General features: G+C 40.6%; 5 protein-coding genes across 9 annotated transcripts; 2 read left to right on the plus strand and 3 right to left on the minus strand.

The window, feature by feature from the left end:
• Positions 1 to 37,637: 37,637 nt before the first annotated feature.
• On the minus strand, positions 37,638 to 60,943 carry ecd (ecdysoneless cell cycle regulator). Of its 3 annotated transcripts, none has more exons than XM_002936853.5 (14): positions 60,805 to 60,943; positions 58,665 to 58,880; positions 57,416 to 57,533; positions 56,953 to 57,040; positions 55,450 to 55,625; positions 54,585 to 54,777; positions 48,023 to 48,151; positions 47,692 to 47,817; positions 45,996 to 46,081; positions 41,973 to 42,079; positions 40,381 to 40,564; positions 39,812 to 39,879; positions 39,234 to 39,439; positions 37,638 to 38,110 (listed from the first exon to the last, which is right to left on the minus strand). In XM_002936853.5, exons 1-14 carry the CDS (start codon positions 60,809 to 60,811, stop codon positions 37,868 to 37,870), a joined length of 1,947 nt encoding a protein of 648 aa, XP_002936899.2. In that variant the 5' UTR covers positions 60,812 to 60,943; the 3' UTR covers positions 37,638 to 37,867. The 3 variants fall into 3 exon arrangements, with proteins under 3 accessions (XP_002936899.2, XP_031762118.1, XP_031762119.1); XM_031906258.1 differs by lacking the exon at positions 60,805 to 60,943 and adding an exon at positions 60,233 to 60,370; XM_031906259.1 differs by lacking the exon at positions 60,805 to 60,943 and adding an exon at positions 60,022 to 60,112.
• fam149b1 (family with sequence similarity 149 member B1) lies at positions 60,431 to 77,288 on the plus strand. Of its 3 annotated transcripts, NM_001291709.1 has the most exon segments (16): positions 60,431 to 60,540; positions 60,938 to 61,093; positions 63,049 to 63,325; positions 63,934 to 64,044; positions 65,273 to 65,396; positions 65,852 to 65,994; positions 66,551 to 66,667; positions 68,521 to 68,685; positions 70,075 to 70,247; positions 71,023 to 71,156; positions 72,100 to 72,212; positions 73,666 to 73,884; positions 74,200 to 74,320; positions 74,825 to 74,906; positions 75,692 to 75,787; positions 75,949 to 77,288. In NM_001291709.1, coding segments are annotated over 14 exon segments (1,686 nt in total). In that variant the 5' UTR covers positions 60,431 to 60,540; positions 60,938 to 61,093; positions 63,049 to 63,278; the 3' UTR covers positions 75,990 to 77,288.
• A 2,427-nt stretch (positions 77,289 to 79,715) lies between these two features.
• cox5b.2 (cytochrome c oxidase subunit Vb, gene 2) lies at positions 79,716 to 90,797 on the plus strand. Its single transcript, NM_001044433.1, has 4 exons — positions 79,716 to 79,874; positions 83,309 to 83,379; positions 87,451 to 87,550; positions 90,475 to 90,797. Exons 1-4 carry the CDS (start codon positions 79,763 to 79,765, stop codon positions 90,585 to 90,587), a joined length of 396 nt encoding a protein of 131 aa, NP_001037898.1. The 5' UTR covers positions 79,716 to 79,762; the 3' UTR covers positions 90,588 to 90,797.
• Positions 90,798 to 95,156: 4,359 nt separating this feature from the next.
• LOC100494911 (olfactory receptor 5AR1-like) lies at positions 95,157 to 95,990 on the minus strand. Its single transcript, XM_031906493.1, has one exon. It carries the CDS (start codon positions 95,973 to 95,975, stop codon positions 95,157 to 95,159), a length of 819 nt encoding a protein of 272 aa, XP_031762353.1. The 5' UTR covers positions 95,976 to 95,990.
• A 12,529-nt stretch (positions 95,991 to 108,519) lies between these two features.
• pkd2l1 (polycystic kidney disease 2-like 1) lies at positions 108,520 to 136,439 on the minus strand. The gene is made up of 15 exons (XM_002936864.5): positions 136,088 to 136,439; positions 128,137 to 128,250; positions 123,938 to 124,065; positions 121,670 to 121,923; positions 120,570 to 120,794; positions 119,509 to 119,737; positions 117,674 to 117,844; positions 116,004 to 116,185; positions 114,621 to 114,741; positions 113,391 to 113,489; positions 111,709 to 111,830; positions 111,178 to 111,295; positions 110,339 to 110,475; positions 109,825 to 109,972; positions 108,520 to 109,293 (listed from the first exon to the last, which is right to left on the minus strand). The coding sequence occupies exons 1-15, from the start codon at positions 136,356 to 136,358 to the stop codon at positions 109,114 to 109,116; spliced, it is 2,499 nt and encodes an 832-aa protein (XP_002936910.2). The 5' UTR covers positions 136,359 to 136,439; the 3' UTR covers positions 108,520 to 109,113.
• Positions 136,440 to 144,179: the final 7,740 nt, after the last annotated feature.

The raw sequence follows: 144,179 nt of genomic DNA on the forward strand, positions 1-144,179 counted from the left end.
CCCTATCCCAGGACAGGAGCAATACCATCTAATGGCTTGCATGGTTATTTCTCTGTACTAGAGCACAATTCCTGCAGGAAACAGCCCCCAAACCAGTCCCGATCCAGGACAGAGCAATACCATCATAATGGCTGCATGGTTATTTCTTTGTACTAAGCACAATCCTGCAGAAACAACCCCCAACCATTCCCCAATCAAGGACAGAGCAATACCATGCATAATGCTGCATGGTTATTTCACTGTACTAAGCACAATCCTGCAGAAACAGCCCCCGAACCATTCCAATCCCAGGACGAGAGGCAATACCATCATAAATGGCTGCATGGTTATTTCTCTATACTAAGCACAATCCTGCAGAAACAGCCCCCAAACCATACCCAATCCTGCAGAAACAGCCCTCAATCACTACAGGAACAGCCTCCAAACCATACCCAATGCCTGCACAAAGTGATACCATCATAATGGCTGCATGATTATTTCTCTGTATTAAGCATAATGTTGCGGAAACAGCCCCCAAACCATCCCAATCCAGGACAGAGCTGTACCATCATAATGCTGCATGGTTATTTTCTCTGTACTAAGCACAATCCTGCAGAAACGGCCCCCAAGCCATTCCCAATCCCAGGACAGAGCAATACCATCATAATGGCTTGCATGGTTAGTTCTCTGTACTAAGCACAATCCTGCAGGAACAGCCCCCAAACCATACCCAATCCTTCAGAAAGAGCCCCCCAAACCCATCCCAATCCCAGGACAGAGGCAATACCATCATAATGGCTGCATGGTTATTTCTCTCTACTAAGCACAATCCTGCAGAAACAGCCCCCCAAACCATACCCAATCCTGCATAAAGAGCCCCCAAACCATTCCCCAATCCCAGGACAGAGCAATACCATCATAAATGGCTGCATGGTTATTTCTGTACTAAGCACAATCCTGCAGAAACAGCCCCCACACCATTCCCAATCCCAGGACAGAGCAATACCATCAAAATGGCTGCATGGTTATATCTCTGTACTAAACACAATCCTGCAGAAAACAGCCCCAAACCATTCCCAATCCCCGGAGACAGAGCAATACCATTATTCAATGGCTGCATGGTTATTTCTCTGTACTAAGTACAATCCTGCAGAAACAGCCCCAAAACCATACCCAATCCTGCAGAAACAGCCCCCAAACCATACCCAATCCTACAGGAACAGCCTCCAACCATAGTTACATAGTACATAGTTACATAGTTACATAGGGTTGAAAAAAGACCTGTGTCCATCAAGTTCAACCCATTCAAGTAAACCCCAGCACACCTAACCCACACCTTACCAATCTATACTCACATACATAAACTATAAATACAACCACTAGTACTAACTGTAGATATTAGTATCACAATAGCCTTGGATATTCTGATTGATCAAGAACTCATCCAGGCCCCTCTTAAAGCATTAACAGAATCTGCCATTACCACATCACTAGGAAGGGCATTCCATAACCTCACTGCCCTCACGTGAAAAACCACCTACGCTGCTTCAAATGGAAGCTCCGTTCCTCTAATCTAAAGGGTGACCTCTGGTGCGTTGATGTTTTATGGGAAAAAAGAACATCCCCCAACTGCCTATAATCCCCTCTAATGTACTTGTACAGAGTAATCATGTCCCCTCGCAAGCGCCTCTTTTCCAGAGAAAACAACCCCAACCTCGACAGTCTAACCTCATAGCTTAAATCTTCCATCCCCTTACCAGTTTTAGTTGCACGTACTCTGCACTCTCTCCAGGCTCATTAGTATCCTTCTTAAGGACTGGAGCCCAAAACTGCACTGCATACTCAAGGTGAGGCCTTACCAGGGACCTATAAAGGGGCAAAATTATGTTCTCATCCCTTGAGTCAATGCCCTTTTTTATACAAGACAGCACTAACCATACCCAATGCCTGCACAAAGCGATACCATCATAATGGCTGCATGGTTATTTCTCTTTACTAAGCACAATCCTGCAGAAACAGCCCCCAAACCATTCCCAATCCCAGGACAGAGCAATACCATCATAATGGCTGCATGGTTATTTCTCTGTACTAAGCACAATCCTGCAGAAACAGCCCCCACACCATTCCCAATCCCAGGACAGAGCAATACCATCATAATGGCTGCATGGTTATTTCTCTGCTACTAAGCACAATCCTGCAGAAACAGCCCCCAAACCATACCCAATCCTGCAAGAAACAGCCCCCAAACCATACCCAATCCTACAGCAACAGCGTCCAACCATACCTAATGCCTGCCACAAAGCGATACCATCATAATGGCTGCATGGTTATTTCTCTTTACTAAGCACAATCCTGCCAGAAACAGCCCCCAAACCATTCCTAATCCCAGGACAGAGCAATACCATCATAATGGCTGCATGGATATTTCTCTGTACTAAGCCCAATCCTGCCAGAAACAGCCCCAAACCATTCCCTATCCCAGGACAGGCAATACCATCATAATGGCTGCATGGTTATTTCTCTGTACTAAGCACAATCCTGCAGGAACAGCCCCCAAACCATTCCCAATCCTGCAGAAAAGCCCCCAAACCATTCCCAATCCCAGGACAGAGCAATACCATCATAATGGCTGCATGGTTATTTCTCTGTACTAAGCACAATCCTGCAGAAACAGCCCCCAAACCATACCCAATCCCAGGACAGAGCAATACCATCATAATGGCTGCCATGGTTATTTCTCTGTACTAAGCACAATCCTGCAGAAACAGCCCCCAAACCATTCCCTATTCCAGGACAGAGCAATACCATCATAATGGCTGCATGGTTATTTCTCTGTACTAAGCACAATCCTGCAGAAACAGCCCCCAAACCATACCCAATCCTACAGGAACAGCCTCCAAACCATACCCAATGCCTGCACAAAGCGATACCATCATAATTGCTGCATGGTTATTTCTCTTTACTAAGCACAATCCTGCAGAAACAGCCCCCAAACCATTCCCAATCCCAGGACAGAGCCAATACCATCATAATGGGTGCATGGTTATTTCTCTGTACTAAGCACAATCCTGCCAGAAACAGCCCCCACACCATTCCCAATCCCAGGACAGGAGCAATACCATCATAATGGCTGCATGGTTATTTCTCTGTACTAAGCAACAATCCTGCAGAAACAGCCCCCAAACCATACCCAATCCTACAGGAACAGCCTCCAAACCATACCCAATGCCTGCACAAAGTGATACCATCATAATGCTGCATGGTTATTTCTCTTTACTAAGCACAATCCTGCAAGAAACAGCCCCCAAACCATTCCCAATCCCAGGACAGAGCAATACCATCATAATGGGGTGCATGGTTATTTCTCTGTTACTAAGCACAATCCTGCAGAAACAGCCCCCACACCATTCCCAATCCCAGGACAGAGCAATACCATCATAATGGCTGCATGGTTATTCTCTGTACTAAGCACAATCCTGCCAGAAACTGCCCCCAACCATACCCAATCCTGCAGAAACAGCCCCCCAAACCATACCCAATCCTACAGCAACAGCCTCCAAACCATACCCAATGCCTGCACCAAAGCGATACCATCATAATGGCTGCCATGGTTATTTCTCTTTACTAAGCACAATCCTGCCAGAAACAGCCCCAAACCATTCCTAATCCCAGGACAGAGCAATACCATCATAATGGCTGCATGGGTTATTTCTCTGTTACTAAACCCAATACTGCAGAAAACAGCCCCAAACCATTCCCTATCCCAGGACAGAGCAATACCATCATAATAGCTGCATGGTTATTTCTCTGTACTAAGCACAATCCTGCAGGAACAGCCCCCAAACCATTCCCAATTCTGCAGAAAGAGCCCCAAACCATTCCCAATCCCAGGACCAGAGCAATACCATCATAATGGCCTGCATGGTTATTTCTCTGTACTAAGCACAATCCTGCAGAAACAGCCCCCAAACCATACCCAATCCGCAGAAACAGCCCCCAAACCATACCCAATCCTACAGGAACAGCCTCCAAACCATACCCAATGCCTGCACAAAGCGATACCATCATAATGGCTGCATGGTTTATTTCTGTTTACTAAGCACACATCCTGCAGCAACAGCCCCCAAACCATACCCAATCCCAGGACAGAGCAATACCATCATAATGGCTGCATGGTTTATTTCTCTCTACTAAGCACAATCCTGCAGAAAACAGCCCCCAAACCATTCCCTATTCCAGGACAGAGCAATACCATCATAATGGCTGCATAGTTATTTCTCTGTACTAAGCACAATCCTGCAGAAACAGCCCCCACACCATTCCCAATCCCAGGACAGAGCAATACCATCATAATGGCTGCATGGTTATTTCTCTGTATTAAACACAATCCTGCAGAAACAGTCCCAAACCATTCCCAATCCCGGGACAGAGCAATACCATCATAATGGCTGCATGGTTATTCTCTGTACTAAGCACAATCCTGCAGAAACAGCCCCCAAACCATACCCAATCCTGCAGAAACAGCCCCCAAACCATACCCAATCCTACAGGAACAGCCTCCAAACCATACCCAATGCCTGCACAAAGCGATACCATCATAATGGCTGCATGGTTATTTCTGTTTACTAAGCACAATCCTGCAGCAACAGCCCCCAAACCATTCCCAATCCCAGGACAGAGCAATACCATCATAATGGCTGCATGGTTATTTCTCTGTACTAAGCACAATCCTGCAGAAACAGCCCCCAAACCATTCCCAATCCTGCAGAAAGAGCCCCCAAACCATTCCCAATCCCAGGACAGAGCAATACCATCATAATGGCTGCATGGTTATTTCTCTATACTAAGCACAATCCTGCAGAAACAGCCCCCAAACCATTCCCAATCCCAGGACAGAGCAATACGATCATAATGGCTGCATGGTTATTTCTCTGTACTAAGCACAATCCTACAGGAACAGCCCCCAAACCATACCCAATCCTGCAGAAAGAACCCCCAAACCATTCCCAATCCCAGGACAGAGCAATACCATCATAATGGCTGCATGGTTATTTCTCTGTACTAAGCACAATCCTGCAGAAACAGCCCCCAAACCATTCCCAATCCTGCAGAAAGAGCCCCCAAACCATTCCCAATCCCAGGACAGAGCAATACCATCATAATGGCTGCATGGTTATTTCTCTATACTAAGCACAATCCTGCAAAAACAGCCCCCAAACCATTCCCAATCCCAGGACAGAGCAATACCATCATAATGGCTGCATGGTTATTTCTCTGTACTAAGCACAATCCTGCAGGAACAGCCCCCAAAACATACCCAATCCTGCAGAAAGAACCCCCAAACCATTCCCAATCCCAGGACAGAGCAATACCATCATAATGGCTGCATGGTTATTTCTCTGTACTAAGCACAATCCTGCAGAAACAGCCCCCACACCATTCCCAATCCCAGGACATAGCAATACCATCATAATGGCTGCATGGTTATATCTCTGTACTAAACACAATCCTGCAGAAACAGCCCCAAACCATTCCCAATCCCGGGACAGAGCAATACCATTATAATGGCTGCATGGTTATTTCTCTGTACTAAGCACAATCCTGCAGAAACAGCCCCCAAACCATACCCAATCCCAGGACAGAGCCATACCATCATAATGCCTGCATGGTTATTTCTCTGTACTAAGCACAATCCTACAGAAACAGCCCCCAAACCATTCCCTATCCCAGGACACAGCAATACCATCATAATGGCTGCATGGTTATTTCTCTGTACTAAGCACAATCCTGCAGGAACAGCCCCCAAATCTTTCCCAATCCCAGGACACAGCAATACCATCATAATGGCTGCATGGTTATTTCTCTGTACTAAGCACAATCCTGCAGAAACAGCCCCCACACCATTCCCAATCCCAGGACATAGCAATACCATCATAATGGCTGCATGGTTATATCTCTGTAATAAACACAATCCTGCAGAAACAGCCCCAAACCATTCCCAATCCCGGGACAGAGCAATACCATTAAAATGGCTGCAAGGTTATTTCTCTGTACTAAGCACAATCCTGCAGAAACAGCCCCCAAACCATACCCAATCCTACAGGAACAGCCTCCAAACCATACCCAATGCCTGCACAAAGCGATACCATCATAATGGCTGCATGGTTATTTCTCTTTACTAAGCACAATCCTGCAGAAACAGCCCCCAAATCATTCCCAATCCCAGGACAGAGCAATGCCATCATAATGGCTGCATGGTTATTTCTCTGTACTAAGCACAATCCTGCAGAAACAGCCCCCACACCATTCCCAATCCCAGGACAGAGCAATACCATCATAATGGCTGCATGGTAATTTCTCTGTACTAAGCACAATCCTGCAGAAACTGCCCCCAAACCATACCCAATCCTGCAGAAACAGCCCCCAAACCATACCCAATCCTACAGCAACAGCCTCCAAACCATACCCAATGCCTGCACAAAGCGATACCATCATAATGGCTGGATGGTTATTTCTCTTTACTAAGCACAATCCTGCAGAAACAGCCCCCAAACCATTCCTAATTCCAGGACAGAGCAATACCATCATAATGACTGCATTGTTATTTCTCTGTACTAAGCCCAATCCTGCAGAAACAGCCCCCAAACCATTCCCTATCCCAGGACAGAGCAATACCATCATAATGGCTGCATGGTTATTTCTCTGTACTAAGCACAATCCTGCAGGAACAGCCCCCAAACCATACCCAATCCTGCAGAAAGAGCCCCCAAACCATTCCCAATCCCAGGACAGAGCAATACCATCATAATGGCTGCATGGTTATTTCTCTGTACTAAGCACAATCCTGCAGAAACAGCCCCCAAACCATACCCAATCCCAGGACAGAGCAATACCATCATAATGGCTGCATGGTTATTTCTCTATACTAAGCACAATCCTGTAGAAACAGCCCCCAAACCATTCCCTATTCCAGGACAGAGCAATACCATCATAATGGCTGCATGATTATTTCTCTGTACTAAGCACAATCCTGCAGAAACAGCCCCCACACCATTCCCAATCCCAGGACAGAGCAATACCATCATAATGGCTGCATGGTTATTTCTCTGTATTAAACACAATCCTGCGGAAACAGCCCCAAACCATTCCCAATCCCGGGACAGAGCAATACCATCATAATGGCTGCATGGTTATTTCTCTGTACTAAGCACAATCCTGCAGAAACAGCCCCCAAACCATACCCAATCCTGCAGAAACAGCCCCCAAACCATACCCAATCCTACAGGAACAGCCTCCAAACCATACCCAATGCCTGCACAAAGTGATACCATCATAATGGCTGCATGGTTATTTCTATTTACTAAGCACAATCCTGCAGCAACAGCCCCCAAACCATTCCCAATCCCAGGACAGAGCAATACCATCATAATGGCTGCATGGTTATTTCTCTGTACTAAGCACAATCCTGCAGGAACAGCCCCCAAACCATACCCAATCCTGCAGAATAAGCCCCCAAACCATTCCCAATCCCAGGACAGAGCAATACCATCATAATGGCTGCATGGTTATTTATCTGTACTAAGCACAATCCTGCAGAAACAGCCCCCACACCATTCCCAATCCCAGGACAGAGCAATACCATCATAATGGCTGCATGGTTATATCTCTGTACTAAACACAATCCTGCAGAAACAGCCCCAAACCATTCCCAATCCCGGGACAGAGCAATACCATTATAATGGCTGCATGGTTATTTCTCTGTACTAAGTACAATCCTGCAGAAACAGCCCCCAAACCATACCCAATCCTGCAGAAACAGCCCCCAAACCATACCCAATCCTACAGGAACAGCCTCCAAACCATACCCAATGCCTGCACAAAGCGATACCATCATAATGGCTGCATGGTTATTTCTCTTTACTAAGCACAATTCTGCAAAAACAGCCCCCAAACCATTCCCAATCCCAGGACAGAGCAATACCATCATAATGGCTGCATGGTTATTTCTCTGTACTAAGCACAATCCTGCAGAAACAGCCCCCACACCATTCCCAATCCCAGGACAGAGCAATACCATCATAATGGCTGCATGGTTATTTCTCTGTACTAAGCACAATCCTGCAGAAACAGCCCCCACACCATTCCCAATCCCAGGACAGAGCAATACCATCATAATGGCTGCATGGTTATTTCTCTTTACTAAGCACAATCCTGCAGAAACAGCCCCCAAACCATTCCTAATCCCAGGACAGAGCAATACCATCATAATGGCTGCATGGTTATTTCTCTGTACTAAGCACAATCCTGCAGAAACAGCCCCCAAACCATTCCCTATCCCAGAACAGAGCAATACCATCATAATGGCTGCATGGTTATTTATCTGTACTAAGCACAATCCTGCAGGAACAGCCCCCAAACCATACCCAATCCTGCAGAAAGAGCCCCCAAACCATTCCCAATCCCAGGACAGAGCAATACCATCATAATGGCTGCATGGTTATTTCTCTGTACTAAGCACAATCCTGCAGAAACAGCCCCCAAACCATACCCAATCCCAGGACAGAGCAATACCATCATAATGGCTGCATGATTATTTCTCTGTACTAAGCACAATCCTGCAGAAACAGCCCCCAAACCATTCCCTATTCCAGGACAGAGCAATACCATCATAATGGCTGCATGATTATTTCTCTGTACTAAGCACAATCCTGCAGAAACAGCCCCCACACCATTCCCAATCCCAGGACAGAGCAATACCATCATAATAGCTGCATGGTTATTTCTCTGTATTAAACACAATCCTGCAGAAACAGCCCCAAACCATTCCCAATCCCGGGACAGAGCAATACCATCATAATGGCTGCATGGTTATTTCTCTGTACTAAGCACAATCCTGCAGAAACAGCCCCTAAACCATACCCAATCCTGCAGAAACAGCCCCCAAACCATACCCAATCCTACAGGAACAGCCTCCAAACCATACCCAATGCCTGCACAAAGCGATACCATCATAATGGCTGCATGGTTATTTCTATTTACTAAGCACAATCCTGCAGCAACAGCCCCCAAACCATTCCCAATCCCAGGACAGAGCAATACCATCATAATGGCTGCATGGTTATTTCTCTGTACTAAGCCCAATCCTGCAGAAACAGCCCCCAAACCATTCCCAATCCCAGGACAGAGCAATACCATCATAATGGCTGCATGGTTATTTCTCTGTACTAAGCACAATCCTGCAGGAACAGCCCCCAAACCATACCCAATCCTGCAGAAAGAGCCCCCAAACCATTCCCAATCCCAGGACAGAGCAATACCATCATAATGGCTGCATGGTTATTTCTCTGTACTAAGCACAATCCTGCAGAAACAGCCCCCAAACCATACCCAATCCCAGGACAGAGCAATACCATCATAATGGCTGCATGGTTATTTCTCTGTACTAAGCACAATCCTGTAGATATAGCCCCCAAACCATTCCCTATTCCAGGACAGAGCAATACCATCATAATGGCTGCATGATTATTTCTCTGTACTAAGCACAATCCTGCAGAAACAGCCCCCACACCATTCCCAATCCCAGGACAGAGCAATACCATCATAATGGCTGCATGGTTATTTCTCTGTATTAAACACAATCCTGCAGAAACAGGCCCAAACCATTCCCAATCCCGGGACAGAGCAATACCATCATAATGGCTGCATGGTTATTTCTCTGTACTAAGCACAATCCTGCAGAAACAGCCCCCAAACCATACCCAATCCTGCAGAAACAGCCCCCAAACCATACCAAATCCTACAGGAACAGCCTCCAAACCATACCCAATGCCTGCACAAAGCGATACCATAATAATGGCTGCATGGTTATTTCTATTTACTAAGCACAATCCTGCAGCAACAGCCCCCAAACCATTCCCAATCCCAGGACAGAGCAATGCCATCATAATGGCTGCATGGTTATTTCTCTGTACTAAGCACAATCCTGCAGGAACAGCCCCCAAACCATACCCAATCCTGCAGAAAAAGCCCCCAAACCATTCCTAATCCCAGGACAGAGCAATACCATCATAATGGCTGCATGGTTATTTCTCTGTACTAAGCACAATCCTGCAGAAACAGCCCCCACACCATTCCCAATCCCAGGACAGAGCAATACCATCATAATGGCTGCATGGTTATATCTCTGTACTAAACACAATCCTGCAGAAACAGCCCCAAACCATTCCCAATCCCGGGACAGAGCAATACCATTATAATCGCTGCATGGTTATTTCTCTGTACTAAGTACAATCCTGCAGAAACAGCCCCCAAACCATACCCAATCCAGCAGAAACAGTCCCCAAACCATACCCAATCCTACAGGAACAGCCTCCAAACCATACCCAATGCCTGCACAAAGCGATACCATCATAATGGCTGCATGGTTATTTCTCTTTACTAAGCACAATCCTGCATAAGCAGCCCCCAAACCATTCCCAATCCCAGGACAGAGCAATACCATCATAATGGCTGCATGGTTATTTCTCTGTACTAAGCACAATCCTACAGAAACAGCCCCCAAACCATTCCCTATTCCAGGACAGAGCAATACCATCATAATGGCTGCATGGTTATTTCTCTGTACTAAGCACAATCCTGCAGAAACAGCCCCCACACCATTCCCAATCCCAGGACAGAGCAATACCATCATAATGGCTGCATGGTTATTTCTCTGTACTAAGCACAATCCTGCAGAAACAGCCCCCAAACCATACCCAATCCTGCAGAAACAGCCCCCAAACCATACCCAATCCTACAGCAACAGCCTCCAAACCATACCCAATGCCTGCACAAAGCGATACCATCATAATGGCTGCATGGTTATTTCTCTTTACTAAGCACAATCCTGCAGAAACGGCCCCCAAACCATTCTCAATCCCAGGACAGAGCAATACCATCATAATGGCTGCATGGTTATTTCTCTGTACTAAGCACAATCCTGCAGAAACAGCCCCCAAACCATTCCCTATCCCAGGACAGAGCAATACCATCATAATGGCTGCATGGTTATTTCTCTGTACTAAGCACAATCCTGCAGGAACAGCCCCCAAACCATTCCCGATCCCAGGACAGAGCAATACCATCATAATGGCTGCATGGTTATTTCTCTATACTAAGCACAATCCTGCAGAAACAGCCCCCAAACCATACCCAATCCTGCAGAAACAGCCCTCAATCCTACAGGAACAGCCTCCAAACCATACCCAATGCCTGCACAAAGTGATACCATCATAATGGCTGCATGATTATTTCTCTGTATTAAGCATAATGTTGCAGAAACAGTCCCCACACCATTCCCAATCCCAGGACAGAGCTGTACCATCATAATGGCTGCATGGTTATTTCTCTGTACTAAGCACAATCCTGCAGAAACGGCCCCCAAACCATTCCCAATCCCAGGACAGAGCAATACCATCATAATGGCTGCATGGTTAGTTCTCTGTACTAAGCACAATCCTGCAGGAACAGCCCCCAAACCATACCCAATCCTTCAGAAAGAGCCCCCAAACCATTCCCAATCCCAGGACAGAGCAATACCATCATAATGGCTACATGGTTATTTCTCTCTACTAAGCACAATCCTGCAGAAACAGCCCCCAAACCATACCCAATCCCTGGACAGAGCAATACCATCATAATGGCTGCATGGTTATTTCTCTGTACTAAGCACAATCCTGCAAAAACAGCCCCCAAACCATTCCCTATTCCAGGACAGAGCAATACCATCATAATGGCTGCATGGTTATTTCTCTGTACTAAGCACAATCCTGCAGAAACAGCCCCCACACCATTCCCAATCCCAGGACAGAGCAATACCATCATAATGGCTGCATGGTTATTTCTCTGTATTAAACACAATCCTGCAGAAACAGTCCCCAAACCATACCCAATCCTACAGGAACAGCCTCCAAACCATACCCAATGCCTGCACAAAGCGATACCATCATAATGGCTGCATGGTTATTTCTCTTTACTAAGCACAATCCTGCAGAAACAGCCCCAAACCATTCCCAATCCCGGGACAGAGCAATACCATTATAATGGCTGCATGGTTATTTCTCTGTACTAAGTACAATCCTGCAGAAACAGCCCCAAAACCATACCCAATCCTGCAGAAACAGCCCCCAAACCATACCCAATCCTACAGGAACAGCCTCCAAACCATACCCAATGCCTGCACAAAGCGATACCATCATAATGGCTGCGTGGTTATTTCTCTTTACTAAGCACAATCCTGCAGAAACAGCCCCCAAACCATTCCCAATCCCAGGACAGAGCAATACCATCATAATGGCTGCATGGTTATTTCTCTGTACTAAGCACAATCCTGCAGAAACAGCCCCCACACCATTCCCAATCCCAGGACAGAGCAATACCATCATAATGGCTGCATGGTTATTTCTCTGTACTAAGCACAATCCTGCAGAAACAGCCCCCAAACCATACCCAATCCTGCAGAAACAGCCCCCAAACCATACCCAATCCTACAGCAACAGCGTCCAAACCATACCCAATGCCTGCACAAAGCGATACCATCATAATGGCTTCATGGTTATTTCTCTTTACTAAGCACAATCCTGCAGAAACAGCCCCCAAACCATTCCTAATCCCAGGACAGAGCAATACCATCATAATGGCTGCATGGTTATTTCTCTGTACTAAGCCCAATCCTGCAGAAACAGCCCCCAAACCATTCCCTATCCCAGGACAGAGCAATACCATCATAATGGCTGCATGGTTATTTCTCTGTACTAAGCACAATCCTGCAGGAACAGCCCCCAAACCATTCCCAATCCTGCAGAAAGAGCCCCCAAACCATTCCCAATCCCAGGACAGAGCAATACCATCATAATGGCTGCATGGTTATTTCTCTGTACTAAGAACAATCCTGCAGAAACAGCCCCCAAACCATTCCCTATTCCAGGACAGAGCAATACCATCATAATGGCTGCATGGTTATTTCTCTGTACTAAGCACAATCCTGCAGGAACAGCCCCCAAACCATTCCCAATCCTGCAGAAACAGCCCCCAAACCATACCCAATCCCAGGACAGAGCAATACCATCATAATGGCTGCATGGTTATTTCTCTGTACTAAGCACAATCCTGCAGAAACAGCCCCCAAACCATTCCCAATCCTGCAGAAACAGCCCCCAAACCATACCCAATCCCAGGACAGAGCAATACCATCATAATGGCTGCATGGTTATTTCTCTGTACTAAGCACAATCCTGCAGAAACAGCCCCCAAACCATTCCCTATTCAAGGACAGAGCAATACCATCATAATGGCTGCATGGTTATTTCTCTGTACTAAGCACAATCCTGCAGAAACAGCCCCCAAACCATACCCAATCCTACAGGAACAGCCTCCAAACCATACCCAATGCCTGCACAAAGCGATACCATCATAATTGCTGCATGGTTATTTCTCTTTACTAAGCACAATCCTGCAGAAACAGCCCCAAACCATTCCCAATCCTGCAGAAAGAGCCCCCAAACCATTCCCAATCCCTGGACAGAGCAATACCATCATAATGGCTGCATGGTTATTTCTCTGTACTAAGCACAATCCTGCAGAAACAGCCCCCAAACCATACCCAATCCCAGGACAGAGCAATACCATCATAATGGCTGCATGGTTATTTCTCTGTACTAAGCACAATCCTGCAGAAACAGCCCCCAAACCATTCCCTATTCCAGGACAGAGCAATACCATCATAATGGCTGCATAGTTATTTCTCTGTACTAAGCACAATCCTGCAGAAACAGCCCCCACACCATTCCCAATCCCAGGACAGAGCAATACCATCATAATGGCTGCATGGTTATTTCTCTGTATTAAACACAATCCTGCAGAAACAGTCCCAAACCATTCCCAATCCCGGGACAGAGCAATACCATCATAATGGCTGCATGGTTATTTCTCTGTACTAAGCACAATCCTGCAGAAACAGCCCCCAAACCATACCCAATCCTGCAGAAACAGCCCCCAAACCATACCCAATCCTACAGGAACAGCCTCCAAACCATACCCAATGCCTGCACAAAGCGATACCATCATAATGGCTGCATGGTTATTTCTATTTACTAAGCACAATCCTGCAGAAACAGCCCCCAAACCATTCCCAATCCCAGGACAGAGCAATACCATCATAATGGCTGCATGGTTATTTCTCTGTACTAAGCACAATCCTGCAGGAACAGCCCCCAAACCATACCCAATCCTGCAGAAAGAGCCCCCAAACCATTCCCAATCCCAGGACAGAGCAATACCATCATAATGGCTGCATGGTTATTTCTCTGTACTAAGCACAATCCTGCAGAAACAGCCCCCACATAATTCCCAATCCCAGGACAGAGCAATACCATCATAATGGCTGCATGGTTATATCTCTGTACTAAACACAATCCTGCAGAAACAGCCCCAAACCATTCCCAATCCCGGGACAGAGCAATACCATTATAATGGCTGCATGGTTATTTCTCTGTACTAAGCACAATCCTGCAGAAACAGCCCCCAAACCATTCCCAATCCCAGGACAGAGCCATACCATCATAATGCCTGCATGGTTATTTCTCTGTACTAAGCACAATCCTACAGAAACATCCCCCAAACCATTCCCTATCCCAGGACACAGCAATACCATCATAATGGCTGCATGGTTATTTCTCTGTACTAAGCACAATCCTGCAGGAACAGCCCCCAAATCTTTCCCAATCCCAGGACACAGCAATACCATCATAATGGCTGCATGGTTATTTCTCTGTACTAAGCACAATCCTGCAGAAACAGCCCCCACACCATTCCCAATCCCAGGACATAGCAATACCATCATAATGGCTGCATGGTTATATCTCTGTACTAAACACAATCCTGCAGAAACAGCCCCAAACCATTCCCAATCCCGGGACAGAGCAATACCATTATAATGGCTGCAAGGTTATTTCTCTGTACTAAGCACAATCCTGCAGAAACAGCCCCCAAACCATACCCAATCCTACAGGAACAGCCTCCAAACCATACCCAATGCCTGCACAAAGCGATACCATCATAATGGCTGCATGGTTATTTCTCTTTACTAAGCACAATCCTGCAGAAACAGCCCCCAAATCATTCCCAATCCCAGGACAGAGCAATACCATCATAATGGCTGCATGGTTATTTCTCTGTACTAAGCACAATCCTGCAGAAACAGCCCCCACACCATTCCCAATCCCAGGACAGAGCAATACCATCATAATGGCTGCATGGTAATTTCTCTGTACTAAGCACAATCCTGCAGAAACAGCCCCCGAACCATACCCAATCCTGCAGAAACAGCCCCCATACCATACCCAATCCTACAGCAACAGCCTCCAAACCATACCCAATGCCTGCACAAAGTGATACCATCATAATGGCTGGATGGTTATTTCTCTTTACTAAGCACAATCCTGCAGAAACAGCCCCCAAACCATACCCAATCCCAGGACAGAGCAATACCATCATAATGGCTGCATGGTTATTTCTCTATACTAAGCACAATCCTGCAGAAACAGCCCCCAAACCATACCCAATCCTGCAGAAACAGCCCTCAATCCTACAGGAACAGCCTCCAAACCATACCCAATGCCTGCACAAAGTGATACCATCATAATGGCTGCATGATTATTTCTCTGTATTAAGCATAATGTTGCAGAAACAGCCCCCAAACCATTCCCAATCCCAGGACAGAGCTGTACCATCATAATGGCTGCATGGTTATTTCTCTGTACTAAGCACAATCCTGCAGAAACGGCCCCCAAACCATTCCCAATCCCAGGACAGAGCAATACCATCATAATGGCTGCATGGTTAGTTCTCTGTACTAAGCACAATCCTGCAGGAACAGCCCCCAAACCATACCCAATCCTTCAGAAAGAGCCCCCAAACCATTCCCAATCCCAGGACAGAGCAATACCATCATAATGGCTGCATGGTTATTTCTCTCTACTAAGCACAATCCTGCAGAAACAGCCCCCAAACCATACCCAATCCCAGGACAGAGCAATACCATCATAATGGCTGCATGGTTATTTCTCTGTACTAAGCACAATCCTGCAAAAACAGCCCCCAAACCATTCCCTATTCCAGGACAGAGCAATACCATCATAATGGCTGCATGGTTATTTCTCTGTACTAAGCACAATCCTGCAGAAACAGCCCCCACACCATTCCCAATCCCAGGATAGAGCAATACCATCATAATGGCTGCATGGTTATTTCTCTGTATTAAACACAATCCTGCAGAAACAGTCCCCAAACCATACCCAATGCCTGCACAAAGCGATACCATCATAATGGCTGCATGGTTATTTCTATTTACTAAGCACAATCCTGCAGCAACAGCCCCCAAACCATTCCCAATCCCAGGACAGAGCAATACCATCATAATGGCTGCATGGTTATTTCTCTGTACTAAGCACAAACCTGCAGGAACAGCCCCCAAACCATACCCAATCCTGCAGAAAGAGCCCCCAAACCATTCCCAATCCCAGGACAGAGCAATACCATCATAATGGCTGCATGGTTATTTCTCTGTACTAAGCACAATCCTGCAGAAACAGCCCCCACACCATTCCCAATCCCAGGACAGAGCAATACCATCATAATGGCTGCATGGTTATATCTCTGTACTAAACACAATCCTGCAGAAACAGCCCCAAACCATTCCCAATCCCGGGACAGAGCAATACCATTATAATGGCTGCATGGTTATTTCTCTGTATTAAGTACAATCCTGCAGAAACAGCCCCAAAACCATACCCAATCCTGCAGAAACAGCCCCCAAACCATACCCAATCCTACAGGAACAGCCTCCAAACCATACCCAATGCCTGCACAAAGCGATACCATCATAATGGCTGCATGGTTATTTCTCTTTACTAAGCACAATCCTGCAGAAACAGCCCCCAAACCATTCCCAATCCCAGGACAGAGCAATACCATCATAATGGCTGCATGGTTATTTCTCTGTACTAAGCACAATCCTGCAGAAACAGCCCCCACACCATTCCCAATCCCAGGACAGAGCAATACCATCATAATGGCTGCATGGTTATTTCTCTGTACTAAGCACAATCCTGCAGAAACAGCCCCCAAACCATACCCAATCCTGCAGAAACAGCCCCCAAACCATACCCAATCCTACAGCAACAGCGTCCAAACCATACCCAATGCCTGCACAAAGCGATACCATCATAATGGCTGCATGGTTATTTCTCATTACTAAGCACAATCCTGCAGAAATAGCCCCCAAACCATTCCTAATCCCAGGACAGAGCAATACCATCATAATGGCTGCATGGTTATTTCTCTGTACTAAGCCCAATCCTACAGAAACAGCCCCCAAACCATTCCCTATCCCAGGACAGAGCAATACCATCATAATGGCTGCATGGTTATTTCTCTGTACTAAGCACAATCCTGCAGGAACAGCCCCCAAACCATTCCCAATCCTGCAGAAAGAGCCCCCAAACCATTCCCAATCCCAGGACAGAGCAATACCATCATAATGGCTGCATGGTTATTTCTCTGTACTAAGCACAATCCTGCAGAAACAGCCCCCAAACCATACCCAATCCCAGGACAGAGCAATACCATCATAATGGCTGCATGGTTATTTCTCTGTACTAAGCACAATCCTGCAGAAACAGCCCCCAAACCATTCCCTATTCCAGGACAGAGCAATACCATCATAATGGCTGCATGGTTATTTCTCTGTACTAAGCACAATCCTGCAGAAACAGCCCCCAAACCATACCCAATCCTACAGGAACAGCCTCCAAACCATACCCAATGCCTGCACAAAGCGATACCATCATAATTGCTGCATGGTTATTTCTCTTTACTAAGCACAATCCTGCAGAAACAGCCCCCAAACCATTCCCAATCCCAGGACAGAGCAATACCATCATAATGGCTGCATGGTTATTTCTCTGTACTAAGCACAATCCTGCAGAAACAGCCCCCACACCATTCCCAATCCCAGGACAGAGCAATACCATCATAATGGCTGCATGGTTATTTCTCTGTACTAAGCACAATCCTGCAGAAACAGCCCCCAAACCATACCCAATCCTGCAGAAACAGCCCCCAAACCATACCCAATCCTACAGCAACAGCCTCCAAACCATACCCAATGCCTGCACAAAGCGATACCATCATAATGGCTGCATGGTTATTTCTCTTTACTAAGCACAATCCTGCAGAAACAGCCCCCAAACCATTCCTAATCCCAGGACAGAGCAATACCATCATAATGGCTGCATGGTTATTTCTCTGTACTAAACCCAATCCTGCAGAAACAGCCCCCAAACCATTCCCTATCCCAGGACAGAGCAATACCATCATAATGGCTGCATGGTTATTTCTCTGTACTAAGCACAATCCTGCAGGAACAGCCCCCAAACCATTCCCAATCCTGCAGAAAGAGCCCCCAAACCATTCCCAATCCCAGGACAGAGCAATACCATCATAATGGTTGCATGGTTATTTCTCTGTACTAAGCACAATCCTGCAGAAACAGCCCCCAAACCATACCCAATCCCAGGACAGAGCAATACCATCATAATGGCTGCATGGTTATTTCTCTGTACTAAGCACAATCCTGCAGAAACAGCCCCCAAACCATTCCCTATTCCAGGACAGAGCAATACCATCATAATGGCTGCATAGTTATTTCTCTGTACTAAGCACAATCCTGCAGAAACAGCCCCCACACCATTCCCAATCCCAGGACAGAGCAATACCATCATAATGGCTGCATGGTTATTTCTCTGTATTAAACACAATCCTGCAGAAACAGTCCCAAACCATTCCCAATCCCGGGACAGAGCAATACCATCATAATGGCTGCATGGTTATTTCTCTGTACTAAGCACAATCCTGCAGAAACAGCCCCCAAACCATACCCAATCCTGCAGAAACAGCCCCCAAACCATACCCAATCCTACAGGAACAGCCTCCAAACCATACCCAATGCCTGTACAAAGCGATACCATCATAATGGCTGCATGGTTATTTCTATTTACTAAGCACAATCCTGCAGCAACAGCCCCCAAACCATTCCCAATCCCAGGACAGAGCAATACCATCATAATGGCTGCATGGTTATTTCTCTGTACTAAGCACAATCCTGCAGGAACAGCCCCCAAACCATACCCAATCCTGCAGAAAGAGCCCCCAAACCATTCCCAATCCCAGGACAGAGCAATACCATCATAATGGCTGCATGGTTATTTCTCTGTACTAAGCACAATCCTGCAGAAACAGCCCCCACATAATTCCCAATCCCAGGACAGAGCAATACCATCATAATGGCTGCATGGTTATATCTCTGTACTAAACACAATCCTGCAGAAACAGCCCCAAACCATTCCCAATCCCGGTACAGAGCAATACCATCATAATGGCTGCATGGTTATTTCTCTGTACTAAGCACAATCCTGCAGAAACAGCCCCCAAACCATACCCAATCCTGCAGAAACAGCCCCCAAACCATACCCAATCCTACAGGAACAGCCTCCAAACCATACCCAATGCCTGCACAAAGCGATACCATCATAATGGCTGCATGGTTATTTCTATTTAATAAGCACAATCCTGCAGCAACAGCCCCCAAACCATTCCCAATCCCAGGACAGAGCAATACCATCATAATGGCTGCATGGTTATTTCTCTTTACTAAGCACAATCCTGCAGGAACAGCCCCCAAACCATACCCAATCCTGCAGAAAGAGCCCCCAAACCATTCCCAATCCCAGGACAGAGCCATACCATCATAATGGCTGCATGGTTATTTCTCTGTACTAAGCACAATCCTGCAGAAACAGCCCCCACACCATTCCCAATCCCAGGACAGAGCAATACCATCATAATGGCTGCATGGTTATATCTCTGTACTAAACACAATCCTGCAGAAACAGCCCCAAACCATTCCCAATCCCGGGACAGAGCAATACCATTATAATGGCTGCATGGTTATTTCTCTGTACTAAGTACAATCCTGCAGAAACAGCCCCCAAACCATACCCAATCCAGCAGAAATAGTCCCCAAACCATACCCAATCCTACAGGAACAGCCTCCAAACCATACCCAATGCCTGCACAAAGCGATACCATCATAATGGCTGCATGGTTATTTCTCTTTACTAAGCACAATCCTGCATAAACAGCCCCCAAACCATTCCCAATCCCAGGACAGAGCAATACCATCATTATGGCTGCATGGTTATTTCTCTGTACTAAGCACAATCCTGCATAAACAGCCCCCAAACCATTCCCAATCCCAGGACAGAGCAATACCATCATTATGGCTGCATGGTTATTTCTCTGTACTAAGCACAATCCTGCAGAAACAGCCCCCAAACCATTCCCTATCCCAGGACAGAGCAATACCATCATAATGGCTGCATGGTTATTTCTTTGTACTAAGCACAATCCTGCAGAAACAACCCCCAAACCATTCCCAATCACAGGACAGAGCAATACCATCATAATGGCTGCATGGTTATTTCACTGTACTAAGCACAATCCTGCAGAAACAGCCCCCAAACCATACCCAATCCTGCAGAAACAGCCCCCAAACCATACCCAATCCTACAGCAACAGCCTCCAAACCATACCCAATGCCTGCACAAAGCGATACCATCATAATGGCTGCATGGTTATTTCTCTTTACTAAGCACAATCCTGCAGAAACGGCCCCCAAACCATTCCCAATCCCAGGACAGAGCAATACCATCATAATGGCTGCATGGTTATTTCTCTGTACTAAGCACAATCCTGCAGAAACAGCCCCCAAACCATTCCCTATCCCAGGACAGAGCAATACCATCATAATGGCTGCATGGTTATTTCTTTGTACTAAGCACAATCCTGCAGAAACAACCCCCAAACCATTCCCAATCAGAGGACAGAGCAATACCATCATAATGGCTGCATGGTTATTTCACTGTACTAAGCACAATCCTGCAGAAACAGCCCCCAAACCATACCCAATCCTGCAGAAACAGCCCCCAAACCATACCCAATGGCTGGACAGAGCAATACCATCATAATGGCTGCATGGTTATTTCTCTCTCCTTAGCACAATCCTACAGGAATAGCCCCCAAACCATACCCAATCCTGCAGGAATAGCCCCCAACCATACCCAATTCCTGGACAGAGAGATACCATCATAATGGCTGCATGGTTATTTCTCTTTACTTAATACAATCCTGCAGGAACAGCCCCCAAACCATACCCAATATCTGTACAGAGAGAAACCATCATAATGGCTGCATGGTTATTTCTCTGTACTAAGCACAATGCAGCAGGAACAGCCCCGCAACTACACCCATTACATGTATACAGAGATACTATAATACTAATATAGTTCTATGAGGATATTTTGAGTCAGTAGGTGGCGCCATTCAGCACTAGGGTGCAAGTTAACACACCCATCACACTTTAGGCTGTAGCTAATGGGGGGCTCCCGACAGGGGTTGATTGGTTGAAAATTTTAAACTACTGTCTGACACATCTGCTAAATTTTCCTGAAGTTTCCTGGCCCCACGGCATCCCAGTCCCACACTGCAGGGCACTTCTAATAAATAAATACAAAACAAATTCAGTAAAGGCCAGCACTCATGGGGATTTAACAGAAAAAATAAAAGTTTTACAAAGCGTATTATAGCATGGTTTTTTATTTAACCGACGTTTCAGTTCCAAACAGGAACTTTTTTCGGGGTAAACCATAAATAAATACATATACATCCATAATATCCTTATCAATACCAGTTGGGGAACATGTTCCTGTGTAACACAGTAATGTAGCGCAGTGACACATATAGGGGATATTCAGTTAAATCCATCTTACCTTTGTAGAACTGCTTCCCCCGGCTCTGTAGGGCAACTGGTACCTCTCTGCACTTTGTAGCAACGAAGGAGAGTCAGTCAGCAGCAAGTGGATCTGACAGGGAGCTGCTGTTTCCCTCTCTGTGTATGAAAGTTGAGCTGTGATTGGCTGCCCTCATCCTACTCTGTGTCTGGGAAATGTCCGTTAGGCTATGGCCAACTGTCATCTTAACAGGATCATGGGGAGCTCTAATAAAGGTGCAGTTGTTAATGGCAGATTCCATATATTATTCATCATTTCCTTCATTATGGGGGGTGGGTTTCCAAAATGCTACATGTCCCCTTTATCTATCAAAGCCACAGCTTTTTATACCTGCTCTGTTTTCCCTGTGATTTCCCTCCTATTCAGTATCATTTCCAATTCCACTCACCTCTGATCCCAGCAATGAAATGACTGTGCCCTGCAAGCTCTCTTACCAAATGTCTGTGATGCCACAGAGAGAGAGAAACTGGGAAACAAGTGCAGACCCCCCCACCTTGACACAGACAGCTGCCCATCAGGCTGCGTTTGAAATGTCAGTTGGGCACAGGGCTTCTCCCCCATATTGTCAGGGGCTGCTATTAAGTGGCACAAATGGCAGTTGGAGAACGGTGAATGATATGTAAAAGCACATACTCAAAATTCACTTGCAACATTCAAAGGGTAACTTACCCTCTGATCTTCAATAAGATGGCACAGGGCCTGGCACAGAAGTGGCACAATAATATGCCAAGGGGAACATTATAAGAAATGGCAAAGAAATAGCAGCTTGGCTGCGTTTGTAAACAGCGTGATCCCCCAGCAGCTACAGAAATACCAGGAAATGCATTCTGGGAAATAAAGGCTTTGGCCGCCCCTCTCTCATTGCTGACAGGGAATCATTATTGGGCTGGAATAGGCTAAACTCAAACTATACCTATTTTTCAGCCCCCTTTCATACTCCTTGGCTCACTGTCACCTCAAGGCCTGGCTCCTACTCTAACATCCCATGATCCTCTGTGCATTTATACCTTACAGGGAAAAGCCTTGATATAGTAAATAGTAAATCCTAGACAAAACGGATCTCACATTCTAGTCACTTTTTTAATGTAAACAGTAACTATTTCCAGCCCATATTAACTAGACTTATTTTTTTTATAAGAAATATAATACATTGTGGCAAACTCATGGAAACTCAAGGCCCCTGAGTGTATGTGGGTGGGGCAGCAGGGCAGACACTGAGTTGCTGTGTCCCCACAATCTCCTGCCTTCTGTTGGCCTCTCCCGGCTTCTCAATGGCACCTTCATGTGTTTGGGACTGTACCACCCACCTTATTTGGGGGAGCCTCTCCCTAGGTACCAGATTGGAACATAATAACAGAATTAAATATAATGGTGTAAAATGAAATACATATTGATAAATGACTATTTTGGCAAAGGTAGTTGTGGGAAAGATATTATCAAAAGGTGAACTTAATACAATTAAAAGGGATTATGACAGGTTATAAATGCACCAGAGGGATGTAGATAATGGGTAAACAATTAAATATGCAGCCAATCATGTATTGTGGTCAGTTTGCAAATGCTGAGTAAGAAACATTCCATATTCACTGACAAACACTGAAAGATAAAATATAAGAAAAGCCGATTATCAGCACAGACCCCTCCCCTCAGTTCCTCTCATTCCCACTCTCACTGCGCCTCAAGGGGGGAGCACCACTTTAACTTCCCACAGAAACTGTCAGCAAGATAAACCCAAATCCCCCTTTAATTGCACTGATCCAATAATAATAATTGTGCAATAAACAGTAGAAATGTGATGGTGATTAAAGAAATTTATTTGATCCCTCCCCTGGGCTGTACCAAGTGTTTATTAAATGGGTAAAGTCCTTGTGCTATAAATACATCATTCAGTAAAATTATCTGAATATATCTGTGAATTTCCTAAATTAAGTAGGGGAGATCCCTAATAACTTAAATTAGTGAATCCTCCAATCAGAAGAGGTCTTTCACTAGAACTGCACAATACACTTCAGCACAACAAGCCACTAACTCTATCCAATAGGGATTCAGGGAATTAATATCTCCCCCCCCCCCAAAATGCCAATAACTGTTTCCCCATCTCCTTCTATTGGGAATTTACTGTGCAGTTTCTACTTCCCCATATGTTTTATCCCTTAGGTGTTATGGTCGGTCATAACTGGGCATTGTCAGGGTGTAATTGGATGGGTGACATCCTGACATCCCTGCCAGCACACACGGGTTATTGCTCAATATTGCTGCCCCCCCCTCAGTAAGTAAGATATGAACATAATAAAAGGGAAAGCTAAATGAAATCCCAGCACTGGACGCCCAAACAGAAAGTGTTTGCTGCAAAATAACACTGTAACCCATTAACTGCTGGCAGCCAAGGCTGAAATCCCTCAGATCAAAATGGCATTTCTGTCACCTGTAGCAGGGAGAAGCAGCCTGGGGGCCCTCTAGTTGTTGCATATGAAGCAGCCTGTGAAGGAACCTGGGAGTTATAGTTCTGCAACGCCGGGGCTCTATAAGAATAGAAATATATAAGTATATAAGATTATATATTATTAGATATAATACAACATCACTAGAGGGCAGTACAGGGCACAGAATCCTTTTATAAAAAGTAATGCTGAAATGTAGGTATAGTTGCCCTTAGAAGTGTGTGAGGGGCACCAGTAGCTATTGGACAGTCTTCGAAACCCCAAGCCTCCTACAATAAAAACACACAGGGAGTTGTAGCTCAGCAACATCAGGAGGCTTCATATAAATCTGTTGGGGATGCTGGGGCCTGCATTATTCCCTGTGTGCCCCCTGTATCTGCCACAGGCAAATGCCTCTTCAGTGCCAAGTTCTGGCTATTTATATTAGAGAGTCTCAATAATTATAAATATCCAGAGTTTGAACAAAGCTACAGTATATACATGCAGTAAAGCAGAATGTAGTACAGTAAAGTGCCCTGTGAACTGAGCTACATACAAGGGACACAGTACGGAGGCACAGGGCATGCTTTGTATGTAGCTCTGTTCACAGGACCCTTTACTGTATCACAACTCCCAGCATGCCCTGTGCCTCCATACCATGCCCCTTGTATGTAGCTCAGTTAACAGGGCACTTTACTGTACTACAACTCCCAGCATGCCCTGTGCCTCCATGCCGTGCCCCTTGTATGTAGCTCAGCTCACAGGGTGCTTTACTGTACTGCAACTCCCAGCATGCCCTGTGCCTCCATACTGTGCCCCTTGTATGTAGCTCAGCTCACAGGGTGCTTTACTGTACTGCAACTCCCAGCATACCCTGTGCCTCCATACCATGACCCCTGTATGTAGCTCTGTTCACAGTGCACTTTACTGTACTGCAACTCCCAGAATGCCCTGTGCCTCCACACCGTGCCCCTTGTATGTAGCTCAGTTCACAGGGCGCTTTACTGTACTGCAGCTCCCAGCATGCCCTGTGCCTCCACACCGTACCCCTTATATGTAGCTCAGTTCACAGGGCACTTTACTGTTCTGCAACTCCCAGCATGCCCTGTGCCTCCACACCGTGCCCCTTGTATGTAGCTCAGCTCACAGGGCGCTTTACTGTTCTGCAACTCCCAGCATGCCCGGTGCTTCCATACCATGCACCCTGTATGTAGCTCAGCTTACAGGGCCCTTTACAGTTCTGCAACTCCCAGCATGCCTTGTGCGTCCATACCGTGCCCCTTGTATGTAGCTCAGTTCACAGGGCACTTTACTGTATTGCAACTCCCAGCATGCCCTGTGCCTCCACACCGTGCCCCTTGTATGTAGCTCAGTTCACAGGGCGCTTTACTGTACTACAACTCCCAGCATGCCCTGTGCCTCCACACCATGCCCCTTGTATGTAGCTCAGTTCACAGGGCGCTTTACTGTACTACAACTCCCAGCATGCCCTGTGCCTCTTGTATGTAGCTCTGTTAACAGGGTGCTTTACTGTACTACAACTCCCAGCATGCCCTGTGCCTCCATACTGTGCCCCTTATATGTAGCTCAGTTCACAGGGCGCTTTACTGTACTACAACTCCCAGCATGCCCTGTGCCTCCGTACTGTGTCCCTTGTATGTAGCTCAGTTCACAGGGCACTTTACTGTACTACATTCTGCTTTACTGCATGTATATACTGTAGCTTTGTTCAAACTCTGGATATTTATAATTATTGAGAACTTTTAGTGAATTAGTGAACTTAGCTATATACAAGGGGCACGGTATGGAGGCACAGGGCATGCTGGGAGTTGCAGTACAATAAAGCGCACTGTGAGCTGAGCTATATACAAAGGGCACAGTATGGAGGCACAAGGCATGCTGGGAGTTGTAGTACAGTAAAGCGCCCTGTTAACAGAGCTACATACAAGGGGCATGGTATTGAGGAACAGGGCATGCTGGGAGTTGCAGTACAATAAAGTGCCCTGTGATCTGAGCTACGTAGAAGGGGCACAGTATGGAGGCACAGGGCATGCTGGGAGTTGTAGTACAGTAGAGCACCCTGTGAGCTGAGCTACATACAAGGGGCACAGTATGGAGGCACTGGGCATGCTGGGAGTTGTAGTACAGTAAAGCGCCCCATGAGCTGTGCTACATAACAAGGGGTACGGTATGGAGGTACAGGGCATGCTGGGAGTTGTAGTAAAGGAAGGTGCCCTGTGAACATAGCTACATACAAGGGGCACAGTATGGAGGGACAGGGCATGCTGGGAGTTGTAGTACAGTAAACCGCCCTGTGAGCTGAGCTACATAACAAGGGGTACGGTATGGAGGCACAGGGCATGCTGGGAGTTGTAGTAAAGGAAAGCGCCCTGTGAACTTAGCTACATACAAGGGGCACAGTATGGAGGCACAGGGCATGCTGGGAGTTGCTGTACAATAAAGCGCCCTGTGAGCTGAGCTACATACAAGGGGCACAGTCTGGAGGCACAGGGCATGCTGGGAGTTGTAGTACAGTAAAGTGCACTGTGAACAGAGCTACATACAGGGGGCATGGTATGGAAGCACAGGGCATGCTGGGAGTTGCAGTACAGTAAAGCACCCTGTGAGCTGAGCTACATACAAGGGTACCACAGTATGGAGGCACAGGGCATGCTGGGAGTTGTAGTACAGTAAAGGGCCCTGTCAACAGAGCTACATACATAGGGTGAGGCACAGGGTATGCTGGGAGTTGTAGTACAGTAAAGCGCCCTGTGAACAGAGCTACATGAAAGGGGCACAGTATGGAGGCACAGGGCGTGCTGGGAGTTGTAGTACGGTTATAGATAGACTAAGGTAAACAATGTGGTACTAAAATGAACTACACGGACCATTTCTCATTTCGTCCTGTACTTTAACTGCAACAGCCAATCATTGCTCTCCAAAGAGGCGGGAAAACCATTTGCAGTCAATCGACAGCTGTACACTTAGACTGCTGAGGGCGGAGCTGGCGTCAATGTTTGTGGGTGGGGCTAATAGACGAGTGGGCAGGAAGATTGACAGATTAGGGAGCGGAGACGTGACAGGGGCGGGCCATGAAAGAGTTGCAATTTGAATAGGCGCAGACACAGAACAGCAAAGGCTCAGAGGGGCGGGCAGTTTGTGGGCGGAGCGGGGGAGAAGGATAAGCAGCTTCTGTCATTTTGTTGGATTGAAACTGCCCAGTCAGGTGGGGTTACATGGGGCTTGCGGGTCGGAGATACAGCTCCTCACCCAGCAGCTGGCACGGCACTTTATTTGGCAGAATGCTATGTGCGGCTGCTGGTGCTGGGGTTTAGTTTTTGTAATGCGAAAATGAGATAGTGCGCCGGGGGATTTTGTGGGACTTTGGTGACTACTTGGAAGTATGAGATTAGGAACAGGCGCCGAGGTGTTTCTATAGGGGCGAGTAGGTGCTTGTACGAAGGACTTTGTTGACTAATTTATAGTAAGATATCAGGGGCTGACACTGAGGTATTTCTATGGGTGCAGGTAGGTGCCTGTACAGGGAATAATATAAACTAATGTGTAGTGAGATATCAGGGGCAGACACTGAGGTATTTCTATGGGTGCAGGTAGGTGCCTGTACAGGGAATAATATAAACTAATGTGTAGTGAGATATCAGGGGCTGACACTGAGGTATTTCTATGGGTGCAGGTAGGTGCCTGTACAGAGAATGATATAGACCAGTGCTGTCCAACTGGCGGCCCGCGACCCCCCTCTGTGTGGCCCCCCACCTGTCTGGCTGCTTTGATGGCTTACCTTTGAGTAAGCATTAAATGGTATCAGTACTGAGATTAACTGGCCCCCTGCATGGTTCTCACCTCAGATTCAGGCTGTAATCCCTCTGTATTGTTTAAATATGTAATTCCCTGTGTTTTTCACACCTTTTAATCTCTGCATTGTTCACCCCCTGCAGTGTTCACACCTCAGTCTCAGGCTGTAATCATCCACATTGTTCCCTTGTTCAGACCTCAAACATTGTATGTAGTGCCTGGACTATGCTGCTTGTGTATATGTCGCACACAGGCAGCATAAGGGAGGCAGAGTGCTGCCTGTGTGTGCCATACTCTGCTTGCCCTATGCTGCCTGTGGGAGGTGAACCTGGCAGGGGTTTGTTCTGGGAGTTTGTTAGTAGTTGGAAACAGCCATTAAATGGTCCCTAAGGTGTGTAATTATATGCTAGGGGTTGCTCTGCTATCCACAGGGGAGGAGGAGGCATATGGATTTAAGGGTGTGTTTTAATATGACATAATATAATTATTTCATATATGAATAACTGTTGATATCCCCGCAGTAAGGACCAAGCATTTGGGTTTTTGCTGCACTACCACCATTGTGATAAAATAGGTGTGGTTTGAAGTGGGTGTGGTTCAAAAAGGGGAGTGTCCAAAACTGGATTCCATTAGCGGCCCTCCACCATGTATGCTAGAGAAATTCCGTCCCTCGGCACCGCAGAAGTTGGACAGCACTGATATAGACTAAAGTAAGAAATTAGGGGTAGATACTGAGGTATTTCTATGGGTGCAAGTAGGTGCCTGTACAGAGAATGATATAGACTAAAGTAAGAAATTAGGGGTAGATACTGAGGTATTTCTATGGGTGCAAGTAGGTGCCTGTACAAAGGACTTTATTGAATAATTTAAAGTAAGAAATTAGGGGCACACAGGTTTTTTTTTGTGGGTGCAAGTAGTTGTGCATATAAAGGATTTTATTAACTAAAGTAAATTAGGGACAGACACTGAGGCATTTCTATGGGTGCAAGTAGGCGTCTGTATAAAAGAGTTTATAGACTAACGTGAAGTAAGAAATTGACAGGTCTGGACTGAGATTCAAAATAGGCCCTGGCATTTCATTTACACAGAGGCCCACACAGCCCTACACCAGGTCACTAAATAGTGACTGTCTGGCATCTTACGTCAGCCCCTCTGGCATTGGCCATATCCTCACATTGCCAGTCCAGGCTTGGGTGCTGAGGTATTTGTATGGGTGCAAGTAGGTGCCTGCACAAAGAGCTCCATTAACCAATGGGTAGTAAGAAATTATGGGTAGGGGCTGAGTTGTTTGGGTACAAGTAGACACCAATCGATATTCTTAGTAGATACTTGGACTTTATACTTATTTTTAAGCCGATATATAAATGTAGGGGCAGGCGCTGAGGTATATCTTTGGGTGCAAGTAGGCGCCTGCGCAAAGGGCTAGTTTGATACACATGGGTTATGTACTGAGGTATTTGGGTAAAAATAGGCACCTGTACAATTGACTTTTTGTCATCTTATTTTAATTAATTAAACTCAGGCACTGATTATATATGTAGTACTGCATTTTGGATATTCAGTAATGAACCCACATGTACACAAAGGGTTAACAGATATCTTTCCGTTCCATCACATGACATCTGCTGAGGTGTAATTCTGGACAACAGAGATCCTGCCATAAAACTACACAACAACCCTTACAGCTATAGTACAGTTCATATCAAAGAGATGCAAATGACTGTACACACTGGTGTGGGTGCAGGGCCAGAGTTCCTAAGGAAAGGAGACCCCACTGAATCAACAGGAATGCCTGCAGCATTGGGCTCAATGGGATTTGATCTGCAGTGCAACCTATCTTGATCTACCTCTCTTAGCTGACTGAGATGAATCATCCTAAAAACAACTTGCATCAACCTGATTGGCTGGGACTGTCATTTGGGTGTGTCTTGGGAAAAGGGTAGTATGGGTTATGCTTGGTTGAATGGTCTTCCTCATGTATATAAACAGCATTTGTAAATACTTTGTTAGTTAGGCACTTTCCTCTCCCTTCTTCCTCCCTCCATTTTAGTTATTTCCCTCCTTATTTTATACCTTTTATCTCTTTTGTAAATAAATATATCACTTATTTACAAACCGGATTCCAAAAAAGTTGGGACACTAAACAAATTGTGAATAAAAACTGAATGCAATGATGTGGAGGTACCAACTTCTAATATTTTATTCAGAATAGAACATAAATCACGGAACAAAAGTTTAAACTGAGAAAATGTACCATTTTAAGGGAAAAATATGTTGATTCAGAATTTCATGGTGTCAACAAATCCCAAAAAAGTTGGGACAAGGCCATTTTCACCACTGTGTGGCATCTCCCCTTCTTCTTACAACACTCAACAGACGTCTGGGGACCGAGGAGACCAGTTTCTCAAGTTTAGGAATAGGAATGCTCTCCCATTCTTGTCTAATACAGGCCTCTAACTGTTCAATCGTCTTGGGCCTTCTTTGTCGCACCTTCCTCTTTATGATGCGCCAAATGTTCTCTATAGGTGAAAGATCTGGACTGCAGACTGGCCATTTCAGTACCCGGATCCTTCTCCTACGCAGCCATGATGTTGTGATTGATGCAGAATGTGGTCTGGCATTATCTTGTTAAAAAATGCAGGGTCTTCCATGAAAGAGATGACGTCTGGATGGGAGCATATGTAGTTCTAGAACCTGAATATATTTTTCTGCATTGATGCTGCCTTTCCAGACATGCAAGCTGCCCATGCCACACGCACTCATGCAACCCTGTACCATCAGAGATGCAGGCTTCTGAACTGAGCGTTGATAACAACTTGGGTTGTCCTTTTCCTCTTTGGTCCGGATGACATGGCGTCCCAGATTTCCAAAAAGAACTTCGAATCGTGACTCGTCTGACCACAAAACAATCTTCCATTTTGCCACACTCCATTTTAAATGATCCCTGGCCCAGTGAAAACGCCTGAGCTTGTGGATCTTGCTTAGAAATGGCTTCTTCTTTGCACTGTAGAGTTTCAGCTGGCAACGGCGGATGGCACAGTGGATTGTGTTCACTGACAATGGTTTCTGGAAGTATTCCTGAGCCCATTCTGTGATTTCCTTTACAGTAGCGTTCCTGTTTGTGGTGCAGTGTCGTTTAAGGGCCCGGAGATCACGGGCATCCAGTATGGTTTTACGGCCTTGACCCTTACGCACAGAGATTGTTCCAGATTCTCTGAATCTTCGGATGATGTTATGCACAGTTGATGATGATAGATGCAAAATCTTTGCAATTTTTCGCTGGGTAACACCTTTCTGATATTGCTCCACTATCTTTCTGCGCAACATTGTGGGAATTGGTGATCCTCTACCCATCTTGGCTTCTGAGAGACACTGCCACTCTGAGAAGCTCTTTTTATACCCAATCATGTTGCCAATTTACCTAATTAGTGTTATTTGGTCTTCCAGCTCTTCGTTATGCTCAAATTTACTTTTTCCAGCCAGTGTCGGACTGGGGCACCTGGGGCCCACCAGAGAACTTGATCTCAAGGGCCCGCATTTACTCGCGAAAAAAAAAAGGGAAAATAAAGGGAAAATCTAAAAATAGAATAGACACATTAAATTACTATTAAATGTTGCAACAACTGCTTTTATATGACCATAACTTGCACTCTGCTGCATACACCAACCTCTTTGCTGTGTATAAAACACTGCCCACTTTTTGAATTAAACTTTAAACTGACACACCATGCACAAAAAAAACCTTCTTTATTTAAAAATCATTTTTTCACCATCATCATCATCATGCTGCAGCATCATGCTTCAAAACATGCAAAAATAAAATGATTTTTAAAGAAAGAAGGAATCACACCATGCATTTTGCCTTGTAACTAGTGATGAGTAAATCTGTCCCGTTTCGCCGAAAAATTAGCGAATCTTTAAAAAGAAACGGTGAAAATATTGCGTGTCACCCGTGGCTATTCTTTCCGTGGCGAATTTTTTCATCCCTTTCGCGAAACAATCCGCCAATGGCGAAACGCGGAAATTCGGTGCGAATCCATGCCTGGGGAAACATTTTGCCCATCACTACTCGTAACAACAGATGACAAGCCATTGCTAATCTTTCACTCCCTGATAACTTCAGGGCATGATCTGCCTGCGTGTCATTGAATAACTTCCCCTACCCAACATCCCCCGGCAGGGCATTCCCCAACCTCACTGCCCTTACCGTGAGGAACCCCCTACCCAACATCCCCTGGCAGGGCATTCCCCAACCTCACTGCCCTCACCATAAGAAACCAATTGCATTGCAGGTGAAAATTCCCAAATCCACATAGCCACTGTTCTTTAATATTTAGTACAATGATGCATAATTCAGAAATGGTCATACTTCCATAAAAGTTGTAAAAAAAAAAAAAAATATATATATATATATATACATATATACACCAGTGCTCCATCAGCTTTATAAATTGTATTTCATTATTATTATTATTGACATTTATTTATAAAGTGCCAACATATTCCGCAGCGCTGTACAATAAGTGGGTTACATACATTGGACATACAGAGTAACATATAAAGCAATCAGTAACCAATACAAGAGGTGAAGAGGGCCCTGCCCAAAAGAGCTTACAATCTACAAGGAGAAAGGGTTGAGACACAAGGTGTGGGAATGGGCATGACAGAGTTGTGTTTAAAACTGCAATTCATTCCCTGACAAAAAATGTATTAAATTTGTTTTGTAAATCAAATAATAAAAATTAATTCAGTGAGCAATTAATTTATTTTTCATTCATTTGTCAACTTTTATTTTATTCATTGTAGGCAGGTTAGCAGCCCCACCCCAGTTAAATAATTCATAGCCCAGGGCTGGAGGGCATAAGCAGAATATAAAGTGCAATGTGTGGGTTAAAAAGTAAAATGAAATTAAAGAAGCTGTTATCAGGCAAAGAAGGTGGTCGTGGGCCATGGGCATATTGAACCCCCAACCCCAAAGTTTGCTGCAGCACGTTATTCTAACTTACCAATGCAGCAGCAGCAATCCACTTCTGGACTGGTGTAGAATATTCACCTGACCAGCAGACTTCAGATCAGAAGGCCCAGCCTGCCCTGCAGCAAGCACCAGCATAGAAGTAGTCCAACTCCGTCTGTGTAGTCCATAAGGAAGAAGCCACCCCCTCCCTTACGCGCCAGCACCTGCGTCCAGCGCGAAGGACGCATGTGAGTGACGTCATCGCGCATTGGGAGGCAGGCTGGCAGCAGACCCGGAAGACAGAGAAGTAATGCGAGCGACTGGGAGCGAGCGGCCGGGGCACTAAAGGGTTTGGTGATTGTGGGGGCCTTATTTGCGGTGGAACAGGGGCCAGGGGCCCACCAAGGCCGGGGCCCACCGGGATTTTTCCCGGTATCCCGGTGGGCCAGTCCGAGCCTGTTTCCAGCCTCTTATTGCTACTTGTCCCAACTTTTTTGGGATTTGTTGACACCATGAAATTCTGAATCACCATATTTTTCACTTAAAATGGTACATTTTCTCAGTTTAAACTTTTGTTCTGTGATTTATGTTCTATTCTGAATAAAATATTACAAGTTGGCACCTCCACATCATTGTGTTCAGTTTTTATTCACAATTTGTTTAGTGTCCCAACTTTTTTGGAATCCGGTTTGTAATAAACCAGGCTGTCTTATATATATATATATATATATATATATATATATATATATATATATATATATATATATATATATATATATATATATATATATATATATATATATATATATATATATATATATATATATATATATATATATATATATATATATATATATATATATATATATATATATATATATATATATATATATGGTACAAGTAGGTGCCTGTGCAAAGGACTTGTACTAAGCTTTTTAACATGATACAAGAATTTAGGGACAGGACCTGTTCTGTGGGGGCAGTTGGTTCTTGTGCAAAGGATTAAATGGTTTAAATTTATGAAAATATAATGTACTTTTGACCCATGCAGGTAAAAGTTGTGTGTTTGCTTCGGAAACACTACTATAGAGTTTCCATACTTTATACTAAGTTTTTGCCATCTAAATTGTTCTATTACAGGGGCAGACTACTTTTCAAGAGTCGCTCATGGAATATGTGGCCTGTCGGATAGAATAGATGACCCAACATTTTTTCAGTCCACCACTTAAAGGCTGTGGATTGCAAACCGGGAGTGAAAAGTGGGTGACCTTAAGCCAGTGATCCCCAACCAGTGGCTCAGGGGCAACATGTTGCTCCCCAACCCCTTGGATGTTGCTCTCAGTGCCCCCAAACCAGGTAGTTATTTTTGAATTCCTGACTTGGGGGCAAGTTTTGGTTGAATAAAAACAAGATTTACTGCCAAATAAAGCCCCCTGTAAGCTGATAGGGTGCATAGAGGCCCCTAATAGCCAATCTTAGCCCTTATTTGGCACCTCCACAAACTTTCACAGTGCTTGTGTTTTACATTTGACTGTGGCTCACGAGTCAAAAAGGTTGGGGATCCCTGCCTTAAGCCATACAGCAAACCAGGAGTGGGAAAAAAAAAAGCTTAGCCAAAATAGGATGACCTTAAGCCATACAGCTTTCTAACGGGGGCTGGATTGAAACAACCAGGCGCTTGGTCACCCTTGGCTTATAATCGAGTATGGATTTGAAGATGTAACATGCTGGCATTTGGTGCACACTTTAAAGGGACAGATTATAGTGATTTGTTTATTACAGGGACTCTAACAAATTGTAGTTCAGAAGCTGGAGTTCCCCTTTAATGAAAGGGGATTTATCGAGACAGTAAGTATAATAGCCCACTTATTGCACAGTGATGTCGAATACGTTGGCACTCAATTCTGAACTGAGTGGTGCCGAACTTACCATATACAGAAGAGCAAAGAGCGCATATTGACACATTACCTTTAAAAAACGTTGTTTAATGTGAAACTGACTGCAGGAAAATTAGAACCCTTTAGATCTATTTTTGTTAATTTCTCGATAATCAACCTGCGTATGGATGGGTTCAGTATGGTTACATTAAATCTTATTTTGGAAAATGTTATATAGGATTATGTTATTAATTTAGTTGCTAAATTGTTCCAGTGATGTAACCCAAAGCAACCACTCACCTCTTAACAGATGGCTGGAAGTTATACAATGGAAGGAAACATCTGACTGATAAATACAGTGGTGTGAAAAACTATTTGCCCCCTTCCTGATTTCTTATTCTTTTGCATGTTTGTCACACAAAATGTTTCTGATCATCAAACACATTTAACTATTAGTCAAAGATAACACAAGTAAACACAAAATGCAGTTTTTAAATGAGGGTTTTTATTATTTAGGGAGAAAAAAAATCCAAACCTACATGGCCCTGTGTGAAAAAGTAATTGCCCCCTGAACCTAATAACTGGTTGGGCCACCCTTAGCAGCAATAACTGCAATCAAGCGTTTGCGATAACTTGCAACAAGTCTTTTACAGCGCTCTGGAGGAATTTTGGCTCACTCATCTTTGCAGAATTGTTGTAATTCAGCTTTATTTGAGGGTTTTCTAGCATGAACCGCCTTTTTAAGGTCATGCCACAACATCTCAATAGGATTCAGGTCAGGACTTTGACTAGGCCACTCCAAAGTCTTCATTTTGTTTTTCTTCAGCCATTCAGAGGTGGATTTGCTGGTGTGTTTTGGGTCAATGTCCTGCTGCAGCACCCAAGATCGCTTCAGCTTGAGTTGACGAACAGATGGCCGGACATTCTCCTTCAGGATTTTTTGGTAGACAGTAGAATTGATGGTTCCATCTATCACAGCAAGCCTTCCAGGTCCTGAAGCAGCAAAACAACCCCAGACCATCACACTACCACCACCATATTTTACTGTTGGTATGATGTTCTTTTTCTGAAATGCTGTGTTACTTTTACGCCAGATGTAACGGGACACGCACCTTCCAAAAAGTTCAACTTTTGTCTCGTCGGTCCACAAGGTATTTTCCCAAAATTGAGACGAGCTTTAATGTTCTTTTTGCTTAAAAGTGGTTTGCGCCTTGGAAATTTGCCATGCAGGCCGTTTTTGCCCAGTCTCTTTCTTATGGTGGAGTCGTGAACACTGACCTTAATTGAGGCAAGTGAGGCCTGCAGTTCTTTAGATGTTGTCCTGGGGTCTTTTGTGGCCTCTCGGATGAGTTGTCTCTGCGCTCTTGGGGTAATTTTGGTCGGCCGGCCACTCCTGGGAAGGTTCACCACTGTTCCATGTTTTTGCCATTTGTGGATAATGGCTCTCACTGTGATTCGCTGGAGTCCCAAAGCTTTAGAAATGGCTTTATAACCTTTACCAGACTGATTGTTCTCATTTGTTCCTGAATTTCTTTGGATCTTGGCATGATGTCTAGCTTTTGAGGTGCTTTTGGTCTACTTCTCTGTCAGGTAGCTCCTATTTAAGTGATTTCTTGATTGAAACAGGTGTGGCAGTAATCAGGCCTGGGGGTGACTACAGAAATTGAACTCAGGGGTGATAAACCACAGTTAAGTTATTTTTTAACAAGGGGGGCAATCACTTTTTCACACAGGGCCATGTAGATTTGGAGTTTTTTTTCTCCCTTAATAACGTAAACCTTCATTTAAAAACTGCATTTTGTGTTCAATTATGTTATCTTTGACTAATAGTTAACGGTTTTTGATGAGCAGAAACATTTAAGTGTGACAAACATGCAAAAGAATAAGAAATCAGGAAGGGGGCAAATAGTTTTTCACACCACTGTACATGAGACATTTTGGGGCACATTTACTAATCCACGAACGTCCGAAAGCGTTTTTTTCGTAATGAAGGGTATTTTGCGATTTTTTCGTAAATTGTAGCAACTTTTTCGTAAATTGTCGTGACTTTTTATGACTTGCGCAAATTGTCACAACTTTTTCGTAGCTGCCGCCGAGTACGAAAGTTTCAGATTCATTCAAGCTTCAGTATCGTGACTTTCCTTGGGCCGGGTTGGAGCTGCAGAGTGCCATTGAGCCCTATGGGAGACTTTCCTTGGGCCGGGTTGGAGCTGCAGAGTGCCATTGAGCCCTATGGGAGACTTTCCTTGGGCCAGGTTGGAGCTGCAGAGTGCCATTGAGTCCTATGGGAGGCTTCCAAAATCAAGTCTGAAAGGTTTGCCTGCCGTTTACGAGCGCTCAATACGAAAAAGTCGTGACAATTTACGAAAAAAATCGCAAAAAAATACGAAAAAATCGCAAAATGTTCGTTTCCAATCCGAATTTTTCCTATTCTGATTCGGATTTGTGGATTAGTAAATGTGCCCCTATGTGCACTTTTCTTGAAATATTTGAGAAATATTGTCATGTAATAGGCCCTATTATAGTCAATGGGTAATGCAGTAACATAGTGCATAACCATACAGCAATTCCCACTGACTGTAATGGGAAGAAATGAAAATACTTTATTAATATTTATTTAAAGAAATAACACAAGGGCAGAATCAGAACACATGTTGCAAGTATTTTTATCTCTGAAAAAAATATCTCAATACAATACCATAAATAGCTTGGCTAAAAAAGAATTATGTACAGTAGGTGAAATGTTTTTTTTATACATAAACATGAAATCAGTGAGGGTTACACTAATGAAAATCCTTTCAGTAGCAATGGTAACATGGATGTTAGTAATGTGTTCACCACTGTGCCCCCCGACGTAGTTTTACTTAAATAAGTTCCTCATTAGTTTAAAGAATCCTCACTGGATGGATCATGGTCAGTGTTGTCAGGCAAGTGAATCCCCATACTCTGCAATATATTGGAGGCAGGGCCAGCCAGTCCAGCTTGGGAACTGTAAGACTGGAGGAGGTTGGTCACCAGGTTTAAATCCACATCCACTTGGCTCAGCCTAACATCATCTGCAGTATTATCATCTTCTGAGCTGCTGTCTTCTGCTTTCTGGGCCCCAGCGTGGGTAGTAGCACTCTACAGAGTAAAAAATGGAAATGACATTAAGGTCAATTCTTATGCCATCTGTGTGCATTTATGTATGGCAGGGTGTATTATTCGGATTTCCCTTGCTGAGTGCAACAAAGTAAATTCATATTTTGAAGATGTAATTAGCTGCTAAGTCAGGCATTAAGAGTCCTACATAATTCTTCCTGTCAACATCCATATCATAATACCTTCTTTATATAGGATGTTTCGATAAGAAGCCGGATTAAGTAATAGTGGATAAACACCGGTGGCTACTGATTAAGGTATATAGCACACATGGCATTTTAACACACTCAGACAATAAGAGCAGGAAGGCTGTGGGTCTAATATCTCATAACTATTGGCAGACCAAGTAGCACATGATCTAGGCACACAGCCACAGAGGGCATTTCTGTGCAAGGGGAAGATACAGGAATCCGTTTACACTGGCAGCACTTTCTAGAAGGTATATAATAATAATTGCCTATGTTCTTTACCCTACAATTCCACTTTTAACCCCAGCAGGACACAGCACTTCCTGTCATGTAGAAAAAAAATGCATGTAAGTACATGCGTGAAAAAAAATGCAAAAATCATAGGGAGCCCTGGGCAGTTTCACGAGTTTGTCAGCTGCACATCTAGCAAGTACCTGATTTACAGTCTGGAGACCAAAATGGGGCATTAGAAATGGAGTCGTATTGAACAATTCTTGTGGGTGGAAAAGCTCAATAATGTACTATAATTGTGCTTCTAGACAGTGCAGCAGCACCTGTAATGGCCTTGATGTTTCCTGTAATGCAGCACATGTATTAGCACTGTGTATATCAAAGATACTGCAACTGTGGGATTGCTGGTATCATAATGCAATAACAGTTTTGTTTTTTGTTTTTTTAGTGTTGCACAACTTGTGGCCTTTTAGTTATAATTAAAGTTCGGCTCCCAGCATTCACTGACATGCTTACTTCAGGGTAGGTGGCAGGTAAAAGTCCCTGAATAAACCATATACAAGGCTGAATAAACTCTGACCAACTGAATGTCTGCTTTAGTCACCTGGGCATGATAATGTTTATACAAAAAACCGACAGCAGCAATGTATGATTAATAACCTTAGCACATTTAATTTCAGTCTTACCATTTTTGTCTTAGTAGTGAAGCTTTTCCCAATGTTTGTTTGTGCCAACTCCCTGTCCATAATTTCCATGTACGAGTGCAGACTTCTTAATGGGTCATCTTTGCAAGGTCTGCCCTGTTCTTCAGCTGCGTCCTCATCACTGTCTAACAACTCAAATTCCTCCTCAGTTTCCAGATCATCTGAATCCAGTTCCTCCGGGCCTGGGCCTGTTAGGTATTCAACATGTTACAGGAAAAAAAAAAGCAGGCAAAAAAGATAAACATAAAATGTGCAGCTCATTTCTAACAGAGCAGTATCTTAAATACCGATGGAGAAGTCTTTATCTAGACAATTTGTCTCATATGGCTCACCATGTCACACCATTTGAAAAAAGTTAATTACTACACCCTTATATATTTAAAAGAATGCTGTGCTATAGTGTCATGCAAAAACAATGTTTGCTCCATCTATATATAGAATTTTTAATACCGTTCGTATTATTTTAGGACAGTACAATAAAATAGTCCACATTTATGCTTATGTTTTCTATTTTGCGCAAACAGAATTGCTATTTGCTAATTGCATTGGAGAAAACTCACCGAGTATTTTTTCTAAGGCACTGGTGAAAGATTCCACATCAAAAGAAATTGGAGCTTCACAAGGAACCCTTGATATATGAGAATATAAAAGATCATTATAGGACAGAGAGTGTGTGTGTATATATATATATATATATATTTATTTATTTTTTATTTTATTTTTTTTATATTAATCTCCTCCACCTTCTTTGTGGCAAGTTCTTCTTGCTTGTTCTCGCAAGTGGACCGGGATGGCCAAGAGCATATTCCAACACCCATTGGTTGCTTTGTTTGTATTTCTGTATGTTCAATGTATAAACCCATTTAATGTACAGCGCTGGGTAATATGTTGGTGCTTTATAAATACATGTTAATAGAAAATAATAATGCATCTCAAATCTGAGCATGACAAAAGCATCCATGCTGTATATGAAAATTGCCTTTCAGGTAAGTAACCCATTTCCCCAGACAATGTGTCTTTTCACTATTTTAGTTTCAGTTACATGCTCTGCCTGAACAAATGGATTCAAGATTGTCCATGAACACTATACAACCTATCTGAAGCATATGTACACTGTGGACAGACCTACCGGGGCACTTCAGCTCCCTCATGTGATGAGACCTTGGATATAAATGCCTTCATGCTCTCTGTCACTTCAGATAAATTATATTTCTGCTCATTTTCAGTGGCTGTTGGAACATATTCCTTGGGACTTGCTGCATCCTGTAATATTTGTTCCAGCCTTTCCGGGGACAGGTCTAGCCAGCTGTCATCTGAAAGGGCATCAATATGTCAGCTCACTGAGAACAATCATAAAAGGTGACAGGTTACCATGTCCAATTAATACTGTTGTTGTGTAAAGAGAGCTGTGTAACTGGATGCATGCCCTACAACCAAGCAGCAAGTGCAACATTTAGCCACAAAAAACTCTTCCCAACTAGTCGGTCATGTTTGTAGAATCTATAAATTCTATAGAACCTTTTATATGAAAGCTAAACATTTAGCACATTCTTATATATATACCGTATATACTCGAGTATAAGCTGATCCGAATATAAGCTGAGGTACCTAATTTTACCTAAGAAAACTGGAAAAACTTATTGACTTGAGTATAAGCCTAGGGTGGGAAATGTAGCCGCTACTGCTAAGTTTTAATAATCAAAATAAATACCAATAAAATTACATTAATTGAGGCATCAGTGGGGTATATGTTTTTCAATATTTATTTCACAAACAGTAAACTAGCTCTGTAAGCGGAGAAGAGGGTCAACAAAAACAATGTGAGTACTACCCCACGCTCATTGCACATTGGCAAACTGGCAGCAGACCCAGTCCCGGAGGGATGTAAGGGGAAATAAGTATTGCTAGTGGGAGCCTAGGCCAGGGCACTGGAGGGTCTGGTTGCAGGTGGCCTAATTTGCACACAAAGGAGAGAGGGTGCTAGTCTAGAGGGACCCATGGCACCCAACTCGAGTATAAGCCGAGGGTGATTTTTTTCAGCACATTTTGGGTGCTGAAAAACTAGGCTTATACTTGAGTATATACAGTAAGTCAGTCGACAGCAGTTCTACATCAACAACAAATGTTTTTGACGAGACCCAACTGAAAGAGAGGGTCTTCAGAAACAGGTATTGGATAACTACCTCATGTTGTGCTCAGAAAAACTAATTGTGACCATTTTCTATAGCCTATCTAAAAAGTAAATATAGCAGGCTGAGCAGACTGCAAGAGTTAATAAAATATATATATATATATATATATAAAATGTAAAACTAAGATTTCTTACAAGGCACTGCCAATTGTCAAATTAATGGGGTTATGCCATATCACCCCTTTAAAACTGGCCGAGTAGAAAATACACAAGCTATGGGGCTAAACAGCATTTAGGCATAATATGCAATGTTGCAGTCATCTGCTTTACTATATGAGGGCTGAGGCTTTGATAATGTTAACCCTCACCATCCTCATCTGTACATGTCCTGTAATGCACTTTATGCATATTCTACACAGCAAGCCAACTCTATTATATTCCAGCAATAAATCTAAATTATGCAAGATTAACAGTCACACTGACAAGCTTGCCTCCCCTGTTGCTTTGCATCTAGGTGACCGATGTTCAACCTGGAAACCCCAGCTGTTGTTAAGCTTTCCTAAAGCTGCTACAAAGACATTACCATTTACCTTCATCTGGGGGCAGGTTAGCCTCTTCATTATTCAAGGCCTCCATATCAACAGGCAGTGTGTTTAGCAAATGGATAACCTCTTCTCCAGGAGACAGTGCTTTGGAACTAACAAATTGCAGTTGAAATGTAAAGAATTAAAAATGAAATTCCAGTAGGAGACATATTATACTATAAATGTTTTTTCTGCAACATTTTAAGGCTAACATTTTTAACACTCTATAGCAGGGGTCAGGAACCTTTTTGGCTGAGAGAGCCATAAACACCACATATTTTAAAATTAATTCCGTGAGAGCCAAACAATATGTTTGGCCGCGGATGCTTCGGAGCAAGGTAGGGTGGGTCCCAAGGATGCCAGATGCGGATGCGATGCAGAGGAGGGCGTGGCCTGCGTTCGGCGGATAGAAGACGTGTTCTACGGCACCGAGCGCAGGGGCAAGGTAGGGTGGGTGCCAAGGATGCCGGATCTGCCGAGCGCAGGACACGCCCCCCGTTATTTTTTTTTTTATTAAAGATTTGGCAGCGAGCCAGATGCAGCCATCAAAAGAGCCACATTTGGCTCCCGAGCCATAGGTTCCCTACCCCTGATTTAACCATTAAATCAACCCAATAGGGCTGCTCTGCCCCCAATAAGGGGTAATTATATCTTAGTTGGGATCAAGTACAGGTATTGTTTTCTTATTACAAAGAAAAATTAAATCAACTTTAAAAATTCGGGATCCCATACCTGTACAATATATTCACTGAAAATGTTATTATTGCCTCATTCATTAAGATAAAACTGCAATAACAATGCAAATGTGAGGAAAAAACTGTGAGTAATAACTTTTTATATATAAGATATAAACTTTTTTTTAATCAGTGATTTATGTGTTTATAACATGTTAATGAGGCTTTTTGCCCTTATTGTTCTACGGTTAGACAGAGACTTGCCCCCTAACAATGAGGCTGCTAATCCCTGTTAATCTGTTAATAATCCCCCAATGGGCCCCCCCCCCAGAGGTGTTAGGTGGAGACTGGGTTAAACCAAGCAAAACAGCAGAGTTTACAATTGATCTGACAGTTACACTGAGCTTCACTCCATTTTAAAAATGGCGGGAAAATGCCCTTTAAAAGACAGTCTTTCTTTTCCCAAAAATGGGAAAGTGGCGGTTGAGTTGGAATTTAGGCAGATTTCTGTGAGAAAGTGTTTTCTCCCACTTTTCCCACCACTTTTACTGTAAAGAAGGCCTCTCTCCCCTCTGTGACTCCCCCCCCAGAGAATGTTGATAAATGGAGGATTCATTCCCCCTACTATAACAGCCCCCCCTTGTTATATAGGGCTTGGGGCAAGCAGCAGGCTGTAACCCTGAGTGTTTCAGTCAGTCGGTTAGGATACACCAACCGCCAATATGCAGCAGACAAGAGAACGAAAAAACATCCTACAAGTGGGAGGAGGAAGGATAGTCTAGCGGTAGGGTGGCTGCTTTACACCGATGGGCCCTGAATTCGATTCCCGCCTGGGAGGCCTGCAAATTAAGCAGGGCCCCTGGGACGGGGGAATCTGACTCATACCCCGCGATTGTATGGGCCTTGAGTTTGATTCCCGCCTGGGAGCCTTGCAAATTAAGCAGGGCCCCTGGGACGGGGAAATCTGACTCATACCCAGCAATTGTAAGGCACCACCGGCCCCACTGGGCCCCTTACCTTGTGACCCTGGACAGAGTCACTTAACCTCATAATGTCCCAGCAATGATGGTGTCTAGAAATGGCAAAACATTGCTGTCCTTTTAATTACTGGCTACATTTACATTTCCCCACAAATCCTCATTTTTTTTTTTTGCATTTTCAACGGCAGCTCATGATTTATGATGCCGCTATTAAATTGTCCCTGTCACAGTGTCTATGGCAGCTGGAAGCAACTGTCACAGGAAAAATCCCTTTCTTATCACTGGCAATAAGAAGCCAATTGATAGGTGAGCTGAGCTACAGCGCAGGGACAATGGCATTCCCAGTACCCAGAGGCACAAACAGCCCCCCAGCCCAATAAATCTGTGGCACCTTACAGCCCCCCCTATTCCCTGTTACTGGAAGTTGCCTGCCCAACACAGTGCCCGGACTTTGGCCATAAACTTCTTTAACCCCTTGGTGCCTGTACCCTGTACCCAGCTGCCCTGCCCCAGTCTGCTGTGCATGGGTGGAGGGTGAATTTTTTGTTTGGGGGCTAAAGTTGCCCATAGAGTGACTGAGATACAGGGGCTTCTGCCCAGCAACTAGGGGAATAGCACTTGTAGAGGATTCACATCCATAGAAACTGTTAACCCCCAGGTAGGGCCTTACTATATGTTTATGTTTTTCCCTATTAATAACATTGGCATCAAGCAACATGTTTTACTGTAAAATACCAGCCCTACCCGCGGGTCCCTTCACCCCCTGAGCCTCTCCATCCACTTTTGTCCCCCTTAATTCCCCTTGATATTTTATGGGGTGTCGAGTTTTACAAGGTGGGAGAGCTTGTTTGTTTACTGTTTGTGACTGGAAGCTGGTTGGTTTGTGTGGGAGCAAACTCTGCACTAATTACTGTATTTCCAATCCTGAGGGCTAAAATGATAAACTGAGGGAACATGAAGTCGAATCAGCTCTCAGTATTTAAGTCCCGGTACAGCTGAAAACTGATTGGATAGACTGGAAGCATTAACCCTGCAGCCCATCCAATCACTGCGCAGCTGTACCGGGACTTAATCTGAGGGGAAGAGGAACAGTGAGTGTGGGCCCCAGGCTGGGAATAAGGTACCGGTGCTTCATTCATTATCAGTCACGGCCCCTGATTTGAATTCCCAGTACCCCAATATACCAGTTTGGGTGCCAGTGTGTATGTGCTGCTTGCTGATCCCCAAGGAGCTGCTGGGAACAGAAGGGGCACAGCTAAAGTTAGGGGGGGGGCAATGCTGTCAGGCAGCTCTGTAGTTCTGGTATGGGGGGGGCACAGATAAGCTGGGGCGAGTGTCAGTGAAGGGATTAAAGAGGGGACACTGCTGCTAAAACGAAAAATGTAACGTTTAACAAAAATGTATAGAGGTATGGGACCCGTTATCCAGAATGCTCGGGACCAATGGTATTCTGGATAAGGGGTCTTTCTGTAATTTGGATCTTCATACCTTAAGTCTACTAAGAAATGAAAAAACATTAATTAAACCCAATAGGATTATTTTACATCCAGTAAGGATTAATTATATCTTAGTTGGGATCAAGTACAGGTACTGTTTTATTATTACAGAGAAAAGGGAATCATTTAACCATTAAATAAACCCAATAGGGCTGTTGTGCCCCCAATAAGGGGTAATTATATCTTAGTTGGGATCAAGTACAGGTACTGTTTTATTATTACACAGAAAAGGGAATCATTTAACCATTAAATAAACTCAATAGGGCTGTTGTGCCCCCAATAAGGGGTAATTATATCTTAGTTGGGATCAAGTACAGGTACTGTTTTATTATTACAGAGAAAAGGGAATCATCTACAGGATGTTTATGTAAGAAGGTTCAGGGTATAACAGTAACATTTAGTATACAAGTTTCTGTTAAAAACTTTATTAATGCAGCCTACACAGTGAGATTCTTTGTGTAATTGCCAGGGTTGCAGCAAAATAGGAGAGATAATGGAGTAAAGGAAAGGCTGGCATTACACCTGACAGATAGCTAGGCTTTAGCGGTTCTCTGTGTTATTTAATAACATATCTGCCTATAGAAGGTGATGCTTGTGACAAACAAATGAACAGCGCAAATGGGTGCTTTGCCTGTATGCTGAAAAATACATGTACACACATGCACAAATTAGCTTTCTTGGTTGGTTACCACCTACTTATGCAAAATCCCTCTTTACCATTAGTGTTGCCATAGCAAATGTCACCATTTTTTTTTTATTTGTGAATTTAAACAGAGCTAGAGTAGACACCCAGCTTACTCCTCTGCCCTTACCTTCTCCATACATTGCATTACGTTATATATGAAAGTCAAAGTTCTAATAGAAAGTTACTTTATGTACCTTTCAGGTCGGATTACTGATTGCATGAAGTAAATCTCAGCATGCTTTAGGAGTTCAGAATACTGTGCAGATCCCTCCATCTCCCCCTAAAATAAAGAAACACCTGTACCAATACCATCATACTAAAAGAGAGAATTTTATTTTTGATGTGGCATATAAAAAGGAAAAAAAAGGAAAGTTGTGCTTCACCACTAAATTTTAACCATTAGGCAAGGGCAAATTGAGGCTATGATCACAAAATTCATACAGACAAAGACGAGCTTCTCTGCAAATTTTTATGTACCAAAATCAAACATCTGAAAAATCAATGCAAGGAGTCTACTGAACAGTTTAAAGTCCATTGTGAATTGTTTACCTAAGTATGTGGCATGTAGGGATCCCAAAATGAAAATACATTAACACCATTCTCACCCCCTAAACCAGGGGTCCTCAACCCTTTTTACTTGTGAGCCACATTCAAATGTAAAAAGAGTTGGGGAGCAACACCAGCATGACAATAGTTCTTGGGGATGCCAAGTAAGGGCTGAGATTGGCTATTTGGTAGCCCCTGTGTGGACTGGCAGCCTACAGGAGGCTGTGTTTAGAAGTTCATCTGGATTTTATGCAACCAAATTTTGACTCCAGGCTAGGAATGAAAAAATAAGCACTTGTATTGAGGCCACTGGAAGCAACATCCAAGGTGAGGAACATGTTGCTAACGAACCACTGCCCTAAACACAGGACTCCCCTCAGATATGAATCAGATTTTTCTAAGCAGCTAGCACAAGACCTGACTCCATCTGCAGATGCCTAGCATGCACTTGCTTCCCACATCCCTGCCACCCGGCCAGGCCCAAATAAATACTCTAGCACTAGGGCAGGGTATTAGAAGGGCAATTCTGAGCACTTTGCTACCAGCCTGCTGAGCTGGAAATCACAAAGCAAAATGCTAGAAGTCACTTGTGTACCACTGAACCATTGTCATGAATCACTACTGTGTTCATGCATCTGTCTATTAAAATAATTCTAGTTTGGCCCATTAACGATAAGGTTAATCATTTACCAATAGGAGTAGAAGGCTCCGATAACATTATAACAAATGTAATACTGCCTTAGTGCCAGGAGAGGGTTAGTCAAGATGACTTTTGGATGTAAGCTGCATACAAATGCATCTTCTTGTGGTTATAAATATTTGTGGTCCTTGGGCACCTTACATCACATCTGTTTCTATACCAGACCAGGCTTTTTTTCAAGGGGCTCAATAGTCAAAAGACTTAATGGCGGCTCTTACTAACTAAACATTAGGAAAATGGCAGATGAAGCGTTTGCCCGCCTGTTATTTCTATCTCAAGGGCATCAAAATGCTTAACTATACCCCTGCACTAGGGCCAATTTAAGGAGCCAAAAGGCTCATGGCAAAGATCTAATTTATGGGCCCCCTGCCACTGCACAAAATATATATGTAATCAGACTAACCTCAAAAAAGATGAACATGAACTTTCTTTTTTTTATTTTTTTCTTTAAATATCTGTGTTGTAATGCTCACCAAGTAGATTAAACCGAGGGGTATATACACTGAACATACAGATTACATACAAAACACAGCCAATAACTTATACAAGAGGTACTGGTCCCTAAAAGAGTTATGGCTCAGCAACAGATAGGTCACAGTGGGCTTAGACTTACTAATAACAGAATTAGCTAACTCAGTCAGTACCTTAAAATAATCATTTTTCTTCAGGGCATTTAAAAACCCAGTCCAAAGTGGGGTCTGCAGTGGTGATCTGGTGGCATCAGATGAAGTTTGGGTGCATTTGGAACAAAGAATCTCAAAACCATGAGCCTAAAAGAGACCAAATCATGATAAAAATGCATCAACAAATATTTCATTGTAACAAATTTTAATACTGATTCTGAATTCCTAAACAGCCTGAAGCAACAGCTCTTTGTGCTGTGTGGGATTGGACTAAACACAAACATAAGCTATGTAAGCTGGGATATAGTAGACAACTAAAACACACAAGCAATATAAGGGGGAGGTCAGTTACCAACTTCATCCCAAGCTCATGGGCTTTGTATGTTGGGTCCGAGAGTGCAGGAAGTGCATAGCCGCTCCTCTTGTCAGGATGGAATTTCTGTTGGCTTAGCTGTGCATACAGACACTTTGTAAAGGTGACCTGAGTAAAATAAAAAATTAGGCTTTGAACTGCATTTTATAAAGAAAGGCATTGTCTTGAATGGATTCATGGCTTGTACCCTTCACCGTGCCACACAATTTTCATCAGTACTAATAGACATACCAGACCCACAGAGCAACATTAAGTGCTTTAAGCCTAGGTAGATCATACTGAAAGTTTGAAAAGGGTTTGGGAAAAAGTTGTAAAATATCACTAATTTTTTCAGTCAGTAATCTTCCTTTTCTTGAAAAAATCTGTCACTACTCTATTACTGCCAAATGCTGCCATAGCTTATTCAAGCCTACTCAAATATGATGATTCAAAGTTTGGGCTTTGAAGTTTGCAATACAGGACAAGGGTTTTTAATGTTCACCTTTTTCTAGAATACTCAGAAGTTTGAATTGCTCTCAGTTCAAGGACTCAGGACAAGAGCTGAAATTTAAATATCAGAATCAAACCAATCTACCTAGATGCAGTCCAGTCAACAGAAAAACTATACCAAACGGGGGTGGAGCTTACCCACGATCCAAGATGGATGCTTAAGAGCAGAGCTCCGTCAACCAGGGGCCCATAAACCTAAAATAACCCAGCAAAATCACACCTAAAACAAAGGCAAAAACAGAGGAATAGCCTGACTACATGAAGGGACCACGCAAAACCCAGCGGAAACCGCAGAAAGCAGTTACAGCTTTCTTTAACACAGTCGCAACTCAGTCAGACCACACTACCTCAGGCGCCATCTTTAGAACACCAGAAGCGGCCCAGACTGAAACGAGGGCTACGATGACCGACTCCTCTACAAACTCTCCACCGGCTACGGTGAACCAGATAAGAGACATGCTAAACGACATAAAACAAACAATCCAAGGGGACATAAAACAGCTCTTCTCTGACCTAAGTAAAGAAATCAGCGATCTCGGCGACCGAATGGCGCATCTAGAGGACAAAATGGGTGAGTTTGCTGAGGCACACAATGATCTTGCAGATTCACACAAAAAAACACAATCTGAAATTGATAACTTAAGGGAGAAAGTCACAGACCTAGAAGACAGGTCCCGCAGAAACAATCTGCGTTTCAGGGGAATACCTGAATCGGTCTCTCCTAAAGACCTAGAAAGCTACACTATTGAGCTTCTTAAAGCCACACTACCAGATCTCCACCAACTAGAACTCACAATAGACCGTATACATAGGGTCCCAAAGCCAAAGACAGCCCCAGATAACACACCACGAGATGTCTTAGCCAGATTTGTATTTTTCAAAACTAAAGAAAGACTGCTCTCTTCTGCAAGAAAGAAAGAGAACTGGATACTGAATACCAATACTGAAACTGAATACCAAACACTGGAACTATACACAGACCTCTCTCCTACCACATTGCTCAAACAGAAAGCGTTTGTAGAGATCACCAAAATACTCAGACACCATAACATCCCATACAGGTGGGGCTATCCAGTAAAGCTCATAGTGCAACGAAATGGGACACCAACTATCATATCCACAGTCCAAGAGGCCAAAAAACTACTGACAAGATGGGACATCCCTCCCACAAGGGAAGGAAATATACAACCAGAACGCGAAAAACCTGGGACTTCCCCAAGGAAACTGCAAAAGGAATGGCACAAAATATAAAATACTGCAAGAGATATATATTATATATATATATATATATATATATATATATATATATATATATATATATATATATATATATACATAAAATGCAGGATGAAGAGCACACCAAACTTAGAATGCGATACCTGGGTGCCAGAGCAGCAAGCATAAAATAGAGGTAAATAATGTCGGCACTCACAGGATTTCCACAATAATACTCACAGGCAATAAATCATGTTTGAAGATGCAATCAGGTGTGGTTTTATTAGTCCAACGTTTCAGTTCCCTTACTGGAACTTTCGTCAGGGAAAATCCTGTGAGTGCCGACATTATTTACCTCTATATATATACATACATATACACGAGGTCAAAAACCTTGTCATTGACAATAACAATAATATGCATAAAAGAGCAAAACCCTGGAGAAAATATCCTTACTACTCTCCTAAACCCCCCTGACTCCACAAAACCAACAAGGAGTCTCAAAGTGGTTTCCAGTTGATAACCACAATTAGTTACATTTGGTAACCGAAATTCTGGTTAAATGTATATAAGGTTATATTTCTATTTTAAGTTTTTGTTTAACAACAAGATGGTATATCCTCACAATATGATGATATGTCTATGGAAGGCGTATAGAACTAAATATTGCTGTGGCATAGATATTTGGTATGATATTTAAAATGTACAAATTTACTATGCATTAATGTCAGTAAAGCATGCATTTCTTGAACTAAAATGGTACGATTGTACTCATTAAACGCAAGGGAGCTGAATTCCCCAAACAAACGCAACCAAATCCTTAATGATTGCTATAAGGCAAAAATAGATATACTGTTCTGCCAAGAAACGCATTTTAACAATACAAAACCCCCAAAATTCTACAACAGACATTTTCCCCATAACTACCATGCAAACTCCAACAAAAAAACAAAAGGAGTCTCAATACTGATAAATTCTAAAGTACCATTCAGATTTAAAGAGATGCATGCAGATACTGCGGGCAGATACTTGATGGTAATAGGAGATATAGGTAACACAACATACTCCTTAATCAACATGTATGTTCCAAATGGAAACCAAAACAAATTTATCTCCACCACGCTCTCCAAATTACTTTACCACAAACAAGGGAAATGCATAGTGGCAGGAGACTTCAATATAGCTCCTAACCCACTATTAGATGTCACTAAAGGGTCGGGAACCCCCATACCTAAGGTACAACTTAAACAGTCACAAATATTTAGAAATCTACTACATACCCATGGCTTGATTGATGTTTGGAGAGCACAATACCCCAATGCTAGGGACTATACCTACTACTCCCCAAGATTTCATACCCACACTAGAATTGACCTTTTTTTGGTAGACCCCCAAACATCCCCACAAATCAAAAAAGCATGGATAGGATTAAGGACCTGGTCTGACCATGCCCCGATAGTATTAGAAATCCCCCCCAACAATAATACCAAACTCCCATGGAGATTAAACGAAAGTCTATTGCTCAAGGAAGAACATAAGCTCCAAATTGAACAGGCCATTCAACAATATTTTACACACAATATAACGGAAGATAGTAACCCCCAAACAGTCTGGTTAGCACATAAGGCAGTCCTTAGAGGTGAATTAATAACACTAGCTAAAACACTCAAAAAAACTAGGACAGAAACCCAAACACAATTAGAAACAAAACTAAAAACACTAGAACAACAACTGCAGCAGAAACATAACCAACAAACACTAAAGGAGATAACTGAAACGAGACTTAAACTAAATGAAAATATAGCCGCTAAGACAGCATACAGGCTCAAGATGCTTAAACACTTATTCTATAATAAGGGAAATAAAGCAGACAAACTCCTAGCCGCCCAACTTAAAGAAAAACAAGCACAAACAAGAGTACAATATATATCTACACCCCAAGGAAAAATAATAGACCCCAAACAAATAGCAAATGAATTTTCCAAATACTACACCACACTATACAATCTAGCCATAAACAACGAAACCTCTAAACCAACAGTTGACCATATTAAAGATTATCTAAAAAAAAATACAACTCCCTCATCCCTCTCAAACACAACTAGAATTACTACAGCAACCAATAACTGAGGAGGAAATAAAAATAGTTATCAAAAAATTAAAAAAGGGAAAAGCCCCAGGCGGCCCAGATGGATTCACCAACAATTACTATAAAATATTTGCAAAACAGTTATATCCACACTTGCTCACACTCTTTCAAAACATCATGGACACTGGGGTAGTCAACCCAGAATACCTCCAAGCACATATAGTTACCATCCCTAAACCCGGAAAATCAGGTGACAATTGCGCAAACTTTCGCCCAATAACACTCCTAAATACCGACCTCAAAATATACTCAAAATTACTAGCTGATAGACTAAACAAAGTACTACCATTTTTATTGAATACAGATCAGGTAGGCTTCGTACTACAAAGACAAGGGTCAGATAACACTCGCAAATTCCACAACCTACTCCACACCGTAAAACTAAAACTCCAACACTACTGTTATCACTAGATACAGAGAAGGCGTTCAATAGGGTAAACTGGACTTACATGCAAGAAACATTGAAACATTTCAAAGTAGGGGACTAATTCCTTAAAGCAATAACACCTCTATACTCTCAACCAACAGCTAGAGTGCAAACATCAGGGACCCTATCGGATGCCTTCTCACTCACTAACGGCACAAGGCAGGGATGCCCACTTTCACCCCTAATTTTTGCAATGATGGTAGAACCATTAGCCCAAATGATAAGGAACAACCCCAACATAACAGGCCTAAACACCTCTTCAGAACAACACAAGATAGGACTTTTTGCAGATGACATAATATTAACTCTCACCAACCCAACAATAACTCTTCTCAATCTTCTTAGTACGCTACGCGAATTCCAGAAAATCTCATGGTACAAAATCAACGATACTAGAACACAAGCACTCCCCATTAACATCCCAGGAAACACCCTACAGCAACTCAAAGAAAACTTTAAATTTGAGTGGAAAGAATCATATATCACCTATCTAGGTATAAAACTCCCCAAAGCCCCCGAGACTATATACAGACTAAACTATCAACCACTGTTGAAAATGGTAGAAACTGAATGTACTAGATGGAAGGAGGCACCTATATCTTGGTTAAGCAGAATTATTTCGATTAAAATGAACATTCTTCCTAAGGCTTTATATCTGGTTAGAACGCTTCACATAGCACTACCTACTCAATATCTAGAAGCGCTACAACGTATTGTCAACAAATATATATGGCAATACAAACCTCCAAGAATAGCTTTTGCCTGCTCTCAATTCTCTAGAAAACTTGGAGGCCTAGGGATCCCAAATGTTAAGGCATACTACCTGGCATCGCTGTTAGAAACTGTAATAAGACTACATTCTCCTTCAGGAAATAAAAAATGGGTGGACCATGAAACAAGTCTCGCACCAGATGGAAACTTAATTCAACTTTTTTGGCTCCCTAAACAATTTAGGCCGGCAGCGCCAAATCTACTGCCTACAACAAAACTCTCAATAAAAATATGGGACAAACTGGCAAACAAATATAATTTTAACGCATTTCCAGCAACAACAATGCCAATTGCAGCTTTAAAATATGTGATACCAAACATAAACCTCCAAGACCTTACAAAAGGAATAACCACAATACACCACCTCTACTCCGTAACTCCCTTACAAAAATTTGAGGACCTAATGGAAAAATACAACCTATCACAAAACCAAAGATACACCCATCTACAACTGCTACACTTTCTCAAGACTACCTCCAAGGATTACAAAATTTGCAAAAAGAAATCAATGATGGAATATCTATGCAATAAAGAATGGAATGGAAAAGCAACCCTATCAGAATGTTACAAGCAACAAATGCAATTGCCAGAAGGATATAAATTCCCATACATGCAAAAATGGGAGAATGAGCTGCAACTCCAAATCACTATGGAACAATGGCAGGAAATATTAGCAGCATATAAAGGAGCAACTAACTGCACAAATCATATAGAAGTGCATACAAAAATTACACACAGATGGTACTTAACACCTAAAAGAATAAGTCAAATCAACCCACAATACCCCACGCTATGCTGGAGACAATGTGGCCAACAAGGAACACTTTTGCACATGTGTTGGCAATGTCCATCAGTAAAGCCCTTCTGGATAGAGGTTTTTAACCTCATTAAACAAAAATTGGGATGGAATCTACCTCTACAACCTCAAATAGCCTTGCTACAATTATACCCACCGGACATATCAGCTCCAAACAAAAAACTTTTATTTCACATATTCAATACAGCACTCTCCCTCATCGCAAAACTCTGGAAACAACCTGCCACCCCGAACCTTCAACACCTAATCCAATAAGTCAACTATAGAGAAACAATGGAGAAAATGATAGATGCCACACCGGAATGCAAAAACAAACAAGCCTTAATTTGGGATCCCTGGCACAATGGCCAACCCATAACGATAGTAAATGCATAAAAGCCTACCAAACTCTATAATATATCTGCCTCCAACTCAACACAATGCTACACTACCTAGACTGTACTACAACAAGCAAACTAAAACCTTCCATAAATATACATAACTAAATATATGTTTTGTATTTTTGTTATATATGTAAAAATGTTTACTATTCTCTGTGCAAGATGTAACTTTGCTCAAATACTCAATAAAATTTGAGTAAAAAAAAAAAGAAAAACTATACCAAAATAGTATACTTTAATAATGATGTAAGAATTTTTTATAAGCAAATTTGTTGTTATGGTGGCTTCCTTACCGACGTCAAGACCTGAGTCTCAGGAAGGAAGTAGCAGAAAGTCCGACACGATTTGAGGTCAATGGGGTCCCGCAGATAAAATGCCTGAACTCCAGCAGAGACCAGAGAAGGACGTTCCTTTAGAATCGCTACAATTCTAGCTGGAACAAAGCAGTGGGCTCTGTGGAGGGAGTCCTTTATTTTCTCTGGGTACCTACAACAGAACTATAATTATAAATATAACAATAGTACAGACTGGACTATCTCTGCTGCCCACAACTAAAACAATCAGTGTGCTTCAGCCTATGTATTTATTAAGGGAAATGATCAGGCTACAGCCTTCATGGGATGAGTTGCTTTAATTATTTCATGGTATCAAACTTCCTTTATTAGTTAGAATCATAGGGAACAAGTAATAAATAATAGGAACAAATGCTTTAGGCTGATGTCCCATGGAGCAAGTTAATCACCTGTGATAGATCTCTGCTACAAAAGGTGACTAATCACTCAGAAATGCTTTTCCACCGCGACAACTGGAGTCACTGTTGGAAAGGCCTATGCATCACTTTGGCTTTCCAAAGTCATGCAAAGATCCCTGCAGGAGGAAACTTCTCACAAATTCATAAAGCCGAAATGATGCGTAGGCCTTTCCGCCGGAACCTCCTATTTTTGTCAGTGGAAAGGCATTTTAGAGCGGTTAGTTGCCCGCGGTGGCAGAGATCTATCATGAGCGACTAACTTGCTCTATGGGACATTAGCCTTAGGTTGAACTTGCATTGCGATGCTGAATTTGGTGCCCTGTGTTATAAAGATCCATAAGCTGTAGTAGCTCTTAAATTTCAGCTTAAGTCTTAAAAAGGAAGGGAGTAATAAACAGATGAGTTACCCAGCAATTCTTCTCTGCACAGCTTTAGCAATTGACCCTGATGCCAAGAATCCCTCTGGGTGTGCAGATAGCAGTGCCAAGGCTTGGGTTATGTTTATGTTATTTACTGGGTCATGCAGATCTCCTTCATCCTGACAAACAGGCAGAATACGTAGCTTTCCATGATAAAAAAATACCTGTAATAGTAATTACAACAGTTTTGATTAAATGGTTACTTCTTATACTGCTGTCATGTTCATAGTACAGGGTACCTCTGCCAGACGTAAAAAATTGTTTAATGATATCCCTCTGTAGTAGCAATGAAAAACTGTTTATAGCTTGTTTCAGTAGCTGCTTTTTCTTGTCTTGTTCAGTCACTTTCACTTGAGCACGGCCCTGATTACAAGATATCTGGCTAAACCCAATGTTGGCTTCTTATGAGGTTTATGTCACTTGTAGTGTTTCTCCACCAGAGTATTTCAGCTGATAACCCCATTCATGAGGCATGTGAGGTAATGGGCAGAAAAACGTTACATAAGCCTGAGGCTAAAGGCATTTTTCCACGGTGGAGAAAACACTTTGTGTGTCAGTAAGGGTTTATTTCTATCAGAGAACTGTAGAGGTCCCAACATTGTTGATGCTAGGAAGTACTGATGCTAACAACACGGTCTTCTTAAATACATTTAACTGTCACACACACACACACACACATATTATATATCATCAAGAGAAGAACTGTGTTGCCATGGCCCCTTTGAACATTCCAAATACAAATTATATTATTGAATGAAAATATTAATGTCAGTGAACAGTGGAGTATCCCCTTCGGTAAGAGTTTTGCTTATAAAACCATTGTTTTTTTGTTTGTTTTTGTTTTTTTAAAAAGGTTGTGTTTTAGATATGTCTGATAAATTATGTACATAATAAATTATGTTGTCACAGTACTTTTCATCTTCTGTAGAGGAAGGGCCCATATACTTTTAGAAGCCCTATAAAAGGAGAAGGAAAGGCTAAGTCACTTGGGGGTTCCAAAATGTTAGGCACCCCCAAGTGACTTAGATCGCTTACCTTTTACCCTGGGCTGGTGCCCCTGTACGGAGAGAACAGCACCAGCCTGGGGTAGCAGCGATCGCTTCCTCCTTCCTGTAGCGCCGCGCACGCATGCGCAGTAGAGTGAAAAGCCGAACTTAAACAAGAAAGTCGGCTTTTCACTCTACTGCGCATGCACCGGCCCACGGATTTCGCCGGCAGAAGAAAAAGGAAGGAGGAAGCGCTTCCTACAGGTACCCCGGGCTGGTGCTGTTTTCTATTAACAGGGGCACCAGCCCAGGGTACAAGGTAAGCGATTTAAGTCACTTGGGGGTGCCTAACATTTGGCACCCCCAAGTGACTTAGCCTTTCCTTCTCCTTTAAGTCTGTTATTATCTCTGCAGAAAATGGTTTTAAACAGACATACTAAGAAGAACTGTGTTACAAACACAGAGCTCTGAATTAAAATATAATGCAAAAGTGAATATTACTTACTCGATTTGAACTATTTTCAGGCTTCAGCCATTTTGGGAGAAAATCCGCAGCTTCTATCAGCAAAAACTCACCATCGTTGTCCTCAACACTACATCAAAAGACATATAGTTCTAACAAACACAAGAGCTGTATAATTGTGTGGGATACTGGGAGAATATTCGGGAAAGAATGAAAACAAATGTTCTTACTAGTTTCTCCATATTTGGGCAATAAATAATTCAACAACTCACAGTTCTAAGAGAGGTTTGGTCAGTAGAAGGCTACACATAATGTGTCTGAAACTGCTGTGGACCCTGTAATATGATCAGTTGAGTTCTAGCTGCCCTTGTATAATATATAGCTCTATAAGGCAGCATGGCTGTACAGTAGTTAGCACTGCTACCTTACAGCAATGGGTTTTTCCCTGTGTCACAGGGACCTAGATGTCATCCAGTGATTAAAAGGGTACGTATATAGTATTTACCTGGCTGCCAATTCTGGATACTCCTTGGTAATCTGTTGTATAAGGTACACAATAAACCACTCATCTTCGATATTATCACCAAAATATGTCATACCTCCAATATTAGCAGGAGTATCACCTGAGATGTTCAAAAGTGAATTTCAACATGTTAAAAACGCTGAGCTTAAATATGTGGACATACTGATTAAAAAAACATGTTTTAAATTACAGAAACACTATTTGTCACTATTAATGTATATGATATAGCAAATATAGCACAGAACAAAATGTATAAGTTGGGGGTAACAGAACTCAGACTGCTTGCAGACACTTTGGTCTTGCTTAACTTGAAAAGCATCCCTCAGTGAGCCAAAGAATCTAAAAGTAACACTTCCATTTGCAGTCAAGCAGAATTGTAACTATAGTCCCACAGGCCTTGGTACAAAGCCCATGTATGGGTGGGTCCTGGTGCACCATGATAGTTATGCCACCATCTGAACTTCCAAAATAAATGTTTTTTGGGGGGATTTGTTTTTCTTTTACGGTCTGTGTTACGAACCAATTTTCACAGTGTAATGTAACTCTTTTACTCACCTTGTTCCACTGTGAAATGATGGATTCTGGGACTTGAAGTCCCTTTGCCTTTCACACTGGGTGGTGTACAGATTCTCTGAAAAGTAGAGTCCATCATTTCACAATGGAACAAGGTGAGGGAGGGGTTGAATTACACTGTTAAAATTAAGGAGGTGGGAAAATGGCAAATAGAAATAGGCTATCATGGTTTCCATTCAATCTGTGGAATCAGGTATGACTGTGTAAAAACAAATATATTTTAATTTATTTCTGGAAATTCAGGTACAATGTATGCACCTTTTCTAAATAAGCCCAACCAAATGAGTTCATGTTAAAAAGGGGGTATATTTTTCCTTTAATAATTCCTCTACCTTCTGTCATCTCTTATTCTAAACCGAAAACATCCTCAAGCTAACACCTCCAGCAACCACATAAATTGCTTAATATATCACAAAAGGGTGAAAGTAAGTCAAATGAATTGGTAGGTTAAGTATTAGCATTGCAACATTGCCCAAGAACAACCAAAGAAACCACTGTTATCATAATTTTAGCAGAATTAGACCACTAAATAATTGCTGCTGCTTAGTTGCTATGGTTTGCTGAAGTGGAGCAAAATGTTGCCAATTAAACATGCAGTTATTTCCTATGTACTTATGTTATCATTTTTGCTCAATAAATATATTCATCAAAGCCTTACCTTTTTTAGCTTTATATCTCAGATTGAACGGTTGGTTCTGCCAGATATAAGGAGCAAGTAATGGTGCAAATTTAGCCAGTATGCGCTCTATATACTCCTGAAGAATTTTTCTTTCTGTCTCTGCATCGCTTGGTTTTTGGGTCACCATATACAACTTATACTCCACAAAGTCTTCCACAACAACCAGTTTTTTGTTGCCATCCATGCTGGCTGAAGCTTTAATAGAAAAAAAGTAAATATTTACAATGAATAATCTAGGTTTAAGCAGGCTGAGACTAAACCGTCTATATTCTTTTGTCACAAAAGTAATTGGGGCAACAGAATTCATCCTAGATATGACCAATGTTCAAGAAGTTAATTGGACAGGAGACCTCTCCAACTGTTTATATTTAAGTGATGTGCCACATGTTTAATATCATACAAAGCTCAGCCACTGTATAATCAATCTCAAACTGCTTTATCCTTTGTTGTACAGATCCTTTTGTTGGGATGTACCAAATTGTTGACAGTTCAGCCTCCTAGAATATTTCCTCCAATACCTTGCAAGGGTTCAACTCAGTGTATGCATGTATGTATGTATGTATAACTTTATTTATAAAGCGCCACAAGAGTATGCAGAGCTGTGCAATCTTACAATATACAAAATTACACACAGGGAGGACAAGTGTTATAATAAATACAATAAATAAATATAAATACACCGGGAGTAAGTGCCATGTGATATGAGAGACAGTATAAAAGAGGCCCCTGCCCCGTAGAGCTTGCAATCTAAGTGAAGTGCCAGCCCTGGGCTGTCCTCCCACTGCAAGTGGGGGTCAGCATGCGAGGCACTGGGGTGGGTGCTGTGCCCCTCTGAAGCTTTAGTTCTTTAGTTGACAGGAGAAGGGCACTACTATATAGCAGGCCCCACGGTCCAGGCACTGTATGCTAGTTACGCCACAGACTCTGAGAAAGAGGGTTTTGATGTAATGTGTTCTCCCAGGACAGCAACAGGAATAAGGTATTAGTACCAATGTTCAACTCCGGTGTTTTTTCAGGATACAGATTTGATTTGGCCAAAGGCATGGATTCAGCCGAATCCTGCTGAAAAAGAATCTTAGCAGAATCCTGAACCGAATTCTGGATTTGTTGCATCCCCAATTAAAACAAAGGAAGAATCTAACAGAACCTTGAAGCAAAGCAATATCATTGGCATAAATGGTCCATGGCTCTTGTTTCACCCCAAAATGAAACGCTGCAAAGAGAAACTAGCCCACTGCCATTCCTAAATATATCCAATACAGTATGTATCCGCCATTTAGCTCTCATACATGCTGTAGCCAAAATAATCCTTAATAGAGGTGAAGCGGAGGCTTACTCTGCAACTAACAGCAGAAATCACTTGCGTTAAGCCTAGTTGAGGCGCATACATAGTAATACCCTCGGCAAGGGATAGAAAATCGCCGTGTTTTTACCCTGCAAAGCAAGTGAGAGATTGGGGCGCATGCGCAGCAGAATAAGATCTAATGCTGCGCGCAATTCATATGAATGATGGCGAATGAAGAATTCCCAATATGAGATAATGATACCTTTAGCGCCTGCAGTTAGTTTGCTGTAGCCGAACACCACCTCACTCCCATCTGTAACACCACGTTACTCTTGCCCTTTCCTCTAGCCTAATGTCTCAGCCTACTGCTGTTGGGCCAATCCGAACTTCTATCATGTCTGAAACTCTGCCTCCTGTTACATCAGAGAAGGGGCGGGGCTACAACACAAGCTTGGAGAGGGAAAGGGGTAGTAGGCCTGACATTCACTTCAGCAGCGTTCTGTTATGGAACAGGAGAAAGGGCTGAGAACTGACAAGAGAAAAAGCATGACAGCTCTTGCATTTTAGACGGTATGGAAACTGGCAAAATACATCCAATAAACATGCAGGGGGCGAGGTAAAAATGCAAAACAAAACAAATACCAGGAGGTGGGAAAAATAGAAAGAAGCAGATGATGGGGCATATTTACACGTAGGGAAAGGAAGTTAGGATTGGGATATGTCATGTTAAGGAAACATTTTACATTAAATATCACTTCTAAACACTTCTAATAACATATCTATCATGCAGAAAATGCAACATTACAAGTATAAGTTTTAATACAATAACATTACCATTCATTTTTAGGACGCCGCACAAAAATGGGGTTGTTGTGATTGCTTGACTTCCGGTTCAGACCTGCAGTTAGTTTCCTGCATTCCCCATCACGTATAGAGTCGGCTTGTGAAAGATTATTTTTTTGTACAGGTTGAGGGAGAGGGATGAGGGACGGACTGCTTCTCTTGTGCTTTGTCTGTGAGCCAGTGTAAAGGAAGTGGCTGAGCCGCTACAGGGAGAGGGAGGGGAGAGCTGCACAGAAGCATGTCAGCTGAGTTGCCAGAGATCTGCAGACTGAGCCCTATGGTAATATTTGAATTGAATGTGAGGAAAGAACAAACTAGAAATAATGGCATAAGTGTAGCAGATAAAATGGAGAAGACAAATCTGGGGTATAGTGAGATAATGGTACCCAGGGCACACAGGAAGTAAAATGTCAAATTTTGTGGCTAACCAAAGTATTCTTTTAATGTTACAAAAAGCTACACATTAAAGTGGGTGTGGCATTAAAGGTAGGCGTGGCCAAACTGCTGTAGTAAGATATGTGCAACATTTTCCTTGGAGGGACCATGTTTTGGTAACAGGAACCAGGGATTAGTTAAACTGTCCCTACTGCTCCCTTCTTACTTGTCATGATACATAGGGTGTGGGGTAGGTGCATAGTAAGGCTCAGCCCAAACCCACCAGGGTTTCTGGCCAAGCAGCACCCCGCTGCTCTGTAGGTCTGTCCTGTCTTCAAACTATACACCTGGCTGTCTCCCTCCTCCCTTAGATGCCAGATTTCTTTTTGCCTGTTAGGTATGGAAATTGGGCAAAAAGGATCCAGCAATGGGGCATCTGCAGGAAAACCACCATCTTGGCCTTTGTCCTGTGCTTTATACAGAAGCACCCATAGGCAGGTACACTGCATGCATGGGGTCGCTGGCATTGCAGGACAGATGGGCATATTTTCATAAGGCAGGAATGTGGAACTCTTGCAGTTGCTGAATTGCAATTTGGATGTTGGTGGGATGGTGGAGGATGCAATACAGCATTATCTAGAATTCAGCTTGGGCAGAAATATCTAAAAATACCTCCAAAGTAGATCATGCCACATACCAAACAGTTACACAGACATGCTCTCAGACCTTCTCATTTTGTCGCATACAGACTTGCCAACTCACCTGATTTTTTCAGGAATCACCCTAATTTAAGTCATGATGCACCCCTATCACTACTGGTCCTGTATGGGGGTGCATGAGGGCCAGTTCGGAGATTTGTGATAAATGTTTTTTTCTTATTTTATTTTTCAAAATAGTCCTGGAATCCCAGCCCAAAGGCAGTTGGGGAAAGATTGGGGGTGATAATTTGAATGCTTAAAATATGAACTATGTGCATTTGTAATAACACTCTATTATGGGTTCTGAGCTACTGTAAAAGGATGTATGTGTAATGTCATTGTAATATGCAATGTGAGTTGGTGTGTATGTGAAAAAAGTAGGGGCAGGAGGAAACAAGCCTTATTTATATATAATAGCAAAGGTATTTTCCTTTGGGAAATTATGGACTTTATTAGTTTTAATCTATAAATAAATTCCCTATGTACATCCATAATTGCCCAACTGGCACTACCTTTGTTAGTTAGGGTTAAAAAAAAAATGCCATTGCTCTACACTAGGGGGCACATTTACTAAGACATGAATCTGAACCGAATTGGAAAAATTCTGATTTGAAAACGAACATTTTGCGACTTTTTCGTATTTTTTGCGATTTTTTCGGCGTCTTTACGACTTTTCGGAAATTGTCGCGACTTTTTTGTTACCAATACGATTTGCGCGAAAAAACGCAAGTTTTTCGTAGCCATTCCGAAAGTTGCGCAAAATCTGGCGATTTTTTCGTAGCGTTAAAACTTCCGCGAAAAGTTGCGCCTTTTTCGTAGCGTTAAAACTTAAAAGGTGCGACGTTTCGCGCAAGTTTTAACGCTACAAAAAATCGCCAGATTTTGCGCAACTTTCGGAATGGCTACGAAAAACTCGCGTTTTTTCGCACAAATCGTATTAGTAACGAAAAAGTCGCGACATTTTTCCGAAAAAATCGCAAAATACCGATCATTACGAAAAAAACGCAATCGGACGCATTCGGCCCGTTCGTCGGTTAGTAAATGTGCCCCTAGGCGTCTTTGTTCCATTGCTGTACGTAAGACAAACACCTTAGGTTGTTTGAAACCTTTATGCTTTTATGATGAATCTCATGTTAGCTTTATATATGAATTTCCTGGACAGATTAATTGCAATTGGTCCTTCCTCATGTGACTGCTCCAGGGATCCCACTCATTCAGTACTAGGAAGCTCTAAACATTCCATGATCGCACTACTGTGACATCATCAAAACGTGCCCCTAAAGGAGTACCATGGGCAGCCATTGACCTTGGTGATGTCTTTGGGTGTCATGGCGACTCTTCATTACAAATACAAATATCAAGGAGATATGAATCGGCTATTTGTGGATTAGGATGATTTCAAGGTACAAAAGGAAGCCAGTATCTCAGAATCTGCAAATGTAAGTCATACTGCTAACAATTTCCTAATTTCTCATTAGCTAAATATAACTGGAAATGAAAGAGAATGGGAAAAGAACGGGAACATTCACTTACCTAGATGCAGTGAGCAAAGTGCAATATTGAGTACAATTGCCATGTTTTCTTCCAAGTATCTAGAAATGCATTGATTTTGTGTAGAATAATAATAAATGCAAAGGTCAGGGCTGAGATTTTAAGTGCAGGATACATTTTTATTAATATGGAATATATACATTTATACAAGCGGTTTATATTTTAGATGTTTATAACATTATATTTTCATAGGTTTTGCATATTGAATGGTTGCTCTTGCTTAAGTATGTTACTTGTCATTTTCTTTTTATTTTAATGAAGCATCTTCATATTTTGAAGCCAATGCTGCTGTTATTCCAAATTATGGAGAACATTTTTGGTATGGACCTCTGCCCGTACCGATCAAACATAAACAATGAATGTTTTATGTGTTGCTTTATTACTTTCTGTTTGAACTTATTTGTCCTTTTTTGTTCTTTATATTTCTATTCAAAAATCTTCTAAAATATATTACTGGCAGTTTTGTTGGTTTAATACTTGTAATTCTGTTTTTTAGCAATCAAAGTCTTGTAAAAGCCTCAGAAAATCATCCACTTCCTGAGAAAGTAGAAACATATTCTAATTGCCTGTATGGTAATCAAAGCAAAGTGACTTTAAAATGCAAAAGGTAAAGTTTGCATTCATTTCCTGCAGAAATATTTATCCTTCGTTGAAATAGCCTCTTTAGGAAGAAAAATATATACATGTCTGTGCAATACAGTGCAATACAGTTAGTGATTGGGAATCAGCATCACCTTAAATTAAGAATTTTCTTTGATTAAATAGCAACTCTCTGGTTATTATACCTAGAGAATTGTATAATAGTGAGTTAAAGGGGAAGTTCACCTGTAAATTAACTTTTAGTATAATGTAGAGCAGGGGTCCCCAACCTTTTTTAGCTGTGAGAGAAACCTTTAAATATAAAAACAGCTGGGGAGCAACGTAAGTATGAAAAAAGTTGAGGGGATGACCAATAAGGCACGTGATTAGTTATTTTGTAGCCCAATGTGGACTGGCTACTGTCTACTGGAGGCTCTGTTTGGCAGTACATATGCTATTTATGCCTCCCTCTTGCATTTAAATCAGAAATTCAAAAATGAGCACCTTTTTTGAGGCCACTGGAAGTAACATTAAAGGGCATGGTGAGTAGGGATGAGTGAAATTATTTGACGCGGGCATCGCTTTCTATAACGTGCGTTAAAAGCCAGCGTGTGTGTCATTTTTCCGCTCATCCCTTTTTGGAGGCAAAACAAGCCTATTGGGTTTATTCAATATTTAAATGATTTTTAGTAGACTTAAGTTATGGAGATCCAAATTACAGAAAGATCCCTTATCTGGAAAACCCCAGGTCCCGAGCATTCTGGATAAGAGGTCCCATCAGCGCCAGATTTCTAAATGACGCGCCCCGAGGCCGCCCCAATTCGGCGCCCCCTACCGCCCCCACCCGCCGTGCGAGCGCGCATGCGCAAACCACCTCCTCCTTCCCTGCCGCCGCGCTAACGCGCATGCGCATCGAACATATTTGATAACTGTATAGCTGATAATTGTATTTCTCATTGTTTTTTAATTAATATTGTGTTATTATTTTACAACAAATAACAAAGCTTTAGGGAATTAACTTGGCAATATCACTACATCAGAGAACACAAGTTACCAGTTGTATGAATTTTAAACAAAATCAGGTTAAATTGACATAATTGAAAAAACTCAAATGTTTGAATATTCTGATTTACAGACACATTTCTACATCAACCAGACATCTAATTTCTTTGCCATTTGGGCTAACACTATATTTATATCATAGTTATTGACTTTGTTTGTATTTCACTGGTTATGTTTTTTATCTTTACTTTCAGTGAGTCGGATATATCTGATACATCAGACAGCCTGGGGAAAGGAACAAAGCTATCCTGGTCAGAATCACAGAGCTGTGTTGGTCTGTCCACAGATAGCAGCTCTGTGATATCTTGGGGCTTTGATGTAAGTAAAGCAGTCAGTGTAACTTTTCTATCTTCACCCCTGTCTTAATGTATATGCATTTAAAAAACAGGCAAGCATTGTTTGTTGAATCAGTAGATCACTGGATATTTTGTCCATTTCCTTTCACAGAAAGGTCTCCTAGCCCTGCATAATCTGTTCTGGTTTCATGCTGCCACACTGTAGTAGATGGATAACTTCTTGGTACATAAATATAAAAAGGACAGGAAATACTTTGCAAACACCATGCCTCTCATCTCATGGCATTTGAACAACTTGTGGATGGGATATACCTGCATGTAGACCATTTCTAGTTTTCAACTAAAGGGCTTCCTAAATCACACATTCAAAATTGGGCATAGTTATTTGGTGTTACCAGCAATATTGCCAATCCTTAGAGACTCTTCAATTAGAGATGGAAAACAATTCTACTTTTTTTACTTGTTAATTACTCCTAGGAATTTGACCAGGCCGCTACACTGCAGGTGCAAAAGATTTTCGATCATATTGATGAATTTCTGTTTGAACAAAAGCCAAGCACCCTTACTGGTGGACTACAGGAAGAGTGTCAGCAATGGGCATCCTGCTTTCCACACCTACGGTATGTGGCAGTTTGTTAGTCTTATATTGGTGTCATATAGGTGATCAAAAGAAACATAACTAGCAGATTCACCAGTTTTCTTTCCAAAATCCAAGGCTGTATTCTGATTACTATATGAAACAAGATTCTGCAGGTATATGTTGGCACTTTATAACTACATGCTAATGTTTGCAACCATTGAGGTGACGTGTGGTGACATGAACCTGCTGAACTGTTATATAGAACTAGTGCCAATTTCTTTTATATAAGGGGCAGATTTATCAAAAATCGAGTTTGAGGAAAAAAATGGAACCAAAAAAACGCAGACAAAGCGCAAGCAACTTTTCAGTTTTTTTTTCTCGAGCCCTGGCTTATTTAAGAAAGTACTTAAACTGATAAGATCAGATACTGGCAAAATTCATGAACGTTTCTAGGCTGAGAATCAAAAGAGAAAGTGGACCCAATTTTTAGGCACATATGATTGTTTGAGTTTGATGTTCTATTACTGCACTGATATTCAAATAATTCAGTATCCTCCAATCTGTGTGTTCACTTTTTGCTTCCTTTATCGTTGCAGCATAAAAGGCAAACAGATTTTGGCCCCATTAGATAATGGCTACAGTTGGCATTCCAGTTATCCCTGTGTATCTGGACACGCATCTCTCAGTACTGCCCATGCAAGGGATTCCAGCGAGTGAGTATTTTGTACAGCTGCAGAAATTTGTTTAGGTTTATTGCTGCTGTCCCAAGGTCCTTCCTTTTTGTGAGTGGTTTAATGATCACTGTACCAGGCCAAATCTTGCAGACATAGACATAGTCTGAAGCTTTGTTCAAAATGTTCAACGTGAGTTTCAACTATACACTTCATTTACGAAGAGTTCAAGTTAATAAGACAAGTCAGTTAAAAGGACTGGCTTTTGTACAGTTTACAGGCTCATGGCAAACTTACCATTTTCTCAGCTGTCATGACTGCTGGTTACTAATAATGTCAATTAAAGGCAGTGACAGGCAGAGAAAATGTTGTGTGCCATTACTTTTATTAGGTAAAGTTTACAGATAACTGCTTAAAAAGTAAAAATAACATTTTAGGTTGTTGAGGAATTGGTAATCAATAGGAAGTAAGAAAAAACTGAAACATGTAAGCACTGAAAATGATGGAAGTTGGTGTTGGGGTAGTTCAAATATACAAACATACAGCTTGAAGTGAATTTAATTTAAAAGGGGATCTCATGGTAGAAGTAACTTTTAGGGGCCCATTCATTAAACTACGAATTTCAGATTGATAAAGGCATGATTGGAAAAATTTTGTGCTAACCACGATAATTTCTGATGTGCGTAAATTGCGCAAACATTTTTGTCGTGGTCGTAAAAAAACATTGTGGTTGCGATCCAAAAGTTACAAAATTTTCGTATCCGAACAATTGTAAACAGCTCGAAAACCTTTCTGACTTCAATGCATGCTTTTGGAAGCCTCCCATAGGACTCAATGGCACTCTGCAGCTCCAACCTGGCCACCTGGTCACGATACCAAAGCTTGAATGACTTCCGAAATTTTTGTTGTCGTTACGCAAAGTACGGAAAGTACAACTTTTTCGTGCAATAACGAACATATCATGAAAGTCGTACTTTTTTTAATGATATTGTTAACCGTAAGAAAAGTTCTAAACTTTAGAAAAAATTTTTTTTTTCTAATCGTGGTCATTGTGCTTTAATGAATGAGTCCCTTAGTGTGATATAGACTTCTGTAATCTACGAAAATTTGCATTATCAAGTTTTCTACGTTTGTGTTTTTTGTTTTTTATTCATCTTTCTGTTCTGCCTTTATTGTCTGGTTGTAATGCCTGGCATTTAGAAAGTTGGTAGATACATCATTATGCATTGCTTATCTTTCTATTCCAGGCCATTCCTATTCATTTTCCAATCTATTTAAATCACTACCTGGTTGCTAGGGTAAGTGGTACCCTAGCTACCAAATAACAGTTTAAAGTCCACAGTGGTGAACTGCAGAACAACATTAAAAACAGTTTGCAGCATATTAAAGGAGAAGGAAAGGCAAAGTCACTTGGGGTGCCAAAATGTTAAGCACCCCCAAGTGACTTAAATCGCCTACCTTGAACCCCGGGCTGCAGCGCTTCCTGCTTTGCTCGCGTATGCGCAGTAGAGTGAAGAGTTGAACTTTAACAGAGAAGTCGGCTTTTCACTCTACTGCGCATGCGCCGGTCGTGGGGTCCCGGCAAAACTAAGCAGGAAGGAGGAAGCGATTGCTACAGGTACCACGGGCTGGTGCTGTTTTCTCCTAACAGGGGCACCAGGCAATACTTGTTGAGTAATTCCCTCTCAGGTGTGAACCCAGGGGAATATAGGTAATGTGTGGACTGCCTTAAGGCTGGAGAAGGAGAAGCACGCAGGTAGAATTTGCAGTAAACACTGTGAGGCATAAAAAAGAGAAACTTGGATACTTTTGCGTTATCTGAAATAAGATTTGGGGTTGATGAACCTTTAACATTTATTTTTTTTAAATGCAATTGTATCACTTTCCTTTTTTAGACTGGGTATTTTTGGCACAAAATGCCCTTTTACAATTGCTAACGACCCCAGTGCCACTGTTTCGTTTTCCGTGGGTAAAGAGGAAGATGATGGAGAAGATGAATTTGGGGTGATTGTGTCAGATGGTGTCATTGAAGAATATTTGGCATTTGACAGCATGGAAAAGTGAGTAATCATCTTAGGAAATATATAAAGTTTTCAGTTTCAGAGAAGGAGTTACAACCACAAAAGGCACAAAGCCCAATGGCCTGTCTAGAAATATATTTTACTTAAAAAGAATTAAATTCATATCATAAGCTGCCAGCTACATTAATACTACACTATCAGAATAAAAGGAACACTAGGGGGCATAATAATTATGCTGTGTAAAAAAACAGCAAGAAAATTCACACATCGCCAGGCTTCGCTGTGTAAAAAAAACGGCGTAAACTTGGCGTAATTTTTTTACACGTTTTTTCTTCTGCCGGAACTTACGTTAAATAACAGAGTAAAATCTGGTGTTCGAAGGCGATCTTCTCCATTTTTTTTACACAGCTTTTTACGCCGTTTTTTCTGCAAATTCGTTTTACACCACATAATAAATATGCACCTAAGAGTGGTTGCTTGTACATCAGAATTGTGTTCTCTCTTTTTCTGGTGTCATTACACTTGTATGACTTTATTTTAGTTCTCCTTTCTTAAAGGAGAAGGAAAGGTAAAAATGAAGTAAGCTTTATCAGACAGTCCTTAATTCCCTGGGCCAGATTCTGCATAGCTCTCTCCTCTCCTGCTCCCCCCTCCAACAAGAATGCTAAGAACTCCCTCCCACCTCCCTTAGAAATGCGTGATCTGAGCTATAACTGCTAGAGCTGCAGCAGGAAGCTACTTAAAATGGCAGCTGCTGTCTTAAAGGACAAGGAAAGGCTAAGTCACTTGGGGGTGCCAAAATGTTAGGCACCCCCAAGTGACTTAAATCGCCTACCTTTTACCCCGTGCTGGTGCCCCTGTTCGGAGAGAACAGCACCAGCCTGGGGTAGCTGCAGCGTTTCCTCCTTCCTGCTTCGCGTGTGCGCGCATAACAGAGAAGTCGGCTTTTTACTCTACTGCGCATGCGCCGGTCGTGGGGTCCCGGCAAAACTAAGCAGGAAGGAGGAAGCGCTCGCTACAGGTACCCTGGGCTGATGCGGTTTTCTCCTAATGGGCACCAGCTTGGGTACAAGGTAAACGATTAAAGTCACTTGGGGGTGGCTAACATTTTTTAACAAGCCTTTCCTTGTCCTTTAAGCAAATGGAGAAAGCTTTTAGAGCTGTTTACTCAGGTATGGTAATGCTTTCTACAGAATAAATATATTGTTCTAGGTGGCACTAATGTGGGAAATCTATTGGCAGTAAAATGCTAAAATGACTTTCCTTCTCCTTTAAGTAATTAGTCAAGTAGATAGATATCAGGAAGTCAAGGTAGCCTCAGCAATAGGTTGTTAGTTGATGAAGCAAAGTATTTTTCAGTAAATATCAGTTCTTTCATATCAATATCAACACTTATCTGAAAATTAACTGGACTTCATTCCTCTTCAGGCAAGATGATCTCCTTGTGTCCTTGGATAGTCTGAACATGGGCTATCCTTCAATTTCTCCAAAATGTTGTAAGAAGGAGGCAATCCTTGGTTATCTGTTTGATGATGTGTGGAGGGAAGCAGTAGGGTGCTTGCAGGACCTACTTTGCCGTCACTGGGAAGAATCCATTTTAGGTGAGCACATGTGAAAAATAAAGTATATAGTTCCAAGACAAAGCTTACACATTAAAGCTTAGAGAATATTATGGCCTTATGTCTGGGGGCTTAATGTGAAAGAACTGTCTGTACTGTCTGTCCCTTTTTCTGTCATGTTTTTTCATGCTGCAACCAAAACATTCATGATGGTAGTCACTGATATATGTCACTTGTTCTAACTGGCTGATTCCAGCATTAACCAACCATTTGTAGTGCACTACTGACATGCAGTATGGCTGAGTTTTTTGCAATAGGAAAAAAATGTTAGGTTGAGAAATATCATTTATATCTCAAAATTATAAGAAAATAATTTATATTTGTAAATACTGAAAAATAGCTAAACATTTTGAAATCTTGATAGCTGATCATGCTATTTTGTCTTTAGAGCAAGTGCACACTAAGTGGATTGACTGCTTTCCTCTACAGGATTTTTTTCTTTTAATTATATATAATATTAATATATATTAATTATATATGTATATGCAGAGGAAAGCAGATTTGCTCTTATGTGGATTTGACAAAATCCTGCCAAAATGATTTGGCCCTATCCCAAACCAAATCCAAGATTTGGTATATCCCTAGTTCTGATAATTTTGGTATTTGGATAATTTGGACGAATGAATGTTTATAAATGAAAACAAGTTCTGCATTTATGCAGTTCAAATGACATATAATGTTTGCTGACAGGCCTATGTACCAATCATCACTTGCTGAGACAAAATGTTTAATACCTCTATTTTTATTGTATTTTCAGATGATGAAAAGCATGATAGTGCAGTTAAAACTGCTAGAGAGGAATCTATTACTTCTTATACACCACTTCAGCGTCTTCCACTGGTGTTACCACCGGTTCCTCATTTTAAGATTCCTGCTATATCCCCAAGCCTTGTAAGTACTGCAGAACTGCCTATGGAAATATCCTGATTTTCTCTTTAGCATATGATGCGCACACACTCACAGAGAACTGCTTCCACTTATTTTCTTTGTCCCCTTTTGCACTTGTTCATTTAAGGTAATTATCAATCTGGAAGATCCAAATTCAGTGGGAGTGGATTTAAACTTTTTAAAAGGAAAATGTGGTCAACAGAAGACTTACATAAACACTTGTGGCGCATGCATTTGTACATAAGCAACTGTCCACACATAAAGAAAGTTTTCATTTAACCATCCTGTTTAGTGGTGGTTGTGTGCTAACCGTCTATAATAACCTTTTTACTGCTGATCTCATCAGTATTAAATATGAGCTTCCCATGCTGTGTAAAGTAGAGGAAAGAGTCTGTTCTGGAAGAGTCTCTCTGCTCAGTTCTATCATTCAGCATTACGAGAGTTCTATGGCTGAGTTGTACAGCTCATTTTTTTTTTTTTTTTTTTGTTTTAGTTAATATTTTAGTGTTTTGTTTTATGATAGGAACAGTATTCAGTAAATAATTGCTTTATAATGTAATGAACTTGCTGTGTTGTCCATTCATTAAGTGGTGATCTTTAAAATGTGCATTAGGAAATGCTTTATTTACTTCCTTAAATTTATTTTCTGTACTTATTTATTTTACATTTATAATTTTTCTTTTCATGACTCTGCTTTAAGCTGTATTATGCTGATCTTTTCTTAAATTTATCATCTTTCTTGCCTTTGACTTCCTTATCTATGCTAGAGCACAAAACGAAACCACAGCACCAAAAACAGAAAGGGTGGCAAACAGTACTACGTACATATGTCTACCATAGCCATAGTCTGTTGAGCTTAAACTAAAGCAGCTTTTACTGTGATCTTCTGTTTAGTTCCTATGTTGGTATAGTTTTTAGTGTGTTCGATCTATCTGGTACTGTACAGGCAAATCGTCCTCAAGGTGGAAACAACGGGACCCCAAGAAATTTGAACAACCTGATGGCTATTCATGGATGTCCATTACAGCAAAGAAATCTGCATCTCATGGAGAAATCTCTGTAAGTCATTTACCCCCTCATAGTGTTTGGCTTTTGTATTATACGGGGCTGAAAATAATGCACACTCCACACATTTTTTTGTAAAGTAGCTTTAAAAGAGAAAGCTCAAGTTAGGACATTTGAAGTGACCAAATGCTGCTACTTACCCCATAGTGCTGCTTTTTATCCATGACCCACTACAAATTTTCTTGGACTCCATTTGGGGTGAGTAGGGGTGTTTCTCTGATGTCTCTGGGGGACACAGGAGACCTATGAGGTAATGCTCCATCCTCCAGGAGGCGAGTAACTTGAGGAATCTTCTTCCGAAGAATGTTCAGATATCAATCATACATTTAAATGGAACGATCTAAAACTAACAATGAGACTTAAATTGTAGGATAAAGACCTAAAAATAACAAATCAGATGTTCTGAACATGAAATAGTTGACAGACACCTATAGTACGAAAGTGACTTCCATTGTAGGGCCCCCAAGGATAAACGACCAATTGGCATGATACGAAAATTATCGGGACAATAATTCTGAGCTCACACACGGTCCGAAAATCGTACAAAACAATTTTAATGGTACATGTATGGCCAGCTTTACTCCTAGCACTTCAGTTTTGTCCTGTCCACATGAGGTTGGACCTTTTAGGTCTCTAAGGAGACCCTCTGAAAGGAGCCCCTTAGTCAGCAGTTAGTGCTGACACCTGGGGCAAGGCTCAGGGCTGGGTTCCCTTCATCCGGAATAATTAGCCCCCAGTGTGGGAATGTGCAACCCTGGGGCCACTGACCCTCCACCACAGAGTGAGGCCACCCAGATGAAAACCTGTCTCCTGGGGGAGACCAGGGACTCTGGCTGTGTGTATTGCGGAACACTGAAGTAAGTGTGTCTTCTATTCTTGCTACCACGCACCCTGGTGGTTTTCTGCATCCACATATTCTGCCATCTCTTCTCCAGCCCAGCCACAGGAATAAGACCGGACAGAGCAGGAGTGGAGGAGGATGGAATGTGAAGCTCTCTTTCTTGCCTAAGATGAATATCAAAATGTCAAAATATTTGTAAAAAAAATTTGTTTAGAGCTCCTGAACAAATTGTTATAACCAACAACCCCCCCTCCTTCCCTAAGCAGCAGCATTTGAGCAGCTCATTATCAGGACTTTTCAGTGGAATAATATGGTAATTGGTAATGGTAATCATTTCTAGCTATAGAAATAATAATTTTTAATGATTTTCCTCTGCTGTAGGACAGGAAGAAGGGTTGGTTTAATTTATTGCTTAATACCAGATATAACAAATATATGTTGTCAATATTACATGAAGGACCCATTGTTGTGGTTCATTTTATGATTATGCTATATGATTTATAATTACATATTAGGCAGAGCATGAAAAATTGAAAAAGACCTGCTTTGTACATTGCTTATAACTGATACTTTTCTTCCCTATGTCTTAAATGTTTAATGTTGAAGAGATTCCAGTGACAAACTGTCTATGAGACCCACATCTGCTGCATTAAGTTCTGGCAAATCACGGACAGGACGTACATTGGAGCACAGCTGCTCATCGTTGTCTCATAACATTCCATCTGCAAGGAGACGTAACCCACCTCGCACCTTACACCCTATTAACAGCAATCCCTCCAGAGCTGGGACACCAAAGATAGAAGAGCTCCTCAGAGGCATGAGACTGTACGTTGGAAGCATCTTCAGGGGGAATTATTTTGTCTGTTTTTTTGTTAATACCTTTCGAATTAAAGTGTAGGCACAACAAGCTTTGGGTAGTAATTTAGATTTATATCTCTCAATCGGTGATATTCATCCTGTCAGTCTGACCATGCAACACCACATCAAAGGTTCAAAGCAATTTCTTTATATATTAAAGAGAAACTGAATGCTAATGGTAGTATAACTTGTCTTTAAACCCTTAAACATAACATTTCCATTTTTACAGTGAAGTGCAGTGTTTCATTTTTTTCATGTTTTTGAATATATCTAAACCAACAGTCCAACTGGGAGTGACCAGGTGCCGTGTTCTCCTGTACCCTTCAACCGAAACAACCTGCTACCACCAATTGGTACATCAGACCAGGATCATCACTTCATGCCTGGATCACAGAGACAAACGGTAATAAGCTTCTGCTACTACTGAGACAATTGTAGATACTAGAAAAAACCCAAATCTAGGGTTCAGATTCCACAAATTAATTTGTCTTCAACAGAACCAGAATCCAAATCATTAATGTCATGTAACTCTAGGCCAGTACGGTCCAACTGTTTTCATGTAGATAAACTAAAATAAAAATCTGATATTCTGCATTCACTGCATGGCAGCAGTACATAGTAACTGTATATATGTTTTGGAACACACACATAATATATTTCACTTAATGTAAAGACTGCCTTTGATAATAAACAAGCAAGGAATTGATTTAGTTACAGTACATTGTGATTTAGAGTATATGGGTAGTCAGAGTTAACCAGCATCTCCACAGAACATCCTTCAATTTCCCTAAACTGTAGGGCAGATGTTTCAGGTTGGCACAGGAAAGTTAAGTATTCATATTTGTCATTCATGTAATCAATCAGGGCATGTAATAATAGAAAATGTTACCTTCTGTGTATCCTTCAGCCAGATACATCAATGGGCCGGTCCGTCACTCTATCTGATTCCATAAATCCACTACAAAGTAGGAGAGGATCTGCTGGTCCAGGTAAGATGCCACTAATGGAAACTCCAACAAAGAATAAAAACATTTAGAAAACAAATTTTTTCGTAATGTAAAAGCTCCAACATAATCCACAGTGCTGTACAGTAGATGGGTGGATAAATCGAACATGCATAATACATACAGAATTTGATAGATACAGGAGAGAGGGAAAATATGACGGGAATTATTTTTTACCAATAGCTGTGGCTTCTGAAATAAAGCAGGACAGTTAGGCATTATACAAATGTGCCACTGCGATCCTTGCCTTGTGGGATTTTCTACCCTGCCCTCCCTGTATATATTTGGGCAGATTTTATTTGGGCAAGTCATTTGGAGCATGCATGACCACCTTAAGACTCATTTGATAGTATTTTAGCAATCCACCAACCTTATCATGCTGTATGACTGCAATACTAGATATAGCCCCTGAGTGAGTGAGGTGTATGTTCATCTCGGAACCCATGACAACAATGATTCATTCTTTAAAAAGCCCATTGCTTTTTACTGTTTAATTTACAACATTGCAGTATAAATAAAATCATAGATACATAAATAAAGGATATTATATATAGTGATACAAATATTTTTTTTTATTCATAAAATAAAATCAAATTTAGTTTATTTAATTAAATTATGTGAGTTTTGCATTTCCTAACCAGAATATGGCATCTATGGCACTGGTGGCACTTGTCTTTAGCACCCTGCTTGCATGCTGAAAAGGAACACTTCTCTTATGAACAAACCACTACAGATACTAGACTAGAATTCTTTTTCATTGTGTTTGCCAGATTCTGTCTGCATTGGTGTGAGTGGGGTCAGTGCCTCAACTAGTTCTATTCGCTGGGGGCATTCAAGCAACAAATCAGAGGAAGATCACTCTTCAGGTAAGAAAATATGGAATTTCCTGAATAATGTGGAAAAGATGTTCATAGTAATGGAAGTGGGCACTGAGCATTTAAGTATCAAAAGGGTCTGCTTCCTGTTTGTGTTAGTAAGCAGCTCTCATACTGTGCAACTAACTGATCTTTATGTTCATGTTGCACAGGGATCCCAATGAAGTACCCCAGCCGCGGAGCCCCGAAGTAAACAAGGACTTTGCAGAAACCTAATCTGCACCATTTTTTTTAATAAGCTACAGGAGAGATGCCAACTACTTCCACTAGCACTGCCAGACTGAGTACCATAATGCACATTGGGGATATGCAGGGTGGGGGGGGTGTAGAAAACCTTTGGGAGAAATAACCTTGTTCAGCAAAAGTTGTATTCACAAAATTCTTTGCATAGGTTTTTGTCATTGTTTTTAAGATTTTCATTTCCTTCCAATAGCAGTGAGCATGGGTAGAGCCTGCCTTCTAGGGTACATGACCCCTTACCAACAACTTTGTACAAGTTCTTGGCTGCCACTTGAGAGCAAGAAAACACACAGAATTGCTTCCTTTGTACCACATGGGTGACAGTTTGCCACTGAAGTAAACTCTCAGATCAAGGGTTTGTTACTCAAAACTGTGATTGTTTGTGAGTAATAGTTGACTAACCCCCGAAGGTGCTTCTTTAATCTAAGCTTAATTCACTTGCCAGAGAAGCTACTAAACACTTAAATGACAAATGCCTGGGAATTGCTGTGAGCACCATTTTCCTAAAACCTGAGAGAGAATGGCAAGTGCATCCATGAGCTTAGGTTACTGGCACAGGAGGAATCTTCTTCACCACCATATTACAGCGTAACTCTACCCATGCAACCTAACCTTGTCTTTAATAGAAACCGCCTGACACTGCTGGTACATTCCGTTCTTGGCCCAGAAACATGCATTTCAGGCTGATATCCACCTGTAATAGCATTGGTAGGCAATTTTCCTCATAGTTTTAAGTGGCACTTGTGGTTTCTGGTGAATCTTCATCATCTGAAATTGCTCCATGTGCCATTAGCCATATGTCTCTCTCCAGTCTCATATTTAATATCTGGCAAGAGTTAATACAAGCCAGTGCACAGTTATTATACTAAGGGCCATATTTATTATAGTGTTTAGATCAACATCAGTGGTGATGTGCCCATAGCAACCAATTAGATCTCTGCTTTTGTGGTCAAACTAATTTTTGTGTTCAAATCTAATTGCTGATTGGTTGTTATGGGCAATATCATTAGTGATGTTGGTTCACACACTATAATAAATATGCCCCTGAGTGGGGGCCAACAGTTAATAGGTTCCATATTTTCTGGTGTATTGATATAACTGAGGTGCAGAACCTCTGAGCCACTTTGGTAAACATATCCCATTCACATGTTTCATATTTTGTAATTTATTCTTTTGTAATTTACAGGTTAAAGTATTTTTATAAGTAACAAATAAAATGTTTTGTAATGCTTTGTGCAGTGAATTCATTCTACTCAGAGGATTGTTTCCAGTGATATCCCTTCAGTCATTTACTAGCAGTGGAAAATCTGGGGTTATTTACAAAGGTAATTCAGATAGCAATAGCCTAATGCTATTTGGTTTACACATGGATGGCCAAACTTGTTTGACATGTTTTCCCCAGAAAAGTTTTAGGGCTCTGGCACACGGTGAGATTAGTCGCCCGCGACAAATCTCCCTGTTCGTGGGAGACTAATCTCCCCGAGTTTCCATCAGAGAGCCATCAGTTGCCATCCCACCGGCGAACATGTAAGTCGCCGTTGGGATGGCACATGCGGCGGCGCGATTTCGGCAAATCGCCGAAAATGCCTCGCGAGGCAACTTCGGTGATTTGCCGAAATCGACTGCGCAGCATGTACCATCCCACCGGCGACTTACATGTTCGCCGGTGGGATGGTAGTTCGGGGAGATTAGTCGCCCGTGACAAGGGAGATTTGTCACGGGCGACTAATCTCCCCGTGTGCCGGTGGGATGAAAAAGCAGCCAACAGAACAATAAATATATTTATGGCTAATCAAGCAAGATTGCCTCTACCTGAAGCTGCTTGATACTAAAATCTCAACACAGTATGGTGCCTTCCATGCAGAGTACCGAGGGGCATCTAGGATTATAATAATAATAAAATGAAGGCAGAGTGATTGTATTACTTTCTTCTCTATGGCACACAAGGTCAGATAAATCAGATAAAATCCTAATAAAATGTCCTTCCTTCTAAACCAAAAAAGGTATAGATGTCCATATATTACAATATATTGAAATTGGAGAAGTATGTCAAATCCAGGTGTCTACAAACTAAGAAAGGCGGCCAAACACATGGAGGTTTCAGCTGCCAATTCGAGTCCTTCAGACTTTGGCAGCTTATCAGCCTATGTATGAGCACCCCCGACGGTCCTACTCAACCAACATATGACCTAAAATTGGGCAGATTGCTATGGGGCAGGTTTGATTTTCCGTTAAATCAGCGTCTGCATTGACTCGTTGATGTGGTCCTCGCTCCAACTACGCCTATGCTTGCCATTTTACTTCGATTGTTTGGCCCCTAGCACCTTAGTTGGGCATATCGGGAGAAGATTGTAACATGTATGGCCACCTTAAAGAATACTTTCTTCTTGAAATCAAAACTATTTTTAGGACCCTCACTTGTCAATATTCAGAAGTTTAGAACACTAACACAGAGTTGAAGGAATAATTATCTGACACAAAACTAATAGGGATGCCAGTGTTGTTTTTTTTTTGTAATTGTTTAATCTTACATTATTTCTGTGAATATTATAGTGCTATTTGTACAGAAATAATGGCTATGAAACATGAAGCGGGTATTACATATATAGTGGTACTGAGGTTATAAACATGAAATTGGGGCAGCAAAAATTGTTAACTGATTGGATTCTAGCCTCTGAATTTGTACCCAAGACATCCACTGCATGCAGAAAATACTTCAAGTATTTACTCCTCCTTTTTTTAGATGTTGTTTAAATGTACTTCCACTGATTTACAGGGCAAAACTGAAGGCTTAGAATGCACCATTTACCTTAGATTTACTTTACCTTTTCCAATTGCAATTAAAGATTAAGTGCAGCTACCTTAAACACACAATCGATAAGGCTACAATAACACAACATTTTCAAATATACATTCTGTCAATTCATAGACACCAATAACATTCATGATGTTAAGGAAAATAAATTGAATGCCTACTTGGTATATAAAACTGACAGGATCATGTCATATTTTAGTTGCTTTTTGAGAAATAAAATCAGTTGACCCATATAAAATCGGTAACAATTAAAAATATTTTCCCAGAAAAAGTTTAAAAAAAAAGTGTAGAAAATTGGATGGCCTTATAGTTGTTTTTACCAGCCTGGGGCCAGAGAGGACAGTATGGAGCCTCAGTCTTAGCTTGCATCTTATTACTACTGATATACTTAAAATGCTTTTGGAATTCATTTTTGCAAGTGAAGATGTTATTGTAGTATTTACAGGTCCAAAAAGATGTGTTCATCCCCTCATATACTTGACCTTGTAATTCAATAAACATCCTTATATTGTCTTAAGAAAATACAATTAGAACAGTAATGGTTTAGTATCCAGTTATCCAAACTGGTTAATTATATACTTATGTTAAATTGAAATGCACAATGCAGTTTATAAGAAAGGAATACTACGAGAAAAAGCGTGTCAGTGTCCCTGTTTGATGTGACAGTATACCTCTCAGCGTTTTAATTCTCTAACCTAAATATTTCACTGACTTCTAGGACTTAACACGATCATGTGCAAACCGTACTAACATTAAAGCCTATACGCTTAACGCAGCCCGATCCAATTCCTGGACTCCCCCTCCTGGTTCCGTGTGATTGGTTTATTCTGCAATTATAAATACTGCTTGCCAGAACTCTGCCCTGTCACTCAATCCAGCTTTCGCGCAGTGGAAGTGTTCGGGGGATAGCTATGGCTTCCTGGAGACTGTGCCAACTCTTTTATCGGGCTCTACCCCGCAATGCAGCCGCTCCTAGGACCGTGTATCTCAACAGATCCGTCTTTAGAGCAATGAGTGTTGGGGGTGGGTAAGATCACTTATGGTGTGTGGAGCAGGCGCTTCTTCTTAGTGATCTAGTAGTACATTGCGAGTATCTAGACGCTTCATTATGAACTGAAAGTTCTATGTTAGGATTGAGTTTGGGGGACGTATTGTTGTGTATTTTAGTGTTGCGTGTTACCGAGGGGTCATTTGTAGAGTAAAGAAATCTCTTGAAGGGCAGAGCCGAGGTCACTACACATGACTCTGGAGTTGGTAGGAGGCATAAACACGAGTGGTACGTGCCGAGCGTTGCACGCCTCTTTCTGATGCGTTCTGCGCCAATCCTAACTAGCCTTGAAATCTATGTACCGCCCACTTTCCTATAACCATTCGGCTTTTTGCACCTGTTGCTTAAAATACATTGCTTCTGGCCTTCAGTATAGTTTGTGTTGACTTAGATTGTCTTTGTACTAACTACAGCAAAAGGTAGCATTCCCCATAGTAGCAGTTGCATTGAAATGTTCTGTTAATTAGTAGAGATTTGGTGCAATCTCAAAACCCCTGTTCTGGTGAGGACATGCCTATTGTTTGCCATTGTTCATATCATTATGATGGTATATGGGGCAATTTTCTTGAGTCTGTCAGGGAGAATCACAGCCCATAGCTTTACTTTATTTAAATAAGAAATGCCAGTGACCCAAACTAGCATTGTTAGGTGGGTGTTGGTCAGGAACACACTGATAGCTTTACTTTATTTAAATAAGAAATGCCAGTGGCCCACTTTAGAACTTATGTTTAGGGGAAGGTTGCTTATTAATAGAATTAGCTTTCATGGTGTAAGGTACTATTCAAGTTAGCACTGCAACCTTGTTTCCTGTCCCCGGATCCTTGCTGCTACTCTGGGCCGAGTGCACACAAAGTAAAGCAAAAGTTAAAACCAGTGTCTACTGTTACTGATTATAATCACTGGAAGTCCATATAATTGGCCTTTTCTTGTCCTTTAAAATTACACTGCCTTCCATCTGCTAGAAATCCCCCCTCTCCTCACTCCAAGCAAGCTTTTCTGTATAAACAGAATTAGCTGAAGGATTGTGTACAAATCCTTAAAGGTTAATTGCTGCTTAAGTGGACATATTAATAAATGTTTTGTATTTTTTTTTACACTAGAGAGGTGTTAAGAGATTTAAATGGGGTGTCCACAAAAAGAGAATTTTTTAGAAGAGAAAATAAAATGTTGTGTATTGGAAAGTTGTTTAGAATAAAAAACAAAAGCTCATAGCCGTACAAAGGTAAAGTGCCACACAAGAAATAAGAAACTTTAAATTAAATGTCCAAATACTACAGTAGTTATCATCTTATTCAGATTAACAGAAACATAATGTTTACAATGCTATATCACCCACATACTCTTTTTACAAAGGCATATTTCAGAATATGAAAGCTAGGCGGTGACTACTGAGTTAACTGGGCTTTTTATTTGCACAAGTAAACCCTTGAAAGCAATGTGCACATTCCGAAAAATTTAAAATTGAAAAATAAACTTTCATATTGCAAACAGGCAAGCCATAACCAAGACCAGATATCCCAGTGATACAATATGTTGATTGTGTGCTAAAAATGTGGGTTCTAGGTATCCAAAAATATAAGTGTAGTACATTTTTCATTGTAAAACAGATTTTGTGGCGATGCAGAATCCACCAAAGATTTGGCTGAATCGGAACCCTAACTTGCATATGCAAGCTAGAGCAATTTAAAAATGATTTAAAAAAATCACAGTACAGGTATTGGACCTGTTATCCAGAATGCTTAGGACCTTGGGTTTTCGGCATAAGGGATTTTACATAATTTGGGTCTAAGCCAGCTAAAAAAAAATTAATTTCAACATTAATTAAACCCACTAGCATTGCTTTTCCTCTAATAAGGCTAAATTAGAACAAAGGATAAAGTACAAGGTACTGTTTTATTATAACAGAGAGAAAGGGAATCCTGTTTAACATTTTGAATGATTTGATTAAAATGGAGTCTATGGGAGATGGCTTTTCCATATATTTCTCGATAATGGGTTTCCGTATAAGGGCTCCCATACCTGTTTGGAGAAAAACAATTGTCCTCTTCTGTTGTCACAACTAAAGTCATATGATATTTTAGGTTAGGGGAAAACATCATTTTTGGAAACCACTGTTCCTGAAGAATCCAAACTGGCTAAATGTCTTTCTACTCCAGATTATAGGTATCTCCCACATGTTTTCGGGGACAAAGGCAGGACATTAGCAATATCAATGCCATAGCTTTTTTGAATAGTTTGATACCAATTTTGCATTTAGACTCCAAAATATAAGTGCAGCTTACAGATGTTCATGGTTGACATTTTTGCATTACACAACCTTTGTTTTATGTCTCTTAAAATGCCTGAACAGTGTGTTTTGGTTGTTTTTTTTTTTTTTTTTAACTCAACATACAGATATTATTGCAGTGAATACTGATTTCTCTAATAAGCATTTTTTTTTTTTTAAAGATTTTATTTTGCATGTTTTTTATTACAAACAGTTAAACAATAGAAAACATACTAAAGATGAAAAAAGAGAAGGGGGAGATAGAGAAGAAAAAAGGGGGGGGGAAGGGGTGAGGCTAAGGTAGCAGTTCTGGCTCTACAAATTTAAAATTTGTTCATATTCACCTACTGGTCTAGCCACGTATCCCATATGGCGTTAAATTTTTCAGGGCATCCCCTTGCTAGATAAGTCAGTTTCTGGCTGGGAAGTGAGTCATCCACCAATTTTCGCCAAAATTGGAAGGGCGGAGGGTCTAAGGACTTCCAATGCATTAGGATGGATTTTTTAGCATAGTAGAGCAGCTGCAGATAGCACAGTCTAGAGTATGAGCGGAGTTGCAGGTCACCGGTTAGACCTAGGAGACAAACCTCTGGAGAGCGTATGTTTGGGAGGGCAAGCTTCTCATTAAGGAACTGTAAAACTTCACCCCAGAATCTCTGTATCTCTGGGCAGGACCAAAAAACATGGAACAAAGTGCCTACCTCGCTCCTGCATTTGGGACATTGGTCAGATACATTTTCAAAGATTTTGGCCAGACGGTGAGGGGTTAGGTACGCTCTATTTAAAAATTTTATCTGAACATACCTGTCCCTCATACAAATTGATATTTCCGTCACTTGTTTAAGGGCATCCGACCACATCTCGTCATCAAGTGCGGGGATATCCCTTTGCCATTTGGTTTTGGCTTTCTGTAGAGGGGAGTGACCTGCGGCAGACAATATGGTATAAAACCAAGACAGAGGTTTTACCAGGTCCTCTCTGCGGAGATAGACCTCCATGGTTGTTTGGGCTCTCTAATAAGCATTTAAAGTAATCCATCATGGATATTTATCCATATTAAGAGGCTGACTAGAAACTCAATTTGCTTGATTTTTTTTTTTTTTTTTTTTTTTTTATTTAAAGCTATTTTTTCTCTTTCTATAGGTATCCCCACAGATGAGGAGCAGGCAACTGGTCTTGAAAGAAAAACTCTTCAAGCTATGAAGAAAGGGCTTGTATGATCTATAGTAGATATATTTTTGCATGGATATTACATGATAGTCTTGCATTTTATGGCTATGGTCAATTAAGTTATAGGAATACTGTCACGGGACAGGGTGTCAGTCATGTGACTTGTGCTCTAATAAACTTCAGTCACTCTTTACCTACTGCTCTGCTGCAAGTTGAAGTGATTTCACACATAGTTGGGGTGCTGTACCTCTAAGCAAGCTTTCTGTAGGTAGGGTGCTAGGTAGTGGAGTGAGAGTTAGTAACATCCAGAATACATTAAATACAGTGAGAAGCATTGGGAACTTTAGCCCAAATACAATAAAGGAGAGTGATTTCTGACAGCCCAGACCCCCTTATCCTTCCAAAAAGCAGGTTTCCTGAGCGCTTATAGCATTGTAGAGTTCAGAACGAGTTCACAAAAGTTTGCATTACTAAAGTTGCTAACTAAACAGGAGAATAGTGCCCAAGCAGAAGAAACCCTGTATAGCTACTATGTTGTATTGAACATACATTGAGCGTGATATCTGAATACAAATACAGAATTTTTGTGCTCGCTCAAAATAAGGATAAATATTAATGTTAATTTAAGAACCAGACTCTAATCTAAGTGACTGACTGGCTCAAACAATCAAGAGAATCCGTACCAAACATAAAGTAGAGACCCGGGTGTTCATACCCCGGGTCTGTCTTTTAAATTGAACAGAAAGGTCTGAGAAGCGATATAAAGGAGTTCACCGTAGTCCCGTAGTGGTCCGGGTGCTCAGGGCCCCAAAGCCCTATGCCAAGGCAGAAATCCAAAAATTATAAAGGGTGAATCCAAGCGCACCGGACAACAGGATATTCTCTTAAAATTTACATACATACATCACAGGAGATTTAAACAAAAAAATGAAGATTGACAAAACGTAGTAAAAATTAGCAAAACAAACCACTCCCCCCAAAAATAAGATTAAAGGAGAAAAAGACCAAAGAGAAACATCCTGAATTTACACATTTAAAGAAAAAGAGAAATTTCTTTTATCAAATAAATATTCCAATGAATCAATTGTATCAAAATCCATAATAGTAATAAATAACATGTTTTGCTAATTTTCACTACGTTTTGTCAATCTTCATTTTTTGTTTAAATCCCCTGTGATGTATGTGCACATCCTGCCTATGATTAAGTGCATCTGTGCACGAAACGCGTTGGGCGTGGCATGTTTTTAATGGATGAATAAAGATTACGTTTTAAGAGAATATCCTGTTGTCCGGTGCGCTTGGATTCACCCTTTATAATTTTTGATATCTGAATACAGTTCTATCTTTTAGCGCTGGCACTTTCTGAAAGCTCAGACTTACTGAGATAGCTGCCTACACACCAATATTACAACCTAAAAAAATACACTTGTTGGTTCAAGAATAAAAATGTAAATTGTAGAGCAAATAATTTGCAATGTGTAATTTAGAAAAGTCAGAATTTGTCGTAGAAAACACTGGCAAGAAATATTGGCTGTCAATGCAAACTGCATTTTATTAAGATGAATGAAATTTAGGTATCGATCTAGACACTGCAGTTTAGTAAACGACAACCTGTGCATGAAATATAAAATCCTAACAAGACAAACATTTACATAAAAGCAGAAATGAGCTTAAATCTTAAAGATTTTTGCCAGCAAAAAATAAGTTTTTTAAAAATGTAATTTTAAAGGGTAAGTGATATTCAGGGACTTTGCTCCTTACTACTGCACAATATGTTTTGATACTTATTCCTTTTTCTGTGTGAATAACCAGTTTGTTAGCTTGTCTTTCCAGTCAGAGCAGTACGTGCAGGGCGTGCAGCTGTCCTTTACTTACTGCTGCCTTCCTCCTATACTTTCTGTCTTATCAACTCTGTGGCCTTTTTTCCATGGTCTTATAAAAGCAGATTGCTTTACCATCTATTTTTTGTTTTGCTTGTCCTGTGCAGCAGGCTTTTCTGAAAGTTTACTTTTATTTGTTTTATTCAACTATTTGTACTGTGTTTTTCCTCTTTTCCAATGAAGATATTTTGTGTCCTATACAATAAATTATGCAAAGTTATTTTTTAAGTGGGCATGGCATGCAAGCATGCTTGTAAATACCTGCCTCCGATAAAATAGTAAAAATGTGCAGTTGGTACCTGTATGGACTTTACTTATCTACACAGGTTGCCTCAAGGGGTCTTCCAAGAATAAAGCCAAGTAATTGTGGCCGTACGCATACCAGATTGCCAAATGGGCGGATTATCTCCTGGTATGCCCATCTAAGATGGGCGATATTGTGCTAATTCAGTTGACTACAGTGATGAGCATAGGGGCCATCGGACTGAGAAAATCAAACCAGAAAATCAAACCTGTCCAGTCACCACCTGGCATATGCTGTAGATATACTGTAATCTGAATATATTCAGTATATAGCTGTATGGCATAATAAACCTTATTGTGTACATGGGAATGCAGCAATGCTGTGAGTGGGATCAAAGATGTGAGATTTAATTATTACTGTGGACAACTGCAGGGTTTTTTTTTTTGTATAATACACCTTTCAATCTGTGATCTATTTACTCTGATAATAGATTACTAAATATTGCTTAGCATACATAAGTAATACATACATTGAGATGCATTGTGCACTTAATATTAGTCTGCTCTTTCTAAACTTATGCAACTTTTTTTTTTTCTAATATACCTATAGTTTGTTGTCTAAGGCCTTTTGGTGGCTTTAACATATGTATTTAAAAATATACTAGATGCAATAAATTGGGTGTGTTTAGGCAAGGTTTAAGGCTTAAAGGGATTCTGTCACAATTTTTATGGTACACTTTTTTTATTTTCTAAATTACATGGTTTATATAGCAAATAATTCACCATTTAAAATGTTATTCTTACAAAGTCTGAGCTCTCAGGAGCCAGCGCTATTCATTAGAACTGCTTTCAAGTAACCTTTTTGTTTCTCCTATTCCCATGTAACTGGAGGAGTCCCAAGCCAGACTTGGACTTCTTACTATTGAGTGCTTTCTGATATCTACTGGGAGCTGCTATCTTGCTACCTTCCCATTGTTCTGCTGATCAGCTGCTTGGGGGGGAATGAGAGGGGAGTTGATATCACACTAACTTGCAGCGCAGCAGTAAGAGTGAAGACACACAGAGCTACTTAGTAACAGCTACTTTTTAAGGCTACTAAACTCCAGAAAATACACTGCCATAGACAATACTGAGAATTGCCTCTGCTAAAACACATGTAGAGACAATGATCAGCATTGTCTATTCCTGTTGCCAGGACAAGTAGCATCTACTAGTAGCGCTGTGTGTTTTCATTGTGTCTTCATCCTAAAAAGGGACTGAAGTTTATCAGAGCACAAGCCACAAGAATATGGCTATCCCCATGTGAAATTTCAAAATTAAATATAAAAATATATGTTTGCACTTTGATGCGTTTTGAAAAACATGTTTTCCTTTAACATATCAGAATTCATAGTAAGTGCATTAAAAATACCACTGCTTTAAAGCATATGAAAAATAACATTTTTGGGGTTACTGGCAGATTAATTTATACAACTAAGGCCTTTAGATTTTATTCATTAATTTTTTTTATTTATAATCATTAATCATAAACATTACAAAGTTGCATCCTTAAAACCTACAGTAGGTAAAGAAGATAATACAAACCTGGGAATGTTGGGTTATTTGTACTGTACTTTGTAACAGATATACTATATTATCTAACCTTGAAATGTTGCACTCCAAGGTTCACAGACCCCATATATCATGGAGCTTCTTGGGATAACCTCTAGACATTTAAGGTTCTGATTGGGCATTGAGTCATTTATTAGTTTTCAAAAGTTTAATGTTGGCATAGAGATCTGCTACCAGTGTAAGGTGGTTATGGCTTTCTTAACATAATAGAACAATTAAAAGTCGTAAGATGTTGCCTTTAGAAATAAGGATTTGGAATAAGGTAAGATAATAGTAAAAACTTTGTTTTTAGAGTTAATTAAATCTAAGCCTAACCTTGTTTTTTGTTCAGAGTATTTAGTTGTTTCTGCTATAAACATGTCTTTCCTTTTAATTTCAAAGGATCCTTACAGTATTTTGAAACCAAAGTCCTATTTGGGAACTAAGGAAGATCCACATATTGTCCCATCAATCAACAAAAAGCGAATTGTGGGTTGCATATGTAAGTTAACAAAACTGTACAGCTGTTCTTAAGGAAAAAAAAAATCTTTCCTGAAAGCTGGCTGCCATGGACATGGCATTGTGTGTGTGTGTGTGTGTGTGTATATGTGTGTGTATATATTTATTTATAAAGCGCTACTTATGTACGCAGCGCTGTACAGTAGAATACATTAATACAAACCGGATTATTAAGATAATAGATAAACACAAAGTACAAAAATAAATACAGATAGATACAAGATAAATACAGTTGCAATAAGTTAAGAGTCAGACACAAGAGGATGGAGGTCCCTGCTCCGTAGAGCTTACAATATATAGATATATAGATATAGATAGATATATATCTCTATCTCATCTCTATCTCATCTCTATCTCATCTCTATCTCATCTCTATCTCATCTCTCTCTCTCTCTCTCTCTCTCTCTATCTATATATCTATATATATATACAGTGGTGTGAAAAACTATTTGCCCCCTTCCTGATTTCTTATTCTTTTGCATGTTTGTCACACTTAAATGTTTCTGCTCATCAAAAACCGTTAACTGTTAGTCAAAGATAACATAATTGAACACAAAATGCAGTTTTTAAATGAAGGTTTACGTTATTAAGGGAGAAAAAAAACTCCAAATCTACATGGCCCTGTGTGAAAAAGTGATTGCCCCCCTTGTTAAAAATAACTTAACTGTGGTTTATCAATTTCAATATCAATTTCTGTAGTCACCCCCAGGCCTGATTACTGCCACACCTGTTTCAATCAAGAAATCACTTAAATAAGAGCTACCTGACACAGAGAAGTAGACCAAAAGCACCTCAAAAGCTAGACATCATGCCAAGATCCAAAGAAATTCAGGAACAAATGAGAACAAAAGTAATTGAGATCTATCAGTCTGGTAAAGGTTATAAAGCCATTTCTAAAGCTTTGGGACTCCAGCGAACCACAGTGAGAGCCATTATCCACAAATGGCAAAAACATGGAACAGTGGTGAACCTTCCCAGGAGTGGCCGGCTGACCAAAATTACCCCAAGAGCACAGAGACAACTCATCCGAGAGGCCACAAAAGACCCCAGGACAACATCTAAAGAACTGCAGGCCTCACTTGCCTCAATTAAGGTCAGTGTTCACGACTCCACCATAAGAAAGAGACTGGGCAAAAACGGCCTGCATGGCAGATTTCCAAGGCGCAAACCACTTTTAAGCAAAAAGAACATTATGGCTCGTCTCAATTTTGCTAAAAAACATCTCAATGATTGCCAAGACTTTTGGGAAAATATCTTGTGGACCGACGAGACAAAAGTTGAACTTTTTGGAAGGTGCGTGTCCCGTTACATCTGGCGTAAAAGTAACACAGCATTTCAGAAAAAGAACATCATACCAACAGTAAAATATGGTGGTGGTAGTGTGATGGTCTGGGGTTGTTTTGCTGCTTCAGGACCTGGAAGGCTTGCTGTGATAGATGGAACCATGAATTCTACTGTCTACCAAAAAATCCTGAAGGAGAATGTCCGGCCATCTGTTTGTCAACTCAAGCTGAAGCGATCTTGGGTGCTGCAGCAGGACAATGACCCAAAACACACCAGCAAATCCACCTCTGAATGGCTGAAGAAAAACAAAATGAAGACTTTGGAGTGGCCTAGTCAAAGTCCTGACCTGAATCCTATTGAGATGTTGTGGCATGACCTTAAAAAGGCGGTTCATGCTAGAAAACCCTCAAATAAAGCTGAATTACAACAATTCTGCAAAGATGAGTGGGCCAAAATTCCTCCAGAGCGCTGTAAAAGACTCGTTGCAAGTTATCGCAAACGCTTGATTGCAGTTATTGCTGCTTAGGGTGGCCCAACCAGTTATTAGGTTCAGGGGGCAATTACTTTTTCACACAGGGCCATGTAGGTTTGGATTTTTTTTCTCCCTAAATAATAAAAACCCTCATTTAAAAACTGCATTTTGTGTTTACTTGTGTTATCTTTGACTAATAGTTAAATGTGTTTGATGATCAGAAACATTTTGTGTGACAAACATGCAAAAGAATAAGAAATCAGGAAGGGGGCAAATAGTTTTTCACACCACTGTATATATATATATATATATATATATATATATATATATATATATATATATATATATATATATATATATATATATATATATATAATCATTACAGTATACTTAGTTTATCGTTCCAAGTATTTGTACTGTGTAACCTAAAAGTTGCAGGATAGGTGACTTGGAGATACTTGACATTAAATTTGCACTTGCCTCTTGCCTGCTTAATGGGTAGCTGCCTGGTTGCTAGAGACATGGACGTTGGCAATCAAAGAAATGTATGTGTCATTGCTCTTGAGCTTGGCATACAAACTTCCTTTCTTGTTAATGCCATTGCAAAATACAGGTACTTCCATTACTTATATTATAGGAGTAGATGATTTAATGAAAATGGCCGCATACTATAAAATAGGTCTCTATGAAAATGTTAAAAAAAGCTTTGTTTACATTAGGTTGATCTCTTCAAGCAGAAAACAAAGCATACAACAGTGCAACACTTGCACTGAAATGTTTGCCAAATACTTTTAGGTACACATTAATTTTGCAGTATACTGCTCATATATTAAAAGGGGCATAATGCCTTGTTCAACATGAGTGCAGTGAATAGGGCTTGTGCTAAACATACTTTTTTCATGAGCTAAACAGGGAACTTAAAGCTGCTCCATGCTTTTGAGGGGAATCTAATAAGTTGTAATTGGGCCCCAGGTCTAGTAACCTATAGCAACCAATCAGCATTTTAAATGGGTGACTAGAAGAGCTTGACTTTAGCTCATCCCACAGTAGTTGGTAGTATTTTTCAGTTAAAATTCAACTTTCTAGTGAAAATCTCTGTCAAGCTGATAGTTGAAGCTGTCCTGATTGTGACACCTGTTCTTGTAACTTAGGTGAAGAAGACAACTCTGCTATTATCTGGTTCTGGGTGCATGAAGGACCTGCACAACGTTGCCCATCTTGTGGTGCTCATTATAAACTTGAGCATCATGAGCTCCCTCATTAGAAGAACTGCAAATTTCTAAAATGAACCAAAGAAATCAATTGTCAGAAGCTTGTTTAGACAAAAAAAACAAAATTATACTTTCTCCCTTTGTCTTCGATTGAAGTCCTCCAGCACTTAACTCAAGTGTTTATTGTAAAAAAAAAATGAGAAAAATTATTTTATGAATGTAAAACTGTGACACAAATAAAACCTTATTGACTAAATCCTCTCTCTTATGGGCTTTAATGACTCCATATTAACATCTGTGTATTTTTTTTTAACCACAGCATTAGTACTTACTAAAATTTAAGTTCAGAGTATTGAGTTCAGATAAGCACACATTTGTATCTTAATCAGTATGAATTGGTATTCACTAATTTATCAAATGTGCAAGAATAAATTTTCACCAAGAAAAATTTAGCCAGGTACAGGATGGTAAACTACCATTCTAAAGAGAGAGCAGATACATTCCATTTGTAATATGTAAGTAGTGTGAAAATACGTCTGACACATTCATGGACATGTAAACCCTGCATTTTCCCTTGCATACAAGTTAGGCACATCTCCCCCACCTAGACCACATCATTTGTACTGTGTAGATCCCCTCCATTCACCAGCACCATCACATTTTCCTAAAACAAGTAGCAGCCATTTTCCCTTTGACACATCAGTGACATGGAAACAGCACTGTAAAGTTCATCCAGTGAGGAATGCAGACTTACACAGGCAGAACTTACTTTGATATAAAGTCCCTGCTTGCATTGAGCACTGTAATAGTTAAGATGAGCTCATGACGGGAGTTTCTAGAAACCAGCAATGCCATCTCTTCATTGCCTGCTAGACTTGATGGTATGTTTAGCCAACAGCCAAAGTAAATTCCTAAGGGAGGGGGGGGGTCCGAGTGGGTTAGAAAAGGAGAAGGAATTCTAAGTACATTTGAACAACCAGAGTGGCAAGTGTTTAAGGGAGAAGAAATGGCTAATAAAGAGTTAATCTCAAGCTGCAGGCATACCTTCAGTTGTCTCAATAGTGCCCTTAAGTCTCCCCATATAGCTATCGTTCAGAAGCCAAACATGCTGAGCTGTGTAAAGAAAGTTCCCATAATGCATCGCTCCTGCACAGACACTACGACCAGGACTGCAGGCGGTGCATGTCTGTTCAGTGGGCGCACATAAGCAGGCGCGCTCCCCTTGCATCAGACCCTTTGAGCTGGCTCGGGGGGGAGGGAATGTTGCGCACAGATGCACGCCTAGGCTGGGGGGGGGGGGGAATGTTGCACATGCGCAGTGTAGTGCGCTGAAGGAAAGGAAGTGGGCATACCACTTTGAAGATGGCGGCGCCATTCTATACAACGAGCTGAAACTTTAAGTTTTACTAAGTAATCCTTGCTATAATAGAGCCCAAAGTATAGTGTTTTTCTTTATCAATAGTAGCACTATGAATTGGTACCATTTATAGATTTTGCCTTTCCTTCTCCTTTAAGGATTTTAAAGAGGCTGTTTACTGAATACATTTTTGTGGGAGGTTTACATGTCCTTTAAAGGGGTGGTTCACCTTTAGGTTAACTTTTAATATGTTGTTGAATGGCCTGTTCTTAGCAACTTTTCAATTGGTCTCCACTGTGAGGCTAAAGTTTGTTACTTTTTATTACTTATCTTTCTCATTTAAAACACTGGTTGCTATGTTAAATAGGACCCTAGCAACCAGATGGCTTTTAAGAACTCCAGACTGGAGAGCTGGTGAACAGAAAGCTGAATAACTAAACTTTAAAAATATTTAAGACCAAATGCAAATTGTCTCAGAATAGCACTGTCTACATCATACCAACAGTTAATTTAAAGGTGAACAACCCCTTTAAAGGAAACTTTAGCAGAGTTAGACAAGGGGAAACTTCACACTTAACAGGGGTGGCTCCTGCAATGCTGTGCCCTCCCCTTAGTGCTGACCTTTCCTGCTCCAGTTGGCCCACATCACTAGAGTTACTAGAAGTGTATTTTTGCACCCCCTGATAACTTTGGAAGTGCTAATGCCTAAGGTGAGTTCTCAACTTGCCTCATAGCAGCAGCACCGCTAAGTCTTAAACCAAAGATCTTGGCTGTTTACCAGAGTGTGTAATGTCCATTTTCACAAATTCCATCCTGGACAGCTAGTGGAGGACTGCATAAGGGAATTGCATTTAGTATGCTACAGTTTCTCTTTCTACTTTACTCTCCTAATGGGGGGGTTCTTTAATCAGAAGACTCAAGTTATCGTTAGCTTCACATTAGAAATCTGTGGTCCAACACTGAACTATTGCATAGTTTGGTAGCTTGCCATGTCTAAGCTGGTGAGGAAATAACTCTTAGTAGTCTGTCATGTAATATTGGAATTTGGAATATTAAGCATGCGATTTGATTTTTTTTTTTAACATATATTTTTATTCAATCTTTTAAATATACATTGCCCTTCTACTTCTTCAAAGTGTTTTTAGTTCTGGTACTCAGCGGTGAGTAAAAATATATAATTATGTGAATAATGTCCTATCATAGGAATTCTTATCAGGGAAGGATTGGTCCCATATAACCACATCATTTCCCAGGGAGGGAAGATTTGTTGGTGTTTTGTATCTTTCACATTCAGAGTTCTGAAGGAACTACTGTCATACACAACTGGCTATGCAGGCAATTGCATCCTTTCCTCAAGTATCTTGCAGTCTGGGATGCTTTGGTGTTCTCAGTAACAGTAGATTTCCTAAATCGAGGCCCATGGGCTGAATGGACAGAGAGCATAAGAGGGATGCAAATGGTATTGATAACTTCCTGTTGTTCCAGTCGTTTAAATAACAGATGGATTTTTCAACCCTGCCATATTACCAAACCAACCAATATTCATAAGTGATTAATATTAAGGATCAGTGGGCCATCATACAGGTATTCATTTTCTTACAAAAAAATATTATTGGTATGTGTACGGCCAACTTTGGCAGTTGAGAATGCAAGGCTGAAGGGTTGCTGAGTATTCTAAACCTGCTATGTGTCCTTGGACAAAAATGCCTTAAACTGTTAGATCTATGAGCCCAATTAATACTAAAAATTAAACCTAGAATCTCAGCTTTATTAGCAGTCTTCTGTAAGAAATTGGCAAATGATTTGTAAGTTTATTAAACAGTTATGTCTCCATTATAAGATTTGTTATTGGTGGTGTTAATATTATGAGCTCTCAGATTTCCCTTGTGATGATTTGCACTGCATTTCAAAACTGCATTCTACTGTGAACGTTACAATACCAGTTTTATCCTTTCTTTCTTAAGTCATTTCAGTGTTTCATATGAATGAACCCACTATCTAACCTATCTTTCTAGAAAGGGATGATTCAGAACATGACCTATTGGATGTTAACAGATGCCCGAAGACTTAAATTGAGAGAACCAAGTACATTAGAACATCAAGAATGTTTTAATCAACCTAGCTAAACCAAAATGCAGTGTTAAAGTCCGAACTAAGCAGGTGGATAGATTTCAGAGTGTATTCAGGACAGGACAGGTCCTCTTCTAAGAAAGTCAAGGCACATTTGACCAGAGGCATAGCAGGTTTGTGGGAAGCAGAACCAGGTGTATCCTCTGATTTTATATAAAGTGGCTTCTTGGTCATCGTCTAATAATCCATGGTCCTAATTTTCTTCCAGCCCCAGTTATATGTCTACTTATACATTGTTCGATTTATTTTTATGAATCCACCTATATGTAAAAATTTTTTAAATATTTTAAAAATAAAATAGCTTGAATGTTAAAAATACAACTCCAATTTACTTCAGTTCTTTAAGTTCATGGCACTCTCAATTTGATATTCTTAGTTAAGGTTTGTTAGCTGGTAGAGAAGAGCCCAAATATGTTGGTAATCAGAAAAAATGACAAATGCTGAAAAAAATTAGTTTTGTTGCAATTTTTTTGCAGCAGTTAGCATATTTACAAAAAGGTTTTATTGCCACAATCTCAAATACAGGTATAGGACCCATTATCCAGAATGCACGGGACCAAGGGTATTCCAGATAAGGGGTCTTTCCGTAATTTAGATCTCAATACCTTAAGTCTACTAAAAAATCAATAAAACATTAATTAAACCCAATAGGATTGTTTTGCATCCAATAAGGATTAATTATATCTTAGTTGGGATCAATTACAAGGTACTGTTTTATTTCTACAGAGAAAAAGGAAATCAGTTTTAAAATTCTGAATTATTTGATTAAAATGGAGTCTATGGGAGACGGCTTTCCGTAATTCGGAGCTTTCTGGATAACGGGTTTCCAGATAAGGGGTCCGATACCTGTACTTGTATTGACCTGGATGTGGCCAGAACATACGCATTTGGCAATGGCTTCACATTATTATAACCCTGATGAGATCTCAGATGACAAAAAATATTTACAGATTTGCAGCCCACCAACACTTTTATACATAGCCACTCATTTCTTTTTCTATTTTACAGCATTGTTGTGCATCTAGATTTTGTGATTCTATCTTTATTTCCCATTATTTAATGTTGTGTATGTGTTTGTATCATATGTATAAAGTGTCAGTGTAGTATATAGTTATTACCCAAATGGAGAATGACTTCAGTGTTTTCTATAAAAGGTATTTAGGCTTATTGAGTTAATGTTCTCTAATTTCCTACAGGAATTATCTCTCTTTTGGAGCATTTTTACTAATGCTCTTTTCATGTCTTTATTTCTCAAGCTGTAAATTAGAGGATTCAGTGCAGGAGTAACAATAGAATAGAAAACGGACACCACTTTATCTAACTCGTAATTTTCACCAGATGTTGGCCGAAGATACATGAAAATCACGGTCCCAAAGAAAAGTGTAACTACTGAGAAGTGGGAAGCACATGTTGAAAAAGCTTTGTGTCTGCCTGCTGAAGATGATATTCTTAATATAGCAGATATAATAAAAAGGTAAGAAACAGTAACTAGGGTAAGAGAACAAAGGACCACAATGCCGGAAACTGTGAACACTATTGCATCTAAGTAGAAAGTGTCAGGAGATGAGAGTTTTATCAGAGGGCCCACATCACAAAAAAAATGGTTTATAATTTTGGAACCACAAAAGGGTTTCTGAGTTAGAAGGGTTGTGGGTAGAACTGGAACTATGCAGCCGCTTAACCATGATCCAAGGATCAGCTGGTAGCAGAATTGTCTGTTCATGATGACAGAGTAATGAAGAGGGTGGCAGATTGCTACATAGCGGTCTAAACCCATTAAGGCCAGAATGTAGAATTCTGTGGTGCCAAAAAGAAAAAAGAAGTACATCTGAGTGAGGCAGCAATTAAATGATACAGCCATGTTTCCTGATAACAAATCAAACAGCATTTTTGGAACAGTGACTGAGGTGTAGCATATCTCAAGGAACGAGAAATTGCTTAAGAAAAAATACATAGGTGTCCTTAAAGAGGCTTCAGTCCTACTAAGTGAAATAATGATTATGTTGCCAAAAAGACTAGTCATATAAATCATGAGAAAGACAACAAACAGTGTCACGTTCATGTCTCTTTGCATAATGAATCCAAGAAGTAGAAATCCATTTGCTCGTGGGCTGTTTTCCAATGTACAGGGTGCAAAAGGGTCAGACTAAAAATGGCAGAAAACAGATTTTCTTGTAAAATATATATATTTTTGGACTGTGATTAGATCCAGACTGTCCTAATGCCTGTACCCAAAATCCCTACTTCTCTGAAATGTAAACCATCAGTGTATTTTAGATCAACAAATATTGGGTTGTGTACATGTCAGAGCTGTCTTTAGATGATGGACCCTGGCACTTTTTGGGGAAAGAATATGGAATACACTTTCACAAATGTTGAAGTACAACTTCCAGCACCCACAGAAACTGAAGTTTGTAACTCAAGTAGTTAATGAGAGCTGAATAATGGAGCCCAAAAGCCTTTCTGTGGAGGGCACTTCCACAAGTAAATATGGACCTGAAAAGAAAAGCTGCATAATCCTGTTACTGGGAATCAATATTTATCAAAATATTTTGTCTCTGCGATACCTTTACAATAAGGCCCACAAACACCCACAAAATAAAATGTGCTTTAAAGGGGTGGTTCACCTTTAAGTCAATTTTTAGTATGCTATAGAATATCCTATTTCTAGCAAGTTTGGCCTTCATTGTTTATCTTTGATTGGTTTAATGATACATTGGGCAACCATTTAAATATATGATGCTATATGATCACTGTACCTTGGGACATGTGGAAGATAAGGTGTAATTAAAGGGAGTTTCCTTTCAAGGCAACTTTGGCGCCTTCAGCAAATCACAGTGCTGCGTATGCCATCCCAGTGCCAGTGGGATGGCGTTGTGGGGAGATAAGTCGCCTGCGACAAGGAGATTTGTGGCGGTGCGACTAATCTCTCCGTGTACCCCTGCCCTTAGCAAGAAATAAAAACTGCAATTACAAATAAGAAAATGCAACTGAGATTTGCCGTGATTTCCACAAATGAAAATGCTGAAATATTGCAGCTGTAAAATTTGTGGGCTTTCAGACAAGTATACTATTATACAGGCTTGGACTAATCAGAAACAACCCAATTTTCTCATAGTCTGTACCCATAACTATTCATTTATGTCAGTATTGTTATTCCCCTTTCCTGTGTGCTAAGTACAATTTAGAAATTGATCCTGCGTTTCTGCTGTTCATGAGTCCCCTCTTTTTTGTTTAACACTTGTTCATATACCCATTGGCTTAGAGAAAGTTTACAGATATATGAAAACATGGCTGTCACTGTCACCCTGGTATACAAATAGACTGTTTAAAACATCAAATACAACTTCATCCCAAATCTCACAATAAATCTCCATCATCCTAACCCTATGTTCTGTTTTGGAAATAAAAATGAAAACAGGTATATACTGTACTGTACTCAAGAGGTTAAAACATAGTTTTGCCCCTTTATAGGTCCCTGGTAAGGCCTCACCTTGAGTATGCAGTGCAGTTTTGGGCTCCAGTCCTTAAGAAGGATATTAATGAGCTGGAGAGAGTGCAGAGACTGCAACTAAACTGGTAAAGGGGATGGAAGATTTAAACTATGAGGTTAGACTGTCGAGGTTGGGGTTGTTTTTAAAGGGTGCTGTGATACTAAAATCTACAATTAGTACAGATATTGATATGTATAGTTAATGTATGTGATTGTATAGATAGGTCGATATGGGTCTATGAGTGTGTGCTGGGGTTTGCTTGGAAGGGTTTAACCTGTAGAACTTTGGTCTTTTTTCAACCCAGTTTAACTGTGTAACTATAATAGCTATATACTGTATACAGTATTTAGGCGTATAACATTAGTAAATGCTTTTTATAGCTAAGAAGTATTATAGAAGAAATCTAGAGCAACTGGACATGTTGAATAATCACAGAAGACGTTTCACTACCCATCTGAGCAGCTTCTTCAGTTCAACTAACTGGTATGGGAAGTCCTCAGTATATAAACTCCTCCACTAACCCAATCACAATGGAATCACATTGAAACTCTTCATAGAGGTGACAACTGAAACTGTGGAGTTACTTTGATAGGGTTACCATGGTGTCATGCAACACAGAGAGACATATTACTTGAGAGAGTTGCATGAATGGATGTGTAAAGTGTTCTGAAACTGCTGTGGTACAGATGTTAGGACAGTGTTGTATGTAGCAGACAGCTGGTGTGGAAGGCCCTCTTTTCTGGTAAAATGAAGTTCACAAGGGAATATGTCCATGATAACAAACTTGCCTTTTGGGATATCCATCCAAGAGGGGGGTATACAGGAAACCCACTCATACGATCAATATCCCACCATTCTCTGGAACACAAACTGAAGAAGCTGCTTGGATGAGTAGTGGAACATCTTCAATGGTTATTTAACAAATCCAATTGCTCCAGATTTACTTCTACTAGATATACCATGAGCAGGATGAATAAAAACCTTCATAGTCTTCTTCTTCATTATAGAGGAAGAAATCCTAGATTCTGTGAATAATTTAGATTCAGAATAACTCACCTTATTATTATCCATCATAAAATAATAAAAAGGCTTCAAATTTGTATTCTGTTCTTTGTCTAAAAGAAATCATGCAAAAAACAAAATTAGATTAGAATGTCTAACTACCAACATATCTTTATAGAAAGAGAGCAAAAGTCTCCCTCATTTACTGTATAAACCCTTGTGAGTATTTTCTGTGCTTAACCTATTGCATAAAGACTAACAGTTTTGAGTTGATGTGGGTAAACCTTCATGGGATGTGGCATTGTAGTGGCCACAGGTTTCTCATTCCAAATGTAGAGGACTGTTTTTACATTTTTAAACGTTTAAATGTTTTTTAAAGTATGTGTTATTGTAAAATCATGAGTATGCCATTGTGCGTGAAAATTTGCTGGCATAAGAAGTGTAATTATGTCAGCATATTTCCCCCATAACATATAAAAGGTGACATATTTGGGGTAGAAAACAAGGGAAAGTTGTGTTCAACCACTACATTTTAAACCATTAGGCGGGGATGCAAGGAGGTTGTGACCACAAAGTACATATAGACAACAACAAAGAATCCTCTGCACATCTACCAATTATGTAAAGTTATGGTGTTTTTCTGTTCTCTCTGGAGAAATTGATAAAGTAAGCATTGTGATTATTATGGTTTACAAGTATTGTAAAAAAGAATAAAAAGTAAGTTGGAAAAGAAAATAAATCCTCTGCACTCAATATATATATATGACTTATATGAAGTATATTGCAATATATGGACAAACAATCCCTTTTTTCTTACAGGGGATGGCATTTCTTGGCAGCTTTGTGCACAGAATGTCTTAATGTCCTGTATATATATTTATTATTGGTGAGTGCAGAGGATCTCTTGTTGTTGACATATATGGGATATTAGCTTTTGGTAAAAAATAACTCTTTGAGGCTCTTATCAAACTGTTGTATTTTCAAATTTCAAGACAGCATAATTATGGCTGACTATTTGTTTTCCCACCCCTAGGAGGCACATTTACTAACCCACGAACGGGCCGAATGCGTCCGATTGCGTTTTTTCGTAATGATCGGTAATTTTGCGATTTTTTTCGGCGTCTTTACGATTGTTGCGTAAAAACGCGAGTTTTTAGGCGTCTTTACGATTTTTGCGTAAAAACACGAGTTTTTCGGCATCTTTACGATTTTTGCGTAAAAACGCGAGTTTTTTGTAGCCATTACGAAAGTTGCGCAAAGTCACGATTTTTTCGTAGCGTTAAAACTTGCGCGAAACGTCGCGCCTTTTCAGTTTTAACACTACGAAAAAATCGCGACTTTGTGCAACTTTCGTAATGGCTACGAAAAACTCGCGTTTTTACGCAAAAATCGTAAAGACGCCGAAAAAAACGCAAAAAAACCGAAAAAAACGCAAAATGTTCGTTTCCAATCGGAATTTTTCCAATTCGGATTCGAAATCGTGTCTTAGTAAATCAGCCCCTAGGTGTGTGATATAGTGATACAAGCTATTTATTATAGCAGGAAGTCACCCGCTGACACACACTTTTACTGAAGTTATTAATAAAAGATGTGTGTAATATCTATACTTGCAGGGTATAGATATATAGATGTTTTATTTTTGTTATATTTTCCAAGCTTCTAGTATATAACAAAATAAAATTTACCCAAGTATGTTAGGTAAGAAAAGCAAATTAAGTTCAAATGAAGGCAGTTGGCTTATACTGCTGAGTTTTTTATGTTATTATATTGATAAATTATATAGTTCAGCAGAAACTATATCATTTATATATTAAATAGATTATCTAACATACTTTTGTCAGAACTAAATGCCTGGCTTTACCTGAAATGATTATGTCCTATCTGTACCCAGCAAATGCCTAGGTGATCTTAAATATTTTCTCATCTCTCCGATGGGCCAATCTCAGGGGAAAATGGGTGAAATTAACTAAAACCTTTTTGCTGAGTAATTAGTACAATGGTAGTAAAAGCTCTAGAGTGTATTTATCTTCAAAGATAAAATTCAGACTAATTGCTTTGTTGGTCCTTAAAATGAACTGCAGACTGGAAGGTGCAGAGAATGAATGCAAGAGAAAAGCCAATGGCCCTGTGTTTTAGCTGCTGAAACAACAGCATAACAAAGCATGTTATTAGTAGTATTATAGAAATGAATTTAAGTGAAATAAATACAGAAACCCAAGGCTGTGGCAGGAGCTTCTATAAATTTTAGGTAAATGAGTTATTAGTATCCTGGGCAGGGGGCGGTAATGTCTCTACCCCTTTTCAATGTGTGGCAAGTTCATTTATATATTTCTTTCTATTTAAAGAGAATGGTAATTTAAATTCTTCAGTAATTGCGTTAGACATTTTTTTGTAATTATTTCAGAGATTTTAAAAGCAATCAGATTTTTTTCTTATCTAAGAATTTTCATTTAAAAGAAAAAAATCAAACAAACAAAAAAATAGCTGCATCACCATGGTTGAAGTCACATGAGAAGGTTAGTTGGTTGGGTAAAACATTTGCCCAAGATATTAAACAATATTAGGGGTCATTAACTATTTCAGAATTCATCACAAATATTTATTTTAAACATTTTCTCTTCTCCTAAAATAATACTACTAGGCCTGCCTTACACAGCACTTCCATCTTCATACTATACAGCTTTCCTGGGTGGAAAATGTAGTCATTTTGTGGCTATTTGTTGTGTCATAAGTGCCCCCCCCCTACCATATTAAATGTTGAAACTGACAATTCTTTTTTCTTGCTTATTTGCAACACTGTTTGGGAACTAAGGAGACCAATTACTATAGTTCTTAAAATGAAATGCTGTCATATTCTTGTTTCATATAGCATTTCTTCTGCTCAACAATTGGGGTCTACTTTGTCATATTCTTTCTTTCATAAGGCACTAAATGTTTCCAGTGGGTGCCAATTCAGGACTCTGCTGCTGTTGTTTATGTGCAGAATACAGTTTGGCATTGTCTTGCTGAAATAAGCAAGGCCTTCCAGCATATGTTGCTCTAAAGCTGTATATATCATTCAGCATTAATGTGGCCTTCCCAGATGTGCAAACTCCCCATGCCATGAGCATTAATGTACCCTCATACCATCACAGATGTGTGCTGGTAACCAGGCGATGGTCCTTCTCCACCTTAGAAGGACCTGGCACCAATGATTTCCAAAAACAATTTCAAAGTTTGCTTCAGTCCATCTTAAATGAGCTTGGGCCCGAGAAGGCGGTGGTGTTTCTAGAGCAGGTTTATATGGTTTATTCTTTGCATGAAAGAACTTTAAAGGAGAAGGAAAGGTAAAAATTAAGTAAGCTTTATCAGAAAGGTCTATGTACATACAGCCATAAGCACTCACAGAAACACTGAACTGACCTCTCAAAAGATACAGGATTTCTTGTCTGTTTGTTTTCCTGTGCCAGAGACATGCATTTCTCTCCTCTCTCCCCTCCCCTGCTCCCCCCTCCTTCAAGATTGCTAAGAACTCCCCCCCCCCTTAGGAATTCGTGATCTTAGCCAATCAGCAAGAAGCTTCCTCATAGTCTTACTAATTGAGCATGTACACTGGTCTTAATCTTGGTGCAGGAGCGAGGCATTATGGGATTCTTCTTTACAGAGCTTAGCGGTTTTTTCTGATCATCTAAATGGGAGAAATATAGGGAGACTTAAGGGCACTACAGAGAGAACTGAAGGTATGCCTGCAGCTTGAGATTAACTCTTTATTAGCCTTTCCTTCTTCTTTAACTTTCATTTGTGGATGCAGCAATAAACTGTGTTCACAGATGGTTGGTTTTTAGACATATTCCTAAGCCCATGCAGTTTTTTCCACTATAGAGTTGAGGGCCCAAAGATCACGACCATCCAGTACAGGTATCGGACCCCTTATCCGGAAACCCGTTATCCAGAAAGCTCCGAATTACGGAAAGCCCATCTCCCATAGACTCCATTTTAATCAAATAATAATTTTAAAACTGATTTCCTTTTTCTCTGTAGAAATAAAACAGTACCTTGTAATTGATCCCAACTAAGATATAATTATCCCTTATTGGATGCAAAACAATCCTATTGGGTTTAAATCATGTTTTATTGATTTTTTAGTAGACTTAAGGTATTGAGATCCAAATTACGGAAAGACCCCTTATCTGGAATACTCTTGGTCCCAAGCATTCTGGATAATGGGTCCTATACCTGTACTGGCTTTCAGCTCTTTCCCTTGCAGAGAAGAGATTTCTTTTAATCATATTTTGCAATTTTACATTGAGGAATGTTGTACATAAATGCCCATGCAGTGTTTCATAATGGGATACCCCTCACATGTTTATTTCTGACAGACCCATCCTCTCTGGGATGCACTTTGCTAGTTAACATAATTAGTTGTGAGATGTTCCACCAGCATTACACAACTTTTGTTCCCCCTGTCCCAACTTTTTTTAAAATGTGTTAATGGCATCAAATGCAAAATGCTCAGATATCTATCAGAAAACAATACAAATTTCAAAGTTTCAGCATTTCCTTGTACAATTTGCAATTAAATATAGGGTTTAAATGATTTGCAAATCATCCAGTTCTCTATTTATTTGTATTTTAAGCAGTGTGCCAACATTTTTGGGAACAGGCTTGAATCTCAGTGCAGGATTATCCATGGGCACATTATCATTTCCTGTTCTGCAGAACCTAAATCTGCAGCTGGATCACAAGGATGAATAAAGTAAAGTGGCACATATTAACCTGATGAATAAAAAAAAAAAGATACACTACTATGTAAAAGAAACTCTTTAATGCAATATAAATTCAGGTCTGTGTGGTTTATTATTATTATTAGCCCATTTTCTTTGTTGATAAAGGTTCATTTTGTGGCTGATAATTTATGTTTAAATAATGGTTACCTTTATCCAAAACAAAAAAAACCCCAATCATGTTGTAATATTTTTCAGACTAAAAAGTCTAGTCAAGTGATTGTGGCCCTGCTATACCCACCATGTTCCTAAATTACTTTAAGAATTCTCCCTAACGGTTTTTCATCTCTGGAGAAAAAAAGATGACATAAACAGAAATGGATTTTGCGGCATAATTTTTTGTAACCCATTAAGAGAATATAGAGTACCATAGAGTAATTGAGTCTGCAGAGTATATCAGGTTATATTAAGACTAATAACTTAATTGGTGCTTCCATTGTGTATTGGAGGCATTGAGGAAAACAAGTATGCAAGAGAAAAACATGCACACTTCCTGCTTAAAGTGTGTCTGACTAAATTAATGGAACCCAGAAACACAGGCATATTTAAATAAAGTGTAATTTTTTTTCCTTGTCTTACTCCACCAAAATTAATTTCAATACGTCTTGCATATACTTTCTCATATTTAATACAAACTGTAAGAGAGTAGTGTGGCACATTGGTGTTCCCCATTCCCTATTATGCCATGAAGAAATGGCGTGTGGGATATTAACATTGAGTAGGTGACATAGATAATGAGATGTAAAATTGGCTGCCATATCTTTACAATGGTAGTTCGCTAGCCTGAAACTGGAGAAATTTCTCTTGCCCAAAATTTGTTCTTGTGCTTTTGGTAAATTGGCATTAAAAAAACAGTTTCGCGTAGGGAAAGTTTCACCTTTACCAGTGCAAAGCTCATTTGCCAAAACGTATTGTACTTCCTTTCAGTAAATTTGTCGATATGACAAATTTTTGTATTCTGTGAACATTTGCCAGCAACATAGATGCTTTACCGGCAGTGAAAGAGTTACTGCAAATAATTAAAGGGGATGTAATCCCAAAAATAATTGTGCCTAATGAAAAAAAGAGAATTCTGAGCAGCTTTCAAATATGAATACATTTGCAAGTTTTCAGTGGTTTTGAAGTTATTTGTTAATGGAATTGCTGTAAAACTAATCTTTATTTGTCCCCTGCTCTTTTCTGCACTGCTGGTTCTAACTACAGAAACAATATTGCGGAAGCCTGTGCAGAAACATTCAGGGCATTGTGAGAAATTAAAACTTGGCTGACTTCTGTTACATTATTTTAGTAGTGAAAGCCAGCAGTGCCGAATACTACATTTAGTGGCAATTACATTTACAAATAACTGCAAACCACTGCAAGTCTTTTTTTAAAATCAAGAGAATAATGACAACCTGATCCCAATGAGTAAAAATTTTAACTGTCAAGGTAAAAGAACATCAGAGAGTTTTTATAAATAAGTACAAGGCAGCCATTTAGTGTAAGTGAAAGTCTTGCGGTTATTTCCTGTGACCTTGATCTAAACGGGATGAGTGAATATATTGATCCAAGCAAGCCATAATAATAGATCCATTACGTGACGCTGTAAATTGTTGTATTTTCCTGTCTTCCTGGTCTCAGGATATTAACTAAATATATAGAACATCCTGGTATGAATAAAATAATGAAGTATGTGCCAAGCTAACAGTTCAGTGAACCATTGACATAATAAATAAACTCACTGCTTTTAGTAATCTACGCAGCTCGAGTGGTGATCCTTGTACCATGCTCATACTGTTCCTTATAATCACGCAACTGTATCATCCATTAATGTGGCCAAGCATGGGCCAATAAAATCTAATAACTCAGGCCCTCCAAGCCATGTTGGCAGCTTGTGTATGGGGCCAACCAACTAACAGTCTGATATCTTGCCAAACAACTGCCATGTATCAGTTAGGTAGGTTAGAAATCCTATTAGACAAGAGTACATGTGGTTCCTTATATGATATGTGCATGTGTGGCCAAATCAGTCCCAAATTAGCTAATTTAGTGGTCTGTTTGTGTTTGGCCAGTTTTACTATGATAATATTGAATTAACATAGGACATGCAAGCATAGCTGGAACAATAAATGTGTGTCCTTGTATTCACCTACCTAAAATACTAATATTTGGTTTAGAATACATTTTTTTATCTCATTTTTAACACTATTGTCTACAAGATAAATAGTTCTATTGTTGTAATAAGGAGAATTATATTACAATGATCATGGTCAATGTAATGAAAACATCCTTATCTGTACTGAATTAATTAAACCTAAACCAACTTAGAAATGATCTTCACCCCCAACTTGGGGAAGCTAATCTTTTAATTTGAATTCTTATTAAACATCCCCCCAAAACCTTGTCCAGAAAAACTATACCCTAAAAACCCTATAACCCCCAACCTTTTTTAGCCGTGAGCAACATATAAATATTAAACCGTTGGGGAGCAATAGGGGGGACCAATAAGGGCTGTGATTGGTTATTTGGCAGCCCAGTGTGGACTAGTAGACTACAGAAGGCTCTCTGTGGCAGCACACATGGTCTTTATGCCTCCAAATCAGAAATGTAAAAATGGGCACCTGCTTTGAAGCCACTGGGAGCAACATCAATTGGTTTGGTGGGCAACATGTTGCTCTCAAACCTCTGGTTGGGGATCACTGCCCTAAATGGCCCAGGGACCTCGCTGTCCTTACCATTGAAACCTAGAAGGATACCTTGGATAGGGTTTGGTGAGCAACATGTTGCTCTCAAACCACTGCCTCAAAGCAGTTTCCTGATCAGTATTGCAGATATAATGATCTAATTCTTTTTTCTCCACTGATCTTTTTTAAACACCACACAGGTTACACCTAATAAACTATGCAATAAATATAAACTCTTCCCTGCTACCTATATACATTGAGGGGGTGATTTATCAATGTTCGAGTTTGATTTTTTTTTCACGATTTTTCATGATCACGAGTTTTTTAGCTCTAAAACTCAAAAAAATTGAATTGTTGTTCAAATGCCTGTTATTTACTAAGGGCAAAAAAATCAGAAAACTTGAATGTAAAACTTTGACTTCTAAAAGCTTGTGAGTTTATGTAGTCAGTGGTAGTTGTCCTAAGCAAAGTCAAGCCATATCTTCAACTTGAGATTTTCGAGGTTTTTTTGAGTTGTAAGTACCCAAGTTCGAGAAATTTGTGTTTTATGGTAACAAATGGGTAGCAAAGAACTGCCAGTTCACTAGAATTAGCAAAACTTAACAAGTGATGATAATTTTAAAATATATAATACAGGTAAAGAATCTCTCATCCAGAAACACGGTATCCAGTTACAAGTTACAGAAGGGCCATCACCCACAGAGATTATTTTGAGTAAATAATTCATATTATTAATGTTTTTTATGATTACTTTTTTCTCCTCATTTTAACTAAACTGCATACATCCATATTGGTGGTAAAACAATCCCATTGGGTTTATTTCATGTTTAAATGTTATTTAGCAGACATAAGGCAGGGTGATCCAAATTACAGAAAAACCTTTTTCCAGAAATCTCCAAGTTTAAAGTAGGGATTTGGCCAAATCCACAGTCCTGGCCAAACCGAATCCAAATCCAAAATATCACGTGACTTTTTGTCACATAAACTTGGAAGTTGAAAATTTTTCAGAGCGTGGCGATATTTAACCCTTCCAAAACCTTATTAGCATATGCTCAGGGGTTCGGCAGAAAAAAAGTGGATTTGGTGCATCCCTAGTTTAAAGCATTACGGATAATAGAACCCATACCTGGATGTTTTTGGACAGCTGGAGGAAATCTGACCCAAAACCTTTGCTCTGCATTGTAGCAATGTCCCTCCCCCTAAGACAAATTACTGACCCCCAAACCATATAGGAGCAAGTCACGCATAGAGAACTGCAACAGATATTTCAGCAAGTCAGTTCTTGAAATATTCATTTATTAGATACAGGTTCATTTTGAGGATTAGTGAAAGATAACTACAATATTAAAATATACTTAATTTAGAAAACACATTTTGTAATGTATGCATTATAGCTTGGGAAGGATTTACTAAACCTTTGTATTTGCCATACACTACAACAACACTTTAATATATCTTTAAAGTTTCAATTTCACCACCCTTTTCCCGGATTTTCTAACACAACCATACGCTCTAAATATTCTACCACTTGAAGCTTTATCATATTTTCCACTTTGCAACTTCAGCGGTGAATAGTGAAACAAGTATCTTATTACCCTGGATCGAAAAATGGTGATTGTCGAAATCAACTTTGTAATAGAATTAAATTAACAATAAGAGGCTTATTTATAAAGATTTAAATAAGTGAAAATATGTGAAACTGCTTCCATTTTGCCTAGGACAAATTCCATTGACTTTTACATGAACTCGCTTTTAGTTAAACATTCAAGTTTTTAAAAAGCTTGCATATTGTTTAAATAAATATTGAATATTAGAGCTTTGGAAACCATAATTTGAATTTGAGAGATTTTGTGCAAAAAAAATTATCATGGAAAAAAAAAATGCAAACTTGATTATTCGATTTGAGTTTTTTATTGGTTGTTCACCTTTAAGTTAACTTTTAGTGTGTTATAGAACAGCCAAGTCTAAGCTAATTTTCAATTGGACTTTTAAAGAAAAACTACACTTCCAGAAAGAATACGTAACCAACTGATAGTTTATATTATGTTAGGTGACCTATTAAAGAATCTCGCCAAACTGGAATATCATTAAATATTAATAATTCAGTAATTATTGCCCTTTTACATCCTTTCCCTTGATCTGTCATTTTGCGATGGGCTGTGTGCTCCCTCAGAGATCACATGACCAGAAATAATGCAGCTCTATCTGTAACAGGAAGTAGTGTGGGAGTAAAAGGCAGAACTTCATTGGCTGATGAGGCCTAGCATGTATGTGTGCCTTGGCTTGTTTGTGTGCACTGGGAATCCTGTGATCCCAGGAGACGGCCCTTAATTCTTTTTAGGGCAATTTTCTATTTAGGAGTACCCAATAGCACATACTACTAAAAAAGTATATTTTTATGAAAATGGTTTATTTAGATGAAGCAGGGTTTTTCATATGAGCTTGTTTATGCAATATATTTATATAGAGACCTACATTGTTTGGGGGTATAGTTTTCCAGGTCACTCATCCTGGAAGCCAAAAAACTTTTTATTACTTACTTTTCTATCCAGACCCTCTCCTATTCATATTCCAGTCTCATTAAAATCAATGCCTGATTGCTAGGGTAGTTTGGACCCTAGCAACCAGATACTGTAGCTGTTGAAATTCCAAAGCTGCTACCTAAAATGTTCCTACAAAATGCACTACCTGCCTTCTATAATAGAGGGTCTAAAGCACATTAAACAGTTGTCTATGTTTTTTAAAAAGATTAATTTACTGAATAACTAAAGCTACTAATGCCTGCTATAGAGACCTTTACTGCTAAACATGATCTGGAAGCCCATTATCCAAAAAGCTATAAAATATGGAAATGTCACAGAGCCTTATTTCCTTTTTGTCTGTAATAAAATACTACCTTGACTAAACAGATGTTGAAACTTGCACATAATCCCCTTAATAGCAGGTTCCATGAATATGATGGAAGGTGAAGGGTTTGGTAAAACGAAAAAGCTGTTTGTAAGAAACTGAAGGTTCTACAGTTACCATTCACAGGCAATTCAATGACTACAAGGTGAAACTGCAACATTAATTACAATAATTCACTTCTCTAGACTGCAGTCCTTTCAGCTATTCATTATTAGCAGGATGGCAACACGTACATGACACATGGGTATACATTTTGCCTAACTTTATGGCAAGTTTAGGGAACTCTGGGAGCCGGTCATATTGGCATAGAGAGCACTGCTGTTCCTGACTGCCGGATCTGTCACATTCCTGGGTTTAAATTCTGACTCCCAACCTTCCTTTTCTTCCTTTACAAGCTGGCCTAGGTTGCGATGCAGAATTTCTTCTTGGCTAAACTGTTTTTCCTTTGAAGAAAACAGAATTTTTTTTAAGAACAGTGTGAAAATTTAACCAAATAAGTTCCACAGTGTAATTAGATCACATGGTATAAGTAAAAAGGATTTTACTTGTGTTTTAAAAAAGCTAAAGACAGAAAATATCAGTAATCCTTATATCATCACCCAAATCATTAATTATGGCATGTATTACTGTATATAGTCCCTTTTTCCTTTGCATCTGTGGCAGTTGGCAAGGGAGTCCTAGAGGTTTGGCTTCCAGTGTCACACATAGCACAATGAAAAAACTTAATTTGCCAGCACAGAGTTCTTTAACCCAACTGAACACTTGTTGGATTAATTGGAAAACCAGTGAAAGCTAGGCCTGATTGCCCAACATCATTGAACTTCATTGGTCAATGATTTTTGAAACTTTGGAATGAGATGTTGGATAGACAGATGTGTACATCCAAGTAAAATTCTATATTGTTATTAAATAAAATTAAGAACTAATTGTGATGCTATTATTATACCAACCAAAAACATAATTTAAAATGTTACTTTCACTATGTTGTTCTGTTTGCTGTCTGCAATGTTTGTCTGCTTCATTCGGTTTGTTTCCATTGACTCCAATTTCATCTCCACTGACTCAATTTTTCTCATGATTCCACTGATGGAGAATTCGAGTTGCTGCAACCGCTTCAGAAATCTAGGAGACAGTCACACATAAGAACTCGTGTTATATATGTTGAAATATAATGAGCTTGTAATCTGCATAAGTTAATTAGGGTATTTAGTTGAATGGTAGTACTGCTGGATGTTTCTTCAAGTAAGATTGTAGACAAATAGTATAATTATATTGAAATGTATAGGAATGAAGCCTTTTCAATGTTATTGGTGTTACTGGCACTTTTTAAGGGGGCATTTAGGTTTTTGTTATCTGTTTTTTCATTATATTGAAATGTATAGCAATGAAGCCTTTTCAATGTTATTGGTGTTATTGACCCTTTTTAAGGGGGCATTTAGGTTTATGCTATCTGTTCTTTTATTTCAGATTCCAGGCGTGGTCACTTACATTTTAAATTCATCTTGCGACACCCAGCTCCCTTTAGAAGAAATGTCATTTTTTATATCATCTAAATTGACTTCTTCCTCCAGTCTCTTGTTCCTGTAGGATCTCCCCAAGTTCTCAATTTCAGCATTTAGAGCTACCTGCAGAGGCACACAGAACTGTTTGTGAGCAACAACAGACTTGCATGCAATTTTCTTGTTAACTTCTACAGAGACAATCACATCAGACGAGACTGATGCCTCAGATCACCCAGTACTAGTTGTTATGTTATTAAATATGTTATATTTTATATCTAAATCTGCATCTGTTTGGTATAAAACTTTACAAAGGAAGAATACAGTTCATTGTTGTGTCCCATTATATTAAAGATTCATTATTTCTTCACCTTTCTTTTCTCCACCTCCTTGCTGAGAAAGAAGTTGGTCTGTTGTCTCTATGAGATGGACTGTGGACTCTCATTCTCATCTACTGCCCATATTCTATTGTGCTTATTACCACCAACAATCTTCCCACTTAGTGCCAGATTCCAATCAATGAAAAAACCTGATCTCAATGTTTATCTCATGAAAACATAATAAAGTTTACGGTGAAATTTGGATATTTTTCTCATCAAATTGAGCCTGGACCTTGGTTATTTATTTTGAATACAGAAAAACAGATAACTTGATTCCCTTCCTTATCTAAGGTAGGCATCTGCACAGAAAGGGAGGGAGAGATGGAGACTAGGCTGCCTGTTTAGTTGTTACTTTATGGAAAAAACTAATGATGGGGTTAAGAAGATATAAAATAGAATCAAATTTCAGCATTTTTCTTATATTGTGAGCTTTACAAAATGTGCTCACCCTTCTTTCCTCTAAGATTTGTTTCATCCTCATTTGTTCCTCCTCATCAAGAATCCGATTCCCGTCCTGGTCAAAGTTGGAAAATGCTGCAGAAATTTCATGGTCGTCATGGCCCATCCTGTAGAACATAAAGTTTATTAGATAAGAAAAAATATCTTTAATTTTATTCTTTGTAGGACTGCCATAAAGTTGCTCTGCCCCCTTTCCCCCCGTCAGAGGACTCCTGGGAGGTGGACAGCCTGGCCTTGGCTGGTATTTTACTGGTTTGGCTGCTCAAATACTGGCCAGGTGGTAACCCTATCCTCTGCCTTCCCATATTGCCAGGGTCCCCCCTCTATTCTTACTCCAGCCATTCTTTTTTAACTGTTCAGGGTTGCCACCTTTTGCGGCAGGGGATTTCAAGCAGAGAGCAGGGTGGGTGATGTTGTGGGCAGGGTAGATGATGTTTTAGGGGCGGATATGTGACATTAGGGGCAGGGTAATTCACTTCAAAGTAGCTTTCTGACAGACAACCTTAATTATAATACTTACTCTCGCAAACTATTCTTAAACTCTTCAAATTTCAGCTCCTTGTTGCCATTTTGCAAAGCTTTTTGTACATCAGAAATCCGTTCCTTTTTCAGTTTAAGCTTCAATAAGGTCTTCTTGTAGCCCTAATAGGTAAAAATAGAAACAAACTAGACATAAAAACCTGAATATATGTGTCTTTAAATAAAAGGATACATGGACAGAGTTTTTCAGAATACATCCAAGCAGGGGACTATTTATTCAAGAGTTAAAACACCACCACAATTCACCAGGGGGATACGCCTCAGCTCCAATAAACCATAATCCAAATGACACTCACATAAACAGCCACGTGTAATTGCTTTGATGTTTTTTTTATTCAGATCTCAGCAGACAGTTCAGGCACAAGAGCATTTTAAGAAGAGGGGTTGCCTCCACAATGTCTGCTGAGATCTGAATTAAAAGCATCAAAACCATTACACGTTGCTGTTTATGTGAGTGCCATTTGGATTATGGTTTCTTGGAGTTGTACATTCCTTCTTTGAGCAGCAGAAGCACCAAATAGAGCACCACTTACAAGTTTATAAAGTTATATGTCTACATGTATGGACTTGTGTTTCTGAACCCCTCAGCTCTCTAATTACATGTAAAGGAATTTTAAGAGGTGATTTATAAGACACTGGACAGCACTGCAAGAACAGTAATGGGCACAGGAGATGACAATTTGTACTCTAGAAAAGAGTATTTCTGCCCAGGGTCTGGCTGGGCTTTGCACCTCACACCAGGTATATAAAATCCAGCACAAGGTGCAGAGTACTTTCAGAGGGCAGGTGATAAGTACTTAGCTCTGCTATGGCCTGCCTGCATCTTATGCCCAGCCCTAACTTGCACCTGTACATGACATGGGAGAGGGTATGTGTAAGTCCCTTACTCATCTACCCCTAGTGAATAGAGCATTGCCAAACACAGGCAGCACTGTATTCATTTGGTTACAGGTTCCAAGTGCAAAAATATAGCAGATTAAACGCCTTTTTTGGACTTTGCTCCCTGCTTTCCATATTGTAAATGAACCCTTTAGGGTCATGTTTATTAAAGGGTGAGTAGAGAGTAAACTTTGACCCTTTAGTAAATATGCCTTTAAAAGTCCTATACAAGTATTATTGTGTTGGTAAGTTTGATAATAACATAAGCCGTCCGCTGTTTTGTGAACTTTCTGCTGAAGCGAAATGGGACAGATTCACCAATCACTAAAGAGACATTTTTAATGAGAGGGTGACCCTGGTGCTTTCTGTTCCTATAATAGTGATGACCATAGCCCTCTGTGTGCAATTTCTGAGTTACTGTTATGAATGAGCTGTGAGATAAAAGTCTTAAATATAAGATGCCTGCCTTTACTGCTATATGGAGATATTTTTATTTCTTTCTAATATATCTGCAGAAAAATCATAGCCTAATATATACCTTTACCTGCCTGATAAATATTAAACATCTTTTTTCCACCTTTAGAACAGGATGCCTAGATGTACATTCAAGTCTTTCCAGCTTATATTGCCTAATGATTTATGTAGCTCAGTGCTATTTTTACTTAACTCAAGCGTTCATTTAATTAATGCAGAGTTGACAAAAGGGAATTACTTGCTATACACCATTTAATTAGGCAAATTATAATTCAAACAGCTTGTAGTGCAGATCTTGTTAATAGGTACCTGCTTCAGAATGTCAGAAAATTGTAGCTCGTTCTTCTGGTTTGAAAGCTCCTCTTTTACTTCAGAATATGTATCATTGATGATAGCCAAAAACATATTCTAAAAAAGCCAAAAAATGAAGTTTTTTTCAATTCTCAACATAGTTTTGCCCAGACAGAAGATATAGAGAAAGATAGTTTGTATCTGTAGCAGTTACTAAGTTGTCCTGATTCCATACAAAGTGATTTGGTTTTCTCCACAAATACCCTGTAGTTGCATAAATATAATTATCCGGATACTGTAGCTGCACACTGCGTAAGCCACACAATCCAATCCAGCTGTGCATATATCATGTGTTGAAGATGGGAGTTATATTTATTCTATGCTCATCATAGGAGAGCCCGTCACCCCCACCTAGCAAGTGAGTGAGAGTAGAAGCAAGGACCTTCTCCCCCATGGGTAATACTAGGGCTGGTGCAAGACGTCTCTAAAGTATCCAGAGACCTGTCTGTGGAGGTTCTTGGTTATGCGGTCATGGTATATCTGTAGTAATAAGTCAATCAACTGAACTTGCTGTGTTGATCTTGAAGATTTTTTGCTAACTGGCTTTTTCAATTCAGAATTCTAAATTTCTCAATTCTGAACTGAGAAAGCCAGTCAAATAACTATCAAAAAACACAGCCAGTCCAGTTGATTTGACTTATTACTACAGATAACCCAGACATCATTTTTGTATTCCCCCACCGTAGAACAAAATAGTTGGGTGTTTTTCAACCTGCTTAATGGACAAATTAAAAAAGTGTTACACGTTTTTCTCCAAAGCTTATGGGAAAAAAGTAAAATGAATAACCGCACTTTCTTTATAATCTATTTTTATAATGGAGGCAAAATGGCCATCAGTTATATTAACTGTCTGAAATAAGAACACAATTAACATAATTCCAGGTGGTACAAAACTACAGCTACAATATCAGTAGTTTAGACTTGCACTAAGGTGTCTAGACTGCGTCAAATCAGTCTCCAAGGTTGGACCTCTAGTTGGACCTAGACATAATCCTATAATTCCATAAGGTTCCAGATAGATAGAACACTCCACTAATGGGAAGTAGTATGTGGGATTGAGATTTAAACCCTTAAAAGCAGCAGAACTGTCTCACATTATGCCATATCAAAGCACAGTATTTTAGAAGTAGGGTTGAATCCTACTTCTAAAGGTGAGAAAATATGTACATTTGACATGAGACTACTTACCAATAACACAAAGAATACAAAGAAAACATATGTGACAAAGTAAATAGGTCCTAGTACACGGTTGGCATTGTCAATGGCATCATAATCAAAATCTCCAAGGATTATCCGAAACTGTGTAAATCTAAAGCAAAAACAAATGGTCACTAGACAAAGGCTGTCAGTCAATAACAATACCAGATAATGGATGGAAAAGAGGCTCTTTAGCAGTGATTCCCAATTTGGTGGTAAATATGGGCAATGTGAAAAATTGTTGTATGAACCATTTTTCCTTTTAGCAAATGTAATATAGTGAGCCCTCCTGTCAGTGGAAGGAAGACTGGTAGGGTTATGTAATAAAAGATGATAAATGTGCCCCATGGCCACCAGTCATCAGGTAAAATTTACTGGAAGCCTGTTTAGCAAACATCTAATTAGTTGCTATGGGTTACTGCTACTGGGCACTTTGCACAATTAAATGAAGAATATTGCAAATTGTTGTTCTTATTTACTCATGTGGAGCAGTGGGCAGATTTGCTGGACTCATTAACAGGCTAACAGTAATTTGCCTTGGTGTTGCCTACATTGAGGGGCGCTAAAACTTTAGCTTTTTCAATGATATATATCTTTCAGAGTTACCATATTATTATTACCCAGCAGTCCAGTAGCTTTAGTATTACTACTATTCTCGGTTATAGTTTTTATACATTTGGTTAGATTAGAAACACTCCAAATAAATGTGCATTTTAATTTGTATAACTAAAATAAATCCTTGTTGAGTAGGACTCCATCCAACCACAATAATTATATAGAAAAAAAATCATAAGGGGCTTTAACGTTCTCCATATGTGAATATCAGTATTATTTGCAGGTCTAATTGATGATCAGTGCACTATGAATAAGAAATAGAGAGAACAGAATTCACTTGTGATGTGCAAACCAGTGATTATAAAGTATCATCTGCAGACTTTATACATTAAGCTCTGAATAGGAGGATCTAAAGGCTGTGGGAGTACATTGGCCAGGGACAAGCAGTGGAGCCATACCTCTACACTCCCTGCCATGCTCGCTTACTCCACATTAAATTTATATGCATGTTTAGTAGGGTGTGCTGGTCACGTGCAATAAAAACTAACAGCATAGAAACTTTTCCTATGACTTCCTTGAAAAATTACCGTGCTGCAAAGGCACAGGGCAACCATCTAAATTCCCAAGGCCCCATACAGTTAAACACCCCCAGCCCTGGGTCATGCTCAGAGGTCCCTTTGTAAGTGCCACCAGAGGCCTAGATATTGCCTATTATCTTTAAAGACTTCATATAGGGCATATATATAATGTCAAGAACAAGTTTTTATGACTGCATTATACGCCGCTCTACTAAAAATGGCATCAATACCACATACTTACATGCATTTTACAAAAGTGCTAAAGTTTTCCACTTGTGTTCCAAACAGAAGATAGCCAAGCTGGGCATAGGCAAAAAATACAATAAAGAACATGATAGCAAAACCCAAAATGTCCTTTGCGCAGCGAGCGAGAGTTGAGGAAAGTTGCGTCATTGTCTTATTAAAGCTAATATACTTGAATATCTGGAAGAAGAGGAATGAATGGAACATGAATGGTCCCACTAAATCACTTACACATATCACGTTAAGTACTTATACATATAGTTCCATAGGTTGGTAAATAAATGTCACTGTTGGCCTTTTTGCCTTTATTAATAGCTGTGTCTGGGACAATGATATGAAATGGAATATGTATGCTGTTGGATTTCATGCTAGTTTATATGTATGGGCCAGCAGTTGACACAGTAGGCTTGTTTATCAATTTTGTTGCCCCTTACACAAACTATAAAAAGAATTCTATGGGTTGGTGGAAGCTTGCTTGATTATTTAGCAGGATAATATAACTACATAGAGTACTGCTGTGGGGAGCAGGCATGGGGGCCCACAGTATAGGTCAGGGGTAGGGAACCTTGGCTCTCCAGCTGTGATAAAACTACAAATCCCAGCAAGCATTTTCCTTAATTAACCATGACTGTGGCTGTCAGACTCCTGCAATGCATTGTGGGACTGGTAGTTCCATAACAGCTGGAGAGCCAAGGTTCCCTACCCCTGGTATAGGTGGTGGGGAGGCCCAAGGGATCCCAAGCTTTAGCCCTGGTCTTCTTTAATCTTTCAGATAGTTTGGATTCCAAGATCTAGACTTAAGAGGTGGTCCACTTTTAACTTTAAGTTAACTTTTAGTATGTTATAGAATGTCCTAGTCTAGCAGCTTTGTAATTGGTCTTAATGATTCAATTATTTGTCTTCCTCTTCTATATCTTTTCAGATTGCAAATGGGGGTCACTGACCCTGGCAGTTAAGAAACAATTGTGCTGTAAATTTAGGAATGTATAATTATTGTTACTTTTTATTCCTTATCTTTCTATTCAGGTCCCTTAATATTCCAGTCTCTCATGCAAACCACTGCCGAGTTGCTAAGGTAAACAAGACCTTAGCAACCAGATTGCTGCTAAAATCTCAAACTGGAGAGCTACTGAACAAAAAGCTAAATAACTGAAAACCAGAATGAAAACCAATTGCAAATTGTCTCAGAATATCATTGTCTGCATCATACTAAAAGTTGATTACAGTACAAAAGCAAATGGAGACAATGTGTTTAAAGTTTAGAGTTACATGGTATTTACTGTACAAAATATAGGTTTTGGTGTCATTAAAACAGCAGGCAAAATTGTTTCACTACCAGTTATATAATATAATTATATTGTGACAGTAGGGTTGCCACCTTTTACAATTGTTTTTACCAGCTTGGCCGAAAGGTGGGAGGGACATGATGCAAATGGGGGCATTACAAGAGGGAGGTGACTTCAAAAGGGGTGGAGCTATGATTCAATGTACAGCTAGAAAATGCGGATCGAGGGGAGAACAGGAAGGAGAAGTAGGTGGGCCAGGAGCTAAATTTAAGGATATTACAAATTTACTGGCAACTACATTGGCAGGTGTTTTACTGCTAGGCCGGGTGGCAACCCTATATGACAGGGATGACTGTATAGACCTATTACATTGGAAACTTACTTTAATCCAGGCAAAGAAGAGGTTGACAGCATTCATGTTATTGTACTGAGTCTGCCAAAAGGCCAAGAACTCAAAATCCGCATAGATGGTAGGATTTTTTAGCAGTGTTCCCATCAGTCTATTAACCTCCATGGTTCGAAAGATGTGAAATCCAATGGCTACAAGGGAGAGCTACAGAATTGCATTTATTATTTTTAACAGATTTGAATTGAAAAGTAAAATGGCAGCTATTCCTAGTGGTGCAATGCACTGTGTATTTATTTAACTGTTACAGACCCCTCCTCCTGCCCACTAATTTTATGTGAGACTGGGCTGTCAGCCACTGCGCTATGAAAGGCTCGCATACCACTCATATTAGTAAACTGCATTGCAAATATAACCCTCTGACTTTCTCCCAATCTTTCTGCCTTCAAAAGATCTCTAAAACATATTTATTTAGAGAAGCTTACCCCATTAAAGCAATACCCTGTGCTGCATCGCTCATGTTGCTTAACTCTGATCTTGCCCATTCCCACACCTTTTGTCTCAAACCCTTCTCCTTATAGACTATAAGCTCCTTTGGGCAGGGCCCTCTTTACCTCTTGTAGTGGTTATTGTGTCTTTGTATGTTTATTTGTATGTAATCCTATATGTATAAACCCTCTGTAGAGCACTGCAGAATATGTTGGCGTTTTATAAATACATGTTAATAATTACAATAATACAATCTTCAGGGAATGATGCAGTTAATTTAGATTAAGGTTTGAAAATGAGTCCTCTGGCCTCACAATAAAAACTAACGCGAGGTGTAAGATCTATAGCAATGTCGCCACCAGGGTAAATTTAGCCAGAGGTCCACATCTCTAGTCAGTGTATCTTTAGGTACTGTTATGGGCAGATATTTCCACCTAATGTGTATTCAGTTATATCAGTGTAGGGGTTAAGGCAGGGGTCCCCGACCTTTCTTACTAGTGAGCCACAATCAAATGTAAAAAGACTTGGGGAGCAACACAAGCACCATAAAAGTTCATGGAGGTGCCAAATAAGGGCTAAGATTGGCTATTAGGCAGCCTCTATGCACACTATCAGCTTACAGGGGGCTTTATTTGGTAGTAAATCTTGTTTTTATTCAACCAAAACTTGCCCCCAAGTCAGGAATTCAAAAATAACTACCTGGTTTGGGGGCACTGAGAGCAACATCCAAGGGGTTGGTGAGCAACATGTTGCCCCTGAGCCACTGGTTGGGGATCACTGGGTTAAGGTTGTGCCATACGTATCTGAGGTAGTTCCTCGTGGGAAGATTTTGGCCAGATAAGAGCTGGGCCTGATATGCAGTTGGGAGGGTGAGTTATTCCCTGTTCCTGGGTTAAAGTATCTTATATATGTCAGGATTCCTAAAATCTATAAAAACCGAAGGCACTATTTGCACAGCCTCTTTGGTTCCCCACATACTGGAGAAAGTGGTGTTTGGGGAGCCTGGGACAGAGGAAATACTCACTGCCTTGGAGAAACAATCCCCAGTGCTAGGCACAGCACTCAGTGGTTTCCCTGAGTGAAACTGCCTCTTACTCTTTGAGTGAGCTATTAATTACTATTATAACTAAGGATATACATTTTCTGCCAAGATATTGGAAGAAAGAATACACAAATCTGATTGGTGGATCTTGTATAAAGACTAAGAGCAAATGCCAGCTGATTTTTGGCATACAGCATGGGAGGAACTTAAAAAACATCAAAATTGCAGACATAAAAACCCTAAAAAATAACAATAAAAGTAAGAACACTGTTCCTAGTCTATACAAAATCTATATTTTACCTCAAAAATCTATGCTGTAATGATCAAAACAAATCCTTACCAATATAACAATAACATCAAGGATATTCCAAATACTTGTAAAATATCTGAATTTATGAATTCTTAGTTCCAGAATCTCCTCCACAACGTAGTAAAAGATGAAAATGCAGAAGACGATCTCACAGCCAATAATAAAGTAATCCCACCCAGAGACGTATCGAATGAGCTTGACTGTTCGAATCTGCCAAGATGGAATTGCACCCCCTGTGGCAGGGAATTCCACCACAAGCCTAGAATATAGAAAGTGTTTCTTAACCAGCTCAGAAATAAAGTTAGATGTCAGGCAGTTTTCTGAGAAATTCATCAATACTGTACTGACTACCGAGCTATAACATAAGGAAATCTATTTACATTTTAAAATATGAAATATGACCCTATAACAATACTAAAGCTAGTGTGAATTATACAGTGTGTAAACAGGCTCATGTACATCCGCAAGTACAGTAAGCAAAGTACAATTTTGAGCACACTCTCCATTTTTTCCCCACAATGCACCATTTCCCCCCAGACTATCAGTGTCATTGCAGACGCAATTGGACAATTGTTTTCATGCAATTGCATGGTGTCTACCCAGTTGCATCTGATTGGCCGCAATTATGATGAATATTTTCAACGTTTGCCTGGTGTCATTTCAGTGTTCACTGATCTGGTCATTTCTGGTGTTTCTCATTTTGATGCACATACCTTTTATGAAAGTGGTTTTATTTGCAGGGAAATTTTGGGAGCACAACTGTGCTTGCAGACATAAATGAGACCTTTAATCTATCTCTTCGACTGCATGTTATAAGCCGTATGCAGTTTATCTTTCCGTGTCTTGAAAATTTGGCTCATTAATGGCCCTAAACTATCACACCTATGATTGATACAAAAGGTGCATACCCTACACTACGCAAAAATAAATGTAGGCAGTACCTATAAAACACAGTAGGTGGTGCTCTAATCAATCCACATCTATAATGATCCGCACACACACACACTTACTATTCATTTTTCTTTACTATGAGTATTTGGTTCTGGGCATCTGCCATCATGGCATCTATCTGTCTATCAATCATTACTCACCTGAGAACACAGAAAAGATTGATGTTGGCATTATATACAGAGAAGTCAACAAACACAGCCCGGGTGCCCCTGTCCAGCCAGAGGTTACTTTTTAGTGTTTGCAGTTGTCTAAGACTATCTCGTTTGGTCAGCTCAAGATCAATGTAATATCCTCCTCCGCTGTATGTTGTTATTTTTCCCCAGTAGGATGATCCTCCAAGCTCTTCCTCTGTGTAATACGTCCATCTAATGGGAAAACAAAAAATATTAAAACTAGTATTCAGCAGTTATGTTTTGTTGGTTTCAGGTTTATAAAAGACTGAATGGGGGGAACCAGAAGGATTCCTGGAAGTTTGATCTTTTGTTTAGTTTTAGCTACATTTTTTAGATTTAGATAAACTTTTCTAACAAAAATATTCTAATCATCTGGCACATTTAAGAAGATGTGTAACTGCTTCGAGCAGTAAAGGACATCAGTGGGTTTGATCACTACCCAAGCATGCCTACACACCTACCGCAGTCATAAGCACTCCAAGCACACCTAGTACAGCCCACCCCAAGAAAGGAATAACCAGGATGAAAAATGGGGTTTTCTGGATAAGGGATCTGTCCATAAATTGAATCTCCATCTCTTAAGTCTACTAAAAAATCATTTAAACATTAATTAAACCCAATAGGATTGTTTTGCCTCCAATAAGGGGTAATTATATCTTAGTTGGGATCAAGTACAAGTTACTGTTTTATTATTACAGAGAAAAAGGAAATTATATTTAAACATTTTAATTATTTGATTAAAATGGAATCTATGGAAGATGGCCTTCCCATAATTCGAAGATCTCTGGATAACAGGTTTCCAGATAATGGATCCCATACCTTTATTCTAATGTTAGTATGTGCAACTCATGGCAGAGTCAGGGCATAATAAAAGTTAGGAGTCTCTGAGCTCCTCATTGTCATAGGTAGAAGTTAACGATTATGAGAAGAAGAAGGAGGATGTTTAGGGGGATCCCTCACTGGGAAATGCAAACCATTTATTGTTGCTGCAATGTATTATTGACTCTAATTATTTCATTGGCTATAAGCGACCAGATTTGCACTTTAATAAATATAGATGTACTTACGCTGTCCCATTTATAAGGCCAAATTGGGATGTGTCTTCTTTATCTTTGGAATACACATCGAAACAGCCAACAATTTCATCTTTAAAGTCTTTATAAACCATGCAGGAATTGTTTTTTACTTTTAGCTGACGCATTCGGGGCACCCCAAGCAAAAGGTTCTCGTAGTAGATTAAGGAATTTGTATTATCCGTTAAAGAGACATTATTGTACCATTTGGTCCAGTAAAGACCATCTAGCATTGGACCCTGCAAATACTGAAAAACACAATAACAAAATGTACATAACACAATTGTATTGTAGTACTGTATTGCCAAATATTTTTATTAGAATGCATCTCTTCCAGATTTATATAATGGAGTCTATTGGGGCTTAAGTACAATACTGGTTAATAATCAAAGCAAATTGCAGATTGCTAGACTGGAGAAAACATTACCGACCCTCCCTAATTTCTTCAAGGCGAGCAAATGCATGGTACAGTATACCAGAGACAGTCCTATTTTAGTGAATGGGGTAGAAAAATGCAAATAAGAATAAGGAGGTTATGTAATAAAAGGCACTGTTTTCCCTGCAGCAGTAACCCATAGCAACAGTGTTGGAACTGGAGCATTGGTTCCCCCACCCTTATCCACTCCGCATCCCTTTTACTATCTAAATTTTGCGGCTTTGATTGGGGGAGGGCCGAAGGGACCAAGCGGGCTTAGGGATGAAGGAGTGGCTCAGGGGAGAGAGTCAGGGTCGGACTGGGCTTGCGAGACACTGGGAAAAAATCTGGTGGGCCCTGCTGGCCCAGGTCCGACACCCTGCTAGCAATTGGGTGCTCTACTTGAAACAATGGGGGCGGCCTCAAGGGTGACATGCAGACATGCATGACATGCAGAGGGAGGGGGGGGGGTTGCTGCAAGCATAAGAAACATCTTATTGGTTGCTATGGGTTCCTGCTACTGGGCAAACTTAGGCCCTCTTATTACATTTGCACCCACACATGATATAATGAAAAACTGGAGAAACCTGCACCGGCTCGTGGTAAATGCTGGTGAGCAATACTTTTCCTCTTTTCCCAGAGATCCTGGGCATGCAAAAGTATGGCTTTTCACTCTACTGCTCATGTGCGAAGACATAAGGACAAAGAGGAATGCTTGATCGCTTATACCTGGCCGGTGCAGTTTTCCCAACAGGAGTAAGTGATTACAACCACTGGGGGGTATCTAACATTTTTGAACGTCCTTAGCACTAGTGCATCATGTTCAAGTTGCTCTGGACTAAACTAAGTATATGTCAATAATTACACTGGTATTCTGGGTAGAAATTTGCATTGTGGGTAAAAAAAACCTGCTGATCTACATTTGTGTCCTGAAATAAGCTTTTTGGTGCTCCTAATGAGCCAACGAGTAAAGGTAAAATAGTTCATTGCTAAATGAAATACTAGTGCTAGAGGTTTGGATTTGGCATCAATAGCTATCATCATTGGGGTATGTGTTTAAAGGGGTGGTTCACCGTTAAGTTAACTTTTAGTATAGTATAGAATAGCTAATTCTAAGCAATTTTTCAATTGGTCTTAATATTTTCTTTTTTGTCATTTGCTTTCTTCTTCTGACTTTCTCCAGCTATTAAATGGGAGTCACTGACCCCCGCATCTAAAAATGCTCTATGAGGCTGCAATTGTATTATTATTGCTACTTTTTATTACTTATCTTTATATAAAGGCTCTCTCCTACTCATATTCCAGCCTCTCATTCAAATCCATGCTGTCGCTATGGCAGAGTGGACCCTAGCAACAGTGTCGGACTGGCCTACCAGGATACCGGGAAAACTCCCGGTGGGCCCAGGTGTAAGTGGGCCCTCCTGCTCCTGGCCATTTGGCCTGCTTCATGGTTATTCCTTATTACTGAATGGGAACAAAGAGGAGAAATAGATAGAAGGATAGATGTTAGCATGTCAATACAAGAGACTAGGAGAATAAAGATATTGGGTGAGCAAAGGAGAAAAACAGTTTGGAGAGTGGGCCCATGGTCTAAGGTTTTCTGGTGGGCCCCTGGGGTCCCAGTCCGACACTGCCTAGCAACCAGATAGATGCTGCAATGCTTAACTAGAGAACTGCTAAATATAATGCTAAATAAGTAAAAAAACACAAATAATGAAAATTGAAAACCAAAAGTTAATTTAAAGATGCACAATCACTTTAACCATGAATACAGAAATATATAGGATTGGTTACATATTATTGCAAAATCAAAATAGCCTGTATATTACTGTAATGCTTAAACTCACCGACCAAAAATCATCCATGTTGCTTATAGCTTTAAATGTAACTCCACTGTCTGATTGGGTGTCAAGGAAGAGCTTGGACATCACATTTGTGTAATAGTAAGTATTGGTGCTTGTCATGCCATAGGTCACTGAAAAGAGTTAAATAAAACAAATGCTTTATATACAGAGGAATGGGCAAATGGGCATATAATTCACAGGAAATGAGGAGCAACTTGTCTGTGTACATGGCCTCTGATGAAGGGTCTGCAAAGGGCCCGCATGTGATAACAGTTTTGGCTCAGGGCAGGGCTCTACAGAGGCTAAGGGCTAAGACACACAGAACGTTTTGTCGGCCGCAATAAATTTTGGCTTCCATGGGCAATAATATGCCCTTTGTTTCCTTCCGACTGGCTAAAATGTGAATCGCCCATGGGGAAACATACGCATCACAGCTATTTTCTGAACTTTCATGGAGAGGCAACTTCAGGCTACTTTGCAAAGCTGCAGCAACGCATGTGTTTTCCCACTGACGATTTACATTATGGTTGTGGAAAAGCATTTGTAGGAGATGTAGGAATATTTTAACAAACATTTTATTTTGTAACATTTTTTGCAAACTTTGTTTTGAAACATGTGTCCTTTATGTACCCACTAATTTGTAATTGACATTAGCATTAATACGTTAGCGAATCTTCCCTCCAAAGAAGTGATGCTAGCAAAATTTTCTCTACAACGAAAGATTGCTGACGAAATGCACATTTCGGTGAATCAGCGTAATTGTCCTGAATTAACGCCTGACTTGTACGCAAAGTGTGGCAAAAATACCCGAAGTAAAAAAAGTAATTCTGCCCCCACTGCCAGACTAAAGGAAGAAGCACTTTCAGCACCTTATATATCTATTCCCAATGATTATGCACATTCCAGCGTTCTTCAATCCACTTTATTGATAATTTACTTCATGGTTAAAAAACATCAATGTTTGGTCCTGGTCTAGGACCTTGTTCACGATGTCAAACCCCAGAACCTATACAAACAATTAAGCTATATGACCCCACCCACCTGTTTCGTATCAGCACCCTAGCCCCACAACCCCCGATTAGCATATCATATGGAAAATTCATGGGAAATGGGGAAATTATATACACATTATATACATAATTATACAAAATAACGCTAAAATTTTATTCATTAAGAATTACTCTATTACATAGTTCATCTAGTGGCTAAAAAACAGTTAAAGGAGCAGTACTCATTGAGACTCCTCGGTAACAAAGTATCCAGTTTCCTGATCCAAAAGGCTTTACGCTGGAGAAGTCGTCTAGACCTATCACCTCCATGTTTGGGCATGGGCACATGATCTATGGCAATATATCAAATTCCAAGAAGTGCTTTGCCACCGGTTTCATAGATTTGTTATCCCAGTAAGCTGTATTGATCGCTGATCTGTTTGCATCCATACGTAGTCGGAGCATAAGGACTGTATATACTATATATAGTATTCATTTAAATAGGGTTATAGACAAATCCACTAAATGTTTGGCCAGATTACATGTACCCAGCAAAAAGCAGTAAGTATGCACTAGTGCAAAAATATACTACAGGTATGGGACCTGTTATCCAGAACTCTCAGGACCTGGGGTTTTCTGGATAAGGGAACTTTGAGTACTTTGAATCTCCATACCTTAAATCTGCTAAAAAAGACAATAGGATTGTTTTGCCTCAAACAAGAATGAATATCTTAAGGTGGCCACACACGTGGTGACCTGACGATGTTTTGTGCGACCATCGGTCTCACGAAACATCGTCAGATCCGCCACACACCGTTCAGGGCTGAAACAGCAGATAAGGAGGTAGAAACAATAGGATTTCTACCTCCTTTTGCTGATTCAGCCCTGACGGCAGATTTTGGTCAGGCGCCTTCTATGGCGCCCGATCAAAATTTTCTAACCTGCCCGATCGGCGAGTCGACCAATTTCAGCAGCTTCCTGCAATATCGGTCGACTCGCCGACATGCCATACACGCACCGAATATCGTATGAAACGAGGTTTCGTACGATATTATCGGTGCGTGTATGGCCAGCTTTAGCTGGGATCAATTACAGGGTTCTGTTTTACTACTACAGAGAAAAAGGAAAATGTCAATTTGATCAAAATAAAGTCTATGGGAGTTGGATTCCTGTAATTTGGAGCTTTCTAGATAATAGGTTTTAGGATAACTGATCCCATACCTGTATAGTTAAATGAATTAGCACACAGTGTCTGTGCATTGCACTATATATGTATCAGGATAAGCTGAAATCCTATTTTAGCAATAACGAAATAAATAAAAAAGATTAGTACAAAAGATACAGGCAAGACCCAGGCAATAAAGCAGGTGCTTCCCAAATACAATACAACTATACCCTGCAAACACTTTTACATCAATAGTGTTTGTTTTGAGCTCTTTCTACAATGTAAAGCACTGTAAAGCTAGACTGAGTAAACATGCAACCATGTAATTGTATATCCAATAGTAGTTAGTCTCCTGTATAAGAGATAGCTGGATTATACTGCTTTATGGTATCATATCAACCAAACAACAAATAATTATGTCTCGCTGAGCTGGAAGGGGTGGAATTGTTAGAGTTATGGCACACAGTGCAATTCCGCGTGTTTTTTTCAGCCAAGCTTTTTCCCACTTTGCAGGCAGGCAATGAAATGCTTGCAATGGCGATTTCCATAGCAATGAATGTGATGTCACCTGCCCACTGAGGGTGGAAAATGCTCAGGTGAGAAAATGCACAAATTTGGCCCATGTGCCATTATCCTTATAGAAATGGCAACTGATAACAAATGCTGTGGTTTGGAAAAGTAGTTTAAAGTTTACTCATGTACCCATTTACTATTGTAGGGAAAGGTGCAAAGTTACAAAAAACAGACAAAGCAAAATGTTTTTTGCATCTTGCCCCACTGATTTTGCTCTTGGCACCTTTAGGGCTCTGGCACACAGGGAGATTAGTCGCTCCGCGATAAATCTCCCTGTTCACAGGCGACTAATCTCCCCGAAATGCCATCCCACAGGCGAAAATATAAATTGGCGGTGGGATGGCATACGTGGCGCCGCGATTTCCCTGAAATCGTGGAAGTTTCCTCTCAAGGCAAATTCCACTTCTCGCGGGCGACTAATCTCCCCGTGTGCCAGAGCCCTTAGGCACATCCTTGCAGTCACATAATACAGCAGAACTGCATACTGCATAGACAAGTTATGGGCATACGTTGGCACACCCCTACCAAGTGTTTCATTCACTGTATTTTATACACAAAGGGACCCATTTACTGTCATTTTTTTCCATGAATCACACAAGCTAAAAATCTGATTTTTCATTTAAAAAAACACACATTTTTCACCATTTATTATGCAACGAATACACCTTTAGTTTCACTCCCTGCCAAATGAATTGTTGCAGGTGTCTGCACTTTCTTTTGCTGCATAATGTCAAACTTACCCAGTACTCAGCACATAAAATATCAATAACATTTAGCAAAAAACCCATTGGATGTACTTATATATTTTACTTAGAACTGGAGTGCTTCCACCCCCTTTGTGTAGTTTTATACTTTAGTGGAGTTGCTCTGCAGGAAGAATGGCTAAACTTCCATGTGGTTGTAGAACCCCAACACCCATCCCTTTAATGGTGGTCTTATGCCTTTATAGATGGGTGGTGGTCTGGGCAATCTCTCTTTCTTAAAAGCTGGAAGTGGGGAAGGATTGAGCCTGTACCAATGCTTAGGTCTTGGCAGTCTCTCTCCTTTAAAACTATTTGAAACCATTGTTTGGCCTTGGCAGTCTCTCTCCTTTAAAAGCTAATGGTAGGGGAAGATTAAACCCCGTGAAACCAATCCCTTGGTCAAGACACACATCGCAAGAAATGTTACCATGCAGGGAGGTGCCAGCCTATGAGAAATCACCAGAGGTAAATAGTTAGGACCACCGTATGGGGTTCACCTTGATATGGTATAGTGGCTTGTCAATTTTATGATTATAATTTTGTATATACAAAGTATATGTTCTTGCTTTGATACTAAATTATTAGTAAAACGGGAGGAGGGAATGCGCATTGATCAAGCCCCTCTCTTTTGTATTTCTGTGAAGATTTTTTATGAACTTGATACATGAAGCTTATTAAAAACGTAATTTGCATGTTGTTTCAACTTGTGTTGTAAATATCAGTTCTACTTACAAAGACAGATGTCCACCAAGAAGACGATATACACAAGAAGCTCTCTCAGCGTTGTCTTAATATAAAGCTCCCGGTTTTCTGCTGTATTCTCTGTCAAAGTTGTCCCCCAAAGTCCTGTCAGATTATTAAGATTAAGATTATTAAGACCTGTTCCGACATTTAATTACTGTATGTAATTAAAGGGACTTGGCAACCTAAGCAATGGTCTGGGTCATTTCTAAAACTTCACCACATTCCAAAACAACGTGCAGAAATGTATCCACTGTATTTGGCCTTGGAAGCAGTTACTATGTTCCAGATGTCCCATAGCAAGTCTTTAAGATCATTTGTTGCACATATCCTAGGTAAACTATCTCACCATGAGGGTAAGTCCATCTATCATTTATGAGAGAATACAGCTTTGAAATGACTTTTGCCATAGCAGCAGCATTAATGACCTTTGGCAGTATTACAACAGTACCTTTCCACCCAAGTGGTTTGGCCACAACTATTTCTGGTTAAAACAGACGCTACTGATACCACTGTTTAACAGCACTCACTGGAGACAGCTAACGCCATGCCTCACAACAAATTTGACAATCATTTCTCCCCATGCTTCTCTTTGGCTTTGCAATGAAAATTAAACAAAATGGCAGCCTTTGGGATTCTTAGGTTAGTCTCAGCTAACTAAAGGCAGTAGTAAAAATACAGAAACACTTCAGCATGTTGCATAGATACAGTGCAACTACTTCAAATCAATCCACATAGTCGCTAGAATGATCAAGCCTTCGGGTGTGGATGGCAGTTGGTATTTACCCAATCAAAAATCATGAATTATTGCAAATATCAAGAGGCAACAATAATAATGCAAAAGGAAACTTGGAAAGGGAATTAAAATAAGTCAAACATTTAAGCAGTCATGGTCGCATCAAGGTTACAGCGTTCTCATAAATATAAACAACATGAACCGCAGAAGTAATGATCCTTTAATGACCTTTACGCTGCTGGAGTTTAGTACTTTTTAGTTCAAATTGATTTTTGATGCCACTATTAATGGCAGGCTTATAAAACCCATGCCCTTGACAGAGGAGTGCAGCTAAAATGGCTGAGTGTTATAAGCAGGCAGGGGAGGGTATATTCCTTTGTTTATAAAACTGACTGGATGTCTGTGCATATTGAATTAATGTTCATTATCCAGATTTTAGTTTCAGTAATTAGTAATTAATAGGGACAGCATTCCAGTGGGGTTTTGTCCAACATTTCAAAATATGTTTTCAGAACAGAACAGGTTTCAGATCATTTAGGAGGCATTAAATATGAATTTATTTTTTACTTATTGTAGTTTAAAGTGATATTTATTTCACAGACGTGTGCAAAGGCCTCCTGCTCAGCCTCATATTTTGCTTGAAACAGTTCTGAATTATGTGAAGGCCATCTCCCACAGATTTCATTGAATCACATAATTCAAATTTTTAATAATAAATGTCTCCGTAGTAATAATACATTGCCTTGTAACTGATCCTAACACAGATATAGCTAATCCTTATTGGAGGCAAAACTATTGGGTTTATTTAATGTTTAAATGATTTTCTGGTAGACTCTGGCAGAGTATGGAAATCCAAATTATGGAAATATCTGTTATCCTGATAACGCCAGGTCCCGAGGATTCTCGATAACAGGTCCCATACCTGTACAAGGCAACTTCAGAAAGCCAAAGTGACACGTATTTTTTCCTACCAGTGATTTACAGCATTCGAGAAGATTACCTCACCATCGCTAGAGGAGATTCATCATGGGGCGACTAATCTCTGTGAATGCCATCACCCTAATACAGAATAATACAGAAAGAAGCAATCCGTGATACTTTCTACTCCTCTACAAGTGACAGGAAAATTCAGTTACTGGAGACTACACCATTAAATGTGTAAATATCTACAGGCAAAACGCTAGTTTGTAATCAGTAATTAGAAAAACATCACCCCTTTACATTGTGCCATTACTACCTGTTAAAAAAAAACTGCAATGAATAATATATCTGCCCCTGTGTATTTCTGATTTCAGCATGTCATTATGTCAGGAGCCCTGTTTCATGTCCCTTGGGAGGCCAACCAACCCATTTTTCCCAGTAATATTCAATCATCATTATTCCTGTAATACTAAGCATTTTGCAAGAGAATTCTAACTGCAGCCTCCAGGCCCTGGCAACAGTGTCATTTTTTAAAGCCATCCTGAAAATAGATGGATCAATGAGCAGCGCCAGGAAACCTGTGCCCAAATGTAATTTACAAGAGCCCTAAGAAAGACTACATACAGGTGAAATGGATGTTGTCTCAATGCAATATCACTTTAGCAAAGAGCCAGACAATGCTAGTTCTGTATAGCACCTTGCATAGGCAAGTCTCGTCACTAGACAGCGCACATACTGCATGTCGGAAAGCTTAGTACATGGGCAGCATTTCACATGTGCAGTAGAAAAACTGTCGAAAGACTGCAGCTTCCAGTATTCTCTGTCTGGGGTTGCTATGCTGAGAATGTTGGGAACAGTAGCTGGAAAATTTCTAGGCTGTTGTGTGTTATTAAATTAACCTTTGAACCAATGTCACACGACAATACATCTTATCGCCAGATGTAACCTTCTCTCCTTTTCATTCATTTCTTCCTCTCAGTTCTGCATCTACAATGTTTCATATGCTGCACCCATCCTCTAGAACAGGGGTCCCCAACCTTTAATACCCGTAAGCCACATTCAAATTGAAAACGTTTTAGAGAGCAACACAAGCATGGGGTGCCAATGAGAGCTATAATTGGCTATATGATAGCCCCTATGTTGACTGGCAGCCTACAGGAGGCTCTGTTTGGCAATTACACTGGGTTTTATGCAATCAAAACTTGCCTTCATGCTAGGAATTCAAAAATGAGAACCTGCTTTGAGGCCACTGAGAACAACATCCAAAGGGTTGGGGAGCAGCATGTTGCTCACGAGCCACTGTTTGGGGATCACTGCTCTAGAAATTCCTGTCCAATGCCATTAGACATTCTAAGCCTTCAAATGATCATGTAAAACCTACTTTTTCAATTAATCATATTCCCCTTATGTAATAAAAGGCACTAAGTTTGCACAGGAGCAGTAACCCATAGCAACCAATAAGATGTTTGCTTTTAAACAGGTGACCAGTAAATTCTACCTGCTGATTAGTTGCTATGGGTTACTGCTCCTGGGCAAACTTAGTGCCTTTTATTACATAACCCCCTATAACTCACATACACACTAACTTCTGAATTTTCTGTTTTTCAATATGCACTTAGCATAACTGTGTTGACCAAAAGAACCTCGACAACTACACTGGTCAGCCACACTTTACCTTATGTCTCGCTTTCTCTCCCTCTTAGATTGTAAGCTCTTGCCTCCTAACAATATGCAATTGTAGATTAAACTGCGTGAATACATTCTGGTGAAAAGTTTGTCTGTACTGTATATGTAACTGTTCTGGCTTGTGCTTGTTTCCCTTTTCTCTGTAAAGGGCTCAAGATACTATGGGCACTATATAAATAATAAAGATAATAATATATTTTTGTAGTACAGCTGCAGAACTGGGATATTATATAATCTTGCACCCCTCGTGATCCACCTGTGGCAGCTGCAACACAAAAGGCAGCACTTGTGAAAAGGAACACATAGTGCAAAGTGCAGAAAAGGTCACAATCAGCCATTTCTTCACATTTTGCACACTGTGCTTGGCTGTGTGCAAATATCAGCAGGCCTTTGCACTCCATTTAGAGCACAAAGACCTGCAGCTCCCCTCACTAATACAGGGGGAGGTAGTGGTAGGGGGTAAGACACATAGGTGCCCCCCCCCGTCTCTTTGCCTCTACCTTTTGTGCAATTTGGATGTGCAAGGTAGGGAGTGGCAGGAGGTGCAGCCCACATCAAGGCCCTTAATGCTGCTTTCTGCAGTGAGCACCACATTTTGATCCTGTGCCTGGCATCTCCTGGCACTCTTGCCTTTCCTGCAGGCCCAGGCCTAGGGCGGCACAAATTTAGGAGCGGCATGCAGTGCAACGAAATTTTGTAATTTTCTTCCCATACAGAGCAATGGGGACTTCACCCCACTGCTCTATATGGGAGTATTAAATGCCCACGCATGTGCGCGGGCGGGTTGGGGGAAATTGTTCTCGCGCGCTTGCGGCGGGGGGCAATGGGGGGGCGGCCTAGGGGCGCCCGAATAAGAAATCCGGCGCTGCTTTCCTGTACTACAAGACGTGCTAGATGTGCCAACTCATACATAAATGGGTACAACTCTTTGCATTCAATTTTTGTGACAGTGTGGGTAAACAGGTTGTTTGCATGTTTTTTTCATTTTGCTCTGTAAATTCATCCAGTTTAGCATGGGTTTACTAGCTCCTTCATGTCTGCTATTCAATTTGGTCACATTTCTTACATGCTGTAACCTCTCCAACTGGTTACACAGGGAGTCTTTTGCGCTGTGCAAAAGATATTATTGGTGCCACATGTCCTTACTTCATACCATACCATATAAATTTGTTTCTTTGTTTCTCTAGGATACAACTCGGGGTCAGTGTTAGACATAACGTGTCTAGTGCAGTTTAGTTGGCCATAAATGTAATTATGTAACATTCGTTGGAGTCATGGGTAGAGCCAAAAGAGACAAAAATCTAACCTCCTTCCCACTTCTGTACAGAGGCTGATAATGTTAAAATTGCCTCGTCAGAAACAGTCCATGAAACATCATGACCAGACCACTAAGAAAACAGAGAAGAACACAATTTGACTAAGAAAGTAAAAGTATTGCCTTATACCAGTGTTGTCCAACTGGTGTTGCGCAGGCCAAATCGGCCCCCCTTCTGTGTGTGCTATACTCTGCCTGACCTACCCTGCTTGTGTGTGCCATACTCTGCCCTATGCTGCCTTTATGTGCTATACTCTGCCTGCCATTTCCTGTGTGTGCCATACTGCCATACTCTGCCTGCCATTTCCTGTGTGTGCCATACAGCCATACTCTGCCTGCCCTACACTGCCTGTGTGTGCCATACTATGCCTGCCCTATGCTGCCTGTGTGTGCCATACTCTGCCTGCCCTATGCTGCCTGTGTGTGCCATATTCTGCCTGCCCTACCCTTGTGCTGCCTGTGTGCTATACTCTGCCTGCCCTACCTTGCCTGTGTGTGCCATACTCTGCCTGTCCTATGCTGCCAGTATGCCATACTCTATATGTGCTATACTCTGCCTGCCCTGCCTGTGTGCCATACTGCCATACTCTGCCTGCCCTATGCTGCCTGTGTGCTGTACTCTGCCTGCTCTATGCTGCCTGTGTGTGCCATACTCTGCCTGCCCTACCCTTGTGCTGCCTGTGTGCTATACTCTTCCTGCCCTACCCTGCCTGTGTGTGCCATATCTGTCTTCCCTATGCTGCCTGTATCTGCCATACTCTTCCTGTCCTATGCTGCCTGTGTGTGCCATACTGTGCCTGCCCTATGCTACCTGTGTGTGCCATACTCTGTTTGCCCTATGCTGCCTGTGTGTGCCATACTCTGCCTGCCCTATGCTGCCTGTGTGTGCCGTACTCTGCCTGACCTATGCTGCCTGTGTGTGCCATACTCTGCCTGCCCTATGCTGCCTGTGTGCGCCATACTCTGCCTGCTCTGTGCTGCCTGTGTGTGCCATACCTTGCCTGCCCTATGCTGCCTGTATGTGCTATACTCTGCCTGCCCTGCCTGTGTGTGCCATACTGCCATACTCTGACTGCCCTACGCTGCCTGTGTGTGCCATACTATGCCTGCCCTATGCTGCCTGTGTGTGCCATACTCTGCCTGCCCTACCCTTGTGCTGCCTGTGTGCCATACTCTGCTTGCCCTATGCTGCCTGTATGTGCTATACTCTGCCTGCCCTGCCTGTGTGTGCCATACTGCCATACTCTGCCTGCCCTATTCTGCCTGTGTGTGCCATACTCTGCCTGCCCTATGCTGCCTGTGGGAGGTTAACCTGGCAGGGGTTTGTTGTGAGAGTTTCTGAGCATTTGGAAATAGTTATTGGTAATATGGTCCCTAAAGGTTTCCATTATTGGTTCTCCACCATGTAGGCCAGAAAAAATGTTGGCCCTCAGTACCACAGCACTGCTCTATGCTATAATACTGATTCTAGATTATAGAGTTTCTTTTTTACATTTAATAGACAATTTTACCCAAGTGCTACACAAACTGTCTCCTGAATTTGAAAATGACCCAGTTGATTGCAATAAATTATACTCTTTAAAAAGAATTTGGTTTAAAAAAGGCAAATGTGTTGGTTTCTTTGCATGATTAATTATACTTTACATAATATATTTACATAATATATTACTGGGTTGGTGTAATCCACTTAAGCTTCAAAGAATCACTTCCAGACAGTCCCATGTGAGCCTGGTCTGGTCTTGGGCCAGTAGCCTGTGGGGCTATATAAATGCCCAAGCAAAGAATCAGCATATTTTCTATTGGTAAATAAATCACTTAGATTTCATTACATGTGCACATGGGAATAGCTACAGAGCTGAATTAGGCCAGGGCAGAGAGAACCTTTCTCTTGGGCCCCTAACTTTAGCTGAGGCCATTTGAAGAGTACAGTATGATTATTTGGCCTTCGCTTGTATGTTTCCTATGAACCAAACACACATTTAAAGGGGCAGTATACCTCCTTTGATAATTTGATTACCAGTGCACACATAATTTCCCTGAATAATGACGTTAAAGCTATTCCATGTTTAGTTGTAAAGTAGATAATTAGATTACTTGTACACAGCACCATCCTACTTTGTTGTGACTGTTTTGTTAACAGGAGTCCATTATGCAAGGGGATTGATTATTCATGATTAAATCAATAGGCAAAAGTATGTTTGGCAAAATCTTTATTCATTAAACTCATGTTGAGCAAGCAACATATTCTACCCCTGTAATTTACCTGTAGGTAGCTGTAATTAGTATATAGACAAAACAGGGGTCTTAAAGAAGGATAAGGCACAGTTGTATACTATACACAGTACTGCAAGACATGAATCAGTCACATCTATCCCCCTATTCTATGATCAGGGCATGCATTAAAGGGCTGCAGCTCCAGGAATGCAGTTTTAAAGAGTGCACATAAAAAGATCTTTTTTTGCACACACAGCTAAAAACTAGAGGGGAAATTAATTGCCATGTGAAAAAAAGCCTTGACTTCAAAATTCCTTTATTGAGGCCCTAGATCTATTTCTAGGGGCACAGGGTGAACTTAAACCCCATAGGGAAGTATTGCTGACTATTGGCTAAATCTTGTATGGTAAAAAGAGTCTATATAACTTTAGTTTCCCCCCCACTCTTTAATCCTTTAGTTGGTCTTTAATCAAGTTTCAGTACAGGTATGGGATCCGCTTTCTGGAAATCCATTATCCAGAAAGTTCCAGATTAGAGGAAAGCCATCTTCCATAGAGATAGTTCAGAATTTTAAAAATGGTTCCATTTTCCTGTATTAATAAAACAGTACCTTGTACTTGATCCCAACTAAGATATAATTAATACTTGTTGAAGGCACAACAATCCTATTGGGTTTAATTAATATTTAAATGATATATTTTCAAGGTAGGGAGATCCATATTACAAAAAGACACCTTATCCAGAAAACCCCAGGTCCCGAGCATTTTGGATAATAGGTCCCATACCTGTATAAATAAATCTCAAATATTTCATATATAAATAAGGTACATAACTTTTCTACTTTTTTAACATTCTCATACCTGTGTCAGCTAATATTATATCAGCGCAGTTTACCTGAATGCTGCCTAGTAGATGCAGTCATGTTGTTTATAGTAGAATGAGAATTGAAACAATTTAAAATTAGGTGATTTGTTAATGAAATATGTGGTTATAAATCCCTTAATTCTGTAGCTTTAACTTTGCTCAGCCTCTTGGTATCAGTTGTTACTGAAGAAGTAGAATTCTCTTACCTCTTATGCCTTTAACAATATACATACAGCACTGGGAGCAGGGATTTCTCTTGTGTTTCTTCTCCTCTTGGTAGGGTGGGGGGTCCCCCAGTTGCTCCAGGTTATCATACGGATTCTCCAAAACAGTTTTGGGATTGTAAATGGCTTTAATCTTCAGAGATGGAGAACCGTCAAATGCAGGGTTATCCCAGGCTCTCTTCCCTAAATTATCCATCTCTTGCTCTTCACTGAAGTGGTTTTCTGTCCTGCCTCTCAGCTTAGCAGAGTTCATTGTAGCCTTGAAATGTACCTGTTTGCTGGGCTGCTCTGATCACTTTAATATAGGCTCGATTCCTACCCAGCAGCATATGCACTGTCACCTCTCACTGTTAGAGCTGGGAGTGTACTTCTCTTTATATAGTGCCATTCAAATCTGCTTTTGTCTCACGACAGAAGAGCCAATAGTGAAGGGCAGGTTGCCTGTGATTGCTTCTAACATACTGACAGCAATGAAACCCATTTTACCCATTACACTTAATTAATGAGTAGTGGAGAACGGAAGGCAGTGTTGATATTTATTTATACAAACCCAAGTGATATATTTGTTTCCTTCAATTGACCAAGTACAATGCTGCAAAGCAACTCTCCTTTTATAAGGTGGGAACGATGTAACTTATATGTAGTATAAAAAAAAATACAAACCATTATTTAAGTGCATTTTCATTTCAAACATTTTTATTTAGAATGTTTATTAAGCTGATATTAACTAGCCTTTCTGTAATTCTAAGCTTTATGTTTAACAGGTTTTCGGATAATGGCTCCCATGCCCGTATTATTGTGCCTTATTTTGGTAGAATGTCGTATTACACAGCACTATCAAGGAATTGCTCATTATTAACATCAGCCCCTGCCCTAGTGGAGCTAGGAGCCATGATTAGAAGTCATGTATCCTGCCTGCATATTTTCTTAGGCGAAACACACATGGGGAGAATAAACAAACTCCTTACAGACAGTGATCAGAATTGAAGCCAAGACCCCCACATTGCACCCCTCATTGCAAGCCTGCAGTGTTATTCACTAAGCCACCCATAGCACAGCATATTGGTTACATTAAAACATGTTCTAATACTGGAAGAAAAGAAAGCAACAGTAAGGGATAAAAGATTCCCAGTGGACTCAGGCCATAAATGACTGCCCACAAAAGAGTCTTCTTCTCATACCTTGAGCTTTATATACACACCATTTGTCCTTTGTACCATTAGCCTGCATGTTGCAATTAAGTGATAGCCTTCATTGGGCTTTAGGGACCTCTGCTTGCAATGCAGCAATACACTGTCAGGGCTGAGGAGGAGCTGCATCCCAAAATGCTGTGTGTAACCTTACAAACACAGCCATATGGCTGTTACACCTTCCTAAGTGGAGTTGCTCTTTAAGAATAAAATATGTGTGGCCTAAGTTTTTCACTAATTTTGAACACAAGGGGGCACATTTACTAATCCATGAACGTCCGAAAAGCGTCTGAATGCGTTTTTTTCGTAATGATCTGTATTTCGCGACTTTTTCGTAAATTGTCGCGACTTCTTCGTAGCGTTACGACTTGCGCGAACTGTCGAGACTTTTTCGTAGCCGGCGCGCCGAGTACGAAAGTTTCGGATTCATTCAAGCTTCAGTATCATGACTTTCCTTGGGCCAGGTTGGAGCTGCAGAGTGCCATTGAGTCCTATGGGAGGCTTCCAAAATCTGAAAGTTTTGCCCGCCGTTTACGAGCGCTCAATACGAAAAAGTTGCAACAATATACAAGCAAATCGTAACAGCTACGAAAAAGTCACGACAATTCGCGCAAGTCGAAATGGCTATGAAAAAGTCGCGACAATGTACGAAAAAGCCGTAACGGCGACGAAAAAAATCGCAAAAAATACGAAAATGTCGCAAAATGTTCGTTTCCAATCCGAATTTTTCCCATTCGGATTCGTGAATTCGTAAATGTGCCCCAAGGAGTGGACCTTATCCCCATTCGGCCAACAAAATGCAGATGGGGACTGCATCAATGTAATGCTCACGTTTTTCATAGGTTGTATTTCCTTATAATAAACAATTGGCTTCTCAAGAAGGTTTCATGTACAACAAATTCAAGTTTTCATTATGTTGTTTATGCAGTCTTCACCCTACAGCCAAAGAGTCTTCCAACAGTCTTCACCCCAACCTGCCCAATAGATATCTTGCAGATATTTGGCCAGATATTGGATGGTCAGACATCTCTGTGGTCCCCATTACCTGGGCCAATAGGGTGCCACTTTAGTCTGAAGTCAGAAGTTTTTATCACCTCATATATGGCCATCATGTATATTTTCAGCACTGTTATTATGTATCCATAACAGACATCTCTCATCAAATGTCTAAGTGCTTTTAATTATTATACAATAAAAGTTATTAATTAAATATTGGCATTGGGGTTGGTATGATTTTTTCACCTACTTGTGAATCCCTATATTTAGGTAATTCATGTACCCTACATCTGCAAAGGTTTTATTTCATAGATAGATGGCACAGGATTTTTTTTAATAATAGTTACACACTGCGTAAAGAGAAAACTATGAGGTTTTTGTTTGGGAAGACAAATGCAACAGCATGGGCTGCCTTTTAAAGTGGATGTAGATCAAAAAAATAGATAGTTCCTAATGAAAGAACATGTAATGCTAAGCAACTTTCCAATATACATCCAATGAAAAATGTCAGTTATATGTAAATGTAAGCGCCATTGAAAGCAGTATTTTCTGTCCCTCGCTGCACTCTGGGTTCTCTCCCATGAAACAATGTAGCATAATCTAACCTTGCATGCTTCTTTATATCAGCTGGTTTCTCCTAAATTGTTTTAAAAGTCAGAATCACCAGGTCAGAGAACTGACAGGGACAGACGGATACTGCTTTTATATTTATTTCTTACTGATTCCATGTACAAATAATGGGTTTTTAAATTTCTTTTTTTTCCACTTTAGAAGTCAACTTGTGTTCAATAAAAATGACTTCTGTGAATTGTAGCCTTCTAAATGTCTATAAATAAATGAGCACATAAACAAAGACTTTGGGAAGGTTAGTAGCCTAAGTGGAGGCTTGGGGTTTTATGAAATGAATGTTGATGCTCTAATTTCCTTACCCAACCAAACCGCAAATTGAATGTACATTATTTGGAGAAATACGAGCCTTCGGTATTTAAGCATTACTTGATCCGGGCTGTTGTTTTGTAACTACAATGTTACTAATTTTAATTCTGTAAATAAGGCTGCCAAGGTTGAAGCTCCCTCTCTCTGACCTTGGAGTTGGTGTCTACAGGGTTTGCTTATTTTAAGGCACAGAATTGTTTCTTCTCTTCCATTAATGGGATGACTGGAAGTATCTGCCACTGCATGAGTTCTTGCTTACTATATAGTTCATTTATTAGAGGACTATAGAGGCTTGGAACATGGGCAATTTTAGAATACTGCATACAAATAATAATCAAAATCTCACTGTGGCAAATGTAGGTTCAAGCTGTGCGCATCAGGGGTCATTTATGAACACAAGTGCAGTGGGAAAATGCACTTTTGGACACATCAATGTATTTATTTAGCAGTTTTCGAGTTTGTGAATTAAAGAGCTTTTTTTCTAATTCAAATTAACTTACATTTGAAAAAAACTTGAATGTTTGCTTATTTATTAAAAAATCCAGATATGAAAACCTCATTTAAATAAAAAACCCAAATACCTTGAATTAGTGAGCTTACAATATTGAATAAACTCACAAATCTCAAATTGAAAATATGGCTTGATTTTGCTTAGGACAACTCCCATTGAACATTTGATTTTTGAACTCTGGAGCTACCATCAGCTAGGGTGGCATCAGTAGGCATAGTGGAGCACTACAGAAGAGGCAGGATAGCATTGGCAACCATATGGAAATGCAGGAGCCTGTTTGACTCAAGCACCTTATTTACCTGTATCATTATGAGCTTTCCATTGCATTTATTTTAGAACATCAGCACTCGGGGGTGTATTTGTAAATTACCCTACTTGTGTTTCCAATACAAAAGCCTCTTTTTAAAGCTGTAGTTCTCCATAATGTTAATCTTTTGTATAGTGAGTTTCCTGTTTCTAGCAACTTTCCAGTTTATCTTCATTATTTATTTTTTATAGTTTTTAAATTATTTGTATTCCCCTTCAAACTCTTCATAGCTTTTGACTTGGGGCTACTGACCCCAAAAGCCAAACAACTACTGCTCTGTGAGGCTACAATTGTATTGTTAATTTGTATTACTTATACAGGTATGGGATCCCTTATCCGGAAACCTGTTATCCAGAAAGTTCCGAATTACAGAAAAGCCATTTCCCATTATAAGCACATAATTCTAATTTTTTAAAATGATTTCCTTTTTCTCTGTAATAATAAAACAGTACCTGTACTTGATCCCAACTAAGATATATTTAATCCTTATTGAAGGCAAAACAAGCCTATTGGGTTTATTCAATATTTTAATGATTTTTAGCAGACTTAAGTTATAGAGATCCAAATTACAGAAAGATCCCTTATCTGGAAAACCCCAGGTCCCAAGCATTCTGGATAACAGGTCCCATACCTGTATTGCTATTTAAACCCACTCCTATTAATATCCCAGTCTCACATTTAAACCACTGCCTGGTTACTATGGTAAATAAGACTCTAGCAACCAGATAGCTACTGAAATTCTGAACTGGAGACCTGCTGAATAAAACCCTTAAAAACTGAAATATTACAAAAACATAAGTAAATAAAGACCAATTGAAAATGGTCTCAAAATACCAATGCCAATGCATTGCAATAGCATATCAGAGCCAAACCAACATATTTGGCAGGCCCTGGGCCTCACTCCAGCCACCTCTGTTCGGAAACTAATTTCATTCTGCTGCTCGTAAATTCTCTAACGCTACCCCTCTGGTGCTCTGCTTGGCAACTTGGCCCTCATACCTGGTCCCTGCTTGGCAGCTTCTTGACACTCACTGCAGCTGCTAATCCAATTCACAGGCGTAAAGAGTTAGAGAAGGCAGATGAGGTACATGTCTTGGGCCCTAACGTGCCCCTCACCCCAATCCTTCAGCTCTAGGCACAAGTCTGTTCTGCCTCCCCCTAGTCCTGGCCCTGTAGCATATACATTGGCCTGCCATGTTAGAAAAGCTCCTTTCCACTATGCTGCTGCTCTTCATCTAGATATCTTTATGCCCAGTTGCTCAGGTCAGAAATTCTCCAAATCAGTTTGACCAAAGCTCCCTTTTATTTTCCTTTTCATTATGGACTGTAGTTAATGCAACTGTCTCTCCTGAGTGCAAACAAGCTGCAGAGGTGGAAGACAAGCGGTGGATTAATGATGTCTGTTGGAATAGGGTTTTTTTTTTAGCAAAACAGACCACATGGAGATTGTCTAGGGGGGTAAAATATATTTACTTTTTATTTTCTCACTGGCTAAATTTGATTTTGTGTATTAATTAAATGAATTGTTCTTTTTGTCCTTACATGAATGTTTTGTAACTAAATTCTGCAGAGCTGGTTTTCTTACCATGTTCCAATTCAATTTATAATTGGTTTCCTGGTTGCAGGACATAAATTAGCATTCCTAACCCAAATACAGATGTTCCGTCTATTAATTTAGCAACGTAGTATATTTTTTAGTTGCAAACATATGCACTCTCCGAAGGCACCTATCCCATGGCAGATTACCAAGTACTTAACAATGTTTTAAAGTCAAAAAGCAATTTATCTATGCCAAATGCTCACAAATTAAACTTAAACATTGTTAGGCCTGGTTTACACTCCCGAGGCTCACCAGTAGCCAGTCAGGAAGCCAAAAATCTCCTCTTGGTGACCACCATTTTTTTTAAATTTCAAAAATTTACACTAACCCTACAAAGCAAAGAGTTTTAAAATAAAGTTATTGTATTAAGAGTACACTTTTATACCCATTAAAGTGCCTGTTGTCTGGGAATTCATCAAAGTACGAGTTCAAATCCCAAAATGGGTAAACTTCGGATTAAATACGATAATTTCTGATGATCGGAAATGTCACGAAAATGCTTACGAAAAAAAATCATAATAGTCACAATAATATCGTATTGGCGTTCCGAAAGTCACAAAATTTTCGTATCCAAACGATCGTAAATGGTGGGAAAACCTTTCTGACTTTGATCCTTCTGTGCATGATTTTGGAAGCCTCCCATAGGACTCAATGGCACTCTGCAGCTCCAACCCGGCCCAAGGAAAGTCTCCCATAGGGCTCAATGGCACTCTGCAGCTCCAACCCGGCCCAAGGAAAGTCTCCCATAGGGCTCAATGGCACCCTGCAGCTCCAACCTGGCCCAAGGAAAGTCTCCCATAGGGCTCAATGGCACTCTGCAGCTCAAACCTGGCCCAAGGAAAGTCTCCCATAGGGCTCAATGGCACTCTGCAGCTCCAACCTGGCCCAAGGAAAGTCTCCCATAGGGCTCAATGGCACTCTGCAGCTCCAACCTGGCCCAAGGAAAGTCTCCCATAGGGCTCAATGGCACTCTGCAGCTCCAACCCTGCTCAAGGAAAGTCTCCCATAGGGCTCAATGGCACTCTGCAGCTCCAACCTGGCCCAAGGAAAGTCTCCCATAGGGCTCAATGGCACCCTGCAGCTCCAACCTGGCCCAAGGAAAGTCTCCCATAGGGCTCAATGGCACTCTGCAGCTCAAACCTGGCCCAAGGAAAGTCTCCCATAGGGCTCAATGGCACTCTGCAGCTCCAACCTGGCCCAAGGAAAGTCTCCCATAGGGCTCAATGGCACTCTGCAGCTCCAACCTGGCCCAAGGAAAGTCTCCCATAGGGCTCAATGGCACTCTGCAGCTCCAACCCGGCTCAAGGAAAGTCTCCCATAGGGCTCAATGGCACTCTGCAGCTCCAACCTGGCCCAAGGAAAGTCTCCCATAGGGTTCAATGGCACTCTGCAGCTCCAACCCGGCCCAAGGAAAGTCTCCCATAGGGCTCAATGGCACTCTGCAGCTCCAACCCGGCCCAAGGAAAGTCTCCCATAGGGCTCAATGGCACTCTGCAGCTCCAACCTGGCCCAAGGAAAGTCTCCCATAGGGCTCAATGGCACTCTGCAGCTCCAACCTGGCCCAAGGAAAGTCTCCCATAGGGCTCAATGGCACTCTGCAGCTCCAACCCGGCTCAAGGAAAGTCTCCCATAGGGCTCAATGGCACTCTGCAGCTCCAACCTGGCCCAAGGAAAGTCTCCCATAGGGTTCAATGGCACTCTGCAGCTCCAACCCGGCCCAAGGAAAGTCTCCCATAGGGCTCAATGGCACTCTGCAGCTCCAACCCGGCCCAAGGAAAGTCTCCCATAGGGCTCAATGGCACTCTGCAGCTCCAACCTGGCCCAAGGAAAGTCTCCCATAGGGCTCAATGGCACTCTGCAGCTCCAAGATGGCCCAAGGAAAGTCTCCCATAGGGCTCAATGGCACTCTACAGCTCCAACCTGGCCCAAGGAAAGTCTCCCATAGGGCTCAATGGCACTCTGCAGCTCCAACCCGGCCCAAGGAAAGTCTCCCATAGGGTTCAATGGCGCTCCGCTGCTCCAACCTGGCCCAAGGAAAGTCTCCCATAGGGCTCAATGGCGCTCCGCAGCTCCAACCCGGCCCAAGGAAAGTCTCCCATAGGGTTCAATGGCGCTCCGCAGCTCCAACCCGGCCCAAGGAAAGTCTCCCATAGGGCTCAATGGCACTCCGCAGCTCCAACCCGGCCCAAGGAAAGTCTCCCATAGGGCTCAATGGCGCTCCGCAGCTCCAACCCGGCCCAAGGAATGTCTCCCATAGGGCTCAATGGCGCTCCGCAGCTCCAACCCGGCCCAAGGAAAGTCTCCCATAGGGCTCAATGGCGCTCCGCAGCTCCAACCTGGCCCAAGGTAAGTCTCCCATAGGGCTCAATGGCGCTCTGCAGCTCCAACCTGGCCCAAGGAAAGTCTTCCATAGGGCTCAATGGCGCTCTGCAGCTCCAACCCGGCCCAAGGAAAGTCTCCCATAGGGCTCAATGGCGCTCTGCAGCTCCAACCCGGCCCAAGGAAAGTCTCCCATAGGGCTCAATGGCGCTCTG

This window comes from Xenopus tropicalis, chromosome 7 (assembly GCF_000004195.4).
Source record: "Xenopus tropicalis strain Nigerian chromosome 7, UCB_Xtro_10.0, whole genome shotgun sequence".
Classification (NCBI taxonomy): Eukaryota; Metazoa; Chordata; class Amphibia; order Anura; family Pipidae; genus Xenopus; species Xenopus tropicalis.

Coding starts and splice junctions, on each gene's coding strand:
- ecd (XM_002936853.5), bottom strand. Junction 57,041..57,415: donor TATCCAGAATTGGCAGCCAG/GTAAATACTATA, acceptor CTTTTGATGTAG/TGTTGAGGACAACGATGGTG. Junction 39,440..39,811: donor TGCCTTAGAAAAAATACTCG/GTGAGTTTTCTC, acceptor AATACCTAACAG/GCCCAGGCCCGGAGGAACTG.
- fam149b1 (XM_018095310.2), top strand. CDS start 63,279: ATGATTTCAAGGTACAAAAGGAAGCCAGTATCTCAGAATCTGCAAAT. Junction 74,907..75,691: donor GAGAGGATCTGCTGGTCCAG/GTAAGATGCCAC, acceptor TGTGTTTGCCAG/ATTCTGTCTGCATTGGTGTG. Junction 75,788..75,948: donor AGAGGAAGATCACTCTTCAG/GTAAGAAAATAT, acceptor CATGTTGCACAG/GGATCCCAATGAAGTACCCC.
- cox5b.2 (NM_001044433.1), top strand. CDS start 79,763: ATGGCTTCCTGGAGACTGTGCCAACTCTTTTATCGGGCTCTACCCCGC. Junction 79,875..83,308: donor TAGAGCAATGAGTGTTGGGG/GTGGGTAAGATC, acceptor CTCTTTCTATAG/GTATCCCCACAGATGAGGAG. Junction 83,380..87,450: donor AAGCTATGAAGAAAGGGCTT/GTATGATCTATA, acceptor TTAATTTCAAAG/GATCCTTACAGTATTTTGAA.
- LOC100494911 (XM_031906493.1), bottom strand. CDS start 95,975: ATGTATTTTTTCTTAAGCAATTTCTCGTTCCTTGAGATATGCTACACC.
- pkd2l1 (XM_002936864.5), bottom strand. CDS start 136,358: ATGAACTCTGCTAAGCTGAGAGGCAGGACAGAAAACCACTTCAGTGAA. Junction 120,795..121,669: donor GGCCTTATAAATGGGACAGC/GTAAGTACATCT, acceptor TTTTCCCATTAG/ATGGACGTATTACACAGAGG. Junction 113,490..114,620: donor TTGTATTCTTTGTGTTATTG/GTAAGTAGTCTC, acceptor TGGCTTTTTTAG/AATATGTTTTTGGCTATCAT.